Source organism: Podarcis gaigeae, assembly GCF_964106915.1.
Source record: "Podarcis gaigeae genome assembly, chromosome: 5".
Classification (NCBI taxonomy): Eukaryota; Metazoa; Chordata; class Lepidosauria; order Squamata; family Lacertidae; genus Podarcis; species Podarcis gaigeae.
Genome location: NC_139681.1, coordinates 94,914,956 through 95,037,947, shown reverse-complemented (window position 1 = coordinate 95,037,947; position 122,992 = coordinate 94,914,956). Strand labels below are relative to the sequence as shown.

The 122,992-nt window shown below is 42.4% G+C and overlaps 3 protein-coding genes across 3 annotated transcripts in view; 1 reads left to right on the top strand and 2 right to left on the bottom strand.

Moving 5' to 3' along the window:
* Positions 1–14,654: 14,654 nt before the first annotated feature.
* LOC310844911 (cytochrome P450 2J2-like) lies at positions 14,655–48,579 on the bottom strand. Its single transcript, XM_083739657.1, has 9 exons — positions 48,339–48,579; positions 41,190–41,352; positions 35,330–35,479; positions 31,735–31,895; positions 30,569–30,745; positions 21,293–21,434; positions 19,778–19,965; positions 19,167–19,308; positions 14,655–15,385 (listed from the first exon to the last, which is right to left on the bottom strand). Exons 1-9 carry the CDS (start codon positions 48,504–48,506, stop codon positions 15,198–15,200), a joined length of 1,479 nt encoding a protein of 492 aa, XP_083595783.1. The 5' UTR covers positions 48,507–48,579; the 3' UTR covers positions 14,655–15,197.
* An 11,369-nt stretch (positions 48,580–59,948) lies between these two features.
* LOC310844919 (cytochrome P450 2C8-like) lies at positions 59,949–101,044 on the bottom strand. The gene is made up of 9 exons (XM_083739669.1): positions 100,736–101,044; positions 85,014–85,176; positions 81,719–81,868; positions 81,356–81,516; positions 80,341–80,517; positions 71,716–71,857; positions 69,648–69,835; positions 69,034–69,175; positions 59,949–60,713 (listed from the first exon to the last, which is right to left on the bottom strand). The coding sequence occupies exons 1-9, from the start codon at positions 100,901–100,903 to the stop codon at positions 60,526–60,528; spliced, it is 1,479 nt and encodes a 492-aa protein (XP_083595795.1). The 5' UTR covers positions 100,904–101,044; the 3' UTR covers positions 59,949–60,525.
* Positions 101,045–119,471: 18,427 nt separating this feature from the next.
* The window catches only part of LOC310844516 (cytochrome P450 2J2-like), an 80,011-nt gene continuing 76,490 nt past the window's right edge, over positions 119,472–122,992 (top strand). Inside the window, exon 1 of the mRNA XM_083738616.1 lies at positions 119,472–119,628. Coding sequence (XP_083594742.1) covers positions 119,613–119,628 — 16 coding nt within the window. The 5' untranslated portion in view covers positions 119,472–119,612. The remainder of the gene's footprint in view (positions 119,629–122,992) is intronic.

The following is a 122,992-nucleotide window of genomic DNA, read 5'->3' as shown; positions in this document are numbered from 1 at the left end:
TATTTATTTTTTGTAACATGAAACTGCTGATTTGAGTCCTACTGGATCTAGACACATCAAAGATGCAATTCAGTTAAACACATTTTTATTATCATTCAATTTTACAATTAACATTTACATTCAAATAAAAGTCATAATCATAAACATATAGGATTCTCTGAATCCTTGGATTTCCCTCCACCTGTAATGGTTGGGTCTCTCCCACAGAAGCGAGACAACTCCGGCAGCAATTAACTCATGTTTATTGCTCAAAACACACAATTCACTCTGGAGCTCAGTCATTCAGTGTCTGCTTCCAAATTAGCTGTTGCTGAGTCTGAGTTCCGCCCTATCCTCTTCCTCCATTTAAAGCCCCACTTTTGTTTCCTTTCCTGTTCACGCCTCTCATTAATTCTTGCTCGCCTGTGCATCATGGGATGGGCTATTTCCAGTGGCTCTACCTTAAACTGTCAGTCTGTGTCTTCCCCCTTGAACTCCTCCTTTCCTTCTCCTTGTTCTCGGAGCTTGGGCTTTTACTGCAACTAGGCTGTTCCTCCTTCATTCCACATTGCTACCTAATTATCTCCTCCTATCTCTCCACGCTCTCCCTCTCTGCCAGCAATGAGATGCAGCTGACATCACCCCCTCCTCTAAGCCCCCTTCCTCCTTGACTCAGCCTCGCTGCCTGCTATGGAGGGCTCTCTCAGTTCAAGCGCCCACCCCATATCACTCTCCTTGGCTTCTTCCTTGCTAAGGTCCTCCTCTGCCCCCCCACCCTCTGGCCCTGGGCTTGTGGGGGTACCTACGGTGGAACTGCCTGTGTAAATCTGGGGGGTGTAAATCCTGACTGCATACCCAAGAGTTTTCTTCAGGTCCATAACCTTTGTAGGACACTACGTACAGCAACAGTCTTCTATACCACCTCAAATCTAAAATCTGTTGGATCTCAAACTCCTCTTTATCTTCTACCATAACTGAGGGAGGTGCCCACTTAGGCTCCTGGTACTGGTGTGCTGGAATGTACGGTGACAAATAAACCCTATGGAATAACGGATATAACTTCATCAAAGTTGGCAGCTCAAGTTTAAACAACACCAGATTTATCTGCTCTACCAACCTCCTTGCCTCCAACTTCCTGCACCTTCCCTTCATTAGCAGGTCCTTCATTGATAACCACACCTTATCCCCCACTGTGATCTCCTCCCCATCGTCTGCTTTCGTCCACGTCTTTCTTGTATATGGCCTTGTTCAGTTTTCCCCTCAGTAGTTCTTGCAAGGCCTGCATCTCCCCCACAATCTGTTTTGTGGCAGGCACTGACAAGGTGCTCCACGGTTCTGGATGTCTTCCACAGTAGGCTAGGAACGGTGTTTGTTGGGTAGACGCGTTCACCGTGTTGTTATATGCAAACTCTGCTAGCCCCAATTTGCCCACCCAGTCCTCTTGTTGGTAGTTCGCGTAGCAATGCAGGTATTGTTGCAGTGATGCATTGGTCCTCTCTGACTCCCTGTTGGTTTGGGGGTGTCTCACTGAGGTCAGACACACTTCCACCTCCAACAGCTGCATCAGCCTCCTCCAAAATTGGTCAGTATTGGGCTGCAGAGTATGGAGAAACTAAAGGGGAAAGTGCGAGATTGGTTACATTATGCTCAGATCAGAGAAGTCTTTAAGCTAGATAAAAAATTAGGATTCCAGGTGGAAAAATCAAAATTAGAAACAGAACTGTTAGAACCAAGCTCTAAGATACTTTCAAGAATGTATAACTTGCTGTTAAAATGGAATACACAGGACGAAATGGTCAAATCAGCTATGATAGAATGGGCACAGGACATTGGGTACAACATTATGTTTGCTGACTGGGAAAAGTTATGGACCACTGGTATGAAGTTTACGGCATGTAATGCCTTGAAAGAAAATATTATGAAAATGATATATAGGTGGTACATGACTCCAGTTAAGCTTGCAAAGATATATCATGTGTCTGACAATAAATGTTGGAAGTGTAAAGAAGCTGAAGGAACATTCTTTCACCTCTGGTGGACTTGCCCCAGAGTGAAGGCTTTCTGGGAAATGATATATAATGAGCTGAAAAAGGTATTTAAGTATACCTTCCCTAAGAAACCAGAGGCCTTTCTTTTGGGCATTGTCGGCCAGAGTGTGCAAAAGAAGGATCAAACCTTTTTTATGTATGCTACAACAGCAGCAAGGATACTCATCGCTAAAGGCTGGAAATCTCAAGATTTGCCCACACTGGAAGAGTGGCAGATGCAACTGATGGACTATATGGAACTGGCTGAGATGACTGGCAGAATCCGAGACCTGGGAGAAGAACTGGTGGAGGAGAACTGGAAGAAATTTAAGGATTATCTACAAAAACATTGCAAATTGTATGAATGCTAAGAAAGATGTAAGATTTATAATAACATGGCTCCAATAAATTAGTAATAAGGAATATAAATTTGAAAGAAAGGATAAATTCTGGACTAACAATATTTTATAACTAAGTTCTAATAAGAGAGTGGCTAAATTTTAAAATTTGAGACCTTAATATTGGAAAACTTTGTTATATAAACTAAAATAAGTTAATAATTTGCTCTTAAAATATTTGAGTTTAGAAAGCAGGAACAAGAGGTGTGAGGAAGTCCAAGGAAGTGTATGAAATGTGGATACTGGAAAATGTTATGCTATTATGTGTTTTTTATTGTTAAATAGAAACCTAATAAAAATTATTTTTTTAAAAAAACAAAATTGGTCAGTTTTGATCTATGTGGTGCAAATACTCCTCTGCTGCAAACATGTCCTTGAGCCTCTCAAATGTGTGCTTTGCCTCCTCTGTCCAGGCAAGTGGCTTCTTACTGTTCAAGCAGTCTGTGAGGGGTGCGGTGAGTTGTGAGTAGCTGGATGGAAGTCCGGGAAACAAAGTATGGTCAGTGTGTCATCCACTGAAGCAGAATTTGCAGCATTAAGTGAGCTCTGCAGTGAACTAGTGTATTACAAGCATTAAGTCTATTATTAGCTTTGAGTTTTATTGGATGTTGCCAGCTAATATGTCCAGATTATCATTCAAGCTCTTTTCCATCCCCATTATAACACTATAAATTAATTTATACTAATACTTATACTACTTATACTATTAGTATAATGCTTATACTAATTTAAGATTATAAAGGACAGTAAAGCAAACTGAGAGAGGAGCTTCAGCGTTCTGAGACTTAGCAAGTTGTGGAAAAGAAGCCTTGTAAAGAGGCAGAAAATAAAAACTGAGACATACCAAATACCTGCTTCTACAGGGGGATGCACTGAGAGAGACAAAGAGCTGAAACAGCAAGCAGCAGCAACAGCAGCGGTGACAACAAAGCAGGGGCCATTGAGAAGGAGATCAGCATAAAACAGAGTGGTGAGTGGGGGAAAAAGGAGGGGGAGGAATGTGGAGGATACAGTGGAGAACAGAAGGAGTAGAAAAGATTTGAAGACCAAGGAGCGGTGGGAAGATAAAGATAAAGAAGTGAAAGGGAAGAAAAAGAGATATATGAAGGGAGAGAAAAAAGGAGGGAAAAGATGAGAATAGGAAAGAAAGGAGATGGCAAAAATGGCACTGGGGGGGGAAGCATGAGTCATCACCCTCAGAAGGGAAAATAAGACGAAAGAAGACTAGTGGCAGAAACAGTCACTGCAACAAAGAGAGGCTAGAGGAACAAAACAAGAAGGACCACCTCACAAGTAAATTGGAAAATCGTGCCATCTAGTGGCAGAAAATAAAATTACTCCCACAATTTAAAAAATGCTGCAAAGACACAGGTTTGAAATACAACCATAAAGATAACTAGCTACACATGAAGGGATATCTGAAATAGCAAGCTTAGCTTCTAGAAAATAAGTTCTTAAGACAGATTTTTAGTATTGCGGAGGATTTTTTTTATGACAATTGCCAAAAGAAAACAAAACAAAATATTCAACTAAATTTATATAAAAATTCTGACTAAAAAAATAAACATTTGAGATGAACTGGTAACAACATAGTAAAAAACCACCGAAATCTTTACTGACTTTCAATCCCAACAGATGAAATAAAAGGATGGAAATATAAAATATAAACAGAACATCCTCAAAGTTTAGAAATATAATACTCTTTGGCTGAAGTAAAGACATTTAAATCAGAACCAAAAGGAAGAAGGTAAATATGGGTTCTAAAAAATACCAAACTACACTGACATCTGGGTCAGGACTACAAGTGAGAAGACAATCAACAGCTGAAACAGACCCCAATGCTGACATAAAAGATCTTATAATGGGGATGGAAAAGAGCTTGAATGATAAGCTAGACATATTAGCTGGCAACATCCAACAAAACTCAAAGCTAATAATAGACTTAACAACACAAATAAGTGACCTCTCACTTAAAAATAAAGAACTCAACACATCTGTACAAGAACTCAAAAGTAAAAACACCAAACAAGACGAAATAATGAAGAAATTGCAAAATGAAAATAAGGACATTAAAAAATCACAAGACTCAACGAAGGAAGAAATAAGTGATTTAAAGAGAGCCCATGAAGAGATACTCGACAACATATAATTGTTGGAGATGCATCAGAAGGAGATGGTTCTCTGCCTCTGAGGCGCACCACAAACTCATGATGAGCAAATTCAAAAGAAATTATCACACGAGATTGCAAACTGGTTGGAAGTAGAATTAGAAGAGATGCTAATGGATATTGATAAAATTTTCAGGATTAAATCAGAAAGATCGGACACTTATAAAGGACCAGGAGATTGTTTTTTTTTTCCAATTCAAGACTTCTAAAGGACACAATATTACAATAAAAGGGCCAAGTGAAGTTAATAATAGATGGCAGGCCCATCAAAATATTTAAGGAATCCCAAAAAGAATTTTGAGAAAAAGGCAGAATTATAAGACAGTAACATATGCACTCAGGAAGAATTTGATCAGATTCCGATGGGAATTTCCTGAGGGTATCACTTTTACATACAAGGACAGAAGAAGAACTTTTAGATCAGTGGACGAGTTGGGAAAATTCTGGAAGAAGTACAAAAAAGAACTAACTGGCAATTCAATGTTCAAGCGAGAAAAAACCACAAGAAGTATAGAGAGACAAGCAGGTATTAAGAGATTGGGGAAGAGATTGGAAAAAACAATATCAAAATTCACAAACTTCTGAGTTTTCCTTTCTTTTTATTTTCTTTTTATTTACTCAATGAAACCATTGTAGATAACAAATAAAGATTAATGAATTTTAAAATTATATTTTGTAATGTTAACGGTTTAAATGATAAGAGAAAGAGAAAGAAAATAGAATATGTATTGAGGAAAGGACAATGGGATATCATATGCTTGCAGGAGACCCATGTGACTAGAAATCATAGAAGGGTTTTAGTAAACAAGAGATTGGGTCAAGAATTTATATCCTCAGATGTAAAAATGAAAAGGAGAATTGTGATCTATGTAAACCCTAAACTAGATGCAAGGAAAATCTTTAAGGATGATGAGGGTAGATTATTAGGGGTAAAAATATCAAATGGTAAAGAACATTTAATTATAGTAGGGATTTACGCACCGAATGGTAACAAAACAGATTTTTTTCAGAAAAGTAGAAGCTAATTTACTGGAATTTATAGAAGAGGAAATTATTTTGATGGGAGACCTAAAAGTGTTACATCAATAAAACTAGATAGGACAGAGAGAGAAAGAAAATCACAAAAAGGTAGACTCCCAGACACCTTCTTTCAGAGGGTAGAAAGCCTAAATTTGATTGACGCATGAAGATATAAAAACCCAGAAGAAAGACAGTATACACATTTCTCGGATGTAAAAAAATCAGCTGGCAGAATTGAATATGGCTAACAAATAAATTAATAACTAAAATTAAAAAAGCAGAAATACAGGCCAAAATTATTACAGATCATAACCCAGTCACATTAGAATTAAAGGAACATAAGAAAATTAATAAAAGATGGAAACTTAATGAAAGAATATTAAATGATGAAAAGACTGTGAAAAAAGCGCAAGAATTAATGAAAGAATTTTTTGAATTAAATAAAGAACAGGATACAGACATCAGAACAATATGGGATGCAAGTAAAGCTTTCATAAGAGGCTTTTACATACAACAAAGTGCAATAAGGAAATGAAATAGAGAGCAAAATCTAGAACAAATAAGGAAAGAAATAGGAATAAATGAAAAATTATTAACAAAACAACCAAAAAATGAACTAGTAAGCCAAAAATTAAAAATACTACAAACAGGCATTAGCAATATTAAATAGTGAAATCAAGGATAATATAAAATGGATGAAACAAAGGTTGTTTGAATTTGAAAATAAACCCAGAAAGATGCTAGCCTGGCAGTTGAAAAAGAGACAAAAGGAAAAACTAATTGATAAAATAGTGGAAGAAGGAAGAACTTTAGATAATCCCGAGGAAGTTAAAAAGTTAAAGTAAAAAGTATAAAATATTATAACAAGCTACATAAAGTAGGAACTGAGACAGAGGATGAAATAAAAGAGTATTTATGTGGAAAGGACATACCCAAAATTAAGAAAGAAAAGCTCCAAGACCTAAACTCCCCAATAACCATGACAGAGCTACATCAAGTGATAAGATGAAATTGGGAAAATCCCTGGGCCCGGACGGTCTTACCGCAATACATTACAAAAAATTAGAGGAATCACTATTATTACCTATGATGATACTCTTAAATAGAATACTAGAAGACGGGAAGATTCCCAATACCTGGAAGAAGGCTCATATAGTAGTGATCCCAAAACAAGTACGAAATAAAGAGTTCATAACCAATTATAGACCAATATCACAAGATTTATGCCCAAATATTGGCAACAAGATTAAAGACAGTTTTGCAGGATTGTATAAACAAAGAGCAGGCAGGATTCTTGCCAGGAAGGAAAAACTGAATAAGAAGGTAGCTTTTGTATTTGTGGACACGGAAAAGGTGTTTGATAAAGTTTCACGGAAATTTCTAAAAATAATTTGAAATTTGAAAATATTCTATTTTAAAAAAAGGAAAGAGCAGAAATGCTGACATTACCATGAGGAAGCGTGTTCAAACTGTTTGTGCTTTGGATTAGCACTTTAAAAATATGATCTGCATTTTTCTTCAGGGCTAGCATATTAGTTTGAGTCTCACTAAATAAAAAGGTGTCTATAGCTTCTCTGGAATCCCACAATGATTGGATTCTGTGAATTATCCCTAGCTGAAACTGAAAATGAATGAACTGCAGCTAAAATCTTATATTCATTTTTCACATGGTCTAGTCCTCACCTGAAGACTGCAGAAAACAAAGCCATGCTTCCCCTATCTGACCCCCTAATATTCTTAAGATTGTCTCTTCTCCATTCTTCAGAGAGTGGCTGGAGGTGGGGAGGCTCTGCAGTTTTAATCTGAAATTTTAGGCTTAGAAGTGCACCCAGGGGCCACACCATGGACACCATCATGATTGTCACTGCTAAGTGGGTAGAGAGTAGACAAATTTAGTTTTCCATGATGGCAACAAAACTACGTAATTCCCTTTTTGAAATGGTTATTTGTTCACCTTTGGTGGGCTCTCGAGACCGGTTCTGAATGTCATTGTTCCATCTTTATCCCATCTTTCCTCCAAAGAGTCTTCTGCGGTGGACAAAGTCTTCTTACTCATGTTTTTTGTCAGGTTTACAATGTCTCTCTCACACCAAGACACAGCAAGGTTGCAGCTTTATTACTCTTAGATTTATTGAGTATTTACACAGTAGCTCAGTCTGAGCCCTTCCGGCTCAGTTCTCTAGCGATGAGATAGTTGGACCCACTGGATGAAGCTGTTGACGCCAGCAGGATATCCTCCACTGGTTGCTCCACCTCCTGCTGTGCTACCATTGCACCTGTACTCTACTATTTTGCCTGCTCTGAGGAGACTCTGGGGCAGCCTGCCCCTCCTCCTCCTCCTCTTGAGCCAATGTTTGCCCTGTGCTGTCTTGGGAATTTATAGTCTGCATTCCAGGACGGGGGAGGCTTGCATCACTCTCAGTGTGGGCAGGAATCAATCAGACACACTTCCACCTCCAACAGCTGCATCAGCCTCCTCCAGAATTTCGAGGTAAATTGTCTCCCTCTGTCTGAAATCACTTGCAATGGCAACCCATGCAGCTTGAACACATGGTTGACAAACAACTGCGCCATTTCCTGTGCTGATGGCAACTTTGAACACAGCACAAAGTGCGCCATTTTCGTGAACAAGCCCACCACCAGCCAGACTACTGGTGTTTTTTTCTGAGAGGTTGGCAAGTCCGTGATAAAGTCCATCGCGACCGCCTCCCAAGAGTCTTCACTGTCACTCTGGGAAGGGCCATTACTAACATTTTTTATCTCAGTGATAATCATGAGAAATTGATGAGGCTGTGAGGTAGTAAGTGGCCCTTATCTCAGATGAATTTAAACCTGATCTCATTTCTCCAACCCTCTATCCTCTATCAAAATGCATTCCAGAATACTGATTTGTGGTATTAAGACCCTTGGGAGACCTTTTTGGCTTAGTAAGAATGAAAATGACCACTCAATGCATGAACAAAGCTACTTATAAATTTTAGGAGAAAATCCATGGCTTCCATCAGTTTCTGGAACCTTTCACCTTCAAGAGCAAATCGATGCCCAAAAGCCACAGCACATATCACGTTGGAGACTGAATTAGTGATGGGCATGGAAGGGTCAAGTGGGTGCCCTGCAAAATAAAATTATACTAATGTTAGTTCAGCTGCTCCTGTTCATACTGACAGTGGGATTTCATGGTGGCCAAGAGAAACTGCCGGGATCTCCATTAGGAACCAAGAAAAACATATCACATTCCTTTCTAAAATGGACAGAGGTAGTACACATATATATCTTCATACGCCAGCTCAGCACCATCTCCTAGCATCACATACCCTTTGAACGTGCAAAAACCTCCACGAGCTGATGGGCCTCCTCTGCTATTTGGTGCTCCATGCCTTTCTTTTCCCGCCACAGCTTCTGCAGAGAAACTACAACAAAGCGTCTCTGTTGCCTCCAGGTGTGACCATTTGATAATGCAGTACCTATGGAAAATCAAGGAGAAATTATTACGTACAGAAATCAATGTAAAAAGTTGCCATCTCAGAACAAACAATGTTTACTGAAGTTCATGCCTTTGCCTGTAAGAGCTGCTTAGTCTCTCTAAAGCAGAGAATTACAAGATAATTGAGAAAGGATTCTGGGTATAATTTAGAGGGAATTTAGAGGAAAAACCTATCAAGCTTCTGGTGACGCTATTGGGAAAAGAATGGAAGTGGTAGAAATGGAAGTGCTTTTCTTTTTCTCTTGATAAATTTCCTTACATGAAATGGGATCGTAAGATATAAATACGGGTGTAAAATAATGAATTTACAACAAGCCAATAACTATGGATTTTTTTAAATAAATGACTACAGTGGAGAGTTTCCTGTTTAAATAAAAATGAAGGATTTATGGTTTTCAAACATGGAGGAATGGTTGAATTTTTTTATTTTTATTTTTTTGGGGGGGAGAGATATAAAGTCATCATCCTGGATTGGAAGAGGACTATTCTTGACTCATAGCAATGTCTGGGGCTGAAGATGGGAGAAAATATCACTTAGCAGAACAAGGAACAGCTGGATATTATCTCAGAATACAATTGGATATAATACTGGAATGAACATTTATAATATTTTGAATACACACATGAAGTTGAAATCTGGCTAGTGAAAGACCCTGTGTGAGAGGCAGAGAAGGAAAGATCTCCCAGGGTGGGAGACTGAGGGAAGAAAGGGAAGCACCCAGGTGAGAGCTGGGAGGGTCCACTCCCTTCTGTGTGAGACAAGAGTTAAGACCTACCTTTGAGAGAGGTCTTGGCATCCTACCTTTGAGAGAGGTCTTGGCATTTCTCTCTCTCTTTTCCTTTCCTTGTTTTTGTTTTTGTTAATTATTTGTTTGTTTAGATTAGTCAGTATGCTGAAAGGTTTCAGCAAACAAACCCAATTCTGCCAATTTTTCCCACACCGTTTTTAAGGATATAATGTGTAATGCCAACCAGTTACTAGTTCTACTGGTTCCACCAGGCAGGATTTTTATTGAGGGTGAATTCTGCACCATATTCTTGACAAGAATATTCTGCTTTGTTGTTCTTCTGCAATGCTTCCCAAACACTCCCGCATTATTGCTGTCTGGGGAAACTATACATATTGCAAAAGTGCGACAAAAATAAGTCTGTGCATGTGTAGTTTTCAGTAGAAAGTTAAAGGATGTGATAGAATGGAAATGAAAATGTATGACCACCTCAAAATCTTTGCAGGCATAAATAGTATTGCAAATGGAGTTGGATGTAACCACCTTGAAATTCTTATGAGCACAAATCAGGATGAATGTGTAATCATAAAGTTTTCTGGAGGAGTCCTTTGCATGAGTCTGTGCCCAAAAGATGCTGGAAGAGCTTGCCGAGAGAAGTAGACTTTTGTGCTTCTTAGAGATGTCATAATCAACCAAATCTCCACATGTGCTGAAGCCAGGTTTTCATACGCCCAAACTAATGTGTCATATGATGGCATGAGGACTAGCCACACTTAATTTAAAAAGATATCCAGCGGGAAAATCCAGCTGAGAAAGGAGTCAATGCTTTATCTCTCATTAACATTCTGCACTTGTTCCTCAGGCTTCCTGCCATGCCTTCTTGCTCTTTGAAGTTACACAGAATGATTGGTGCTGATATTATTATTTTAATTCCTGGCAACTGAGCTGTAACGTATGTCTATGATTAAATCATAATTTCAAAAAGGTTTCTACACGCTTCTGCTGATGAGGAATAGACATCCTGATCCACTTGGGGGATTCTGAACCTATTTTGATTCATTCACACGAGTGACAGAAGCAGCAAGTCCTGTGAAAAAATTTGGGATCTTTGGGGCTTATTTATGTAAGATCATGCTCACAGTACACTCATTGGAATTAATGAAACTAAATTAGTCATGTCAGGCAATTTCATCATGTCTACTCTTAAGTGGGATTATGCTCTCTATAATCCTCCCACATGTACTTAAAGACTTGTACATGGCGCAATATCAGTTAGCTGTTACTATGCTGTACACAAACACGTACGTGCCTCTTTTCTACTCCCCTCAGTTTCCCTGCTCTGGCCTCCCATTAGTTTTGTCTTTTCATACCAAAGATATGCATGCCAACCAAATCTGTTATCATGACCCTCTAGGTCTAAAATGTTTACATTTTTAAAAGTGACCCACTCCCTATGTCAGCAAAGACAGGACGCCTCACAATATAACCTCAAGTCTGGCAGGGAGAATCCACCTCTTTCTTGGCATCTCTTAATAATTTGTATTTGAACTTTGGCTTCTTTCCCCGCCAGATGAATTTAGAAATATTTTTTTTGCCATTGCCTGAAGTGTCCTGCTCCACTGACTATGGGTACTGATTGAAATAAATAAAATAATAATAATAATAATAATAATAATAATAATAATAATAATAATAATAATAAATTTTATTTATATCCCGCCCTCCCCAGCCGAAGCCGGGCTCAGGGCAGCTAACAACAATCAACAATCAAACAATCAGATATTCACACATTCTAAAAATATTTCATTATAAAAATCAATTAAAATCAAATTAATGGCAACTAATTAAGCAAGAGGGACGCAGGTGGCGCTGTGGGTAAAAGCCTCAGTGCCTAGGACTTGCCGATCAAAAGGTCGGCGGTTCGAATCCCTGCGGCGGGGTGCGCTCCCGTCGTTCGGTCCCAGCGCCTGCCAACCTAGCAGTTCGAAAGCACCCCCGGGTGCAAGTAGATAAATAGGGACCGCTTACTAGCGGGAAGGTAAACGGCGTTTCCGTGTGCGGCTCTGGCTCGCCAGAGCAGCGATGTCACGCTGGCCACGTGACCCGGAAGTGTCTCCGGACAGCGCTGGCCCCCGGCCTCTTGAGTGAGATGGGCGCACCAACCCCAGAGTCTGGCAAGACTGGCCCGTACGGGCAGGGGTACCTTTACCTTTACTAATTAAGCAAGATTCTAAGCAGGTTGCCAGAGGAGGGAGTCAGGCTGCACCCTGACCAAAGGCCTGGTGGAACAACTCTGTCTTGCAGGCCCTGCGGAGGATGTCAGGTCCCGCAGGGCCCTAGTCTCTTGTGACAGAGCGTTCCACCAGATTGGAGCCGCAGCTGAGAAGGCCCTGGCTCTAGTTGAGGCCAGCCTAACCTCTCTGAGGCCTGGGACCTTGAGGATGTTATTATTTGCAGACCGTAGGTTTCTCTGTGGGGCATACCAGGAGAGGCGGTCCCGTAGGTACGAGGGTCCTAGGCCGTATAGGGCTTTAAAGAACATTCTTGGCAATACATTCATTTTTATTACTGATATCTTTCCCCACTTAAATGCATTGTAAACTTCATACAGGGAAGTTCCTTCGGCGAAAAATGGGACTCCACTGTGCCATCTGGTGTCATAGTGTTATAATGCATAGAAAGAGCTTTATCTCTACAAATGTAGCCGAGTCCAGGAGAAAACTATTACTTCCCTTGATCTGGACACTATATATCTGCTGATGCAGCCTAGAACAGCACTAGCTTTTTTGTAATTGCATCACACTGCTGACTCATATTAAGCTTGTTGTCCACAGAAGACCTCAAGTGAAGGAGACAGTGTTGTTGCAGAGAGTTTCAGAAAAGGAAACTGTTTTACACCTTTATATTTTTTTTACAGCCCCAAAATTGTGAAACAGGAGACATGACAATGTCTTGCCAGCTTTCCGTACATGATAACGTGTTCAGGAGGAAGTTGCTTTGCAAAGGTGCTTTGCAAACTGCAAGCAGCAGGTTTCATTCAGCCCAGGGCAAATTCATTTGCTCCATAGCTCCACCGTTCCCTGGTCAAGAATCGGAGGTCTCTTTCTGCTCTGCATATTTTTTTTATTGTAGGGTGACAAGCAGAAGAAAGAAATTTGTCTGGATAAAAATCCAGTGTAAAAACAGTTGTGTGAGGTTTTTTGAAAGCATCAAAGGGGTGGAGGGAGAGGGGTAGGTTTCTGAGCCCAGAAACTTATTTAGAAAAGCTCATAAGATGCCGTAAGCAAGCAGTCAGAACTCCCCATCCCCGGGAGACATTTGAACTGTAACTGTGTGTGTGCAAACAGAAGGGGAAATGACAGGCCGCCAGAGTTCTGGAGTACTGACCCAGAAACTGAATAGCTAGAGGAGGCCAACAACCTACCTCTTGGAAGACTGACTCCTGTGACTAAAGCATTAAAATAGCAGCAGTTACTGCTCTCCTTGCGAAAAGCACTGAGACACCACATAGTGTGCTTTGGCATGCAGTTTTTAGACTTCCCTGTCTTCAAGAGCAGGGAACGTTTGGCTTACTAACAAAAGGCTTATCAAGTGAAGGTGTTGTAAGTGAAAATTCACAGGTGTAAAGTGGAAACAAGCCACATATTCAGAATTTTGAATTGGAAAATATCACCAATGAAAGTCCTTTGGGGGGGGGGGGAGTAAACATTTAATGAACTGTAAAAAAAAAGAGTAAAATTTAATGAACTAAACTTTGAGACTAAATTGTGCCAGGAAGTTCAACAGACATGGATCAAGGGGTAAATCTGCAAAAAAAATCCTTTACTGTGCTGAGTTGCTGGTTTCTGGGATTGACTTCAAAATCTTCTTGCCATTCTCTATTACCACCTGCTGGCCATGACTGAGCCCATAACATTTTTTAGCTATTTGTGATTTTTAAAAATGTCTTACACATATAGGTAAAGGTAAAGGTACCCCTGCCCGTACAGGCCAGTCTTGCCAGACTCTGGGGTTGTGCGCCCATCTCACTTAAGAGGCCAGGGGCCAGCGCTGTCCGGAGACACTTCCGGGTCACGTGGCCAGCGTGACAAAGCTGCATCTGGCGAGCCAGAGCCGCACATGGAAACGCCGTTTACCTTCCCGCTGGTAAGCGGTCCCTATTTATCTACTTGCACCCGGAGATGCTTTCGAACTGCTAGGTTGGCAGGCGCTGGGACCGAGCAGTGGGAGCGCACCCCGCCGCAGGGATTCGAACCGCCGACCTTTCGATCGGCAAGTCCTAGGCGCTGAGGCTTTAACCCACAGCGCCACCTGCGTCCCTATCTTACACATATAGTTGAAGATAAATTTTTACCTGTCAGGCTGGCAACAGTTAAACAACAAGCAATATTTACATATAAATTCATGAGTGCAATATGTTTCTCTCCCTTGAGCCCAAGAGAGGGTTCTGACATGACAGGTTATACTCTAAATTCACTCTTCCCTCTGACCCATCCAACTGAATATCTTCGAAATGATAGACTGATTCAGTGGCGTAGCGTGGGGGTGCAGGGGGGGGGGCGGCCGCACCAGGCGCAACATCTGGGGCTTACGGGGCGCAAATTACTTGCCTTGCCCCGGGTGCTGACAACCCACTCTACACCACTGGATTGATTCTTATCAGGGCATGAGAAAAGATGCAAAGAGTCTTTGCATGATTAAATTCCAGGGTCGATTTCTTTCATTTCTGCTTAAAGGGTTGCAGGCCAAGATAGAAATATCTGCCCATACTTATCCTGGAGAAGAGGAGACTGAGAGGAGATATGAGAGCCACCTTCAAATATCTCCAGGGCTGAGATATTTTATTAACAAGCACACATGTACAGTATCCATAAAAGAAACTTAACATTCTTCAACTGGAGAAGCTGATAGCCTTGCTCTTAGGAGTCTACTCATCTTAAAGATACAATAACATAGCATGGGGGGGTGTTAGAAGGGGGCTGCAGAAGAGGGAGATAGGAGGAGGTGTGGGAATGTGTGTGTAAGGGAGATTTGAGAAAAGTAAGGGGAGGGAAGGAGAAAAGGGAGGAAGAGTAAGAATGGGGATGCAAAGGAAGTTGTCAAAAAGGAGGGAGTAAGGAGGCATTGGGAGAGGGATGAAGATGAAAGCAGGGGCATGAAAGGGCCTAAAGAAAAGGAGGAGATGGGGTGAAGGGGAAAACGGATGCAAAGCAGAGCTGCAGAAGATAAGAGAGAATTGGCTTCAGAAATGGAGCTGCGAAGGTGAAAAGAGACCTTAGTGGAATGAGATGGGAAGGGAAGGGAAAATGCTAGGGGGTTCAAGTGTCAGGAGTGGCCAAGGGGTCATTGAGTGGAGGAAGCAGGGGTGCAGCCCCTAATATTTTCCTATTTTCTTATGTGTTGCAGCGGGGAACAGCACAGAGTTTATAAGGATGGGGATGTGCTGTAGTCCCTATTATAGCCTCTTGATTGAGCTCTTTGACTCCTTCTGGCAGCTGAAAACTGAATGCCCTCAGCAGGCTGGTCAGGAAGATGAATATTTCGATCTTTGCCATCTGCATTCCCAAACAAATGCGAGCCCCTGAGGAGGAGACAAGAAGAAGGCAGCAAGTGAGCAATTATTTACATTCCCATGTTCATTGCTTTGTAGCTATAAACATTCTGCATAACACTTTGGCAAAATAGACATAGTTAGGATAGGGAAAACATCAAGGCTGCTGTCAATTTTCTAGCCTGGTCAGTGCTAACCTTCCTTTCTTTCTGTTATACTTATATTTTATTCTGTAAAATCTCATATCAAGGAAGATACATTCAGGAAGAGGATGGATTGAAGATGAAGGGTCCTGTGGGAGGGGCAGGGCAGAGAGCATCTCCCAGGGCTAGAAGCCAGTGTAAGAGGGTCTAGCTCCCAGTGAGAACTGGGAGGGCTCACTTTTCTGTGTGCAGAATAAGGGTGAAGATTCAATTTTGATAGAGGACCTTGTAATTTCCTTTATTTCTTTTTGGTCATTTCTTCCTTTCCTATTTTTTTTTCTATTTTCCCTTTTAGATTAGCATGGTTTTTATTTTGTCTCACGAATAAAACTTTCAATAAAACTTGATTTTTAAAAATGAAAGGAAAAGTTTGGTCAACTGCCCAAATCAGCAATGCAGAAAGGGGTTAAGACCATGGAGCAAACTCTCCTGCCAGGTTTACTTCACCTTGGTAGGAACTAGCATTGCTGCCTGAAGAGAAGTTGGGTGGCTTGCAGTGGTGATGTGTGACAGGGAACAGCACTATCCTGGTTCTGGCAGTGCTGCCTCTCTCAGGGACAGGGAAGGGGTGGCAAATGCAGGGAGGTCCAGCTGGTAAGTGATGGAGGCCCCATAGTTTTATGTGCACGTGTGGGTCCCAAGCAGGGCCGTAGCTAGAGGGTAGTGATATGGGCCCCACCTGCGGCGCAGAATCAGCTAAAAACATGTCACTTTCTCGCAGCCCTGCACCACAGCTCGTACGGAGGGGAAAGGACCACAGTGCGGCTCCCTCAGGCAGCACATTCGCTTTCCCACCTCAGCTGGAACGGACCATTCAGAATCTCGGGCATAGGGGATCCTGCTGCTGCTGCAAATGCTGCCACCAGTAGCAGGACGTTGCTTGCCTCCCTGGCTGCTTAAGAGCGCTTCTCTCCCCTCCAACTTTCTCACCCACCCCTCTGCCTTTCCACTTCCTGGTTTTTGCACGACTTCTGAAGAATGCATGCTCCAATCGCATGGCTGAATCGTTACCTTTGGGTAGCAGCCAGGCAGGGCAGGGCGTTCACTCCAAGGGTGGACCGAGCGCTTGGATGGGGGACGAAAAGAAAAGGGAGGGACAAACAGGCGGGAGTGGAGAGGAGAGAGTGGAGATTTGCCTTGAGCACCAATTGTTAAGTTATTATGCTTCTGTGTGTGACTTCTGCGGACACGCACAAACGCGCCTGTCAGGGGCTCAGGAGCAGAGGCACAGGGGAGAGAGGAAATGGAGAGCGAAGGGGAAGAATCTGTGACAGCGCCCTTGCTCAAACTGGCTAACTTACAAATCAGCCCCATAATCTCCTCTCTGAAATGCAACATTCCAAGCAGGGAGGCTCATCGGCAATCCAGTAGCCTTTCTGAGAAAGGGAAAGGTTTGGTTTCCGACTGCAATCTATTTATATGGAATTGCACAGTGCAAACGGCAATGCCAGCTGTTTATGCTTTTCCTCATGTGATGTGAATTGAAATATTGTTTTGCAAGGTGGAATAGCACAGAGAAAGAGGGAGGGGGGAGTCCAAGGCTTACAATTTGAGCTGAAAATAGGGTGGTAGTCAACTAAGTTTTACTCAGAGTAGACCCATTAAAATGAAGGACTATGACTAAGTGAGGTCCATTAATGTCAACAGTTGACCTTCTCTGAGCTGACTACTGTCCAGAGTTTCTTTCAGACGAATAGACTGTGATCCTGGGTCCTAGTATGGCTCCACGGAAGGTACATAACACCATTTCAACTCCCTGGTGAGCAGCAGCTTATACACCAGTTTCTGCTGTGTTAAGAGATGTTTATCCCCATATCAAAATACAGTCATGCCTCATTTTGCAGCCGGGATCCGTTCCAGAGCCCCAGCCACTAGCCGAAAGGATGCAGGGCAAAGTGCAGTGTCTGTGCACACGTGTGCAGCTGTTTGCACTTCTGTGCATGCATGAAGCACGATTTACCGCTTCTGCACATGTGCAAGCGGCAAACCCGGAAGTAACCCATTCTGGTACTTCCGGGTTTGCCGCGGACATTTGCCGCAATGGACGCTATTCAAGGCGGATGTTCGCGGAGGTATTACCGTAGCACTGAGAATATTTCTCACCAAGCCAGGAAGTGTAGCATCTTGTGAACATAGTTTCAATAAGTTAAAACCCATACAAAACTACTTAAGATCATGTATGAGTGAAACCAGACTAACAAATCTAGCAATCCTGTCCATCGAGTATGAACTAGCATCAAAAACAGACTTTGATGAAATTATTACTGAGTCTTCTTCAATTAAAGCTAGAAAAATAAAGTTCTAATCACATCAGACTTCATTGAGGAGATTCCTATTTAAAGCCATTCCTACTTAACAACTCTTGTGAATAAGAACTTGTAACATGAATTGTGAATAATGTTAATAGTTTTTTTATTTATATCAACCAAATAACACAGATATTGTGAAAGCAATGCCATTTTACATCATATAGTATTATAATATAAAGTTATCATTGTGAAATAAATCAGTGTGATATTTTTCTACATTTCGTTTAGGCCTATCTGTATGTTTTACAATTTAATTACATTAAAAAAACTGTCAACTGCCATCTAAATGCCATTTGCTTTACTGAAAACTTTTATTAAGACATAATAAATTAAATATTGTATTTTCTGGGAAAGAATTCAATACAAGGTGAAGTGTGCGAGGAATTGAATGGCACGGGTTGGTGTGGGGTGGGGGAGAGGTGGAAAGAAGAGCTAATTTGTCCGTGGCTAGGGTGCGCACTGATCACTGCAGATGGTGACAGCAGCCATGAAATTAAAAGACGCCTGCTTTTTGGGAGAAAAGCAATGACAAACCTAGACAGCATCTTAAAAAATAGGGACATCACCTTGCAAACAAAGGTATGTATAGTAAAAGCTATGGTTTTCCCAGTAGTGATGTATGGAAGTGAAAGCTGGACCCCAAAAAAGGCTGATCGCCGAAGAATTGATGCTTTTGAAATATGGTGCTGGAGGAGACTCTTGAGAGTCCCATGGACTGCAAGAAGAGCAAACCTATCCATCCTTAAGGAAATCAGCCCTGAGTGCTCACTGGAAGGACAGAGCCTGAAGCTGAGGCTCCAATACTTTGGCCACCTCATGAGAAGAGAAGACTCCCTGGAAAAGACCCTGATGTTGGGAAATGTGGAGGGCACAAGGAGAAGGGGATGACAGAGGACGAGATGGTTGGATAGTGTTCTCAAAGCTACCAGCATGAGTTTGACCAAACTGCGGGAGCAGTGGAAGACAGAAGTGCCAGGCGTGCTCTGGTCAATGGGGTCACGAAGAGTCGGACACGACTAAACGACTAAACAACAACAACAAGGGAGCGCAATCTGGACAGTTCTGTCAGGGGTGCAAGATCACCTATCTATGGCTCTGGTCCCAAGCCACCAACCTAGAGATCCCCTTAGCTTGCCAGTGCCATGCCCCATTGTGCTGACCAGCAGTGCCACTCCAGCTAGAAAGATGCTCCTTCTGCTCCGGCCCACTCCCTCCTGTGCTGCTGCTGGTGTCATTTCCTGGAAGCAGACCAGTAAGCACATCTACAGATCACAACATAGCTTGGTCTTCTGCATTTACCTGCACCAAATGGCAGATATTCTTCTCTGTTCACAAATTGTCCATCCTTGTCCAAAAAATGATTTGGGTTGAACTCTGCAGGTGTCTGCCATCGTGTTGGATCAAGAAGAACAGAGCGCAGATCGGGAATCATCATAGTCCCCTGCAAATAAGAAACAAGTGACTTGAAATGCATTCACATCAATACTTTTTTTTTTTATTGTCCCACACTATCCCAAGACTAATCATTGCAGAGACTGATCTGAATTATGATGATGATGATGATGATGATGATGATGATGATTTTGGTGGGTGGCTTTGTATTCATCACTGTAAAAACTTTCTGTACAGGCAGGAACACAAGAGGACTTTCCCCCACCTCTTTTAAAATGAAAGCTCACAAGCAGGCTGAGACCTCTGGCCACTACATGCTTCTCCCCTGCCACAATTGCCCCATGGAATGGCACTTGCTGATGGTGAAACATGTCTGCAGATGGAGCTCCTGCTCTTGCCCTTCAGATTTTTGACTAGACAGGAAGTTCCTGTACGGCTGGCTGCATCTCTCAATATGAAACCTTCTGCTGCTCTTTGCTCTTGGGCTACAGGAGTGCAGCTATATCACACTGTTATACCTTGGGAATGAGAAAACCACACAGCTTGAAATCCTTTGTACATTGCCTAGGGAACCCCAAAAAACTGGCAAATTTAAAGCGCTGCATCTCATGAATCACAGCATTGGTGTAGGGCAGTTTCTTCTTATCTTGATAGCAGATTGAGTGAGCAGAACCTATGACATCTTCTATTTCCTTGTGCATTTTATCTGAAGAGAATGATGGAAACAGGTTTATTGTTAATACTGCATTTTATTTCAGTTGGACATTTATTTCCCTTGAACATATTCCATAAATCTCTGTGAATGAGTCCCAGGTTCTTGCATTCAAAGCCCACCTCACCCTCCAAAGAGTTTAAGTCAGTCTGTATGGTCCTTCCCGCTTAGATCCCAGGTAAGAAAAGGTTGAAAGTGAAGCTCATCTCAGTAGTTTCTGGTTGCCAGAACTGTCTGGATTTGCTGAAGGGCTGGGATCAAAGACTGCCATATATTCATTTTCCACCAACAGCTCTCAATATTTCATGTTTACTTTCACTGGCATGCTTTCGAACTGCTACGTTGGCAGAAGCTGGGACATAGGAACAGGAGCTGACCTGTCTTATGGATTTGAACTGCCAACCTTCTAATCAGCAATCCCTAGAGGCTCAGTGCTTTAGAAGAAGAAGAAGAAGAGTTTGGATTTGATATCCCGCCTTTCACTCCCTTTAAGGAGTCTCAAAGCGGCTAACATTCTCCTTTCCCTTCCTCCCCCACAACAAACACTCTGTGAGGTGAGTGGGGCTGAGAGACTTCAAAGAAGTGTGACTGGCCCAAGGTCACCCAGGAGCTGCATGTGGAGGAGTGGAGACTCGAACCCGGTTCTCCAGATTACGAGACTACCGCTCTTAACCACTACACCACACTGGCTCTTTAGACCACAGTGCCACCTGCATCCCTCATGTAATGGAGCATGGAGAGGCAGGAATGAGGCTCAGTTACTTATTTCACAGCAGGAGCATTCTTGTACATTTGCTGCATAAAGAAACTGCTAGCAGATTTGCAAAACAAAACAGGTGGTGGTATGGTATCAAACTGGAGGGGGGAATGCGTTGATTCCTGCATTGCTGGGGGTTGTAATAGAAGACCCCTGGGATCCCTTCTAACCCTACTATTGTAGGCTTCCTAATGACAAATGACAGAGCATTGCCATTAAACTCATCTCCAACTATAAACTTCCTAGAGACATTTTATTCTGTTACTTGACTATTCTGCTCATTCAGTGAATTTAGGGCAAGGCCCATGATTTTCCCCCAGTCCCAGCTTTCTGGGCATTTTACTTTTTTCCTTCTGTTAATTATAGGTTCTAGAAACTATGTAGGAAAATGTTGGTGGGAAAAATATCTTTCCAGACATGAAAGTCAAAAACATTTAGCTTATTTCAATATTGTTTACCTTCCATAATTTACATCATAAATTCTTAACTCTTTCCAATATGAAACCTTTAAAGAACTATGCTCCAGCCTAGTGGTCAAGAGAAGCCCTGGCTCTCCTCTCTCACCTTGGATATCTGGATGACTTGCCAGGAGGAGAAGTGCCCATTTCAGAGAACTCCTGGTTGTGTCCGACCCTCCTACAAAGAGGTCAAAAATGCACTGGGCCAAGTTTTCTTCATCATAGGTGGACTCTGGGTCATTCCTGCTCTGGTGTTGAAAATGGGGAAAGTGACATGTCATTTACATGCATTACATTCTCTCCTTCAGCACTTTATCTTCTTTCCGCCACTTATTACCATACCACCCACACATGCTTCATGAGAGGTGGGGTGTCCTCTTATAGTGCCTAAGGTGAAATGGGAAGCTGCTGCCACCCCCCCCCTTACTGTTCCTGCCCTCACTCGCTGGATCATCACCTTTCCGTGGTAAGTGGGCTTGCACATTCCTATGACCCTTGTGAGTGAAGCCATTGGGAATCTCATACTCCCAGCAGGGTCACCCAAGGCGGTAAGGTCAAAGGGGAGGAGCTAGACAAAGAATGATCCAAAAATTCATCAACGGCAGAACAGGTGGGTGATAACAAGCGGTATGTTACAACGGTTGTAAAGATGGATGAAAGCTGCAGCAGATAAGAATTTACCGGTTGCCATGACAACTCATGCCATCAGAACAGAGCCTTACTGCGAAGACTGTTCATTGGTCAGTGTGCACTGATCTACAGACATAAAACAAATTCACGTACAGGCATCTTCCAAAAAGCCCATCCCAAACCCAAACACCCAAAGTTCCATGGTGATCAGCATATGGTAACAGGGGCAGGATTGTGAAATCTGGAAGCCCTCAGTCATGAAACAGCATATGGGTGGTGGATACAGATTCAGTCATTCTGACTCAAGGAACGAGGCAGTTGAGCAGCTTGGCAGCTGTATCCATGACTGAGCAGTCCTTTTAGGATCTACTATGCTCACTCCAAAATGGGGGAGGGGCTAGAAAAGGTGCCCTAAACATAGTCTGCCTCTCTTTTTCCCTGGCTGAATTACCACGCCCAGTGGGGTTACCACCCAGCGGTGGTAAAAGACAATTGAACTTTGGAACATGGAATATATGGACAGATATAACACAGATAATGAGCATCCTGAACGCAGAACTGCCATCACTGCAAGAGAAATGTGACGTTTTAACATCAATATTGCAGTGCTTCAAGAGACTCAAAGAGCAGGCAAGGGACAACTGAAGGAAGAAAAAGGAGGCTACACATTCTTCTGGAAAGGTCTATCTGAACAAGAATGGCAAATACATGAGGTAGCCTTCGCTATCAAAAACAATCTTGTAAAGCTCCTGTCAGAAGTCCCTACCAGACATCTGGTAAACTCACCAAAAACCAACAGGCTACTATTACCAACACACTCGTTTGACAGAAAAATAAATTTAAAACTTCATGGAGGCATCCTTGGTCAAACCACTGGCACCTCTTAGACTATGTTATTGTCTGCGCTAAAGATTACCATGATGTGCTCCTTACCAGAGCTATGACGAGTGCCAACAACTGCTGGATAGATCACTGACTAATATGTTCCACGATGGCTATCAAGATTATACCTCAACACAGGCTTCAAGGAAGGAAACCAAGGTGCAAAATGAACACTCAAGCCCTTCAAGATCCCATTAACCGGGATTGCTTCCAAACAACTCTCTTTTTAAAAAATATTTTTTATTAGGAATTTCAACATAACATTTTATCAAAAATACATCATCCTCATTCCCACTCTCATTTTCCCTCCCCCCTCCCCAAAAAGAAAAAACCCACCCTGACTTCCCTCAGCTCCTCTCTCTGGTTTTTCAGCACATGTTATTCTCTGCATGTTATAAAATTGTAGATATCCTTAATTTATCTATCTATATATTACCAATAAAAGGGTTGTGAATGCTTCTTCAAAACCTGCCAAGGAGTCCAGTTCATTTTCTTATTTCTTTAAGTACTTTGTAAAGGGTTCCCATTCTTCTTTAAAATCACAGCTGTCCTTATCACGTAGTTTGTATGTCAATTTCACCAGTTCCGCATAATCCATCAGTTTCTCTTGCCACAGTTCTTTGGTTAGGATTTCTTCATTCTTCCATCCTTGTGCTATTAAGACTCTTGCCGCTGTTGTCCCATACATGAAGATGTTTTTCAATTTCCTTGGCAGGTCTTTTCCTACAATTCCTAACAAAAATGCTTCAGGCTTTTTTATAAATGTTAATTGGAACATTTTCTTCAACTCATTGTATATCATTTCCCAGGATTTTTAAAATTTTGCTACAATCCCACCACATATGGTAAAAAGTCCCTTCTTTTTCCTTACATTTCCAACACATATTTGAACCAGTTTTATAGATTCTTCCTATCTGCACTCGTGTTATATATCATCTATACATCATTTTCATGTAATTTTCTTTCAGCAAAGAGCAATCTGTATATTTTGAATCAGTTTTCCACAATCTTTCCCAAACTTCAAGCATTATTTTGTGTTCTATGTCTTGTGTCCATTTAATCATAACTGATTTCACCTCTTCATTTTTTGTTTCCCATTCTAGCAGAATTCCTTTTGGAATCTAGATGTTGTATAGCTAAATCCTTTCTTATTGTCTTCTTTGTATATTTAATGTAGTTGCCAATAGTGTAGCCAACTCTGAAAGTGGTCTTCTATTTCCTCATAATCTCTTAGTTTCCATTTTCCTTCTTGATGCTTTAGCAAATCAACATACGTAAAGCACTTTCCTTTCTTTCCAAGTGGTTTGAGCAGTAAAGCTTCATGTTGTGAAAGCCACCAAGGGGTCTTCTGTTCTAACAAATCTTTATATCTCTCCCATACTCTCATTCATGATTTCCTAATTATATAGTGTCAGGGAACTGCCATCGGAGAGTCAGGTGGTGGAAGGGCTCAAGGAGGCTAAGAGACCCTCAGATGCTGAGGAACGAACCAGCAGGGGGAGAGGGAGAGTTCCTGCAGAAACTCAGGCGGAGGGATGGCTCCAAGATGCTTCCAGTGAGAACAGCGGGGAGGGCTCAGGACCTCCGCTGGGGACGCCCACTCCGTGCAGGAAACTGTCACGCAGAGAATCCAGACGTAGAGTTTCCGTTAAGGAACTCTTATGTTGGCGTAAATTCCGGAAGCGTCCACTGACGGATTCTGTCAGCGATTGAGGGAGTCATGCTTTGAGGGCTCCCGTAAAGGCAGAGCTTTGAGACCTATGCAAAGCTCTGAGGGATTCAGCTTTTACGCACAAGCAGCTCATTATCCCATCACATATAGTTTTAGAAACTTTTATGAACCTTCCCTTTCCCATACCATAAGTATGTGTGCCAGGCAAATCTATTGTCATGTCCTTCCTATTCTAATGCTTCTTGCTTTTCCAACTTCATCCAGTCCCTAATCCATACCAGGCATGCAGCTTCATAATACAATTTAAGGTCTGGGAGGGCAAAACCGCCTCTATCTTTTATTTCTGTAAGTATCTTATATTTTATCCTTGGCCTTTTGCCCCCCCCCCAATAAACTTAGAAATTTCCTTCTGCCATTTTTTAAAACATTCATCTTTCACAATTACTGGGACTGATTGGAAGGGGAATAGCATTTTTGGCAGCACATTCATTTTAACCGCCACTCTTTTCCCAATAATAATAATAATAATAATTTATTTATACCCCGCCCATCTGGCTGGGCCTCCCCAGCCACTCTGGGCGGCTTCCATAAAAACCAAAAATACAGTAAAATACCACACATTAAAAACTTCCCTGGACAGGGTTGCCTTAAGATGTCTTCTGAATGTCAGGTAGTTGTTTATCACTTTGACATCTGCTGGAAGGGCGTTCCACAGGGCGGGCACCACTACCGAGAAGGCCCACTGCCTGGTTCCCTGTAGCTTTGCTTCTCGCAATGAGGGAACCACCAGAAGGCCCTCGGCACTGGACCTCAGCATCCGGGCAGAATGATGGGGGTGGAGACGCTCCTTCAGGTATACTAACAGTGAGAGATTCATTCTGCTCCATATTTCTAAATTTCTTTTTAACTCAAGCCAATTTTTTTCATAATTTTCTTTGCATAAGTCTATATTTCTTGATGTTAGCCATATCCCTAAATATTTAACCTTTTTATGGACATCTATTTCAGTGTTTTGCTCCAATTCCTTTTTTTTTTCTTCCTTCAAGTTTTTAAAACCCCGGGACAGTGGAGGACTTCTCTGCTGTCTGGGGTGATCTTAAAATGCTGCGTTTCTCCGCTCTCCCGGAAGGCAGGCAGGGGGGGAGCCAAGACTTTTGCCCCCCGCCGGCCTTCAGAAGAGGTCCAGGACCTCTTCTGAAGGCCGGTGGGGGGCGAAAGTCTTTACTCCCCCCCCCCGCCGCCTGCCTTCAAAAGCCGTCCGGGAAAGCGGAGAAAGCGCTGCGTTTCTCCGCTTTCCCGGAAGGCAGGCAGGGGGGAGCAAAGACTTTTGCCCCCCGCCCACCTTCAGAAGAGGTCCAGGACCTCTTCTGAAGGCGGGCGGGGGGCAAAAGTCTTTGCTCCCCCCTGCCTGCCTTCAAAAGCCATCCGGGATAGCGGGAAGCGCTTCCCTGCTATCCCGGACTGCTTTTAAAATGCTGGCGGTGGGGAGCAAAGCCTTTCGGCCCCCGCCGGCCTTCCTGGACCTCTTCTGAAGGCCGGAGGGGGGGGGAAGTCTTTGCTCCCCACCGCTAGCATTTAAAAGAGGTCCCCGGAGATTTCCCTATGGGCTTTCTTCTTGCGAAGCAAGCCCATAGGGAAATTCGTTTTGCGAAGCGCCTCCAAAACTGAAAACCCTTTCGTCTAGCGGGTTTTTCGTCTTGCGAGGCGTTCGTCTTGCGGGGCACCACTGTATTCCTGTTTAACTTAAATCCCGCCACTTCCCCAAATTTCTGAATCTGCTTCCAAACAACTCTTAAGGACCATCTGCTTTCAGAATTCCCTGATAACATCGAGGAACATTGGACCAAGCTAAAAACATCCATTATTGCAGCCTGTGAACAAAGTATCGGATAGCAAACCAAGAAACACGAGGACTGGTTTGATGAGAAAGACAGTGAGATTGAACGCATGATTGACAAGAAAAGGAAGGCATTTCAGATCTGACAAAGAGACAGAAACTGTGCCACTAAGAAAAAAAACCTATGCCAATGCTAAGGCTGAGGTTCAAAGAAGAACCAGAGAACTAAAAAACACCTGGTGGATTAAAAAAAGCTCAGGAGATCCAGCGCTTAGCTGACACTCATGATGCACAGAATTTCTTTAAAGCCACAAAGACCATGTATGGGCCAATAAATCATGGCATATGCCCTCTATGCTCAGCAGACAGTACCACAATTCTAAAATATAAAGAAGCTACTGCACTGCACTGGAAAGAACATTACCAACATCTCCTTAACCGCACCTCCACACTGGGATCATCTCCCTTCTGGAAACCAATGTCTCCACTGTGGAAGGATGTGTGAATCCAGAATTGGCCTCCACAGTGACTTGCGGACTCATTGTTAAAACTGTGTTTATGGAAGACAATCTTGGCTACGAGTGATCACCAAAGATGAAGAAGAAATCCTGTTGCTGCTGCCTGCCTTACCTGGGTTGTACAGCAGTGTCCACAAAGTGGCAACAACAGGGGGCTTGGTGAGATCTTGGAAAATTTAGGTGAAATCTTGCCAGAAGCTGCCCCCTTTGCTTCTCCACTAGCAGCTGGCTAGGCAGCACACCCCCAGAGATGCCTCCTATTGGCATTCCACTGCCCAAGGCAGCTGTCACAGCCTGCCTCATGGGTGGACTGGCCCTGTGCTTCATAGCTGGTTATGAAAAGAAACCCATACACACTTTCCTGTATTTACAGCGGTAGCTGCTAGTGCCTTTACCTGTTCACAAGTATTCTGTGCATCCTAATAACACCAAAAACAGTTAGTAACAAGTAATAAGCAATGTTACCCTAAGTATGTTTGTTAATAAAAACTGTTTCCTTGCATAAGGGTCATGCCTTAGTTTTTCACCACATAATTTTCACAACTCCCTTTTTTGAAAAGAATAATTGGCATAAAAATGTGACAATAATGTGGTAAAATATGGCACTTCCCACATATTTAACCATTCTTTTGTCACCACAATAAGCATTGTTCAAAGAGGGCAGATGGGGGAAGCGGAGAGAGAGCTCCGGGATTCTTCTCTGTACATCAGTGAGTAGAACCCTCCACTAGCCATGCCCTCCCTGCGCAGAAGACTCCCGCGCAGTGAGAGGAGGAGGCGACTGGGAGTCAGACAGCTTCTATGCTGGAAGAGGTTTAAGAAATGCCCACAGACGGATTCTGCTAGCGACTGAGACAGCTACGCGGAGATGGGCTGTGCAGTCAGAACGGTTTTAAAAGGCAATTAAGCCTAGAGAGGCGGCAGTTTACGCACGAGTAACTCAGACCCATTACACATGCCCCAAAGTGTACCATAAATCATAATCAGTGCCTGATGTAAATAATAATTAATAATGAGGCATTCGTCATTATAAAAATACCTTTTTTGACACTTTTTATTATTTCTTTGTTTGACCCCTCAGAATTACTCCTCCTCATAGAAATAAACATTAAATTAACAAGTTACCTTTTTTTGAGTGTGTGTTCTTCACTCCCCTTCAAAACAGTGACCAGTGTATATGGCCCCTTTCAATGCAGCCTGCTTACAAAGGCGGGAAAGACCAGCAATAAGCTGTTGCATAACGTTCCCCAAGGAAAGCGTTAGCTATTCATAGAATCATAGAATCATAGAGTTGGAAGAGACCACAAGGGCCATCGAGTCCAACCCCCTGCCAAGCAGGAAACACCATCAGAGCACTCCTGAGATATGGTTGTCAAGCCTCTGCTTAAAGACCTCCAAAGAAGGAGACTCCACCACACTCCTTGGCAGCAATTCACCAAACTTTCACCAAACTTTCCCCTGCTTAAGTTTAAAAAGGGGCTTCAAGCAACTAAAAAGGGGCTTCAGGCAACTAACTCCACGTGGAATTCCACGCGACCGCGACTTGCTATGCCCAATAATCAATGCCACAAAATGCCACAGAAAATTAACCAGGGCCCCAGTAAACCATAAATCATAATCAGTGCCTGATGCAAATAATAATTAATAATGAGGGCCCAATGTCATCCTCGTCATTATAAAAATAATCCCTCTCTTCGCGCCGCCCAGCCTCCCAAGAAAAAACCCCCACCTCAAACAGTCACAAAGCACAAATTCCACGCGACCGCAACTTGCTATGCCCAATAATCAATGCCCCAAAATGCCATAGAAAATTAATCAGGGCCCCAGTGTACCATAAATCATAATCAGTGGCTGATGTAAATAATAATTAATAATGAGGCATTCGTCATTATAAAAATACCTTTTTATTATTCATTTGTTTGACCCCTCAGAATTACTCCTCCTCATAGAAATAAAATTAACAAGTTACCTTTTTTTTGAGTGTGTGTTCTTCACTCCCCTTCAAAACAGTGACCAGTGTATACGGCCCCTTTCAATGCAGCCTGCTTTCCCCAAGGAAAGAACAATTCACCAAACTTCCCCCTGCTTAAGTTTAAAAAGGGGCTTCAGGCAACTAACTCCTCCGCCTCCTCCCCTCGCCTCCTCCCCTCGCCTCGCCTCCTCCCCTCGCCTCCACTCCTCGCCTCCTCCCCTCGCCTCCTCCCCTCGCCTCCGCCCCTCGCCTCCTCCCCTTGCCTCCACTCCTCGCCTCCTCCCCTCGCCTCCTCCCCTCCCCTCGCCTCCACTCCTCGCCTCCACTCCTCGCCTCCACTCCTCGCCTCCTCCCCTCGCCTCCTCCCCTCGCCTCCACTCCTCGCCTCCTCCCCTCGCCTCCTCCCCTCGCCTTCTCCCCTCGCCTCCACTCCTCGCCTCCTCCCCTCGCCTCCTCCCCTCGCCTCCTCCCCTCGCCTCCACTCCTCGCCTCCTCCCCTCGCCTCCTCCCCTCACCTCCACTCCTCGCCTCCTCCCCTCGCCTCCTCCCCTCGCCTCCACTCCTCGCCTCCTCCCCTCGCCTCCACTCCTCGCCTCCTCCCCTCGCCTCCTCCCCTTGCCTCCTCCCCTCACCTCCGCCCCTCGCTTCCTCCCCTCGCCTCCTCCCCTCGCCTCCGCTCCTCGCCTCCTCCCCTCGCCTCCGCTCCTCGCCTCCTCCCATCGCCTCCTCCCCGGAGCCGCAGCAAAGGCTTTAAAGAGCCACATGCGGCTCTGGAGCCGCAGGTTGCCGACCCCCGCTCTAGAGCATATATTCTTTTCCTGTGAATTTGGCAGTTATGCCAGAATACAATTATATGAGGCCCTAAAATTCAATAAACTGATTTTTACTCAACCAACAGTTCAGGACATGCTGGCGGACAGCGATGATCAAATTACTTTAATAGCGGCCAAATTTTTAAGAGCTGTCCATGAAGAAAGAATGGGCCATGATAAAGAGACTTAGTGGTTGTTAATGGTAGGTGATGTTGTTGCGTTGTATTATTATTTTATATTATATTGTATTATGTTATTCATGTACATCGTTTAATTTCTGGGAGTTAAGAATAGGACTAGGATAAATTGTGTTTGCTGTACCCGTATTTTGTACAGTTTGTATATGATGTTTATTTGTTAATGTGTGGTGTGCTATGCCTAATAAAGGATTTTGAATTGAATTGAATAGTAAAATTCACGTTAAATTGCTGTTTTAGAGGTTGTTTATAAAAGTCTGGAATGGATTCATTCGTTTTCCATTACGTTCTATGGGAAAGCATGCCTCAGTTTTGGAACACTTTGTTTTTGGAACAGACTTCTGGAACGGATTAAGTTTGAGAACCAAGGTACCACTGTACTGGTTTCCAGGCAAGGGATTAGTATTCACATATAACAAGGAATATAATGATTCCTTGAATGAGCTGCCTACAGTTTTGAAGCAGATACTCATTTGCATTCACATTTGTACATGAAAATATCTATCCTTTCCTAGCATTTTTAGTAGATGCCTATGGAAGGATGTCAACTCACTTTAGCAATTAAAATGACTATGAGGGAATGGGGGTGGCAGAGAGAGATATTGGTGTCCTGGCAAGAGATTAGTATTCACTTATATTTATTATTTTTATTTTCTATTAAAGATTTCAACATAACAATTAATCAAAAACATATCATCCTCATTCCCCCCCTATTTTCACCTCCCCGTAAAGAAAACAAGCCCCCCCACCCCCAGACTTCCGTCAGCTCCTCTCTCTGTTTTTTCAGGATTAGTATTCATTCATAACATGGAATATAATGATTCCTTGGATGAGCAGCATTTGGTTTCAAGCAGATACTTACTTTCTCCATCTGAAATAGATAGAAATCAATGAGATCCTGTGGCTCATGCACAGACTGATTCTCCTTATGCTTCTCTATCTCCTCCTTTGCAAATGAACGCACCATCTCCACGCAAGAGAAAGCCTTCTTGTGGGGCCCTGGGAGATGTTTCATGAGCCATGGGAGCATTTCGTAAAGCTAAAGGAAAGATAGCAGAAATGCTGCCATTACCATGAGGAAGCTTGGTCACACCGTTTGTGCTTTGGATTAGCACTTTAAAAAACATGATCTGCATTCTTCTTCAGGGCTAGCATATTAGTTTGAGTCTCACTAAGAAGGAAGGTGTCTATAGCTTCTCTGGAATCCCACAATGATTGGATTCTGTGATTTATCCCTAGCTGAAAATGTGAAAGAAAACTATGGCTCAAAATATTTTTCCAGCTCCCAGGTAAAATTCCAAAAATGGACACAATCACAGGACCTCTCCTGGAACAAGTTAGTGCCCTTTTGTGGCAGGTGGGGGTGGGTGGAAATAGGGTGGGGGGGAATTCAAGTACGTTTCATGAGTACTTTTTTTTTTACAGATTAGGAATGGATGTAGAAATGTGGAGAACTGAACTTAAATTTGAGGAAAGGGTTTAGTTGATCATACAGAAGGGGGCTCCTTTCCTCAGCAATGGCGATAGTGCTTGAGTTGCTGGTCTCTCTTTCATTAAAAAACATTTCCAGCCAAGTGGTGGCTGCAGGGGCCTCACCATGGACGCCATCATGATTGCCACTGCTAGGTGGGTATAGAGTAGACAGATTTAGTTTTTCATGATGGCAACAAAACAATGTCATTCCCTTCTTGAGAAGATTATTTTGTTCACCTCTCTTCCCCTTGGTGGGCTCTAGATGACCTGTTCTGAAGGTCATTGTTCCATTTTTGTCCCATCTTCCCTCTAAAGTGTCTCCTGTGGTGGACAAAGTCTTCTTTTGTTGTTGTTTTATGGGGGGTTTTGGTGTGTTTTTATCTCAATGATAATCATGAGCAATTGATCAGGCTGTGAGATAGTAAGTGGCCCTTATCTCAGATTAATTTAAACCTTATCTCACTTCTCCAAACCTCTATCAGAATATTGATTTGTGGTATTAAAGCCCTTGGGAGGTTTTAAAGCTCTTTGGCAGGAATGGAAATAACTACTCACAGCATAACCAAAGCTACATAAAAATTGTAGGATAAATTCTATGGCTTCTATCAGCTTCTGGAGCCTTTCATCTTCAAGAGCAAACCGGTGCCCAAAAGCCACAGCACTTATCATGTTGGAGACTGAAGTAGCGATGGGCATGGAGGGGTCAAGTGGCTGTCCTGCAAAATAAAGTTATTCTAATGTTAGCTCCCCCTTCATGGATCACTGCCTTGCCGTGGCGAAGGGGCTTGAAGAACTCAGAGAAGCTATGAAATATGCCGAGCAGGGCACCCAAGATGAACAGGTCATAGTGGAGAGTTTTGACAAAACGTGATCCACCTGGAGGAGGAACCGGCAAGCCACTCCAGTATCCCTGCCAAGAAAACTCCATGGACAAAGACAACAGGCATATAAAAGTTATGACGCTGGAAGATGAGCCCCTCAGGTTGGAAGGCGCCCAACATGCTACTGGGGAAGAGCGGAGGGCAAGTACAAGTAGATCCAGAGCTGATGAAGCGGCTGGGCCAATGCCGAAAGGATGCTCAGTTGCGGATATGCCTGGAAGTGAAAGGAAAGTCCAATGCTGTAAAGAAAAATATTGCATAGGAACCTGGAATGTAAGAACCATGAACCTGGGTAAGTTGGAGGTGGTCAAAAATGAGATGGCAAGAATAAATATTGACATCCTGGGCATCAGTGAACTAAAATGGACGGGAATGGGTGAATTCAGTTCGGATGACCATCATTACTACTGTGGGCAAGAAACCCGTAAAAGAAATGGAGTGGCCCTCATAGTCAACAAAAGAGTGGCGAAGGCTGTACTGGGATGCAATCTCAAAAATGATAGAATGATCTCGATACGAATCCAAGGCAGACCTTTTAACATCACAGTAATCCAAGTTTATGCACCAACCACTGGTGCTGAAGAAACTGAAATTGACCAATTCTATGAAGACTTACAACACCTTATAGAAGTGACACCAAAGAAGGATGTTCTTCTCATCATAGGGGATTGGAATGCTACAGTAGGGAGTCAAGAGATAAAAGGAACAACTGGCAAGTTTGGCCTTGCAGATCAAAACGAAGCAGGGCAAAGGCTAATAGAGTTCTGTCAAGAGAAGAAGCTGGTCATCACAAAAATGCTTTTCCAACAACACAAGAGACGACTCTACACATGGACATCACCAGATGGGCAGCATCGAAATCAGATTGATTATATTCTCTGCAGCCAAAGACGGAGAAGCTCTATACAGTCAGCAAAAACAAGACCTGGAGCTGACTGTGGCTCAGATCATCAGCTTCTTATAGCAAAATTCAAGCTTAAAGTGAAGAAAGTAGGAAAAACCACTGGGCCGGTAAGATACAATCTAAGTCAAATCCCTTATGAATACACAGTGGAAGTGAGGAACAGGTTTAAGGATTTAGATTTGATGGACAGAGTTCCTGAAGAACTATGGATGGAGGCTCGTAACATACATGAGGCAGCAACGAAAACCATCCCAATGAAAAGGAAATGCAAGAAAGCAAAGTGGCTGTCCAATGAGGCCTTACAAATAGCGGGGGAGAGAAGGCAAGCAAAATGCGAGGGAGATAGGGAAAGATACAGGAAATTGAATGCAGATTTCCAAAAAATAGCAAGGAGAGACAAGAAGACCTTCTTAAACGAGCAATGCAAAGAAATAGAGGAAAGCAATAGAATGGGAAGAACAAGAGATCTGTTCAAGAAAATTGGAGATATGAAAGGAACATTTCGTACAAAGATTTCTGTAATAAAGGACAAAAGTGGAAAGGACCTAACAGAAGCAGAAGACATCAAGAAGAGGTGGCAAGAATACACAGAGGAATTATACCAGAAAGAAATGGATGTCTCGTATACCCCAGGTAGTGTGGTTGCTGACCTTGAGCCAGACATCCTGGAAAGTGAAGTCAAATGGGCCTTAGAAAGCACTGCAAATAACAAGGCCAGTGGAAGTGATGGTATTCCAGCTGAACTATTTAAAATTTTAAAAGATGATGCTGTTAAGGTGCTACACTCAATATGCCAGCAAGTTTGGAAAACTCAGCAGTGGCCAGAAGATTGGAGAAGATCAGTCTACATCCCAATTCCAAAGAAGGGCAGTGCCAAAGAATGCTCCAACTACCGCACAATTGCACTCATTTCACACGCTAGCAAGGTTATGCTTAAAATTCTACAAGGAAGGCTCAAGCAGTATGTGGACCGAGAACTCCCAGAAGTGCAAGCTGGATTTAGAAGAGGCAGAGGAACCAGAGACCAAATTGCAAACATGCGCTGGATTATGGAGAAAGCTAGAGAGTTCCAGAAAGACATCTACTTCTGCTTCATTGACTAGGCAAAAGCCTTTGACTGTGTCGACCACAGCAAACTATGGAAAGTTCTTAAAGAAATGGGAGTGCCAGATCACCTCATCTGTATCCTGAGAAATCTCTATGTGGGACAAGAAGCTACAGTTAGAACTGGATATGGAACAACTGATTGGTTCAAAATTGGGAAAGGAGTTCGGCAAGGCTGTATATTGTCTCCCTGCTTATTTAATTATATGCAGAATTCATCATGCGAAAGGCTGGGCTGGATGAATCCCTAGCCGGAATTAAGATCGCTGGAAGAAATATCAACAACCTCAGATATGCAGATGACACAACCTTGATGGCAGAAAGTGAGGAGGAATTAAAGAACCTTTTAATGAGGGTGAAAGAGGAAAGCGCAAAATATGGTCTGAAGCTCAACATCAAAAAAACGAAGATCATGGCCACTGGTCCCATCACCTCCTGGTAAATAGAAGGGGAAGAAATGGAGGTAGTGAGAGATTTTACTTTCTTGGGCTCAATGATCACTGCAGATGGTGACAGCAGCCACGAAATTAAAAGACGCCTGCTTCTTGGGAGAAGGGCAATGACAGGCCTAGACAGCATCTTGAGAAGTAGAGACATCACCCTGCCAACAAAGGTTCGTATAGTTAAAGCTATGGCTTTCCCAGTAGTGATGTATGGAAGTGAGAGCTGGACCATAAAGAAGGCTGATCGCCAAAGAATTGATGCTTTTGAATTATGGTGCTGGAGGAGACTCTTGAGAGTCCCATGGACTGCAAGAAGATCAAACCTCTCCATACTGAAGGAAATCAACCCTGAGTGCTCACTGGAAGGACAGATTGTGAAGCTGAGGCTCCAGTACTTTGGCCACCTCATGAGAAGGGAAGACTCCCTGGAGAAGACCCTGATATTGGGAAAGATGGAGGGCACAAGGAGAAGGGGGCGACAGAGGATGAGATGGTTGGATAGTGTTTTCGAGGTTACCAGCATGAGTTTGACCAAACTGCGGGAGGCAGTGGAGGACAGAGGTGCCTGGCGTTCTCTGGTCCATGGGGTCACGAAGAGTCGGACACGACTAAACGACTAAACAACAACAACAACAAAATGTTAGCTCAGCTGGTCCAGTTCATACTGAGAGTGGGGTTTCATGGTGGCCAAGAGAAACTGCTGGGATCTCCATTAGGAACCAAGAAAAGCATATCACATTCCTTTCTAAAATGGACAGAGGTCGGACACAAATATATTTCCATATGCCAGCTCAGCACCATCACTTAGCATCACATACCCTTTGAACGTGCAAAAACCTCCACGAGCTGATGGGCCTCCTCTGCTACTTGCTGCTCCATGTCTTTCTTTCCCCGCCACAGCTTCCGCAGAGTAACTGCAACAAAGCGTCTCTGTTGCCTCCAGGTGTGACCATTTGATAATGCAATACCTATGGAAAATCAGTGAGAAAAAACAACAATCATACCTCGGGTTAAAGTCGCTTCGGGTTAAATCTTTTCAGGTTGCCTCCCATGGCGACCCGGAAGTAACAGAACAGGTTACTTCAGGGTTTTGCTGCTCACACATGTGCAGACGCTCAGAATGATGTCACACGCATGTGCACTTTACAGTATCAGCAAAAAGTGAGATTTCTCGACAGCTCTACCGTTTTGATTTTTGAAGAGAAAACTGGTATCTAATACAGTGTGATGTCGACAAGTTTAGATTTTTCCATGGAAGCCGTCACGATCAAATTTCACTTCTCATTTGGGGGACAAATGGATGGCAGGTGTTGTAGAAGGATAAAGGACTTAACTTGCTTCTGGCCACCCTAACCTGGTGGGTCAGTTTCTCAGCAGGAGCAACAGACCACACCAGAGCATATCATGAGTTTACTGAAAGCCCTGCTGTACAGTGTCAACATTTAGCTTTTTGTAAGCAAGCATTTATCAGCAAAATAGATGCTTTGGTTCACCAATTATTCCTAGCAAAGCTAAGAAGGGAGTTGGGTTTATCTATGTAAACAGTGGTGATTTCTGCAACAAATAGTGAACTTGCAGGTATCACCTGAGTTTTCTTGGAAAAAACTTTCATCCTTCATGATAACAATCCTTTCAGATCTAAAATAATCAAGTATTATCGGTTTATAGATGATTTATTCTTCGTTATACAGGATCAAGACACAGCAATACAATTCCTCCAATGGATCAATGACCAAGATCCAAATATACGACTGTCTGGTACCATTCATGATACATCAGTTAATTTTCTGGATGTCACAGTCTTTAAAGATCACTCTCAACAACTTAAGATCCGCCCATACCATAAACCGACCGATCGAAATTCATTATTACACGCTTCATCCTTTCACGCTCCACATTTATTGAATAACTTACCATATGGACAGTATTTAAGACTAAAAAGAAATGCATTGTTCCAACATGACTATAAAATAGTGGCATATCAACTCACACAGTCTTTATTACAACGAGGATACACATCACGGACTCTTGCTGCAGCTCAAGATAGAACGGAAGTGAAAAACAGGAAAGACCTTCTTGCTATAAAAACCTCGGATAAACCCAGAGAAGATCGTATTTGCACATCACTGCAATTTACACCACATACTTCTAGCATTAAGAAACTCATATATAAACATTGGCATTTGTTATCCAACATCCCAGGATGTCAAAAACCACCTATAATTGGTCTAAAAAGAACAAAATCACTGAGGAATTATTTGGTGAAATCGGACCAACTTACATACCCGGAAGCATCAACTAAAGGCCACTACAAATGTGGTAGTTGCAATGTATGCAAATATGCACTACAAGTAAAGGAGTTTACCAACATACAGACCGGCTTCAAGTTTCAGATTGAACATTTTAGTAACTGTAACACGAAGAATAGCGTGTATGCATGGATGTGCCCATGCCACAAGATATATATAGGCAAAAGCACCAGACCAATTAAACTACGCATAAATGAACATCGATCACGGATCCACAACAGAGTGTTAGAAGCCCCAATGGTGGAACATTATATACAGCAAAAACATACGGAGGATGATTTTGTCTTCTTCATTATCTGGAAACCAAAAGTAGATTTATATACCAGGAGAAATATTGATAGACTATTGTTACAACAGGAAGCACGGTATATTTATTTGTTTGAAACGATGTCCCCCAAGGGCTTGAATGAACATCAAGTCTACAATTCTTTTCTTTAAAAAACCACTATAGATGACCTTGGACTTTAAATCCCTTCTCTGTTTACACCTTTAAGAAGGGAGAGCCTATCCTCCTCCCCCACAGACACACATATAAGACAATAATCTCACTCCCTAATAGAAAACGCACAGAGAAACGCAAGAAAACGTGGATTCAATTATCTAAGGTAAGAAAACACTCATCTGATGTCCGTTTTTCACAAACAATTTGACTGGAAATAATAACTCTTGTAAATTCTCATTTCTAGACGCATGTTGAAAAAGAAACATAAAAGAATTGAAATATATAGACTTCCAACAGATTTATAATCCTCAAAAAACCGAGGTATGGAACCAAATATCATGATATGTGTTAATACATATGTATATACTTTATTATATAATGTATATACTTTATTATATAATGTTTGCTTTCTGTATGGGCTTGAGGGCAGGTATATAAAGTACATTATTATATAATGTATATACTTTATTATATTTATGACCTATGGTATTGAAAAACCTTGATCTATTTTGACATATTATTTGATATTACCAGCTGAAGAAGGCGTTTACTCCGAAACAGGGCCCTGTCCTGGTCACCACTACTGAGTCATACATCTGATTCACACTCCGGATACTTCTTTTTGGCCCTATTTGATTCTTTATTCTTTATTCTGATTTTATATAATATGGACTCTTTTTGACTGCCATTGAGACTTGTATAAAACAATTGTTGTGTACTGGTATTTTATGTACTTTTATACTATATCACTGCATATTTGAAACTACATTATTTCTGCACTTAAACGTTGTTTCTAAATTTACTATTACCTTAAAACTGTCGTACTTACACGTTGTGTTTAAATTTACTATTAGTTTAATAATGTAATTCTTAGCAGAATATATACGTTTTCTTTTCAACTCTCGAGTAGGAATTATTCCTTATATTGAAACTTGTGGCCAGAGCTCTTGGTATATCCTTTTCAGTGGATTTTCAACAAGAAATCCAATTTCTTAAATGTCTACTGCCGACACTCCACCGACAGAGATGATTATGTGGTGATTAATGATAGCCAGGATATAAATCTACCAATTGAACTTTCACTTGGAAAGCAAGCTATCTGCTGGCACAAAAAGATGCAATTATTAACAGGCAGAAAACAAAATAAAAAGCATGTTTTTATTATTTGCAACTAAGAAATATTCTAAACTGCTAAGGGTGTTCCGATGGTTAAGAATTCTCATTTTATATTACTTCTAACTTCTTCGCCCCTTTGGTGTAAATGCCAACTACAAAGTGAAATTTACCTCTCTGATTGTGGGAACGAATATGCTCCTCTATTAAGGAGACAGATGCAGGTTTTCAAGGCAGACTGTTAAGGTGGAGAGTGAGTTGTTAATAAGACATCAGTATGGTATAAAACTGGGTGTAAAATAATAAATATACAACAAGTAATTAACTATGGATTATTTTTTAATATTGTATATGACTACAGTGCAGAGATCCCTGTTTAAATAGAAATGAAGGATTTGTTTTTTTAAAAAAAACATGGAGAAATGGTTGGAATTTTGGGGGAGATAATGTCACCATACTGGAATGAAGGAAGACTATTGGGTACACACTTGAAGGTGATATCTGGCTGGTGAAAGACCCTGTATGAGAGGCAGAGAAGGAAAGATCTCCCAGGGTGGGAGACTGGGGGAAGAAAGGGAAGCACACAGGTGAGAGCTGGGAGGGTCCACTCCCTTCTCTGTGAGACAAGAGTTAAGATCTACCTTTGAGAGAGGGCTTGGCGTTTCTTTCTCTCTTTTACTTTTGTTTGTTTGTTTGTTTGTTTAGTGTTGCTGAAAAGTTTCAATAAAAAGTATGGAAAACCAAACAAACCCAATTCAGCCAATTTTTCGACACTGTTTTTAAGAATATAATGTGTGGTGTCAACCAGTTACTACATCTACTGGTCCAGCTAGACAGGTTTGGGTTTTTTAACTGAGGGTGAATTCTGCACCATATTTTTGACAAGACGTAATGCATCAATGGTGGATATATTCTGCTTTGTTAATTCTTCTGCAACCCTGCCTGAACACTACTGCATTATTTCTGTCTGGGGAAACGATCTATATTACAACAAAAGTGGGACAAAAATAAGTTTGTGCATTTGTAGTATTTAGCAGAAAGTTAAAGGATGTGATAGGGACATGGGTGGTGCTGTGGGTAAAACCTCAGAGCCTAGGACTTGCCGATCGCATGGTTGGCGGTTCGAATCCCCACGGCGGGGTGAGCTCCTGTCATTTGGTCCCATGTCCTGCCCACCTAGCAGTTCCAAAGCACCCTTAACTGCAAGTAGATAAATAGGTACCGCTTTATAGCGGGAAGGTAAACGGTGTTTCTGTGTGCTGCGCTGGTTCATGTTCACCAGAGCAACTTCGTCACGCTGGCCACGTGACCCGGAAGTGTCTCCGGACACCACTGGCCCCCGGCCTCTTAAGCGAGATGGGCGCGCAACCCCAGAGTCGGACACGACTGGCCCGTACGGGCAGGGGTACCTTTACCTTTAAAGGATGTGATAGAATGGAAATGAAATTGTATGATCACCTCAATATCTTTGCAGGCATAAATAGTATTGACAATGGAATTGGATATAGCCACCTTGAAAGTATTATGAGCACAAATCATTATGAATGCGCAATTAAAAAATGTTTTCTGCAGGAGCCCTTAGCACCAGTAATAAACTGTGGAGTTAGTGATAGGAATTATTCGGCAGGCCAGCCCCACAGTAATTCACATTGTGTCTTTCAAAGTGAATATCCCTGTTCTTTGGAACTGCATTCAGAATATGACTCTGCACTTTCCAAAAAAGAAAGGAAGACTTTTTTTTCCAACAAGCTTTCCCAGTCGTGTACAAAGGTCACTTCAATAGGTGTATACCTTTTATTGTTTTAACCCATATTTAGTTGTTGTTGATTTCTGTACTGTTTTTTTTAAAAATATAATAAATAATAATAATTTTTTTTTATTTACATCCCACCCTTCGAAGTTCAGAAAACTGGGCTCAGGGTGGCTAACAACAAATTTAAAACACTTAATTGATGCAGCCAAAAACAGCATAAAATACAGTATAAAACGTGAATAACAATAAATTCAGAATGCAAAAATTAATTTAGGGGGGAAATTATGCCAATAAACATTAGATGATCACCAGGGCTAGCTGGATAAATTAGTCCTATTTGGGACAGATAGGAGAACAGGGGAGAATTAGCTGTGGTATCCCAGAGCAGGTAATCTTCATATAAAGGGGAGGAGAGGGGAGTAAGGCGAATAAAAGATCAGGCTAAGTTCAAATTGAAAGCCAGGCAGAATAGCTCTGACTTACAGGCCCTGTGAAAGGAAGTTAAATCCTGCAGGGCCCTGGTCTCATGGGACAGAGCATTCCACCAGGTCAGAGCCATCACTGAGAAGGCCCTGGCCCTGGTGGAGGATAATCTGACTTACTTAGGGCCCGGAACCTCTAAACTATGATTATTCATAGTTTAAACTGTTTTTATATCTCTGTATGTTGCCTTGAGGCATACATGCAAAATGCAATTCATAATTTATAATGATGATAGTAACTATATGATTGCAAAGTTCACATGTTATATTTGCCACATGAGTCCATGCCCAAAACATGTTGGAAGAGCTTGTTGAGAGAAGCAGTGTATTGTGTTTCTTAGAGATGTCATAATCAATCAAATCTTCACACGTGCTGAAGCCAGGTTTTCATGCACCCAAATGAACGTGTCATTTGATAGCATGAGGACTAGCCACTCTGAATGACCTCAGCCCCTAGTTAATGCATTTCCCGTTGTGTGCAGCAGTAATAGAGAACCTTTGTTCTGTTTTTCTGGACAGCCCTTTTAATGTTTCATCTTCAGAAAATACCAGTAGAAATTCTTATTCTTCACTACTTACCCTTTCCTTTTATCAGAGTCCTAAGGAAAGGAGTCTCTGGTCGCTCATCTAATTCTTCAGAGTGGTCAATGAGCGCTTCTTTCACTGCTTGGAATCCAGACAGTACTACAATGGGTTGAGGTCCCATCCATAGGGTGAAAATATTTCCATGTTGCTTTCCCAGCTACCATTTGGTTCAAAAGAGAAGAGAGGAATGAAGTGTTCAAAAAACACAGTTGGATATTTCAACTTAATACTAGAACGTCATCCTCCCTCACCTCTGTAGTTTCTCACTATGTGCAGTTCATTTGCTAACATCTTTTCCCTTCCTCCTCCTCCTCCTCCCCTTCTTTCCTTCCTTCCTTCCTTCCTCCCTCCCTCCCTCCCTCCCTCCCTCCCTCCCTCCCTCCCTCCCATAATTCCAACCCATTTGTTTTACTCCCTCCGAGCCATGTTGCCTCTGCCTAGGATCAGAACAGCAGAGACACTTCATAGTAACCAGCCCTCCTGCGACAGACAAGAAGATGCACAAATCTTTGCCAGAAAATGATCTTGCCACAATCTTTGTGTGTGCAGGGATGTGGAAGCTGTAGCCCACCAGATGCTTTTGAACTAGAACTCCCACCATCCCTGACCACGGTGGTTGGGCAGATGGGCATTGGAGTCCAAAACATCTTGAGGGTCTGACAAAGAGTAAATGCTTGCGGAGGAAGTAATGGAAAGGTGCCTGTTCTGTTTGTCTCTTGTCTTCCCTAGTGACACGTGAGCTGCTGCTGAGAAAGGCTGATGTGCTCCTGCTTCATTGCCAATCGAACTTGTTGCCCTTCCATCTGTTAGAAGGGGAGAAGTACACAGCATTCTAGGCAAGGGATGTCCAACAGGTAGATCGGGATCTACTAGTAGATTGTGGTGTGTCTGCGGTAGATCTTGGGGGTCCCCGAACCCTCCTGAAAGCTCAAGAACTTTGGCTCTCTAAAAAAGCTCAACAAATTTGGTAGATCACCGCCAGTTTCTTTATAGTGGGAGTAGATCTCAGTCTCTTGAAAGTTGGACATACCTGTTCTAGGCCATGTCGCAAAATGCAATAGAACAAAAGGAAGACAAGATCAAGAACATACTGTAATAAGCTGTTTTATTAATTCAGCTTCTTGTGTTACACAATGTGTTTTGGAGATGAGTGCCCTTCAACCAGCAGCTATAAACAACACACATAAGACATTAAAACTAGTATAAAGAGGCAAGATTCAGATTAATACTGAAAAGCACAAAACCATACAAAGTAGGATAATGGCAGCATGGGTAGCTATGTGAAATCAGGGGAAAACACAAGGCAACAGAAAACGTATTTTCTATGGGTCAACTTGTAAGTGGTAGCAAGACTTCCTTTCCAAGTGCCATTAGTTTCACAGCTGCAGTTGGTGCTTTCTAAATGACTCTCTGAAGCTGATTTCACAGCACTGGCCTTGTAATCTTGGAGAGAGTATTACCTGGAGATTAGCACTCACTGTAGGCTTGCCATACATAGGGAAAATTCCTGACATGTCCTGACTGGAATCGGCAAAATGTCAGGAACACTGAGATGTGTGGCAACCCAATGGAAAAAGCTCAACAATTTCCTAAAAAATAATTTACCGCAGAGATCCTTTAAGAAGATTTTGGTATTTTAGTTTATAATTTGTTTTTTATAAATGCTTCTGGTTTGAGTGAAAAAGATTGAATAGGGCATGGAGGTTAGTACCTGTTGAGAGGCTGCTGTGAATTAATCCTGTGGTCTGTCTTTTTTCTGTAATAATATTTTATTCTTTTTTCATATAGAAAGTTATATTTCTTAACCTTGGTAACCTCAAGGTAAGATTACTTGCAATGTGTTGTACATAGGGCTGCCTCTGAAGACAGTTCGGAAACTTCAGCTAGTGCAGAATTCAGCGGCCAGGTTGCTCATTGGAACAAGATTATATTACATCGCTCCTGGTCCGGCTGCACCAGCTACCAATTAGTTCCTGGACCCAATTCAAAGTGCTGGTTTTGACCCAGAAAGCCTTAAATGGCTCAGAACCACAATACCTCAAGGACCGCCTCTTTCGATATGATCTTACCCAGACCCTGAAATCATCTTCTGAGGCCCTTCCTTATGTTCCTCCTCCATAAGAGGTCCAGAAGGTGGCAACACAAGAATGGACCTGCTCTGCAGTGACTCCCCATCTGTGGAATTCTCTCGCCAGGGAAGTTCACCTGGCAAAACCTTCCTTTTTAAGGACTTGGCCTGCCTTCAGGGCCTGAACCTTCAGGGGGAACAGCACCCTCAGATCCTGAAAACTCGGAAAATAAAGCACTCCCACAGCAAGAATAACCAGATTTTTTCAGGATGTCTCTGCAACTTTTGAGTTGGAATATAAATGGCTGTAACATCCCAGAAAAAAGGAAAAAAATTTTTCACATATTAAGAAAGGAACAATTGGACATTATTTGCCTACAAGAAACACATGTGACTAGGCTCCACAGAAAAGTGCTAATAAACAAGAGACTTGGTCAGGAATTTATATCTTCGGACAATGTCAAAAAAAGAGGTGTGGTGATTTATGCAAAAGAGAGCCTGTCACCTAAATTTCTGTTTAAAGATGAACATGGCAGAATCCTAGCAATAGAAATACAGTTCCAAGGCGAAAAAATTTTGATATTAGGAATTTATGCCCCAAACGAAGGAAAATCGGAATTTTACAAGAAATTGCATGAGACTATGCTGGACTATCTGGACTATGACAACATCATCATGATGGGAGATATGAATGGAGTTGCTTCAACAAACATGGATAAGTCACAGAATCAAAATGTTACTAAAAACGGAAGATTACCAAAGACTTTCTTTGAAATGACAGACAATATGGACTGGATTGACATTTGGAGAGTGAGAAACCCCTTGGGAAGGGAAGGAACATTTTTCTCTGAGGCCCAGATGACATGGACAAGAATCGACCAAATATGGATAACTAGAGGCCTGGCTCCAAAGATTAGAAAGGTGGAAATATGCCCAAGGACATGCTCTGACCACAATGCCCTGAGAATGGATATGATATTGACTTCAACAGGTTCCTTCAGATGGAAGATGAATGATGGCCTGTTTAGAGACCAAGAGATTATCAAGAAGGCCCAAAAAGCACTAAAGGACTATTTTGAGATTAATATGAATACTACAATTGAAAAAAGAACTATCTGGGACGCGAGCAAGGCTGTAATGAGGGGGTTGCTGATACAACAGAATACGATAAAGAAAAGAAAGCAAAACGAAAAGAAAGATAAAATTTTGGAAAGAATTAAGGAATTAGAGAAGAAGTTAAGATCTAATCCAAAATCCCAGCCGATTCTAAGAGAAATCAAACTTCATCAAGCACAATATTCAACATTGATAAACCAGGAAATAGAATGGAAAATTAAGTTAATGAGACAAAAAACTTTTGAATCGGCAGATAAATGTGGAAAACTGCTAGCCTGGCAGTTGAAGAGGCGACAAAAGTTAAATACAGTGACAAATTTAGAGATAGAAGGAAGGAATATCCAGAACCCCGGAGAGATTAGAAAGTGCTTCCAGAGATACTTTAAAAAATTATATACCCAAGGGCCACAAGACGAAACCGAGATTAAACGATTCTTGGCATCAAATGGACTAGCAAAACTCTCAGAAGAAAATAGAACAATTTTAAACGGCAAGATAACACGACAGGAGATTGAGCAGGCCATCCAGAATATGAAACAGGGCAAATCGCCAGGACCTGACGGGCTGACCTCCAAGTATTATAAGACATTGAAAGACTATTTGATACAACCACTAATGGAGGTCAGCAATGAAATCATGGAGGGAAAGAAGGCGCCGGAATCGTGGAAGGAGGCTTTTATCACATTGATACCAAAATCGGAAACTGAAAAGAACCAACTCAAGAACTACCGCCCCATCTCCCTTTTGAATGTGGATTACAAAATATTTGCAGATGTTTTGGCAAGTAGATTCAAGAGGGTTTTAAACAAAGTAATTCATAAGGACCAGGCAGGCTTTCTCCCAGGTAGACATATGTATGCCAACACTAGGAATATTATAGACATATTGGAACTCTTACAAACAAACATAAATACAAGAGCAGTTTTAATCTTCATAGATGCGGAGAAGGCCTTTGACAACATTTCCTGGAAGTTTATGAAGGGGAATTTAAAAGAAATGGGAGTGGGGCGGGGGTTTGAAAATGGGATTGATGCAATATATTCAGAACAGAAAGCAAAATTGATAGTTAACAATGTGGTTACAGAAGAGTTTAAAATTGAGAAAGGGACACGACAAGGCTGCCCGATCTCCCCGTTACTGTTTATTTCAGTCCTGGAAGTGCTCCTGAACATGATTAGAGGGGACCAGCGGGTGGAAGGGATTCAGGTCGGAATGAAACAATACAAGCTTAAAGCCTTTGCAGATGATCTAGTTTTAACACTACAGGAGCCAGAATCTAGTACGAAAAGAGTTTTACAACTGATTCATGACTTTGGTCGAGTGGCTGGATTTAAACTAAACAAGCAAAAAACTAAGGTGTTGGGGAAAAACCTGACGGACACTGAGTCGGAACGGTTTCAGAGAGAGACAGAGTTGACTGTGGTTAAGAAAGTGAAATACCTAGGGGTAAACATTACAGCTAAAAATTTGAGTCTGTTTAAAGACAATTATGAAAAATGCTGGTCTGAAATTAAGAGGGACTTGGATAGCTGGTCAAAACTAAAACTTTCCTTGTTAGGACGAATAGCTGCCATCAAGATGAATGTATTGCCAAAAATGTTGTTTTTATTTCAGACACTGCAGATTGTTGACAAAACGGAGTGCTTCCGGAAGTGGCAAAAAGATATCTCCAAATTTGTCTGGCAGGGCAAAAAGCCCAGAATTAAGTATAAGATATTAACAGACGCAAAAGAAAGAGGGGGCTTTGCCCTGCCAGACTTAAAACTGTACTATGAAGCCGCAGCTTTCTGCTGGCTAAAAGATTGGCTACTTCTTGAGGACACGGACGTGTTAGATTTGGAAGGTTTTAACAACGCATTTGGGTGGCATGCATACCTATGGTACGACAAGGCTAAGATTTATAAGGTTTTCAAGAACCATATTGTCAGAAAAGCAATATTTAATGTTTGGACTAAATACAAAGACTTACTAGAGAACAAAACACCGAGGTGGCTGTCCCCTCTGGAGGCTAAGGCCTTAAAAAGACCCAATATGGAGGCCAGATGGCCGAAATATTGGGAAATAATAGAAAAAGATGGAAATAATTGGAAACTGCAGAGTTTGGAAAAAATGAAAGGTAAAGTGCGAGACTGGCTACATTATGCTCAGATTCAAGAAATTTTCAAGAATGATAAAAAGTTAGGATTCCAGGTGGAGAAATCGAAATTGGAAACAGAACTGTTAGAACCTAAGACGAAGGTATTGTCAAAAATGTATAACTTGCTGCTGAAATGGAATACACAAGACGAAACGGTGAAATCGGCTATGATAAAGTGGGCACAGGATGTTGGGCATAATATTATGTTTGAGGACTGGGAAAGGTTGTGGACCACCGGGCTGAACTTCACTGCATGTAATGCACTGAAGGAAAATGTAATGAAAATGATATATAGGTGGTACATGACCCCAGTGAAACTGGCCAAAATATACCATTCGTCTGAGAATAAATGTTGGAAATGTAAGGAAAATGAAGGAACATTCTTTCACCTCTGGTGGACTTGCCCTAAAGTGAAGGCCTTTTGGGAAATGATATATAATGAGTTAAAAAAGGTGTTTAAGTATACCTTTATCAAGAAACCAGAGGCCTTCCTTCTGGGTATGGTCGGCCAGTATGTGTTAAAGAAAGATAGAACATTTTTCATGTATGCTACAACGGCGGCAAGGATACTCATCGCTAAGAATTGGAAAACCCAAGATCTACCCACGCTGGAAGAATGGCAGATGCAGCTGATGGACTATATGCAACTAGCCGAGATGACAGGCAGAATCCGCGACCAGGGAGAAGAAAGGAGTGAAGAAGACTGGAAGAAATTTAAGATTTACTTACAAAAGCATTGTAATTTGGTTGAATGCTAACAAGGTTGCCAGATCAAAGATAATTGTCTATCACTAAATCATATTTTATAAGTTATATTTTGAGTTTAAACAAAATTATTGAGTTTGTGAACATTTAATAATTTGTTTTGAAAAATTTTATTTTTAAATGTGCAAGTGGAAGCGGGAGGCGTGAGGGAGTCTATGACAGAATGAAAAGATGTTAACAAAGGTATCATTTGTTAAATATGTATTACTATGGAAAACTTAATAAAAAATATTTATAAAAAAAAAAAACAAAACCTTCCTTTTTAATTAGGCCTTTGGTTGATTTCATTGACATCCTATGCCATTTTAAAATGTGGTTCTTTTTTGTGGCGTGGGGGTGTTTTTGGGTGGTTAATAATAATAATATTAACAAAGAATTGGAACATATAAATTTTCCATATAGAAAGTTACATTTGTTACTCAACAATTTTACAGTGGTACCTCGGGTTACATATGCTTCAGGTTACATACGCTTCAGGTTACAGGCTCTGCTAACCTAGAAATAATACCTCAGATTAATAACTTTTCTTCAGGATGAGAACAGAAATCGTGCTCTGGCGGCACAGCAGCAGCAGGAGGCCCCATTAGCTAAAGTGGTGCTTCAGGTTAAAAACTGTTTCAGGTTAAGAATGGACCTCTGGAACGAATTAGGTACTTAACCCGAGGTACCACTATATTCCAATTCAACAAAACAAGTGATTTCCCACTCACCCAATATCAATGTTTGTAACTCGAATTACATACGATTGCATTTTAAAGTTCCATCTTATCTAATTTCATCCTCTCCAACATGTTTCTTAATATATTCTGCTGTTTTTGATCTGTAGTTTTAATGTGCATTTTCAACTTTTATATGGTTTTGTGCTTTTCAATATTATTAATAATACTATTTACATTATTACTATTTTTTGTATTGCTTACAGCTTCTGACAACGGAGGTTTATGGCATTTACCATTTTAACCCATGGCATCGTTGAAGCTGAAATATCACAATTGTTGGGGGAAATAGATAAAACAATTGCTGGCATCAGACTGAGTTATTACTAAGCAATAAGTACCTGAATGAGAGTATTTTCATCAATCTTGAATCCAAACCTCCATATGGCTCCAATGAGAGGAAGCTGGAGAGGTCCTGGAGGATAATGCCTGCGTGACCAGAGCTGTTTCAGGTAGTGCAGAATCAGAAGAGCCACCAGCAGAGCAATCAAAAGTGCCCATACCTCCATCCTTCTCTTGCTGTCTCTTTCTCCTTATTTTTTTCTAGGTTGCCTGGTCAGGGTCAACTCTCTTTCTCTAAGGAGTTTTCCTTTCGTCAAAGCCATCAGCAGTGTTCTCTGTTTTTATATGCTCAGTAATTAAAAACAAATAAGCAATAAGGGGAGCAACAATGGGTGTGACACCATTTGTAGACTTGGAATGTGATACAATCAAACACTAATAAAATCAAACGCTATAATCATTTTGATATGTGTCACACAGATGAGATAAAGTGTACTTTATATTAGGCACATTGAACTCCCAAGAGACTGTGATCTACTCCCAGTACCCCGAGAGTCATCTGGTAATTAATATAGGTATCTTTCCCTCTTATGGAATTGCTACTTCCTTGTAACCTGAGCCTCTGGAAGGTACCAATCTGATGTAGGCGTCAAAGCTAATTGTCAGCACGTGGCATAACATGCTAGCTATGTCCTGCCCCCATGAGCAGTCAAGCCACTGCATTTTTTGCCAGACGCTGCTTCAAGGGCAGCCCCAAATGCAGCACATTGTGTAATCCAGCCTAGAGATAACCAGCACATGGATGACAGTAGTTAAACTATCCTGATCCAGAAACTACTTTCACTGTCTTACTAGCCAAAGCTGCCTTGCTGGCTGAAGCTGATAGAAGGCATTAAGGTCACTGGGCCTCTAGCAGCCAAGATTTATCCAGGAGCACCCCTAGTCTATGAACCTGTTCTCTGAGGGGGAGTTCAACCCCATCCATAGCAGTAAACTGAACAATTGTCTAGACTCCACCTACCATGCCCCCATCTTACCAGGATACAGACTCACTTTATTGGCCCTCATCCAGCCCACCACCTCATCCAGCCAATGCAGGCACCAGTCTCCAAAAGTCATCTGGTATTTAATATGGGTATCTTTCCCTCTTATGGAATTGCCACTTCTTTTAACCTGTGCCTTGGCAAGGTACCAATCTGATGTAGGCGTCAAGACCTTCAGCAGAAAGAACGCAGTGTTCAAGCTCTTAATCCAGCACTGAGAGCCAGGATAGTAAATGCATTACAACAGGCAACAAACTTCTACCTGCAGTTGAATCTTGCTAGTTGCAATCCATCAGGGGTGCCAACTTGAATAAAATATCAGGAAGGGGGCAAGTGAGCCCCACCTCGCATGATCAGTTACACGATGTGGCTCACACCCACCATTAGAATGGCACTTGCCCTGAACTTTGGCGGAGCCAGGCCCCTTCACATATTTTAGCGGGGCACTGAAGGGACCTCAGCCCCTAGTTGTTCACTCCTAGGTAACCCATTTCCTGTTGAGTGCAACAATAATAGAGAACCTTTCTTCTGGACAGCCCTTTAAATGTTTTCTCTTGGGAAAATACGAGTAGAAATTCTTATTCTTCACTACTTACCCTTTCCTTTTGCCATAGCCCTAAGGAAAGGAGTCTGTGGTCACTCGTCTAATTCTTTAGAGAGGTCAATGAGCACTTCTTTCACTACTTGGAATCCAGACAGTACTACAATGGGTAGATATCCAATCCATAGGGTGAAAATATTTCCATATTGCTTTCCCAGATACCATTTGGGTCAAAAGAGAGGAGAGGAATGATGTGTTCAAAAAACACAGTTGGATATTTCAACTTAATACGAGAGCTTCAGTCTCACTCACCTCTGCAGCTTCTCACTATGTGCAGTTCTCTTCCTATCATCTCTCTCTCCCCTCCTCCCCTCTCCCTCCCTCCATTTCAACCCTCACAGAACTCTAGCCCAATGGTTACCATTAATTAGATTTTGAATTGATCTTAGAATGATTTGATTTTTGAATGCTGTGTTGCTTTTATTGTTGTTAGCCACTCTGACCCTGGCTTCAGCTGGGTAGGGCGGGATATAAATATAATTCTAATATTTGTTGTTGTTTAGTTGTTTAGTCATGTCCGACTCTTCGTGACCCCATGGACCAGAGCATGCCAGGCACTCCTGTCTTCCACTGCCTCCCGCAATTTGGTCAGACTCATGTTTGTAGCTTCGAGAACACTGTCCAACCATCTCGTCCTCTGTCGTCCCCTTCTCCTTGTGCCCTCCATCTTTCCCAACATCAGGGTCTTTTCCAAGGAATCTTCTCTTCTCGTGAGGTGGCCAAAGTACTGTAGCCTCAGCTTCACGATCTGTCCTTCCAGTGAGCACTCAGGGCTGATTTCCTTCAGAATGGATAGGTTTGATCTTCTTGCAGTCCATGGGACTCTCAAGAGTCTCCTTCAGCACCATATTTCAAAAGCATCAATTCTTCGGCGATCAGCCTTTTTTGGGGTCCAGCTTTCACTTCCATACATCACTACTGGGAAAACCATAGCTTTTACTATACATACCTTTGTTGGCAAGGTGATGTCTCTATTTTTTAAGATGCTGTCTAGGTTTGCCATCGCCTTTCTCCCAAGGAGCAGGCGTCTTTTAATTTCGTGACTGCTGTCACCATCTGCAGTGATCATGGAGCCCAAGAAAGTAAAGTCTCTCACTGCCTCCATTTCTTCCCCTTCTATTTGCCAGGAGGTGATGGGACCAGTGGACATGATCTTCGTTTTTTTGATGTTGAGCTTCAGACCATATTTTGCCCTCTCCTCTTTCACCCTCATTAAAAGGTTCTTTAATTCCTCCTCACTTTCTGCCCTCAAGGTTGTGTCATCTGCCTATCTGAGGTTGTTGATATTTCTTCTGACAATCTTAATTCCGGCTTGGGATTCATCCCGCCCAGACTTTCTCATGATGAATTCTGCATATAAGTTAAATAAGCAGGGAGACAATATACGGTAATTGGTAATTACATTTATTGTGATGATGGGTTTCAAGAGTAACTGTCACTGGCTTGAAATCAACAGGGGGGCAGAATTTGTAAACTAATGGGAGGCCAGAGCAGAGAAACTGAGGGGAGTAGAAAAGAGGCACGTAGGTGTTTGTGTACAGCATAGTAACAGCTAACTAATATTGCACCATGTGCAAGTCTTTAGGTACATGTGGGAGGATTATAGAGAGCATAATCCCATTTAAGAGTAGACATGATGAAATTGCCTGACATGACTAATTTAGTTTCATTAATTCCAATGAGTGTACTGTGAGCATGATCTTATATAAATAAGCCCCAAAGATCCCAAATTTTGTTACAGGACTTGCTGCTTCTGTCACTCGTGTGAATGAATCACAATAGGTTCAGAATCCCCCAAGTGGATCAGGATGTCTATTCCTCATCAGCAGAAGCGTGTAGAAACCTTTTTGAAATTATGATTTAATCATAGACATACATTACATACCATATTTTGTGCTCTCCTCTTTCACCCTCATTAAAAGGTTCTTTAATTCCGCCTCACTTTCTGCCATCAAGGTTGTGTCATCTGCATATCTGAGGTTGTTGATATTTCTTCCAGCGATCTTAATTCCGGCTAGGGATTCATCCAGCCCAGCCTTTCGCATGATGAATTCTGTATATAATTAAATAAGCAGGGAGACAATATACAGCCTTGCCAAACTCCTTTCCCAATTTTGAACCAATCAGTTGTTCCATATCCAGTTCTAACTGTAGTTTCTTGTCCCACATAGAGATTTCTCAGGAGACAGATGAGGCGATCAGGCACTCCCATTTCTTTAAGAACTTTCCATAGTTTGCTGTGGTCGACACAGTCAAAGGCTTTTGCCTAGTCAATGAAGCAGAAGTAGATGTCTTTCTGGAACTCTCTAGCTTTCTCCATAATCCAGCGCATTTTTGCAATTTGGTCTCTGGTTCATCTGCCCCTTCAAAATCCAGCTTGCACTTCTGGGAGTTCTCAATCTACATACTGCTTAAGCCTGCCTTGTAGAATTTTAAGCATAACCTTGCTAGCGTGTGAAATGAGTGCAATTGTGCGGTAGTTGGAGCATTCTTTGGCACTGCCCTTCTTTGGAATTGGGATGTAGACTGATCTTCTCCAATCTTCTGGCCACTGCTGAGTTTTCCAAACTTGCTGGCATATTGAGTGTAGCACCTTAACAGCATCATCTTTTAAAATTTTAAATAGTTCAGCTGGAATACCATCACTTCCACTGGCCTTGTTATTTGCAGTGCTTTCTAAGGCCCATTTGACTTCACTTTCCAGGATGTCTGGCTCAAGGTCAGCAACCACATTACCTGGGGTGTACATGACTTCCATTTCTTTCTGGTATAGTTCCTCTGTGTATTCTTGCCACCTCTTCTTGGTGTCTTCTGCTTCTGTAAGGTCCTTTCCACTTTTGTCCTTTATTACAGAAATCTTTGTACGAAATGTTCCTTTAATATCTCCAATTTTCTTGAACAGATCTCTGGTTTTCCCCATTCTATTGTTTTCCTCTATTTTTTGCATTGCTCGTTTAAGAAGACCTTCTTGTCTCTCCTTGCTATTTTTTGGAAATCTGCATTCAATTTCCTGTATCTTTCCCTATCTCCCTCGCATTTTGCTTGCCTTCTCTCCCCCGCTATTTGTAAGGCCTCATTGGACAGCCACTTTGCTTTCTTGCACTTCCTTTTCATTGGGATGGTTTTAGCTGCTGCCTCATGTATAATGTTACGAGCCTCCATCCATAGTTCTTCAGGCACTCTGTCCACCAAATCTAAATCCTTAAACCTGTTCCTCACTTCCACTGTGTATTCATAAGGGATTTGATTCAGATTGTATCTTACCGGCCCAGTGGTTTTTCCTACTTTCTTCACTTTAAGCTTGAATTTTGCTATAAGAAGCTGATGATCTGAGCCACAGTCAGCTCCAGGTCTTGTTTTTGCTGACTGTATAGAGCTTCTCTATCTTTGGCTGCAGAGAATATAATCAATCTGATTTCGATGCTGCCCATCTGGTGATGTCCATGTGTAGAGTCGTCTCTTGTGTTGTTGGAAAAGCGTGTTTGTGATGACCAGCTTGTTCTCTTGACAGAACTCTATTAGCCTTTGCCCTGCTTCGTTTTGATCTCCAAGGCCAAACTTGCCAGTTGTTCCTTTTATCTCTTGACTCCCTACTTTAGCATTCCAATCCCCTATAATGAGAAGAACATCCTTCTTTGGTGTCATTTCTATAAGGTGTTGTAAGTCTTCATAGAATTGGTCAATTTCAGTTTCTTCAGCACCAGTGGTTGGTGCATAAACTTGGATTACTGTGATGTTAAAAGGTCTGCCTTGGATTCGTATCGAGATCATTCTATCATTTTTGAGATTGCATCCCAGTACAGCTTTCGCCACTCTTTTGTTGACTATGAGGGCCACTCCATTTCTTTTACGGGATTCTTGCCCACAGTAGTAGATATGATGGTCATCCGAACTGAATTCGCCCATTCCCGTCCATTTTAGTTCACTGATGCCCAGGATGTCAATATTTATTCTTGCCATCTCATTTTTGACCACATCCAACTTACCGAGGTTCATGGTTCTTACATTCCAGGTTCCTATGCCATATTTCTCTTTACAACATTGGACTTTCCTTTCGCTTCCAGGCATATCCGCAACTGAGTGTCCTTTCGGCTTTGGCCCAGCTGCTTCATCAGCTCTGAATCTACTTGCACTTCTCCTCCACTATTCCTCAGTAGCATGTTGGGCGCCTTCCGACCTGAGGGGCTCATCTTCCAGCGTCATAACTTTTATATGCCTGTTGTCTTTGTCCATGGAGTTTTCTTGGCAGGGATACTGGAGTGGCTTGCCGGTTCCTCCTCCAGGTGGATCACGTTTGGTCAAAACTCTCCACTATGACCTGTCCATCTTGGGTGGCCCTGCATGGCTTAGCTCATAGCTTCTCTGAGTTATTCAAGCCCCTTCACCATGGCAATGCAGTGATCCATGAAGGGGATTTATTTTACTCTCTGCCATCTATGTTGCCTCAGCCTAGGATCAGAGCAGCAGAGGCACTTCATAGTGACTAGCCCTCCTGTAACAGAAAAGGATCTTGCCACAATTATTTTGCGTGCAGGGATGTGGAAACTGTAGCACACCAGATGCTTTTGAACTGCAACTCCCATCATTGACTGTTGGTCATGGTCATTGGGGCAGATGGGCATCATAATCGAAAACATCTGGTGGGTACCATGTTGCCATAGGCTGGGCTAGACCACTGGGTCAGGTTTCAGGCAAAATGTCAGGTAACACAATGTATAGCAACACAATGGAAAAAGCTCCACAATTTTTGTGATTTCCTAAAATATGGAAACCCTAGTTTACTGTAGAGAACCGCAAAGAATGTGGTATTTAAATTGTTTTTTTTTATAAGTGCTTCTAGTTGGAGTAAACAAGTTGAAAATGTCCCTAAGCTTCAGAAATTGAATAGCAAATGCAGGTTAGTACCTGTTGAGAGGCTGCCATGAATGAATGCTGAGGACCTATGTGGTCAGTATTTTTTTTTGTAATAATATTTTATTCTTTTTTTCCATATAGAAAGTTACATCTGTTACTCCACAATTATATTCCAATTCAACAAAACAAGTGACTTCCCACTTATAACTTGAATTACATATGATTGCATTTTAAAGTTCCATCTTATCTAATTTCATCCTCCCTAACATGTTTCTTAATATATTCTGCTGTTTTCTTACACTTCAAACCCCACTGTAGTCTTTGCATATGGGAAATAACTTTTTATATAGACCGGAAAGGTTTTCCAATCTTCTTTAAAAGATTCTAAATTTGTATCTTTTATCAATTTTTGCCATCTCTGCATATTCCAAGATTTTCATAAAGCATTCTTCCTTTGAGGGTGTTCTCTCCTCCTTCCTCAGTTTAACAGTATACAATAAATATTTTTGATCAGTTGTTTTTAATGCACATTTTCAACTTTTATATGGTTTTGTGCTTTTCAGTATTAATAACAATATCCTTTATATTATTAAAATTACTTCCACAATTTAAAAAATGCTGCAAAGACACAGGTTTGAAATACAACCATAAAGATAACTAGCTACACACAAAATGATATCTGAGATAGCAAGCTTAGCTTCTTGAAAATAAGTTCTTAAGACCGACAACAAAAGGGCCAAGTGAAGTTAATAATAGATAGCAGGCCCATCAAAATATTTAAGGAATCCCAAAAAGAATTTTGAGGAAAGGGCAGAATTATAAGACAGTAACAGATGCACTCAAGAAGAATTTGATTAGATTTCCTGAGGGTATCACTTTTACATACAAGGACAGAAGAAGGTTTAGATCAGTGGACGAGTTGGGAAAATTCTGGAGGAAATACAAAAAAGAACTAACTGGCAATTCAACGTTGGAGCGAGAAGAAACAACGCAGACACCACAAGAAGTATAGAGAGACAAGCAGGTATTAAGATAGAGGGGAAGAGACTGGAAAAAAAATATCAAAATTCACAAACTTCTGAGTTTTCCTTTCTTTTTCTTTTCTTTTTATTTACTCAGTGTTGTTGCAGAGAGTTTCAGAAAAGCAAACAGTTTTACACCTTTATATTTTTTTCCAGCCCCAAAATTGTGAAACAGGAGACATGACAATGTCTTGCCAGCTTTCTGTACATGATAACGTGTTCAGGAGGAAGTTGCTTTGCAAATGTGCTTTGCAAACTGCAAGCAGCAAGTTTCATTCAGCCCAGGGACCCTGAGGGCCATCTAGTCCAACTCCCTCCAATGCTGGAATCTCAGCTAAAGACATCCACAACACATTGCCATCCAACTTCTGCTTAAATACCTCCAAGGAGGAGAGTCCACAATCTCCCAAGGGAGACCATTCCACTGTCAAAAAGCTCTTACTGTCAGTAAGTTTTTCTGTGGAGATCATCTGTTAGGGCGACCAGAGCTGCCTCGGTCCCATGATGAGCTCGGAAGCCGGATTGGAATGGATCCAGAGCTAATGTTTCATCCAGAAACCCATCAAGCTTTTCAGCAACCGCTCTCTCAATCACCTTACCCAGGAACGGAAGATTCAAAACCGGGCGGTAATTGGATAGATCTAAAGGATCTAATGATATTTTCTTTAAGAGCTGGCGCACCCCTGCCTCCTTCAGTTCCCCTCGGAATGTCCCAGTGCCAAGGGACAAACTGATGATATCCCCCTAGGGGGGCCCGCACCTCGTCTGAACATGCTCTAATCTGCCAGGACTGGCATGGGTCAAGAGGACAGGTGGTGGGCTTTCCAGCTCGGAGGAGTCTGTCCACATCAGTTGGGGATATCCGGTCAAAGTGGTCCATTACTGGACCCGAGGACAGTCAAGGAGGCTCCAGTTCCGTTATTGTATCCAAATTGGCAGAGGGGTCACGGCGGAGCAACAGGACCTTCTCCGCAAAAAAAGCTTGCAAATGCCTCACAACTGTTTGTCAAATTGTTATTTAAATTTGGCTGTCCTTCGAGGGATGTTAAAGACCTAATTATACTAAATAATTGTGCCAGGCAAGAGCTAGCAGATACAATGGAGGCCGAGAAGTAAGACTTCTTAGCGGCCTTCACTGCCATCTTGTAGGTTTTCATAAAAACCCTATAAGATGTTCTTGAGGCTCCGTCGCGGGCACCCTGCCATACTTGCTCTAGCCGCCTGAGGTCCCGCTTCATTTTCCGGAGCTCCTCGGTAAACCAAGGGGCCCGGTTTCGACGGGGTCGCAGAGGGCGCTTAGGTGCGATCTCATCAATGGCTGCCAGGAGCTGGATATTCCAGCCCTCAACAAGCTCAGTCAATGAGTCGCCAGGGGGAGCAAGGTCCCACAAGGCTTGGCGGAATCTATCAGGGTCCATCAGCCTCTGCGGGCGAGCCCAGATCAGCTCACCACCTAAGCAGGGTGGAGGTGGAAAGTCAATCCTGGCTTTCAGAACGTAGTGATCAGACCATGGCACCTTCATCGAAGGAGACATGATCACATCTATACCTACGCCGAAGATAAAATCTGGCGTGTGGCCTGCTTGATGTGTGGGGCCCGAAACAAACTGGGTGAGCCCTAGTGTCGCCATGGAAGACACCAGGTCCAGAGCCTATGAGGAGGGAGTGGCATCAGCATGGATGCTGAAGTCCCCCAATACCAATAGGTTGGGGAACTCCATGGCCCAGCCGGCCACTGCCTTCAGGAGGCCTGACAGGTTGGCTGCTGGTGCGCTAGGTGGCCGGTACACCAGCCAGACAGCCAAGCTCTCCTCGGAGCCCCACACTAAGCCAACACATTCAATGCCGGGGATCAATGGCGATGGTAGAGCCCTGAAAGAACAATCTTCCCGGATTAATAATGCCACCCCTCCCCCCCGGCCCACAGTCCACGACTGGTGGACAGAGAAACCCGGGGGCACCATCTCTCGTAAGGTAACTGTTTCCCCTTCGTGCACCCAGGTCTCCGATACACAAGCCAGGTTGACCCCCTGCGAGGTAAAGAAATCTCGCAGGGTGGTGGTCTTGTTGCCTATAGACCTGGCATTGCACAGCACCAGTGATGGAAGTGAGTAATCCTTGCTCACCCTACCCTCGTCCCTCGGGATGGGGCGCAGATTGGAAGGGGTACGAGCATATCCGTATCTCGATCCCCTTCACCTATAACATCTGCCCCCACCGCCATACCTCCCTCGCCCCTCCACGGTAGCAATCCCAAGCCTCATATTAGCCTCCAATAGATGGCAATTGATGTTATTCTTTCCCAGCCTAGTTATTCTGTTTATAGTATCAACAACTCGATAACTCTAATTAGTTGAGTAGAACAAACCAGCTAAACATCAGCTACCTCTCTGATTGTATGAAACTATTATATTCCTTGTCAGCCTACTATTCTAATATTAAACAAACCAATTAATTAAATTAAAAAATAAACCCCAAAACATTCCACAGCTAAACAGAACTACCATATAATGTACATTAAGGGAAGAAAAAACACCTAAATAGCAGGAGAACAAAAATCAAACATCTAACAGTAAGCAAGCAAAACTTAAATATTATCATGGAACAATGAACTATAAAAAACTAAAACAAATGGCAAAGGAAGGGGGAGGGGGAAAGGAAAGAAAAGAAAAGAAAAGAAAAGAAAAAAGAAAAAAAAGGTTCTTGTAGCAGACGAAGTTCTTGTAGCATCACGCGCCAGCTCGAGTCTACTTGAATGATCTCTGAATGATCTCTGAATCTGCCAACCTGAACAACCAGGCGACCTCAGGGGATGCGCAAAGGAAGGTGGGGCAGGCTCAGTAAATGGCCTGTTTGATGTCGATGCCATGCCCGATGGTCCAAGGGGGCCCTCCTCTTGCTGTTGCGCTAGCACTTGTAGTGGCAGAGAAAGTGTTCCTCTTGGCATCAGCTGGTGTTCTCAGGGCCACAGGATGATACCTCTCCTCTGCTACAACCAGCTGCCAGCCCTGTGGCTTAAGAGTCTCTGGCGTCTTGAGGGTGGAACCCCCCTCTCGGGCTTCCCTAGGTGCCTTTCAATTGAGTCATCTGCAGAGTAATATATCTTGACCCAGGCTCCATGCCGAGCACTCAACCAGTCTGTCTCAGTCCAGGAGCACCGCTGGCATGCAGGACAGCCGGACCCACAACTGGGAAGACAGAGCAGGCACACAGCACAGTTGGGCACACAAGCCAAGAGGGCAGAGGCAAGCACAAGCGGAACACTCCTGCAACACAGCTTCACCTCCCTTAGCTCATTTAAAACGCCGATTCAAAGCCTGAGTCAGAGTCAATTCGGAAAAAGTTCAGAAGATTAATTAAATTGTTTAGAGTTATGAGTCCTTGACATAGGCTGGGCAGTGGCTGTTAAGCTGTTCAACTTCGTTAGATCTAATTTACAGTGCCAAGTTCACAAGTTGTCAGATATAAAACCCCAGGTTGCCAAACTTTTGATAAGAAGAGGGTTAAAAGATTAAAAAGTTTAAAAAGTTAAAAGGAGTAGGAGCCCCCAACATCTAATTGATGTCTCTTCATCTCTTCATCTGTGGCTTCCTTCCACTCCTCCAACATCACAACACCGCCATTTGGCTGTTTCAGTCCTCTAGTCACCTTTTGTGAAGGACTTCTTCATTACACCATCTGTTGCCTCCAGCTCCACCATTTCATCCTTCTGTTCTGGCAATCCTTCATCCATATTGTTTTCCAAAGTCTCCTTGTCCTCTTTAATTCCACTTTCCATTTCATTCTTCTGTTTTCTTAGCTTTTGGGTGGTTGCTTCCGTACCCATCTCTGCTGTTTCTCCTTGTTAAAATGTTATATATACAAACACACATACACATACAAACACACCAATTGCTCAGTGTTCCTCCATCCCTCCATTATTCCTAAAGCCACAGTTACCTCAGTTTTCCACCATCTCCATTTTACTCAAACTTCTGCCATTGAAGGAAAGGCTAGTGGAAGTCAGGGGAATGTCTATTTCAAACTTCTCCCCCTTCCATTCCTTAACTGTGATAAAGGATGTGAAGCCTTCAAATATTGCATAGTGCCTCCACACAACCTATTTCACTCCTGATACCTTGCGTGGTCCGCGTTCCGGGTTCAATGTAGTGATTTAGAAGAGATATTTTATTAACAAGCACACATGTACAGCAGCCATCAAAGAAACTTAACATTCTTCAACTGGAGAAGCTGATAGCCTTGCTCTTAGGAGTCTACTCATCTTAAAGATACAATAACATAGCATGGGGGGGTAGAAGGGGGCTGCAGAAAAGGGAGAGAGGAGGAGGTGTGGGAATGTGTGTGTAAGGGAGATTTGAGAAAAGTAAGGGGGAGAGGGAGGAGAAAAGGGAGCAAGAGTAAGAATGGGGATGCAAAGGAAGTTGTCAAAAAGGAGGGAGTAAGGAGGCATTAGGAAAGGGATGAAGATGAAAGCAGGGGCATGAAAAGGCCTAAAGAAAAGGAGGAGATGGGGTGAAGGGGAAAACAGATGCAAAGCAGAGCTGCAGAAGATAAGAGAGAAGTGGCTTCAGAAATGGAGCTGCGAAGGTGAAAAGAGACCTCAGTAGTTGCATGGGATGAGATGGGAAGGGAAGGGGAAATGCTAGGGGGTTCATGTGTCAGGAGTTGCCAAGGGGTCGCTAAGTGGAGGAAGCAGGGGTGCAGCCCCTAATATTTTCCTATTTTCTTATGTGTTGCAGCGGGGAACAGCACAGAGTTTATACAGATGGGGGTGTGCTATAATCCCTATTATAGCCTCTTGATTGAGCTCTTTGACTCCTTCTGGCAGCTGAAAACGGAATGCCCTCAGCAGGCTGGTCAGGAAGATGAATATTTCAATCTTTGCCATCTGCATTCCCAAACAAATGCGAGCCCCTGAGGAGGAGACAAGAAGAAGGCAGTAAGTGAGCAATAATTTACTTTCCCATCTTCATTGCTTTGTAGCTATAAGCATTCTGCATAACACTTTGGCAAAATAGACATAGTTAGGATAGGGAAAACATCAAGGCTGCTGTCAGTTTTCTAGCCTGGTCAGTGCTAACCTTTCTTTCTTCTTGTTATACTTATGTTTTGTTCTGTAATTTGAAGTTCCCAATCTCGTATCAAGGAAGATACATTCAGGAAGAGGATGGATTGAAGATGAAGGGTCCTGTGGGAGGGGCAGGGCAGAGAGCATCTCCCAGGGCTAGAAGCCAGTGTAAGAGGGTCTAGCTCCCAGGGAGAACTGGGAGGGCTCACTTTTCTGTGTGCAGAATAAGGGTGAAGATTTAATTTTGATAGAGGACTCTGTAATTTCCTTTATTTCTTTTCTATTTTTCTTTCCTAATCTTTTTTCTATTTTCCCTTTTTGATTAGTATGATTTTTATTGTGTCTTATGTATAAAGCTTTTTAATAAAACTTGATTTTAAAAAATGAAAGGAAAGGTTTGGTCAACTGCCCAAATCAGCAATGCAGAAAGGGGTTAAGACCATGGAGCAAACTCTCCTGCCAGGTTTACTTCACCTTGGTAGGAACTAGCATTGCTGCCTGAAGAGAAGTTGGGTGGCTTGCAGTGGTGATGTGTGACAGGGAACAGCAGTATCCTGGTGCTGGCAGTGCCTCTCTCAGGGACAGGAGTCTTGGTTGACCACAAACTTGACATGAGCCAACAGTGTGACGCGGCAGGTTTTGGAAATGGTATAGGTGCAATTTATTCAGAACAAAAGGCTAAATTCATTGTGAACAATGTGGTGACAGAGGAATTTAAGATAGAGAAAGGGACACGACAAGGTTGCCCAATTTCCCCATTGCTTTTTATTTCGGTCCTGGAGGTTCTGCTAAATATGATCAGAAGGGACCAATTGGTTAATGGTATTCAGGTCGGAGCCAAACAGTACAAATTGAAAGCATTTGCAGATGATTTAGTACTGACATTACAGGAGCCAGAATCTAGTACTAAAAGAGTATTGGAATTGATTCAAGAATTTGGTCAAGTTGCAGGATTTAAGTTAAACAAGTTAAAAACTAAGGTTCTCGAGAAAAATCTAACATCAATTGAGAAAGAGAGGTTTCAGAAGGAGACAGGTTTAACATTGGCTAAGAAAGTAAAATACCTGGGGGTTAACATGACCGCTAAGAATTTAAATTTATTTAAAGACAACTGTGAAAAATGTTGGTCAGAAGTCAAGTCAAGTACTTTATTACGGTCATAGACCAGCATAGACAAAACATATCCATAAATACGGGCCCTGCTCTTGCCACTTACCATCTGGCCTGGGGCGGGGCCTGAAGCCTCATAAGGACTGCGTGCTGCTTGCTGCCTGCTGCCCAGGAGGACTCCCCTGAGTGAGTGCCTGAGGGCCCTGCTCTTGCCACTTACCATCTGGCCTGGGGCGGGGCCTGAAGCCTCATAAGGACTGCGTGGTGCTTGCTGCCTGCTGCCCAGGAGGACTCCCCTGAGTGAGTGCTGAGGGCCCTGCTCCTTTCTGCCACTTACCATCTGGCCTGGGGTGGGTCCTGAAGCCTCATAAGGACTGCGTGGTGCTTGCTGCCTGCTGCCCAGGAGGACTCCCCTGAGTGAGTGCTTGAGGGCCCTGCTCTTGCCACTTACCATCTGGCCTGGGGCGGGGCCTGAAGCCTCATAAGGACTGCGTGGTGCTTGCTGCCTGCTGCCCAGGAGGAGTCCCCTGAGTGAGTGCCTGAGGGCCCTGCTCTTGCCACTTACCATCTGGCCTGGGGCGGGGCCTGAAGCCTCATAAGGACTGCGTGGTGCTTGCTGCCTGCTGCCCAGGAGGAGTCCCCTGAGTGAGTGCCTGAGGGCCCTACTCTTGCCACTTACCATCTGGCCTGGGGCGGGGCCTGAAGCCTCATAAGGACTGCGTGGTGCTTGCTGCCTGCTGCCCAGGAGGACTCCCCTGAGTGAGTGCTTGAGGGCCCTGCTCTTGCCACTTACCATCTGGCCTGGGGCGGGGCCTGAAGCCTCATAAGGACTGCGTGGTGCTTGCTGCCTGCTGCCCAGGAGGACTCCCCTGAGTGAGTGCTTGAGGGCCCTGCTCCTTCCTGCCACTTACCATCTGGCCTGGGGCGGGGCCTGAAGCCTCACAAGGACTGCTTGGTGCTTGCTGCCTGCTGCCCAGGAGGACTCCCCTGAGTGAGTGCTTGAGGGCCCTGCTCCTTCCTGCCACTTACCATCTGGCCTGGGGCGGGGCCTGAAGCCTCATAAGGACTGCATGCTGCTTGCTGCCTGCTGCCCAGGAGGACTCCCCTGAGTGAGTGCCTGAGGGCCCTGCTCTTGCCACTTACCACCTGGCCCAGGGCGGGGCCTGACAGGCCTCACTAGGACAGTGTTACTGCAGGAGGGGCACAGAGTGTTTTAAAAAATGTTTTTAAAAAAATTCTTTTGGATTTTTTGTATGTGGGGGGTGGGGGTGGGATTGATGTTTGGTTGGGTTTGGGGAATTATTTTTTTTATTTTGATGTTTTTGTAATTTTTACATTTTTTGTTTGTATTGTTTTATTGGTTTTGTTTGCTTGTATAAGTTGTTATTTTGTTCTTAGGGGGAGGGGTCAGGGCTGCCGGGGAGTGCACTGGGACAACCGATCTCAGTGATCACGGGTAGGAGGAGGAGTTATGCTAAGACCAGACCATGTCATTACAGAGGAGGCAGGTTTAGTCGTTGTCTGAGGACTATTCCTGCCTCCGGGTCTGGTCCTGACCGGATGGATACTAGAATCAGCAAGGGATACCCACATGACCTAAAGGTGCTGCTGTGCAATGCCAGGTCAATGATTCATAAGACCACTGCCATCCATGACTTGATCATGGATGGAGGACTCGACCTGGCATGTGTAACAGAGACTTGGTTGGATGAAGCAGATGGGCCTGTCCTTGCCGCTGCTTGTCCACCAGGTTTCTCTTACGCACAGCAACCCAGGTCATGTGGGCGGGGAGGGGGGGTTGCAGTGATTTTTAGAAAGTCATTAGTTTGCACCAGGCGTCCTATTGGGAAGACCCAGTTTTCTGAGTGCATGTTCTGGAAGTTGGGCAATAGGGGCAGTACAGGATTCCTTTTGGTGTACCGACCTCCCCGCTGCACCAAGGATTCCCTGCCCGAGCTGCTTCAGGTCGTGGCGGATGTTCTCCTGGAGACACCTAGCTTGGTCGTCCTAGGGGATTTTAACATCCATGCCGACACGACCTTACAAGGGGCAGCTCGGGACTTCGTGGAAAGCATGGCCTCCATGGGGCTGTCCCTGAATAAGTCTGGCCCAACCCATAGCCGCGGACATGCCTTGGACCTGGTGTTTACCTCTATGGATGTTGGTGATCTGACACTAAGTAAAAGTGAAACAAAAGAAGTGCCATGGTCAGATCACTTCCTGGTGCAACTGGACTTCTCTGCGACCCATCCCCTCTGCAGGGAGGTGGGACCAATTCGGATGGTCCGCCCCCGCCACTTAATGGATCCAAATGGTTTCCAGAGAGTGGTAGGGGATGCTTTATCCCATGTTGATGGCCTTTCAGCTGATTCCCTGGTGGCCCGCTGGAATGCGGAGTTAACCAGGGCTATTGACTGTTTGGCTCCGAAGCGCCCTCTCCGATTGCATGGAGCCCGGAGAGCCCCGTGGTTTTCCACGGATCTGAGGGCAATGAAACAATCGTTGAGACAGCTAGAGCGCCGGTGGCGGATAACTCATTCCGAATCTGATCGGACACAGGTTAGAGCTCAACGTCAAGCCTACCAAGTGGCGATAGCGACGGCGAAGAAGAATTTCTTCACCGCCTCTATTGCATCTGCAGAAAACAGCAGCAGGAAACTTTTTCAGGTGGTTCACAATTTAGCGGAACCACCTGTAACATTGGGGCCCAGTACAGGCCACATATTCTCCTGCAATGATTTTGCAAAGTTTTTTGCAGATAAACTAGCTCAGATTCGGGAAGAAGTAGACTCCACCGTGGGAGCAGGGCCAGGGCGGGAGAGTGCTAGAGTTCTGTCTAGTCAAGTTGAGTGGGATCAATTCCAATCTGTTACCTCCGAGGATGTGGACAGGCTGCTTGGACGAGTGAAACCAACCACCTGTCTCCTGGATCCTTGCCCATCCTGGCTTATAAAAGCTAGCCGGGAAGGACTGGGCGATGGGCTTCGTGGGGTGGTGAATGCTTCCCTCCGTGAGGGAGCCTTCCCAGACCCACTGAAAGAGGCGGTTATTAAACCGCTTCTTAAAAAACCATCTTTAGATGCGGCCACGATGGCCAACTATCGCCCAGTCTCAAATCTTCCATTCTTGGGCAAGGTGATAGAGCGAGCGGTTGCCGAACAACTCCAGGCACGCCTGGAAGAAGCGGACCATTTGGATCCCTTCCAGTCGGGATTCAGGCCTCATCATGGGACTGAAACTGCCTTGGTCGCACTGGTTGATGATCTCCGGCGGGCTAGGGACAAAGGTGAGAGCTGTTTCCTAGTTCTGCTGGATCTCTCAGCGGCGTTTGATACCATCGACCATAACATCCTTCTGGACCATCTTGAGGGGCTGGGAGCTGGGGGCACTGTCCTACAGTGGTTCCGCTCCTTCCTCCTGGGCCGTGTTCAGAAAGTGGTGGTGGGGGATGAGTGTTCAGACCCCTGGGCTCTCACTTGTGGGGTGCCTCAGGGTTCTGTCCTCTCCCCCATGCTTTTCAACATCTACATGCAGCCGCTGGGAGAGATCATCAGGAGGTTTGGGCTGGGTGTTCATCAGTATGCAGATGATACCCAGCTCTACCTCTCTTTTAAATCAGAACCAGTGAGGGCAGTGAAGGTCCTGTGTGAGTGTCTGGAGGCGGTTGGAGGATGGATGGCGGCTAACAGATTGAGGTTGAAACCTGACAAGACAGAAGTACTGTTTCTGGGGGACAGGAGGCGGGCAGGTGTGGAGGATTCCCTGGTCCTGAATGGGGTAACTGTGCCCCTGAAGGACCAGGTGTGCAGCCTGAGAGTCATTTTGGACTCACAGCTGTCCATGGAGGCACAGGTCAAATCTGTGTCCAGGGCAGCTGTTTACCAGCTCCATCTGGTACGTAGGCTGAGACCCTATCTGCCTGCGGACTGTCTCGCCAGTGCATGCTCTGGTTATGTCCCGCTTGGACTACTGCAATGCACTCTACGTGGGGCTACCTTTGAAGGTGACTCGGAAACTACAACTAATCCAGAATGCGGCAGCTAGATTGGTGACTGGGAGCGGCCGCCGAGACCATATAACACCGGTCTTGAAAGACCTACATTGGCTCCCAGTATGTTTCCGAGCACAATTCAAAGTGTTGGTGCTGACCTTTAAAGCCCTAAACGGCCTCGGTCCAGTATACCTGAAGGAGCGTCTCCACCCCCATCATTCTGCCCGGACGCTGAGGTCCAGCGCCGAGGGCCTTCTGGCGGTTCCCTCATTGCGAGAAGCAAAGCTACAGGGAACCAGGCAGAGGGCCTTCTCAGTAGTGGCGCCCACCCTGTGGAACGCCCTTCCAGCAGATGTCAAAGCAATAAACAACTACCTGACATTCAGAAGACATCTTAAGGCAGCCCTGTTCAGGGAAGTTTTTAACGTGTGATTTTACTGTATTTTTGGTTTTTATGGAAGCCGCCCAGAGTGGCTGGGGAGGCCCAGCCAGATGCGCGGGGTATAAATAATAAATTATTGTTATTGTTGTTGTTATTATTATTATTATTATTATTATTATTATTATTATTATTAAATAGCATAACAGTATGAATCCAGGCGAATAATTATTAAATAAATAGGAGCTAGAACCAAACATAGATTTAAACATATACATAGAATACTTAATTAAGGATAGATAATGGGTGAATAAAAATTTATAAGAAAGATTAAAAGATCAGTTAACACAGCTATATGGGGTGGGCTTCAGAAGTGCGGATCTAATAATATGGGCCTTCAGTTTAGGATTGAATTGTAGCATAGATCATTCTTCGTCAAATATCTATCATGGCAGCGCAATATCTGGTGACTGAATATGTGACTTCTGGGCTGTTGGTCAGAAGTGAAAAAGGACCTAGAAATATGGTCAAACTTGAAGCTTTCCTTGCTAGGCCGCATTGCTGCTATAAAGATGAATGTATTGCCAAGAATGTTGTTTTTATTCCAATCATTGCAAATTTTGGACAAAATGGATTGTTTCAAGAAGTGGTAGAGAGATATTTCTAGATTTGTCTGGCAGGGCAAGAAGCCCAGAATAAAATTTAAAATATTAACAGATGCAAAGGAAAGAGATGGATTCGCCCTGCCAGACTTTAAACTTTATTATGAATCAGCTGCTTCTTGAGAACACAGACATTTTGGATTTAGAAGGTTTCAATAATGTTTTTGGGTGGCATGCATATTTGTGGTACGATAAGGTCAAAGCACATAAGGCATTTAAAAACCATATTGTCAGGAAAGCATTGTTCAATGTTTGGATAAGATATAAAGATTTGCTTGAAAATAAAACCCCAAGGTGGTTATCACCGATGGAAGCGAAAGCTCAGAAAAAACTCAATATGGAGGCCAAATGGCCGAAATATTGGGGGATTTTGGAACAAGAAGGAGATAAATTGAAATTGCAGAGTTTTGAGAAACTAAAAGATAAAGTGTGTGATTGGCTTCATTATTATCAAATAAGGGAGGCTTACAATCTGGACAATTGGTGGAAATGACTGGCAGAATCCGAGACCAGGGAGAAGAGTCGGTGGAAGAAGATTGGAAGAAATTTAAAGACTATTTACAGAAATATTGTAAAATTAATGAATGTTAGAATGATGCCGGAATGAAATTAAGTGGTTTTTAGCAGTAATGTTATTAAGGAGCATGTGAAAATGGATTGTAAACAGGCGAGAAAGTAAAGCTATAATATATTAAGATGAAGGATTAAGATAAAAACCAAGAGGGAAAGGATTTGCTGAATTAACCAACCGTACTAGAATACAAAAAAGGGAGGTGTGAGGAAGTCAAGGAAATAAGTAAATGAAAGATAAGCATGGAAAGATGGATTTATTTTTAATTGTGTTTATTTTTTCTGTATTTTGTATTTCTTGTTTCTTTTTTCTAACTTTTTTTATTTCTGTAACCTTTTTTGAAACTTCAATAAATATCATTTTTTTTAAAAAAGAGTCTTATGAGGAACGGCTAAGGGAGCTGGGCATGTTTAGCCTGGAGAAGAGGAGGTTAAGGGGTGATATAATAGCCATGTTCAAATATATAAAAGGATATCACATAGAGGAGGGAGAAAGGTTGTTTTCTGCTGCTCCAGAGAAGCGGACACGGAGCAATGGATCCAAACTACAAGAAAGAAGATTCCACCTAAACATTAGGAAGAACTTCCTGACAGTAAGAGCTGTTCGACCGTGGAATTTGCTGCCAAGGAGTGTGGTGGAGTCTCCTTCTTTGGAGGTCTTTAAGCAGAGGCTTGACAACCATATGTCAGGAGTGCTCTGATGGTGTTTCCTGCTTGGCAGGGGGTTGGACTCGATGGCCCTTGTGGTCTCTTCCAACTCTATGATTCTATTCTATTCTATTCTATTCTATTCTATTCTATTCTATTCTAGGGCAGGGGTGGCAAATGTTGGGAGTTGCAGATGGAGACCACATAAGTGTATGTGCATGTGTGGGTCCCAAGCCACCAACCTAGAGATCCCCTTAACTTGCCAGTGCCTTGCACCATTCTGCTGACCAGCAGTGCCACTCCAGCCAGAAAGGTGCTCCTTCTGCTCTGGCCCACTCCCACCTGTGCTGCTGCTGATGTCATTTCCTGGAAGCAGACCAGTAAGCACATCTACAGATCACAACGTAGCTTGGTTTTCTGCATTTAGGAAAAGGTAAAGTTAACCCTGCCCTACAGGCCAGTCGTGTCCGACTCTAGGGTTGTGCGCCCACATCTCACTTAAGAGGCCGGGGGCTAGCACTGTCCGGAGACACTTCCGGGTCACGTGGCCAGTGTGACGAAGCTGCTCTGGCGAGCCGGCACCAGCGCAGCACACGGAAATGCCGTTTACCTTCCCGCTAGAAAGTGGTACCTATTTATCTACTTGCACTTAGGGGTGCTTTCAAACTGCTAGGTGGGCAGGAGCTGGGACCGGAAGACGGGAGCTCACCCCGCCGTGAGGATTCGAACCACCGACCATGCGATCGGCAAGCCCTAGGCACTGAGGTTTTACCCACAGCGCCACCCACGTCCTCTTCTGCATTTACCTGCACCAAATGGCAGATATTCTTCTCTGTTCACGAATTGTCCATCCTTGTCCAAAAAATGATTTGGGTTGAACTCTGCAGGTGTCTCCCATCGTGTTGCATCAAGAAGAACAGAGCGCAGATCGGGAATAATCACAGTCCTCTGCAAATAAGAAACAAGTGACTTGGAATGCATTCACATCAATACTTTTTTTTAAAAATTGTCCCACACTATCCCAAGACTAATCTTTGCAGAGACTGATCAGAATTATTATTATTATTATTATTATTATTATTATTATTATTATTATTATTATCATCATCATCATTATTATTATGATTATGGTGGGTGGCTTTGTATTCATCGAGGACTTTCCCCCACCTCTTTTAAAATGATAGCTCACAAGCAGGCTGAGACGTCTGGCCACTACATGCTTCTTCCCTGCCACAATTGCCCCATGGAATGGCACTTGCTGATGGTGAAACATGTCTGCAGATGGAGCTCCTGCTCTTCCCCTTCAGATTTTTGACTAGGCAGGAAGTTCCTGTATGCCTGGCAGCATCTCTCACTATACAACCTTTTGCTGCTCTTTGTTCTTGGGCTACAGGAGTGCAGCTATATCACACTGTTATACCTTGGGAATGAGAAAACCACGCAGCTTGAAATCCTTTGTACATTGCCTAGGGAACCCCCAAAAACCAGCAAATTTAAAGCGCTGTATTTCATGAATCACAGCATTAGTGTAGGGCAGTTTCTTCTTGTCTTGATAGCAGATTGAGTGAGCAGAACCTATGACATCTTCTATTTCCTTGTGCATTTTATCTGAAGAGAATGATGGAAACAGAAGGTTTATTGTGAATACTGCATTTTATTTCAGATGGACATTTAATTCGCTTGAACATATTCCATAAATCTCTGTGAATGAGTCCCAGTTTCTTGCATTTTTAGATCACCTGGTCCTCCAAAGAGCTCGTCTGTGTACATGATTCTTCCCCACTCTAGATCCCAGATGTGGAAAGGCTGAAAGTGAAGCTCATCGCAGTTGTTTCTCGTTACCAGAGCTGGCTGGATTTGCTGAAGGGCTGGGATCAAAGGCTGTCATATATTCATTCTCCACCCCCAGCCCTCAGTATTTCCTACTTAGTTTCACTAATACTCATTTCCTCATCTGATCTTTGGCTAGCATCACTCATATAAAGGTAAAGGACCCCTAGACGGTTAAGTCCAATCAAATGAGACTATGAGGTGCTTCACTCATCTCGCTTTCAGGCCTAGGGAGCTGGTGTTTATCCACAGACAGCATTCCGGGTCATGTGGCCAGCATGACTAAACCACTTCTGGCACAACTGGACACCATGATGAGTGCCAGAGCACACAGAAATGCTGATTACCTTCCCACCGCAGCACCACCTGTTTACTAACACTGGGATTCTTTCGAACTGCTACGTTGGCAGAAGTTGGGACAGAGCAATAGGAGCTCACCTGTCTTATGGATTCAAACTGCCAACCTTCTAATCAGCAATCCTTAGAGGCTCAGTGCTTTAGACCACAGTGCCACCCACATCCCTCATGTAATGGTGCATGGAGAGGCAGGAATGAGGCTCAGTCACTTATCTCACAGCAGGGGCATTGCGTGGACAGGCAGAGTCCCCTGATTCCGCGCGGTGTCCCCCGTCATGTGGAATAATGACTCATAACAACGTGCTATGGGATTAAATTGGCCACAACTTTATTAAATGTGGGTAGACCTTGGCTCAGGCATTGGGCGTTCTCCCTCCCCAGTCCCCAGCCGGAGACCTAGGGAGCATCAGGGTTATCCAGTGTGTGGGGGGGGGGGATGGGCCTGCTCTGGAGAACATATGTTCAAGCAGAGATAGCCGCCCCCGTTACGCCGCCGCCGCAGGGGAGAGCAATGACGACCTTTCGGTGTACGGTCAAAGCCTCCCTTCAGAAACCCCTTTAATGGGGAACCCTGGTATCGCCGACGCAAAGAGGAAGATGGACTAAAAGATTCCGCCCAAGGCCTGATACCGCCAAAGTTGTGACGTTTTGCTATGGGAAAGGCGAAACCTGCCAATGCAGGGAAATTCCTTTCCGGCCCTTTAACAGCGACCTTAACATAGCAACGCCCGTATACCTGTGAAGAAAAGTTAACCTGTGAAGAAAAGTTAACTTGCAAATAAGACATTAGCTGAGGGTGGGTAGGGTGGGAGAAGCTCTAGAGCCAAGTGAGGATTCCCAGGTAAGATCCTCCCTCTATTGTGTGGGCAGGTAATCCTTCCCCTACCTGGCCTGGTCTCCTTGGCAACACTTCCCCCAGGTGGGATTGGACAAGGGACCCTGACTGAGGTAGGTGGAGACCTCCAGGTATCCCACCTGAGGGAAGGCAAACCAAGCCTATGCTGTTGGAGCCGCTCCAGATCTAGGGGCTGTGCGCGTCCACGCAAAGGGCGCCCCCCGTTTTAAGCGGGGAGTGGTCATTTTTGTACATTTGCTGCATAAAGAAACTGCTAGCAGATTTGCAAAACAAAACAGGTTGTGGAATGGAATCAAACTGGAGGGGGGAATGCGTTGATTCCTGCATTGCAGGGGGTTGTATTAGAAGACCCTTAGGGTCCCTTCCAACTCTTTCCAATATGAAACCTTTAAAGAACTATGCTCCAGCCTAGTGGTCAAGAGAAGCCCTGGCTCTCCTCTCTCACCTTGGATATCTGGATGACTTGCCAGGAAGAGAAGTGCCCATTTCAGAGAACATGTAGCTGTGTCCGACCCTGCTACAAAGAGGTCAAAAATGCACTGGGCCAAGTTTTCTTCATCATAGGTGGACTCTAGGTCATTCCTGCTCTGGTGTTGAAAATGGGGAAAGTGACATGTCATTTACATGCATTACCTTCTGTCCTTCAGCACTTTATCTTCTTTCCCCCACTTATTATCATACCAGGGTGGCCACACATGCTTCATGAGAGGTGGGGTGTCCTCTTATAGTGCCTAAGGTGAAATGGGAAGCTGCTGCCACCCCCTCCCTTTTTTAAAAAAATAAATATTTATTAAGGTTTTAAAAATTATATTAAAAACAAAACATAACAACAATACAAACAAACACAAACAAAAAAAAGTATAATTTCATTCCCTTATTTTCTTATACCTTACTTTCCCGACTTCCCCATACCTCCCCTCTCTGTATTCCAATTTCTATTTTATTAATTCAGCAAATCCTTTCCCTTAATTTCATTTAGTTTTTAACCCTTCTTTTCTTACTACTTATCCAATCCAGCTGGAAACCACACAGTTTCTAAACCAACGTCATTCTAACATTCATTAATTTTGCAATATTTCTTGAGATAGTCCTTAAATTTCTTCCAATCTTCTTCCGCTGTCTCTCTCCCCTGGTCTCGGATTCTACCAGTCCCATATAGTCTATCACCTTCATCTGCCATTCTTCCAAGGTGGGTAGATCTTGTGTCTTCCAATACTTTGCGATGAGTATTCTTGCTGCTGTTGTAGCGTACATAAAGAATGTTCTATCCTTCTTTGGCACCGTTTGGCCGACAATACCCAAGAGAAAGGCCTCTGGTTTCTTCAGAAAGATATATTTAAATACCTTTTTCAATTCATTATATATCATTTCCCAGAAATCTTTGGGCATTATATATCATTTCCCAGAAATCTTTGGGCATGTCCACCAAAGGTGAAAGAATGTACCTTCAGTCTCTTTACATTTCCAACATTTATTATCAGGCAAGTGGTAAATTTTTGCAAGCTTGACTGGGGTCATGTACCACCTGTAAATCATTTTCATAATATTTTCTCTTAGGGCATTACATGCCGTAAATTTCCGCACCGGTGGTCCACAACTTTTCCCAGTCAGCAAACATAATATTATGACCAATGTCTTATGCCCACTTAATCATAGCCGATTTCACTGTTTCATCCTACGTATTCCATTTCAACAGCAAGTTATACATTTTTGACAAATTTTTAGTATTAGGTTCTAACAATTCTGTTTCCAATTTTGATTTTTCCACCTGGAAGCCAATTTTCCTGTCCATCTTGTAAACCTCCATTATTTGATAATAATGAAGCCAGTCTCGCACTTTATCTTTTAATTTCTCAAAACTCTGCAATTTCAATTTGTCCCCTTCTTGTTCCAAAATTTCCCAATATTTCGGCCATTTGGACTCCATATTAAGCTTTTTCACAGCTTTCGCCTCCATTGGCGACAACCACCTTGGGGTTTTACTTTCCAACAAATCTTTATATCTAATCCAGACCTTATACAATGATTTCCTGACAATATGATTTTTAAAAGCTTTGTGTGCTTTAATCTTGTCATACCACAAATATGTATGCCACCCGAAAGTATTATTAAAACCTTCTAAATCCAGAATATCTGTGTTTTCAAGAAGTAGCCAGTCCTTCAACCAGCAAAAAGCTGCCGATTCATAGTATAGTTTAAGGTCTGGCAGGGCAAATCCCCCCCTTTCCTTTGCATCAGTTAAAATCTTAAATTTAATTCTGGGTTTCTGGCCCTGCCACTTCTTAAAACAGTCCATCTTGTCCAGAATTTGCAATGTTTGAAACAAAAACAACATTCTAGGCAATACATTCATCTTTATAACCGCAATTCGACCAGACAAGGAAAGCTTCAAATTTGACCAGATTTCTAAGTCTTTTTTCACTTCTGTCCAAATTTTCTCATTATTATCTTTAAATAAATTCACATTTTTAGCTGTCATATTGATCCCCAAGTATTTCACATTCTTAACCACGGTTAATCCTGTCTCATTCTGAAACCTCTCTTTTTCAAAAGCTGTTAAGTTTTTCTCCAATACCTTAGTTTTTAACTTATTCAATTTAAAACCTGCTACGACCAAACTCTTGAATTATTTCTAAGACCCTTTTTGTACTAGATTCAGGCTCTTGTAATGTAAGTACCAAGTCATCAGCAAATGCTCTCAATTTGTACTGTTTTGCTCCGACCAGTACCCCTTTAACCAGCTGATCCCTTCTAATCATGTTCAACAAAACCTCCAGGACTGATATAAAAAGTAATGGAGAGATTGGGCACCCCTGACGTGTCCCTTTCTCTATCATGAATTCTTCCGTAACCACATTGTTTACAATTAACTTTGCTTTTTGTTCAGAGTTTATTGCACCTATACCATTTTCAAACTCTTGGCCTACCCCCATCCCCCGGAGATTCTTCCTCATAAAGCTCCAAGAAAAGCTCCAAGGCTTCCTCCGCATCGACAAATATCAAAACTGCTTTAGTGTTTATATTCACTTCCAGCTTTTCCAAAATGTCAATTATATTCCTTACGTTATCTGACAAATGTCTTCTTGGGAGAAAGCCCGCTTGGTCTCTGTGAATCTCCTCCATCAAAACTTTTTTCAATCTCTTAGCCAAAATGTCAGCAAAGATTTTGTAATCCACATTTAGTAAAGAAATAGGGCGGTAGTTCTTAAGTTGAGTCTTTTCAGTCTCTGTCTTCGGTATAAGTGTAATAAAAGCTTCTTTCCACGTTTCTGGTGCCCTTTTCCCTCCCAAAATTTCATTGCAGACTTCCTTCAAAGGTTGTAATAACCACTCCTTCAAGGCTTTGTAGTATCTGGAAGTCAGCCCATCTGGTCCCGAAGATTTACCCAGTTGCATATTTTGAATGGCACCTTCTATTTCCTGTTCAGTTATTTTCTGGTTCAGTACTAATTTACTTTCATTAGAGATTTTTTGTAGTCCATTTATTTCAAGAAATCGGTCTATGTCCGTTTCTTTCTGCGGCCCTTGTGAATATAATTGTTTGAAGTATCTCTGGAAGCATCTTCTAATTTCAGTTGGATTGTAGATATTCTTTCCTTCCACTTCTAAGTTTGTCACCGTATTCAATTTTTGCCTTTTCCTCATTTGCCAAGCCAAAAGTTTCCCATATTTATCTGCAGATTCAAAAGTCTTTTGTCTCATTTGTTTAATTTTACATTCTATTTCTTGATTCATCAATTCCATATATTGTATTTGATACAATTTAATTTCTTTCAGGATCTCATGAGACTTTGGTTTTGATCTTAATTTCCTTTCCCCTTCTTTTATCTTTTCCAAAATCTTGTTTTTCTTCTCATTTTGGCTTCTCTTCTTTATTGCATTTTGTTGTATCAAGAATCCTCGCATAACGGCTTTACTTGCATCCCAGACTACTCTTTTTTTCAACATTGGTCTTCATATTTATTTCAAAGTAATCTCTCAAAGTCTTTTGGGCCTTTTTGTATACTTCCTCATCTCTAAATAAGGTGTCATTCATCCTCCATCTGAAGGAACCAGCTGTCATTAGCTTCATCTCCATCTTTACGGCGTTGTGGTCGGAGCAAGTTTTGGGGCAAATTTCAACTTTCTTTATCTTTGGAGCCATTCCTCTAGTAACCCATATTTGGTCAATTCTAGTCCATGTCATTTTGGCTTCAGAAAAAAAGGTTCCCTTTCTCTCAAGAGGGTTTTTTGTTCTCCATATGTCAACCAAGTCCATATTGTCAGTCATTTCAAAAAAGGTTTTTAGTAATTACCTGTCTCTGTGCTTTGTCCATATTTGTAGATACTACTCCATTCATGTCTCCCATCAAAATTACATTATAATCCAGATAGTCCAACAAAATCTCATGCAACTTCTTAAAGAATTCAGATTTCCCCTCATTCGGTGCATAAATTCCTACAATCAAAAGTTTCTCTCCTTGGGCTTGGATTTCAGTTGCAAGGAATCTTCCTTGGTCATCTTTAAAAATTAATTTCGGCAACAATCTTTCCTTTGCATAAATCACCACTCCTCTTTTTTTAACTCTGTCAGACGAAATAAATTCTTGTCCCAGTCTTTTATTAATAAGTATTTTCCTATGTGATCTCGTCACATGTGTCTCTTGTAAGCAGATCAAATCCAATTGTTCTTTCTTTAATATATGAAAAATGCTTTTTCTCTTCCGGGGCATGTTCAGACCATTGCAATTCCAGCTAAGAAGTTGCAGAGCCATGATGATGTTATTTACTCTTTCCTCCTACAGCTCCAAGTAGTTGTTCTTCTTGAGTCGGTGGTTGCAGTCCAAATGATAAATTTGCAATATCCAGCATTCCTTTTCTTGGTGAAGTTGGTTCTAGTCCAGATTCCGCCTCTTTCTGAAGGTCCTCCTCGTGGTCTCTCAGAAATTTGTCTTTGTCACCCACTGTCCTTATTCTTATTCCTTTGTATTTAAAAGATAGGCCTTGAGGGAATTCCCACCTGAAAGGTATATTGTTTCTTTTTAGCAAGATGACCAGATCTCTATAGTGCGTTCTTGCATCCAAAATGTACTTCGGTATGTCTTTAAAGATCTCCACGTAGGAATCTTCAATTCGCAGTGTTTTTTGGTAGTGCAAATTCAAAATTTTGTCTCTTTCTTCTTTGGATCTTAAAGTTATCAAACAATCTCTTGCCTTATTCCTTCTTTGTCTTGCACCAAGTCTAAATGCACTTACTATCTTAAATTCTTCCTTCTCTGGGCCCAGTTGCCAAAATTCTGAAAATTCTTTTGTAAGAAAGTCCACCAAATTATCGCTTTCGCTTTCCGGTACTGCTCAAATTCTCAAATTCTTCTCTTTCCTGTGCAAATCAATCATGGACAGTGTCAGATCATGATCCTCCAGTTTTTTGAAGACCAGTGGGATTTTTTCCTGTGTAGTAATCACAATTTCCTTGGCCTCCTCTGCAATCTTTCGAATTGTAGCCGATTCCTCTAATAATTTTTCAATGGTTTCTGTGTTAGAATTCACCTTCTTTCCAAGTTCATTTATACTTGTAGTATTTAAATCAATTTTTGCTGAAACCTCTGCTACTTTCTTGTTGGTTTCTGCAATTTGTTTATTGGTTTCAGCCACTTGTTTACTTGTCTCTGCCCCTTGCTTCGTTAAATGTTCCAGGGATTCATTTATTTTTCCAAGTGCCTTAGCCAGTGCGTCTTCCAATGAAATAATTCTTTGTTTTGCTTGTGAGGCAGCAGCTGCACCTGTGAGTCCGGATCTTGAGGCCCTCCTTTGTTGTGAAGTATCTATTTTGTATTGTCTGCCAGATCTTAGACTTTTTTCCTGTATCTCTACTTTCCCTTTACCATCCATAACACTCTCATGCCGGGCCAAGGTCAGTCACACGCTTTGTATGGTTGTTTAGAATAGAAATTTTTTGATGGCTCAGCAGCTAGTATTTCAATTGTTCTTAATTACAATCAAGTCTCCTCTAGGGGGAGAAGTCTCTGGCTTCACTTTACAGTTTTTAAAACAAAGTATTCTTTGCAAGTCCCCCAGGTCACCTAAAAGTCCACAGTATCAATTTTCTTCAAAGTTATTTAAGTGCTACACAGTTCATATATAATCCAGGGACACTGTATCCTTTCAAAAAGTTAGTTCAAAAGTTTGCTCCAAAGTTACTTCTTTACCTTAACGTGCAGACAGCCTGCAGCCGGCTTCCCTGTCAAAGCAAACCGTTCCCAGGGTATCAAAGCAGTGGTAAAAGATCAAATTCCCTTCTTTCAAACAGGCAAATATGGTACACAATTTCCTCCCCTCCGTTCCTGCTTACGGGAGGAGGGCTATTTTCTGGCGATGGATTTGTTTTTGTCCAAAAGTAAACTCTCTTACAGTTCCAGCTTAAACGTCTCTTTACTTTAATCACTCTGCAGAGCGGAAAAGGTAGACTTCCTCTTTAAACCTTTCCCATCTCGGACCAAATTTTCTACAAATTTAGCTTCAGATTAGTCCTTTAATCATTAATCCTACTCACGGGTAGTTGCTTTTCTTAAGTCCAATTCCTCGGAAGAAATCAGCGCTCTCCGCTAATGGCGATGCAGCTTCACTCCACAGGCTCGGTAAACAACTCTCAGCACCGCGCCACTCACCCGCTGATGCTCGGAAGCCTTTAAAAAGGCTCTTTGCAGTTTTGGGGGGGCACAAAAGGTGCCCACCGAGTCTCCTTGTTCACAGGTTTCACCACCTGTGATTTGTTGGGGTCCCCGTTTTGCCGTAACGGCAGGAACCGAACCTGTAGAGCAGACTCCCTCCGGAGCTCCGGGGGAAATCCGCTATTAAGCGCTGGTGCTTATCGGAAGTCCCTGCCACCCCCTCCCTTACTGTTGCTGCCCTCACTCGCTGGATCATCACCTTTTCGTGGTGAGTGGGCTTGCACATTCCTATGACCCTTGTGAGTGAAGCCATTGGGAATCTCGTACTCCCAGCAGGGTCACCCAAGGCGGTAAGGTCAAAGGGGAGGAGCTAGACAAAGAATGACCCAAGAAGTCATCAACGGCAGAACAGGTGGGTGATAACAAGCGGTATGTTACAACGGCTGTAAAGGTGGATGAAAGCTGCAGCAGATAAGAATTTACCAGTCGCCATGACAACTCATGTCATCAGAACAGAGCCTTATCGCGAAGACTGTTCATTGGTCAGTGTGCACTGATCTACAGACATAAAACAAATTCACGTACAGGCATCTTCCAAAAAAAAACCCATCCCAAACCCAAACACCCAAAGTTCCATGGTGATCAGCATATGGTAACAGGGGCAGGATTGTGAAATCTAGAAGCCCTTAGTCATGAAACAGCACATGGGCGGTGGATACAGATTCAGTCATTCTGACTCAAGGAAAAAGGCAGTTGAGCAGCTTGGCAGCTGTATCCATGACTGAGCAGCCCTTTTTAGGATCTACTCTGCTCACTCCAAAATGGGGGAGGGGCTAGAAAAGGTGCCCTAAAAATAGTCTGCCTCTCTTTTCCCCTGACTGGATTACCACACCCAGTGGGGTCACCACCCAGCGGTGGTCAAAGACAATTGAACTTTGGAACATGGAATATATGGACAGATATAACACAGATAATGAGCATCCTGAACACAGAACTGCCATCATTGCAAGAGAGATGTGACGTTTTAACATCAATATTGCAGTGCTTCAAGAGACTCAAAGAGCAGACAAGGGACAACTGAAGGAAGAAAAAGGAGGCTACACATTCTTCTGGAAAGGTCTATCTGAACAAGAATGTCAAATATATGAGGTAGGCTTCGCTATCAAAAACAATCTTGTAAAGCTCCTGTCAGAAGTCCCTACCAGACTTCTGGTAAACTCACCAAAAACCAACAGGCTACTATTACCAAAACACTAGTTTGACAGAAAAATAAATTTAAAACTTCATGGAGGCATCCTCAGTTTAGTTTAAGAATATTTTGTTTTGGATTTTCTGTTTTCTCAGTCCACATTTGAATGTCAGATAAACATCAGTCCAAAAAATGCTTCAAAGGAAGACCCCATAATACACTTAAGTTTCCACTCCTTTACACTCACATTTCCTAGACATTTCTATATTTGCTTATGGATGGATGTCAACCCACTTGAGCAACTAAATTGACTATGAGAAATAATTGGAGGGAACTCAATGCGATTTTCAACTGAGATTCAGAAAAAAAGATACAGTGGTACCTCGATTTTCAAACAGCTTAGTTCCCGAACAACTTGGAACTTGAATGCTGCAAACCTGGAAGTCAATTTTTCGGTTTACAAACTTTGCTTCGGAAGCTGAATGTGCTCCTGAGCTTCCATTTTCACTGTTGCACTGCTAATTTGTGTCCCCCCCCATTGTAACCAAAGCCTTCCATTTCCGATTGAAGTGTCATGAGGTGATATTTGGAGCTTATATTTGGTGCTTTTGTTTTTGCTATTTTTTTGCGTTTTTGTTTGTGTGGCTTTTTAATTTTTGTGACTGTAGCTTGTTCTTCAATTTATGATTGATTGATTGATTGTGTGACTATGGAAATGGATAAAAACCCACCATCCAAACAATGACTATCATCAGCGCAGGTAAGAAAGAATTTTAATTTTAATTTTTATCCATCCACAATACTGTTTTATTTATTTTATAGTACAGTACAGTGATTACAGCTTTCATTTTATGGATCAATGGCCTCATTAGATAGAAAAATTCACGTTAAATTGCTGTTCTATGGGTTGTTTATAAAAGTCTGGAATGGATTCATTTTCCATTACTTTCTGTGGGAAAGTATGACTATGAGGGGGGCAGAGAGAGATATTGGTGTCCTGGCAAGAGATTAGTATTCACTTATATTTATATTTTTTATTAAAGATTTCAACATAACAATTAATCAAAAACATATCACCCTCATCCCCCCTATTTTCCTGTCCCAGAAAAGAAAACCAGCCCCCCCACCCCCACCCCCCCAGACTTCCCTCAGCTCCTCTCTCATTTCACTCATAACATGGAATATAATGATTCCTTGGATGAGCAGCATTCGGTTTCAAGCAGATACTTACTTTCTCCATCTGAAGTAGATAGAAATCAATGAGATCCTGTGGCTCATACAGAGACTGATTCTCCTTATGCTTCTCTATCTCCTCCTTTGCAAACGAACGCACCATCTCTGTGCAGGACAGGGCCTTCTTGTGGGGCCCTGGGAGATGTTTCATGAGCCATGGGAGCATTTCACAAAGCTAAAGGAAAGATAGCAGAAATGCTGCCATTACCATGAGGAAGCTTGGTCACACCGTTTGTGCTTTGGATTAGCACTTTAAAAAACATGATCTGCATTATTCTTCAGGGCTAGCATATTAGTTTGAGTCTCACTAAGAAGAAGGAAGGTGTCTATAGCTTCTCTGGAATCCCACAATGATTGGATTCTGTGAATTATCCTTAGCTGAAAATGTGAAAGAAAAGTATGGCTCAAAATATTTTTCCAGCTTCCCAGGCATAATTTCAGAACTGGGCACTATCTCAGGGCCTCTCCTGGAACAAGTTAGTGCCCATTTGTGATAGTTGGAGGTGGGTGGAGAATAGGGATGGGGGGAAATTCAAGTACGGTAAGTTTCATGAGTAAGTGGTGGCTGCAGGGGCCTCACCATGGACGCCATCATGATTGCCACTGCTAGGTGGGTATAGAGTAGACACATTTAGTTTTCTATGATGGCAAAAAAACCTATGTAATTCCCTTCTTGAGAAGATTATTTTGTTCACCTCTCTTCCCCTTGGTGGGCTCTAGATGACCTGTTCTGAAGGTCATTGTTCCATTTTTGTCCCATCTTCCCTCTAAAGTGTCTCCTGTGGTGGACAAAGTCTTCTTTTGTTGTTGTTTTATGGGGGGTTTTGGTGTGTTTTTATCTCAATGATAATCATGAGCAATTGATCAGGCTGTGAGATAGTAAGTGGCCCTTATCTCAGATCAATTTAAACCTGATCTCACTTCTCCAACCCTCTATCAGAATATTGATTTGTGGTATTAAAGCCCTTGGGTGGTATTAAAGCCCTTTGGCAGGAATGGAAATGACTACTCACAGCATAACCAAAGCTACATACAAATTGTAGGATAAATTCTATGGCTTTTATCAGCTTCTGGAACCGTTCATCTTCAAGAGCAAACCGGTGCCCAAAAGCCACAGCACATATCACGTTGGAGACTGAAGTAGCGATGGGCATGGAGGGGTCAAGTGGCTGTCCTGCAAAATAAAGTTATACTAATGTTAGCTGAGCTGGTCCAGTTCATACTGAGAGTGGGGTTTCATGGTGGCCAAGAGAAACTGCTGGGATCTCCATTAGGAACCAAGAAAAGCATATCACATTCCTTTCTAAAATGGACAGAGGTAGGACACAAATATATCTAGATATGCCAGCTCAGCACCATCACTTAGCATCAAATACCCTTTGAACGTGCAAAAGCCTCCACGAGCTGATGGGCCTCCTCTGCTACTTGGTGCTCCATGCCTTTCTTTTCCCGCCACAGCTTCCGCAGAGTGACTACAACAAAGCGTCTCTGTTGCCTCCAGGTGTGACCATTTGATAATGCAATACCTATGGAAAATCAGTGAGAAATGACAACAATCATACCTCGGGTTAAATTCGCGTCGGGTTAAATCTTAAATCTTTTCAGGTTGCCTCCCATGGGGACCCAGAAGTAACGAAACAGGTTACTTCAGGGTTTTGCTGCTCGCACATGCGCAGACGCTCAGAATGACATCAGAGGCATGCTCACTTTACAGTATCAGCAAAAAGTGAGATTTCTCGACAGCTCTACCATTTTGATTTTTGAAGAGAAAACTGGTATCTGATACAGTGTGATGTCAACAAGTTTAGATCTTTCCATGGAAGGCCATCACAATCAAATTTCACTTCTATCTGGGTGCCACAGGGTTCTGTCTTGGGCCCGGTCTTATTCAACATCTTTATCAACAACTTGGATGATGGACTCAAAGGCATCCTGATCAAATTTGCAGATGACACCAAACTGGGAGGGGTGGCTAACACCCCAGATGACAGGATCACAATTCAAAACGACCTTGACAGAATAGAGAACTGGGCCAAAACAAAGAAGATGAATTTTAACAGGGAGAAATGTAAAGTATTGCACTTGGGCAAAAAAATTGAGAGGCACAAATACAAGATGGGTGACACCTGGCTTGAGAGCAGTACATGTGAAAAGGATCTAGGAGTCTTGGTTGACCACAAACTTGACATGAGCCAACAGTGTGACGCGGCAGCTAAAAAAGCCAATGCAATTCTGGGCTGCATCAATAGGAGTATAGCATCTAGATCAAGGGAAGTAATAGTGCCACTGTATTCTGCTCTGGTCAGACCTCACCTGGAGTACTGTGTCCAGTTCTGGGCACCACAGTTCAAGAAGGACACTGACAAACTGGAACATGTCCAGAGGAGGGCAACCAAAATGGTCAAAGGCCTGGAAACGATGCCTTATGAGGAACGGCTAAGGGAGCTGGGCATGTTTAGCCTGGAGAAGAGGAGGTTAAGGGGTGATATGATAGCCATGTTCAAATATATAAAAGCATGTCACATAGAGGAGGGAGAAAGGTTGTTTTCTGCTGCTCCAGAGAAGCGGACATGGAGCAATGGATCCAAACTACAAGAAAGAAGATTCCACCTAAACATTATGAAGAACTTCCTGACAGTAAGAGCTGTTCGACCGTGGAATTTGCTGCCAAGGAGTGTGGTGGAGTCTCCTTCTTTGGAGGTCTTTAAGCAGAGGCTTGACAACCATATGTCAGGAGTGCTCTGATGGTGTTTCCTGCTTGGCAGGGGGTTGGACTCAATGGCCCTTGTGGTCTCTTCCAACTCTATGATTCTATGATTCTATGATCTATCAAGCTTCTGGTGATGCTATTGGGAAAAGAATGGAAGTGGTGGAAATGGAAGGAGCTTTTTTCTTTCTCTCTTGCTAAATTAGGATGGAAAATCACTGCCTACAGGAAATGGGATCACAAGATATAAAACTGGGTGTAAAATAATGAATATACAACAAGTAAATAACTTATTTATTAAATATTGTACAGTGGTACCTCAGGTTACATACACTTCAGGTTACATACGCTTCAGTTTATAGACTCTGCTAACCCAAAAATAGTGCTTCAGGTTAAGAACTTTTCTTCAGCATGAGAACAGAAATCGGGCTCCGGCGGCGCGGCAGCAGCAGGAGGCCCCATTAGCTAAAGTGGTCTTCAGGTTAAGAACAGTTTCAGGTTAAGTACGGACCTCCGGAACGAATTAAATACTTAACCTGAGGTACCACTGTATATGACTACAGAGATTCCTGTTTAAATAGAAATGAAGAATTTGTTTTTTGTTAAAAAAAAATAGAGGAATGGTTGGAATTTTTTGGGAGATAAAGTCACCATACTGGAATGGAGGAGGACTATTGGGTACACACTTGAAGGTGATAGCCGGCTGGTGAAAGACCCTGTGTGAGAGGCAGAGAAGGAAAGATCTCCCAGGGTGGGAGACTGGGGGAAGAAAGGGAAGCACCCAGGTGAGAGCTGGGAGGGTCCATTCCCTTCTGTGTGAGACAAGAGTTAAGATCTACCTTTGAGACAGGGCTTAGCGTTTCTTTCTCTCTTTTCCTTTTTTTCCTTCTTTGTTTAGTTAGTGTTTCTGAAAAGTTTCAATAAAAAGTATGGAAAACCAAACAAACCCAATTCAGCCAATTTTTCGACACTGTTTTTAAGGATATGATGTGTGGTGTCAACCAGTTACTACTTCTACTGGTCCAGCTAGACAGGTTTGGGTTTTTTAACTGAGGGTGAATTCTGCACCATATTTTTGACAAGACGTAATGCATCAATGGTGGATATGTTCTGCTTTGTTAATTCCTCTGCAACGCTGCCAGATACTACTGAATTATTTCTGTCTGGGGAAACGATCTATTTTGCAACAAAAGTGGGACAAAAATAAGTTTGTGCATTTGTAGTTTTCAGCAGAAAGTTAAAGGATGTGACAGAATGGAAATGAAACTGTATGATCACCTCAAAATCTTTGCAGGCATAAATAGTATTGACAATGGAGTTGGATATAACCATCTTGAAAGTATTATGAGCACAAATCATTATGAATGTGCAATTAAAAAACGCTTTCTGGAGGAGCCCCTAGCACCAGTAATAAACTGTGGAGTTAGTGATAGGAATTATTGGGCAGGCCAGCCCCACAGTAACTCACATGGTGGCCCTTGTGGAGGATAATCTGACTTACTTAGGCCCCGGGACCTCTAAACTATTATTATTAATAGTTTAAACTGTTTTTATATCTCTGTAAGTTGCCTTGAGACAAAAATGCAAGAAGCAATTCATAATTTATAATGATGATAGTAACTATGTGATTGCAAAGTTCACATGTTATATTTGCCACATGAGTCCATGCCCAAAACATGTTGGAAGAGCTTGTTGAGAGAAGCAGTGTATTGTGTTTCTTAGAGATGTCATAATCAACCAAATCTTCACATGTGCTGAAGCCAGGTTTTCATGGACCCAAACGAATGTGTCATTTGATAGCATGAGAACTAGCCAATCTGAATGACATCAGCCCCTAGGTGTTGGCTCCTAGGTAATGCATTTCCCGCTGTGTTACAGTAATAGAGAACCTTTGTTCTGGACAGCCCTTTAAAAGTTTCATCTTGGGAAAATATCAGTAGAAATTCTTATTCTTCACTACTTACCCCTTCCTTTTATCAGAGTCCTAAGGAAAGGAGTCTCTGGTCGCTCGTCTAATTCTTCAGAGTGGTCAATGAGCGCTTCTTTCACTGCTTGGAATCCAGACAGTACTACAATGGGTAGATGTCCAAACCATAGTGTGTAAATATTTCCATGTTGCTTTCCCAGCTACCATTTGGTTCAAAATAGAAGAGAGGAATGATGTGTTCAAAAAACATAGTTGCATATTTCAACTTAATACAAGAACGTTATCCGCCCTCACCTCTGCAATTTCTCACTATGTGCAGTTCATTTGCTAACATCTTTCCCCCTCCTCCTCCTCCTCCTCCTCCCCTTCCTCCCTCCCTCCCTCCCTCCCTCCCTCCCTCCCTCCCTCCCATAATTCCAACCCATTTGTTTTACTCCCTCCGAGCCATGTTGCCTCTGCCTAGGATCAGAGCAGCAGAGACACTTCATAGTAACCAGCCCTCCTGCGACAGACAAGAAGATGCACAAGTCATTGCCAGAAAATGATCTTGCCACAATCTTTGTGTGTGCAGGGATGTGGAACCTGTAGCCCACCAGATGCTTTTGAACTAGAACTCCCACCATCCCTGACTATTGGCCACGGTGGTTGGGGCAGATGGGCATTGTAGTCCAAAACATCTGGAGGGTACCAGGTTGGCATAGGCTGGGTTAGAGCCCTGGGTCAGCTTTCAGACCCACAGTGGGTTACAGCAGGAGCATCACCACCATGCAAATATATGGAAAGGAATACAGATGATACATGTCTGGGCTAGAGAATATTACCAATTCCAATGTTTTAAAAGTTAATATGTTCATATCCGATGGTTGAGTGATTTTGTATTTTTTGAAGAGTTTTCGCTGAACAAAGGCTCATAATTGCATTTAAGAAACAAACAAATAAACTAAACTATGGTCTGACAAAAAGTTAATGCTTGTGGAGGAGGCAATGGAAAGGTGCCTGTTCTGTTTGTCTCTTGTCTTCTCTGGTTACATGTGAGCTGCTGTTGAGAAAGGCTGATGTGCTCCTGCTTCATTGCCAATTGAACTTGTTCCCCTTCTCTCTGTTGGAAGGGGAGAGGTACACAGCATTCTAGGCCAGGGATGTCCAACAGGTAGATCGTGATCTACCAGAAGATCGCAGTGTGTCTGTGGTAGATCTTGGGGGCCCCCCGAACCCTTCTGAAAGCTCAAGAACTTTGGCTCCCTATAAAAGCTCAACAAATTTGGTAGATCACTGCCAGTTTCTTTATAATGGGAGTAGATCTCAGTCTCTTGAAAGTTGGACATACCTGTTCTAGGCCATGTCGCAAAATGCAATAGAACAAAAGGAAGAAAAGATCAAGAACATACTGTAATAAGCTGTTTTATTAATTCAGCTTCTTGTGTTACACAATGTATTTTGGAGATAAGTGCCCTTCAACAAGCAGCTATGAACGACACACATTAAAACTAGTATAAAGGGGCAAGATTCTGATTAATACTGAAAAGCACAAAACCATACAAAGTAGGATAATGGCAGCATGGGTAGCTATGTGAAATCAGGGGAAAACACAAGGCAACATAAAACGTTGTTGTATTTTCTATGGGTCAACTTGTAAGTGGTAGCAAGACTTCCTTTCCAAGTGAAATTAGTTTCACGGCTTTCTAAATGACACTCTGAAGCTGATTTCAGAGCCCTGCCCTTGCAATAATGGAGAGAGTATTACCTGGAGATTAGCACTCACTGTAGGCTTGCCATACATAGGGAAAATTCCTGACATGTCCTGACAGGAATCGGCAAAATGTCAGGAACACTGAGATGTATGGCAACCCAATGGAAAAAGCTCAACAATTTCCTAAAAAATGGCAACCCTAGTTTACCGTAGAGATCCTTTAAGAAGATTTTGGTATTTTAGTTTATAATTTGTTTTTTTATTTTTTATTTTTTTAAAAAATATTTTTATTACTTTTGAGAAATACAGAAAAAAGAATAAAGAATAGTTATGAGAAAATAGAATAGAAGAATAACAAATTTCCATGTTCTTTTTCCATCCAATCTAAAGGACTTCCCCACATCCTCCAAACCCTACGTTCCCTGTCTTATAAAGCATCAGCAATTTGTTAACTTATTTCAAAACTTATTGTATCTTCCATTTTATCATGTTCCCTAATTTCAATTTTACTGTAACCCAATTCTTATATACTTTGTATTAAACACAATAAAGTTGTTTCATTATTTTACCTCTAAATTCTTGTGTCTTAATTTTCATTTCATTAACTTACGTTTGCTGAAGCTAGAGTTTCCTGAAAGGTGCATTTTTTTAACATTCATACAGCTTATAGTGTTTTTTCAAATAGTCCTTAAACTTTTCCCAGTCCTCCTCAATTGTTTCTTCTCCCACGTCTCGGATTCTGCCAGTCATTTCAGCCAATTCCATGTAGTCCATCAACTGTGATTGCCATTCCTCCAGCGTGGGTAAATCTTGTGTCTTCCAGTGTTTTGCAATCAGGATCCTTGCTGCTGTGGTAGCATACATGAAAAAGGTTCTGTCCTTCTTAAACACTCTCTGGTCTACCATACCCAGGAGGAAGGCCTCTGGTTTCTTAGGTAAGGTAAATCTCAGTACCTTTTTTAGTTCATTATGGATCATTTCCCAGAAGGCCTTCACTTTCGGGCAGGTCCACCAGAGATGAAAGAATGTCCCTTCCGCCTCTCCACATTTCCAACATTTATTATCAGACAGATGGTATATCTTAGCTAGCTTGACTGGGGTCATGTACCACCGGTATACCATTTTCATAATATTTTCCTTCAAGGCAATGCATGCCGTAAATTTCAAACCGGTGTTCCATAACCTTTCCCAGTCTACAAACATAATGTTGTGCCCCACGTCCTGAGCCCATTTTATCATAGCGGATTTGACTGTCTCGTCCTGTGTATTCCACTTAAGCAGCAAATTATACATTCTCGAAAGTAGTTTACTTTTTGGCTCTAACAATTCAGTCTCTAGTTTCGATTTTTCCACCTGGAATCCAACCTTTTTATCTATTTTAAATACCTCTTGAATTTGCGCATAGTGCAGCCAGTCTCGTACCTTAGTTTTCAATTTCTCCAAGCTTAGCAACCTCCAATTGTCTCCAATTTTTTCAATTATTTCCCAATATTTAGGCCAATGGGCCTCCATGTTAAGTCTCTTACGTGCCTTGGCCTCCACCGGTGAGAGCCACCTCGGAGTCTTACTCTCCAATAAGTCTTTATATTTTGTCCAGACCCTCAAAATTGCTCTTCTGACAATATGGTTTTTAAACAATTTGTGCACTTTGACCTTGTCATACCACAAATATGCATGCCACCCAAACGCATTGTCAAACCCTTCCATATCTAGGACGTCAGTGTTCTCCAATAAAATCCAATCTTTCAACCAGCAGAAGGCTGCAGATTCATAATATAACCTCAAGTCTGGCAGGGCAAATCCCCCTCTTTCTTTCGCATCAGTTAATATTTTAAACTTTATTCGGGGCTTTTTGCCCTGCCAAACAAACTTAGAAATATCCTTCTGCCACTTTCCAAAACATTCCACCTTGTCCACGATCTGTAGGGCCTGAAACAAAAATAACATTTTCGGCAGTACATTCATCTTTACAGCAGCTATTCGGCCTAACAAGGAAAGTTTCAATCTTGACCATGTTTCCAAATCTCTTTTGATTTCTGACCAACATTTCTCATAGTTATCTTTAAACAAATTCAAGTTTTTGGAGGTCAGGTACACCCCTAGGTATTTTACTTTTTTAACCACATTCAACTCCGTTTCTTTAGAGAACTCATCTGTTTCTGTAACTGTCAAATTTTTTGCTAAAACCCTGGTTTTTTGCTTATTTAACTTAAACCCCGCCACCCGACCAAAGTCAGAAATTAATTCTAACACTCTTTTAGTACTGGAGACTGGTTCCTGAAGTGTTAATACCAGGTCATCTGCAAATGCTTTCAATTTATATTGTTTCACTCCGACCTCAATTCCCTGAACCAACCGGTCCTTTCTAATCATGTTTAGCAACACCTCCAGAACTGAGATGAACAAAAGGGGGGATAGGGGGCACCCCTGACGTGTCCCTTTTTCAATTTTAAACTCCTCTGTCACCACATTGTTTACTATCAATTTAGCTTTTTGTTCTGTGTAAATTGCTTCTATACCATTTTCGAACCCCCGCCCCACTCCCATCCCTTCCAAATTTTTCTTCATAAACATCCAAGAAATATTATCAAAGGCCTTCTCAGCATCAATAAAAATTAAAGCCGCTCTAGTATTAAGATTTGTTTGTAGAAGTTCCAAAATGTCAATAATGTTTCTTGTGTTATCAAACAAATGCCTACCAGGGAGAAAGCCAGCCTGGTCCTTATGAATCACTTCATTTAATACTTTTTTAAGTCTACTTGCCAAAATATCTGCAAAAATTTTATAATCCACATTTAGGAGTGAGATGGGGTGGTAATTCTTAAGTTGAGTCTTTTCAGTTTCTAATTTAGGTATCAATGTGATGAAAGCTTCTTTCCACGTTTCCGGTGCCTTCCTTCCCTCCATAATCTGGTTACAAACCTCCATCAAAGGTTGTATCAAATAGTCCTTTAAAACTTTATAATATTTGGAGGTTAGGCCATCAGGGCCTGGGGACTTGCCAAATTGAAGATTTTGAATGGCACTTTCAATTTCTTGCTGTGTAATGTTACAGTTCAGGTTTGTTCTCATTTCCAGGGGTATTTTTTGTAATCCATTAGTTTTAAGAAATTGATCCACCTCGGAAGCTTTTTGCGGCCCTTGTGAATAGAGTTCTTTGAAGTACCTCTGGAAGCACTTTCTAATTTCCTCGGGTTTCTGAACCATTCTCCCTTCAATCTCTAGATTTGTAACTGTATTAAGCTTTTGTCTCTTTTTCAACTGCCAGGCTAGCAGTTTCCCACACTTATTCGCCGATTCGAAGGATCTTTGTTTCATTTGTTTAATTTTCCATTCCACCTCTTGATTTATCAATTTTGAATATTGCGCCTGGAAAAATTTCACTTCTCTTAGCACATCCTTCGACTTAGGCCTAGATCTTAATTTTTTCTCTCCTTCTCTTATTTTCTCCAATATCTTCTCCTTCTTTTCATTCCAGAGCCTTTTCTTAATCGTGTTTTGTTGTATTAGAAACCCTCTCATAACTGCCTTGCTTGCGTCCCAGATTGTTCTTTTTTCCACGGTGGTATTCAAATTTATCTCAAAATAGTCCTTTAAAGTTTTTTGGGCCTTCTTCACAATCTCCTGATCTCTTAATAAAGTGTCATTCATTTTCCATCTAAAGGAGCCGGTTGTATTAAGTCTCAATTCCACTTTCAAAGCATTATGGTCGGAGCAGGTTTTTGGGCAGATTTCCACTTTTCTAGTCTTAGGTGCCAGTCCTCTAGTTGTCCATATTTGGTCGATTCGTGTCCATGTCAGATGAGCTTCAGAAAAGAAAGTCCCTTCTTTCCCTAGAGGGTTCTTAACCCTCCATATGTCGACTAAGTCCATATTGTCTGTCATTTCAAAGAAAGTTTTAGGTAGTCTGCCATCTTTCGATATGTTGGCACTTTGTGACTTATCCATATTTACAGACACAACCCCATTCATATCACCCAGCATAATGATGTTACTATAGTCCAAATAATCCAGCATAGTCTCATGCAGCTTCCTGAAAAATTCCAACTTTCCCTCATTTGGAGCATATATTCCTAATATCAAAAATTTTTCTCCTTGTGCCTGTATTTCAATCGCCAAAATTCGGCCATGTTCATCTTTAAATAAGAATTTCGGTGACAGGCTCTCCTTTGCATATATCACCACTCCTCTTTTCTTAACTTTGTCCGAAGAAATAAATTCTTGGCCTAGTCTTTTATTAATTAACACTTTTCTATGGAGCCTTGTCACATGTGTTTCTTGTAGGCAGATAACGTCCAATTGTTCCTTTTTCAAAATGTGAAAAACTTTCCTTCTTTTTTCCGGGGAATTTCCGCCATTTATGTTCCAACTAAGAAGCTGCAGAGACATCCTGAATCAATTGACGGGTTCTACAATGGGGTATCTAAACTTCCCTCCGGTCCCGGAGGAGGTAATGCTGGTCCAGATCCAGGTGGTATAACTCTTGGAGGTGGTCCCAGTGGTGGTGGAGGCCAAGAAGCTGCAGCTCCTTTTAGCAGGTCCTCCTCGTGGTTGTGTAGGAACTTCTGCTGGTCTTCAGGTGATTTAATTTTTATTTTCCTTCCTTTGTAAGTAAATGAAAGTCCTTGTGGAAACTGTTGGTTTCTGCTTCCTTCACTGAGCAGCGAAGTGCTTGTCACAAGACAATGTTTACATTCCGCAGTCAAGTGCTGTTGGGTTTTCTCACGGGAAAGGAGACTGGATGTGACGTACACTGGTTTCCTGTTTTTCACTGTTCTTTGCAGTTCAGTGTGATTCTCTCCGTGCTTTAGAGGAGAGAGGATGCCTTTCTCTGCTCCGGCAGAGGGAAAATGTTTTTCTGTAAATTACCAGTTTTGAAGTGTAAATAAAGTAACATAGAGCATGTTGGCACGTACTTTTCATCATTCCGCTGTGCACTGGACACTGCTTATCTCCATCATTTGGTTCCGGGCCCAGAAAAACGCAGTGTTTTGAGAATGGACTCCAGAAGTCGGGCTCCTGGCAAAGGAACAAAGGAGCAAAGAATTGGAGTGCCGGCAAAGGATCGGAATGCAGAGGGCCGGATCGGACGATATCTCTGCGCGTCAAGATGATTTGATGAGGTATGTGCTACTGCTCCGGGCAGCCTGCCAGCTTCTAATTAATGGCTTTATGGCTGGACTTTGAACTTTTATAGCCGGTTTTGCCGTGGCACAGGCAAAAGGCTAGAAGGATAAATTTTTCCTATGCTGGGGGAAATCGAAAGTAAAGCAGCTGCAGCAGTGTCGCAGCATGAATTTAAGACAGCAGAGAGAACTTTCACTTTTGAACTTGCCTTTGGAATGCGGTTTGAAGCAGCTGCAGATAAGCAAAGCAGTTAAGCAGAAAGGCACAGGTTCACAAAGCAGAGGCTGTTTTTGAATTTGCTTTTGGATTGAAGCAGCTGTAAACAGACGCAGCTTGTATAAAGCAGCTTGATTTAAAGCAGCAGAGATGACGCAGAAGGCTAATGCCAGAGTCATGATGGCTAGCTGCAGAAGGCTGGATGAGGCAAGTGGGGAATCTGATGCCAATCAGCCACATGCTCAGCTCAGAGTAGCCTGTGATACTGCCATGATTCAGAATGAAGCGGATCGCCGGGGTGCTAGCTGCATCAACAAGGGGGAGACTTCACAGACGTCATCCCATAGTGCAGTGGAACCACCAGATGGCGCCAAAGCTTTGAAGGCAGTGAAATGCTACACGTGTGGACGTCTAGGCCATATGAAGTGGGAATGCAGATATCCCAGGGCCAAGACAGAGCAGCGCAGCGAAAGCTCATCGCGTGGAAAAGGCCGAGGCAAAGGCAAAGGTCCGGTGTCCAGGACAACGCAGCACAAGGCAATGGTCTCACGCTTCACTCCAAAGGTTGCAGAGGTCCAGAAGACGTCTAGATCTTTCTTCGTTGTTGATTCAGCGGCGACCCACCACATGTGCAACGATAAGCGACTGTTCGTGTCTTTTACACCGCAGGAAGGTGCGATTCACCAGGCGGATGACCACACAATCCCCAGTAAAGGCTACGGAACTGTTGTTCTTCACAGTTTGGACTTATCGATACAGGATGTGCTTTATGTGCCAGATGCCAAGCATAATCTGCTCAGCGTTGGACAGCTGAATGAGCGGAAAATTGACGTTTCCTTTAAGAACAAAAGGTGCATCATCACAAAGAAAAATGATTATGTATTGCATGCTGAATATGTTGATCGTTTGTATGTTTTGTATCTTGATGATGTTGTGCAGGATGACACTTGTTGCATTGCAGGTTCTAACAAAAGTTTGCATGCAGAATGTATTCACGATTTTCATCGAAAATTTGGTCATTTGCATTTTGAGGCAGTATCTAAAATGCCTGCCTTGGTTGAAGGTATGACTATTAAACCCTGCAGGTACCACATGAAGTGCAAGGCATGCGCAGCAAACAAGGTGAAAATGGCTGCGAAAGGTAAGGTGTCTAGTAGGCAAGCTACAGAACCATACCAGGTTGTTCATGCTGATTTGGTTGGACCACTAGCGCCCTCTTTGGGTGGAAACAGGTACTTCATGGTTCTCATTGATGCATTTTCCAGGTATATTTATGTGTACAATCTCAAGCAGAAATCAGAGGCTTTTCCAAGGTTCAAGGAATTCTGTGCTTGGTTGGAAAATGTGCATGGTAAGAAGGTAAAGACTCTTTTCAGTGATCGCGGGGGAGAATTCACTTCTCAGCAGTTTGAAGCTTTTCTGACTGAGAAAGGAATTCAACACGATTTGTCTAGTCCTCGCTCGCCATGGCAGAATGGACTTGCGGAACGAGCAAATCAGACATTGCTTCAAGGGTTAAAAACCTTGCTGCATGATGCCAATCTTCCAGAGAGTTATTGGGCCGAAGCTCTCTCATGTTTCACTTACAGTTATAATCGCAGGTTATCTTCAGCGATTGGTTGTACCCCCTATGAGAAGATGTTTGGCAAGAAGCCATACATCAAACACATGAAAATTTTTGGTTCTGACATGTGGGTTCACTCACCACAAAGCTCCAAGTTAGACAAGCGTGGATTGCATGGTATCTTTCTAGGTTATCAGAAAGGGTCTTACAGAATAATGATGACTGACTCTAAGGAAATTAAGCTCACAAGAAGTGTTGAGTACAATGCCAAGTGGGGGGAGAATGTGGGAATTTTCCAATGTTATCCTGATGACAGTGATGAAACTGAGGATAGTCAAAAGCAACCGCAACAACCCACACCCACTGATGAAGGTTCTGATTATGAGTCTGAAACTGAATCGGGTGATTCAGAGGATTTCAAGAGTGCGAAAGCCTCTATGCGACCCTCTGAAAGCTCTGATCAAGAATTGGAGGAACCATTGTTCACAATAGGTCACTTTTCTCCTAAGAAGGAAGAGGAGAGTATTGAAGACTTAAGGCTAATTCGTAGGTCACAGAGAGCGACAAAAGGCAGACCTCCAAAGAGATTTGCTGATGAGTTTGCTAAGATAGCAGTAACAGCTGTTAAAAGCTCCAAGAAGGTATTTGAACCTTCAAGTTTCCAAGAAATCCAGGATTTGGATTCAAAGGAAGCTGAGCCATGGTTAAATGCCATGAAGGCTGAGCTTGATTCCTTGGAAAGGAACAAAACATGGGACCTTGTTCCAGTAGTTCCAGGAATGAAACTGCTTGGAAGCAAATGGGTCTTCAAAGCGAAGACTGATCAAAATGGCAAGATAGTCAGACACAAAGCCAGATTGGTAGCCAGAGGTTTTGCACAGGTACCAGGTGAAGACTATCACGAGACCTACTCACCCACCGTGAGGTATGAGAGCATTAGGCTTATGCTCAAGCTAGCTGCAGAAGAGAATCTACACATTAGTCACCATGATGTGAATACAGCTTTTCTGTACGGATCTCTAGATGAATCACTTTATATGCTTCCACCTGATGGCGTACAGGTAAAACAGGGATTTGTTTGTGCTCTGAAGAAGTCCCTTTATGGTCTCAAACAAAGTGCACGGTGTTGGCACACAAAACTCACTGAAGTATTGTTTTCTCTAGGTTTTAAGCAAGGGAAAGCTGATCCATGTGTATTTGTCAAAGAGGAGGGGCAAAAGAAACTGTATTGTTTGTTTTATGTTGATGATCTTTTATTCTTTTGGAAGGATGTCACAATGTACAATAATGCCCTAGCTCAATTGAAAGAGCACTTTGACATGAAAGATCTTGGTGAGGTAAACAACTACCTATCTCTGGAAATAGAGAGAGATCAAGATGGTAACATTCTAATACACCAGTCACGTAAAATTGCTGATGTGTTAAGCAAACTAAACCTGATGGATGCTAACCCTGTAGACACACCGATGACAACAGGTTATCAGGTAGATGACACTGGAGAAGCATTTTCTGATACTACACTGTACAGAAGTGTGCTAGGCAAGCTAAACTTCATTGCCAGATGTTCAAGACCTGACATTGCTGTTAGCTGTAATTTGCTAAGCAGACAAGTCAACAATCCTACTGTTAAGGATTGGAAAGCTCTGAAACGCATAGCGCGGTATTTGAAAGGCACTATGCATTACAGACTGAGATTTAACAATCAGAAGTCTGGTGGTCTTGAGATATTTGCAGATGCAAGTTTTGGAAGTGACACTACAGACAGGAAAAGTACGTCTGGAGTTTGCTATAAGTACAATCAGGGTCTATTTGATTGGTCATGCAAGAAGCAAACAACAGTTAGCTTAAGTACTTGTGAAGCTGAACTGAATGCACTGTCTTATTCACTTAAGGATTGTGAATGGTTGTTACAATTGTGCAAAGACATGAAAATTCCTGTCAAATGTCCAGTCCAGGTTTACCAGGACAACAAAGCATGTTTGGCTTTGCTGAATTCTGAAGGTTGTAAGCAAAGCACAAAGCACTTGCAATTGAAGTTGCAACATGCTAGGGAACGTATTCAAAAGGGACTCGTAACGGTGTCCTATATGCCAGGTAATGAAATTCCTGCTGATGTATTGTCCAAGATTGTATCAAGGGATCAACACTGTACCTATGTGCAGACGTTGGGTTTGTACTGATATTGTACGAACACGCTGCCCAGTGATGTTCACAGAAAGGGGGAGGATGTTGGTTTCTGCTTCCTTCACTGAGCAGCGAAGTGCTTGTCACAAGACAATGTTTACATTCCGCAGTCAAGTGCTGTTGGGTTTTCTCACGGGAAAGGAGACTGGATGTGACGTACACTGGTTTCCTGTTTTTCACTGTTCTTTGCAGTTCAGTGTGATTCTCTCCGTGCTTTAGAGGAGAGAGGATGCCTTTCTCTGCTCCGGCAGAGGGAAAATGTTTTTCTGTAAATTACCAGTTTTGAAGTGTAAATAAAGTAACATAGAGCATGTTGGCACGTACTTTTCATCATTCCGCTGTGCACTGGACACTGCTTATCCCACCTATAAGGAATTCCGTTGTGTCTCAACAATTTAGTCAGGTCTATATAGGTAGTCCTAAGTTCCAAGAGATATTTGGGTATATCTCTGTAAATTTCGGCCCTTTTGCCTTCTATCTCCAAAGATTTCTTGAAATGTAGGCCTAATATCTTATCCCTTTCTTCTCTTGATCTCAGAACAACTAAGCAGTCTCTGGACTTGTCTTTCTTTACTGATTTTCCCAGTCTAAAGGCTGTCACAATTTTAAAATCCTTTTCTTCTTCAATTCCCCAGAATTTGGAGAACAAAAGTGTCAAAAATCCCTCTAAATTGTCTTGCTCCAGTTCCGGGATAGCCCTTATCCTGAGATTGCTTTCTTTACTTTTCAGTTCAACCAATGACAGGTAGGCTTGTTGTTCCCCTACCTGTCTTTTCAGAGGTCTTACTTCTCCTTTAATTTCATCAACCTTTATATTCGCCTGTTCTGCTTTTTGGTTGGCTTCCACAGCTAATTTGTAATTTTCTGCCGTAGCTCCTTGCAGTTTCTCAATTGCCTGAGTGTGCTGCGAAACCTGTTCAGTTAATTTGCCAATAGAGGATGTAGCTTGGTCAATTTTTGATGTTTGATTATCCACTTTTTGATTTAAAACTGCCAATTGTTCCAAAATTTGCTTCAAAACTGTTTCAGATCCTCCAGTTGCCATATCTTCTGCAGCAGGCTGTGCAAGTTCCACCTCCTGTGCTGTCAGCACAGTTGGGACGGATGATCTGCGGTGATGAGTTAAAGTTGTTTGCAAGAGTTGCCCAGATTTTTTCTCTTTTTCTTTATCTTTGGCTTTAGCTGCTCTTGTTCTCCCTGTGCCGCTCATTCCACACCTGCCTCTGTTCAAGGTCAAATGATCTTTTGTCCCATGGGAAAGACAAGTCCAAAGTATAAACAAATTAAACCACAAAAAGTTTCAATAAAGCTCAATTCCCAGGCCACTATACTTCCACAGTCCTATAGGGGGAGTATTTCAAAGTTTCAAAAACGAAAGGAACTATTTTCCGCCATTGAAGTTCCTCTATTCCCCATGTTAAATTTTTGTAGTTCCCAAACACAAAAGGAAGGTTTCCAAAGCTTCCAATCTCTTAAAATCCAGCCACAAGGTGTCAAGATAGGTCCAAGCAACAATGTTAAACATTAATGTCTCAGTCTATGCAACAGTTTCAATTTCTGCAACAATGTTGTCAATTTGACAGCAGTTTGACAGTTCTCTTCTATACACTGGCAGCCCGATGACGGGGTTATCCCTTTCAACTCCGTTTAGCTCAAAAATAGGGGGACAGTTCCAAAGAATAAAAGTCCATAAGTTTCACAATTCTTTCCCTTTTATCCTCAAAATGCAAAGTCTATCAATGCACTCTTTCTTCCACTTTTACAGTCCCTTTTAAATACTTCAGCTCGTTTCAGAGCCCTTGCTTTGATCTAATTAGCAGAGTCGGGAGGCGGACTTCCTGTTACTCGCCTCCCGTTTTCAGCCGAATTTCTTCAATTTAAATTAAGAATTTAAACCCCTTACTCACGGGTATGTTGCTCCAATTCCGATATTTTCAAGAAGAAAGGTCAGCGCTCATCAGCAGCAGCAGCGCGGCTTTGCTTCCATGAAAAGAGCGATGAACTCACAGCGCCGCTCCCCCTTTCACGTTCCGGAGCCTCTTACGAGGCTCCTTCTCCGCTTCTGGGGGGGCTCCAGGCGCCCGCCGAGTCCCACGGCCGCAGGCTCGCTCTGCCTGCGGTTTTTCTTGATGGGTCTCCGCTTTGCCGCAGCGGACGACCCTTTTTCGCGGAGCCCCTCTTCACAGCGCGAAGAGGACCGCCATTGCTGTTTCGCGCCACCTCCGGAAGTCCATCTATAATTATATTTGTTTTTTATAAATTTGTTTTTTATAAGTGCTTCTGGTTTGAGTGAAAAAGATTGAATAGGGCATGGAGGTTAGTACCTGTTGAGAGGCTGCTGTGAATGAATCCTGTGGTCTGTCTTTTTTCTGTAATAATATTTTATTCTTTTTTCATATAGAAAGTTATATTTCTTAACCTTGGTAACCTCAAGGTAAGATTACTTGCAATGTGTTGTACATAGGGCTGCCTCTGAAGACAATTTGGAAACTTCAGCTAGTGCAGAATTCAGCGGCCAGGTTGCTCACTGGAACATCGCTCCTGGTTCGGCTGCACCAGCTACCAATTAGTTTCTGGACCCAATTCAAAGTGCTGGTTTTGACCCAGAAAGCCTTAAATGACTCAGGACCACAATACCTCAAGGACCGCCTCTTTCGATATGATCTTACCCAGACCCTGAAATCATCTTCTGAGGCCCTTCCTTGTGTTCCTCCTCCATAAGAGGTCCAGAGGGTGGCAACACAAGAATGGACCTGTTCTGCAGTGACTCCCCATCTGTGGAATGCTCTCGCCAGGGAAGTTCACCTGACAAAACCTTCCTTTTTAACTAGGCCTTTGGTTGGTTTCATTGACATCCTATGCCCTTTTAAACTCTGATTTTTTCTGTGGGGGCGTATTATTGGGTGGCTAATAATAATAATAATAATAATAATAATAATAATAATAATAATGTTCCAATTAGAAAACAATTGGAATATAGAAATTTTCCATATAGAAAGTTACATTTGTTACTCAACAATTATACAGTGGTACCTCAGGTTACACACACTTCAGGTTACATACGCTTCAGGTTACAGACTCTGCTAACCTAGAAATAGTACCTCGTGTTAAGAACTTTGCTTCAGGATGAGAACAGAAATCATGCTCTGGCGGCGCGGCAGCAGCAGGAGGCCCCATTAGCTAAAGTGGTGCTTCAGGTTAAGAACAGTTTCAGGGTAAGAATGGACAGGTTAAGAGGCTAATGATGGGAGTAAATTAGCCTCCCGAGTTTTCCCAGGGGATGGGAAAATGCAGCCTCATCCGCAGTTGACAATGAATCACCCCCGAGTTCAAAAGAAGGAGGGGGTGGGGGCACTGGACGGAAAGCCCTTGTAATGGTTATAGGGGTTGCTCGTGCGTAAGTTGCCGCTACTCCTGGCTAGGTTGCCTGGTTAAACCTTTTCTGTCTCGACAGCCCTTCACTTCGTGGCTGTTTCAGTCGCTAGCAGAATCCCTCACTGGGCGTTTCTTGAACCTCTTCCAGCAAAGAAGTTCTTTGACGCCAAGTCTCCGCCTACTCTCCCTGCACGGAAGTCTTCTGCGCAGGGTGGGTGTGGGCAGCGGAGGACCCGTGCTCTCCCCGCTGGTCTCCGGCAAGGAGTCCTGGAGCCCCCTCGCCGATTCCCCCATCTGCCCCCCTTTATCCCTGGTGTTACGCTGATTTCCTTCCCCAGCCGATGAGCTCCCTCTCTCCCTGCTGGGCCCTTCTCCAGCATCGCTTGGGAGCCTTGCCTCCGCCTCTGGCTCCGATGGCAGTTCCCTGACAGCCCTCGAGTGAGTTTTTGGATCTCCTGGATGCTACTTCTGATTGTGATCCTAGTTGCATTGCTCAAGTTAAATAATAAGAGAAGAGTAAATGCACATGTTTCGAGCGAATGAAAGGGTGTACTGATTGCTAATTAAATCGACCACTGAGAAGCTGAGTGACAGGATGAACTGAACAGAAGATTACATCAAAGAATCACAACTATGTCGGTATGTTGAAAAGGAGATAAATTGTGGAGATAACTCAGAGGTTATTAAGAAGAAAAATGATAACAGCAAGAAGATTGGAAGACAGGATTTGTAAAGGATAACAACAAAGAGATGGAAAGATGAGACTTGTGAACATCAAAGCAGCAGAAATATGAGATGATTGGACCCTTTCTAAGCTCGAAGCATTGGTACCCCCCAAAAAATTTTTTGAAATTCGGCTAAATCTTTGGAGTTTATTATGTATTGGTATAATTTAGAATTAATGTGATATGATTGGTTTGTTAACTGGAAATTTAATAAAAATTATATATAAAAAAAAGAACGGACCTCCGGAACAAATTAAGTACTTAACCCAAGGTAACACTATATTCCAATTCAACAAAACAAGTGATTTCCCACTCACCTAATATCAATGTTTATAACTCGAATTACATACTATTGCATTTTAAAGTTCCATCTTATCTAATTTGATCCTCTCTAACATGTTTCTTAATATATTCTGCTGTTTCTTACACTTTAAACCCCGCTGTGGTCTTTGCATATGGGAAATAACATTTTTATACAGACCGGAAAGGTTTTCTAATCTTCTTTAAAAGATTCTAAATTTGTATCTTTTATCAATTTTTGCCATCTCTGCATATTCCAAGATTTTCATAAAGCATTCTTCCTTTAAGGGTGTTCTCTCCTCCTTCCTCAGTTTAACAGTATACACTAAATATTTTTGATCTGTAGTTTTTATTGCGTATTTTCAACTTTTATATGGTTTTGTGCTTTTCAATATTAATAATAATACTATTTACATTATTACTATTTTTTGTATTGCTTACAGCTTCTGACAACGGAGGCTTATGGCATTTACCATTTTAACCCATGCCATCGTTGAAGCTGAAATATCACAATTGTTGGGGGAAATAGATAAAGCAATTGCTGGCATCAGACTGAGTTATTACTAAGCAATAAGTACCTGAATGAGAGTATTTTCATCAATCTTGAATCCAAACCTCCATATGGCTCCAATGAGAGGAAGCTGGAGAGGTCCTGGAGGATAATGCCTGCGTGACCAGAGCTGTTTCAGGTAGTGCAGAATCAGAAGAACCACCAGCAGAGCAATCAAAAGTGCCCATACCTCCATCCTTCTCTTGCTGTCTCTTTCTCCTTAATTTTTTCTAGGTTGCCTGGTCAGGTTCAACTTTCTTTCTCTAAGGAGTTTTTGCTTTCATCACAGACATCAGCAGTACTCTCTGTTTTTATATGCTGAGTTATTAAAAACAAATAAGCAACAATGGGTGCAACACCATTTGTAGGTAGCCTTGGAATGTGATACAATCAAACACTAATAAAATCAAAAGCTATAATCATTTTAATATGTGTCACGCGGATCTAATGAAGTGTGCTTTATATCAGGCACATTGAACTCCCAAGAGACTGTGATCTACTTCCAGTACCCCGAGGTTCATCTGGTATTTAATATGGGTATCTTTCCCTCTTATGGAATTGCTACTCCTTGTAACCTGTGCCTTGGGAAGGTACCAATCTGATGTAGGCGTCAATCAATCACATAATGTGGCTCACGTCCACCATTAGAATGGCAATTGCCATGAACTTTGGCGGAGCTAGGCCCCTTCACATATTTTATAGGGGCACTGAAGGGACCTCAGCCCATACTTCTTCACTCCTAGGTAACCTATTTCCTGTTGAGTGCAACAATAATAGAGAACCTTTTTTTCTGGACAGCCCTTTAAATGTTTTCTCATATTCATGAGGAAAGGAGTCTGTGGTCATCATGATAAGCATTGTTCAAAGAGGGAAGGATGAAACTATATTTTGACCCTTCTAGTATGTGAAGATGGGCAAGATGGGGATTTGAAGTCAAACTCTAGTTTAAGAGCAGTTTGTTTAGGATTTTCTGTTTTCTCAGTCCACATTTGAATATCAGATGAACATCAATCGAAAATAATTTATGTACAGAAGGAATGCTCCATAGGCAAGACCCCTTAACACACTCAGGTTTCCACTTCTTTCCACTCACATTTTTAACAATGCTAATGGATGGATGTCAACTCCCTTTAGCAACTAAATTGACTATGAGAAATATTTGGTGGGAATTCAATGCCATTTTCAACTGAGATTCAGGAAAAAAGATGCTGGTTTCCAGGCAAGAGATTAGTATTCACTCATAACATGGAATATAATGATTCCTTGGATGAGCAGTATTCAGCTTCAAAGCTGATACTTACTTTCTCCATCTGAAGCAGATAGAAATCAATGAGATCCTGTGGATCATGCAGAGACTGATTCTCCTTATGCTTCTCTATCTCCTCCTTTGCAAATGAAAGCACCATCTCTGAGCAGGACAAGGCCTTCTTGTGGGGCCCTGGGAGATGTTTCATGAGCCATGGGAGAATTTCACAAAGCTAAAGGAAAGATAGCAGAAATGCTGCCATTACCATGAGGAAGCTTGGTCACACCGTTTGTGCTTTGGATTAGCACTTTAAAAAAACATGATCTGCATTATTCTTCAAGGCTAGCATATTAGTTTCTCACTAAGAAATGGGAAATAAACAAGATCAGCTTGAGCTCTTGGTACAGCAAACTAAACATGACATAATAGGCATCACTGAAACATGGTGGGATAAGTCCCACGATTGGAATGTAATAATGGAGGGATACAATCTTTTTCAGAGAAACAGGCCAGACAAGAAAGGAGGAGGAGTGGCGTTATATGTCAGGGGTGTGTATACCTGTGAAGAGATCCAAGATTTAGAACCTCAAAGCCAAAGTGAGAGCATTTGGGTCAAAATTAAGGGAGAGAAGAATAACAGGGACCTCATTGTGGGAGTTTATTATAGATGCCCAAGCCAAAGGGAGGACATAGATGATGCCTTCCTGGAACAGATGGCCAAGCATGCAAAAGGAAGGGAGATAGTAGTAATGGGGGACTTCAATTATCTGGATATTTGTTGGATGTCAAACTCAGCCAAGAGCATAAGGTCAAACAGATTCCTCACTGGCCTTGCAGACACCTTCATTGTCCAGAAAGTGGGAGAAGCAACAAGAGGAACAGCCATTTTAGATCTGGTCCTAACCAATGTTGATGACCTGGTTAGCGGGGTAGAAGTGGAAGGATCATTAGGCGCGAGTGATCATGCTCTTCTGAAGTTTACTATACAGCAGAAAGGAGCAGACAAGCATACTAGGACTCAATTTCTTGATTTTAAGAAAGCCGACTTCATAAAACCTAGGGACGTGCTGGGTGAGATCCCATGGACAGTAATACTAAAAGGAAAGGGAGTTCATGATGGCTAGGAGTTTGTTAAGAGGGAGATAGTAAAAGCACAACTTCAGGCAATACCAATGAGACAGAAATATGGAAGGTGCCTAAAGAAGCCAGGGTTTCTATCTAAAGAACTTTTAACTGAGTTAAGATTTAAAAAGGATGTGTACAAAAAATGGAAAAGGGGGGAAACCACCAAAGAGGAATTCAAACAAATAGCCAGCACGTGTAGACACAATGTCAGAAAAGCTAAAACACAGAATGAACTCAGACTTGCTAGAGAGGTTAAAAGCAACAAAAAAAGGCTTTTATGGGTATGTTCGTAACAAAAGGAATAACAAAGAAACAGTGGGGTCACTCAGAGGAGAAGATGGGGAAATGCAAACAGGGGACACAGAAAGGGCTGAACTCCTCAATGCCTTCTTTGCCTCAGTCTTCTCCGATAAAGAAAACAATGCCCGACCTGAAGAATTTGGAGCAAATGATTCAGCAGAGGAAACACAGCCCAGAATAACTAAGGAGATAGTACAACAATACTTGGCTAGTCTAGATGTATTCAGGTCTCCAGGGCCAGATGAACTGCATCCAGGAGTATTAAAAGAACTGGCAGATGTGAGCTCAGAACCACTGGCAGTCATCTTTGAGAATTCCTGGAGAACAGGTGAAGTCCCGGCAGGCTGGAGGAGGGCAAATGTTGTCCCTATTTTCAAAAAGGGGAAAAGAGATGACCCAAATAATTACTGCCCAGTCAGTCTGACATCAATACCAGGGAAGATTCTGGAGCAGATCATTAAGCAAACAGTCTGTGAGTACCTAGAAAGGAATGCTGTGATCACCAATAGTCAGCATGGATTTCTGAAAAATAAGTCATGTCAGACTAACCTGATCTCGTTTTTTGACAGAATTTCAAGCCTGGTAGATGAAGGGAACGCAGTGGATGTAGCCTACCTTGATTTCAGCAAGGCATTTGACAAGGTGCCCCATGATATTCTTGTAAAGAAGCTGGTAAAATGCAGTCTTGACTATGCTACCACTCAGTGGATTTGTAACTGGCTGACTGACCGAATCCAAAGGGTGCTCATCAATAGTTCCTCTTCATCCTGGAGAAGAGTGACTAGTGGGGTGCCACAGGGTTCTGTCTTCGGCCCGGTCTTATTCAACATCTTTATCAACGACTTGCATGATGGACTCAAGGGCATCTTGATCCAATTTGCAGATGACACCAAACTGGGAGGGGTGGCTAACACCCCAGAAGACAGGATCACACTTCAAAACGACCTTGACAGATTAGAGAACTGGGCCAAAACAAACAAGATGAATTTTAACAGGGAGAAATGTAAAGTATTGCACTTGGGCAAAAAAATTGAGAGGTACAAATACAAGATGGGTGACACCTGGCTTGAGAGCAGTACATGTGAAAAGGATCTAGGAGTCTTGGTTGACCACAAACTTGACATGAGCCAACAGTGTGACGCGGCAGCTAAAAAAGCCAATGCAATTCTGGGCTGCATCAATAGGAGTATAGCATCTAGATCAAGGGAAGTAATAGTGCCACTGTATTCTGCTCTGGTCAGATCTCACCTGGAGTACTGTGTCCAGTTCTGGGCACCACAGTTCAAGAAGGACACTGACAAACTGGAACGTGTCCAGAGGAGGGCAACCAAAATGGTCAAAGGCCTGGAAACGATGCCTTATGAGGAACGGCTAAGGGAGCTGGGCATGTTTAGCCTGGAGAAGAGGAGGTTAAGGGGTGATATGAGAGCCATGTTCAAATATATAAAAGGATGTCACATAGTGGAGGGAGAAAGGTTGTTTTCTGCTGCTCCAGAGAAGCGGACACGGAGCAGTGGATCCAAACTACAAGAAAGAAGATTCCACCTAAACATTAGGAAGAACTTCCTGACAGTAAGAGCTGTTCGACCGTGGAATTTGCTGCCAAGGAGTGTGGTGGAGTCTCCTTTGGAGGTCTTTAAGCAGAGGCTTGACAACCATATGTCAGGAGTGCTCTGATGGTGTTTCCTGCTTGGCAGGGGGTTGGACTCGATGGCCCTTGTGGTCTTTCCAGTCTATTTATGACATAAATCTGACATCAGGAATCACAAGACAGAGAAACCAGTAGGAGAACACTTCAATCTCCCAGGACATTCTATACAAGATCTCAAAGTAGCTGTTTTACTACAAAGGAATTTCAGAAATAGACTGGAAAGAGAAGCTGCTGAATTGCAACTTATCACCAAACTTAAAACCATGGAGAGACCTGGTCTGAACAAAGACATTGGATTCTTATCTCATAATACATGACAAAGCCATTTTTCACCTTCTCACCCCTTGCTTTTTCCTATAAGACCTACTGCCGTCGTTTAGAGTCGTCAACAGGCTCATCACAGCTATCTGCCTATCACCCATTCCCACCACCCTTCTGAGTAATACCCCTCCCCACCTTCTCACTATATAGAAGGGTCTGGTAACTTCTGTTTCAGTGTATCTGAAGAAGTGTGCATGCACACGAAAGCTCATACCAAGAACTAACTTAGTTGGTCTTTAAGGTGCTACGGGAAGGATTTTTTTTTTGTTTTTCCTTTGTTTGGTAGAAGTTTTCCCAGTAGTGAGATATTCCCCTTAAGAGCAACCTCAGTCCTCCTTTTCAGAGGGCCACTGGTGTGGGCCTGGAATCTTGTTGATTTCCTTTTCTCTTAATTTGTCTGCAGCTTCTGGGCATTTCCTAGTAAGCAGTTATTTTCAATTCTGTTTGATTACTTGGTGTTGCTTTGCGCCTAGATTTGCCTATCATTTAAAAGGGGCAACATTTAATTGTAGGCAATTATCTTCCAATTCTGTCTGACTGTAGTTGGGGTTTCTTTGTGTATGGGTCTGTTCCTTGGAGCCAGGTGCTAACAACTAGCTGAGCGCTGCTGCTTGAACTCTTGCTGGGTTGTGATTTAATAAATATAAATAAATACAAGTGGTGCATTTAAGTAACGTATAGCTTATTCTGTATGGGACCCTGTGCGTATTCCTGCTTTGCAGAGGATTGAATGAGAATTTATTTATTTATTTATTTATTTATTTATTTATTTATTTATTTATTTAAAAGGCTCACTGTTCTGCTGAAATGCTGGTAGAAAGACCATTTCCTTAAGTGTATTTTTCCTACATTTTCATTTGATAGCAGTTCCTGTGTCTGTTGTTCTCTGATTGTTCTATTGTACCATCCCTCTAAATCACTAGGAGTTTTACCTGAGGAAGCAGCTCTATATAATTGATTGTGTGCATCTGCCTGAATTGTATATTGACTAACAGATACATAAATTAATAAGGAAATACGTTCTGAGCATACTATTGCATGGAATTTGCACAGTGTAGTTAATTCAGCTGAAGTTAAGAATTTATATAGCCAAGCGTCAATAATCAACTCAAGGAAACATTGTCTTTGGCAGCATTTTCCTTCTGCTGGGCCTCCAGCATTACCTTTTGTTTTGCAAAGTGTTAGTAAAGGACATTTCCCTGAGAGCGATTTTCTTTGATTCCATTTGATTGCAGTGGGGGGGGGCTGCGTTGCTCTGCTGTTCCTATTGTTTCATCACTACATGCTTGTGAGTTGCTCCTCAGGAGGCAGGTTTAAATATTTAGCTGTGTCTATCCACCTGACCCATTAGTTTGGTGGCAAATAAATAAATTTATAGACATATACAAACGGAACATTCAAGTGATGAATAATTATTTCATATCATCGTCAGTTACAGTAGACAATTGATTGAACAAATAATACTGGTTTCGATTTTAATAAATAACACTAATAATAAATAATAATAATAACAATAAATAAATAAATAAATAATAGAATAATAATAATAATATCAATGGATAAATAAAAAAATAAAATAAAGAATATTAATAATAATAATATATAATAAAAAAATAAAGAGAATAAGTGGAATGGCATCACATACCAAGATTAAATTGATTAAGTAATTAAATAAATCTAAAGATAAATATATAAATAGACAAATAAAATTAATAATAATAAAAATAAAATTAATAATAAATAATTTACATATATTTCTGAACCCTCAGTTGCTTAGATCGTGGTGACAATAATGCCAAGGTTGCAGGTTTGATTCCTGTTTGGAACAACTGCATATTCCTGCATTGAAAGGGGTTGGACTGAATGACCCTCGGGGTCCCAAACAATTCTAGAGAGCCTGGATAGCTCAACTGGTTAGAGCATAGTGCTGATAATGCCAGGGTTGCTGGTTTGATCCCTGTATGGGACCCCTGCATATTGAATGAGATATTGCTTTATCCATTATATATATATGATGCTTCCTACTTCATATTATAAGTAGGAAGCATCATATATATATAATGGATAAACAATTGAACATTTAACCAAATACTTGGAAAAATTATTATTTATTATAAATCAATCAATCAATCGTTAATTAGTACATTCGTTTCAGAATCTATAACATGTGCCTGTACGACCGTTTGTAAACAGTAGCACGTGTTTGTGGCAGTAGCTTTAGCACTTTATCCATGGCACCTAAGAGGAAGTGCTCTGCGGCGGAATCAGCTCACACCTCAGGCTGCATGGGTGCCACATGGACAGGATAATAACCCCAAACCTATTTCACACTACCTAAATGCCTTTAGATTGTTAATTGATGATTATGAGCAGCATTTTTTCGAGCAATCCCTAACCCCATGCCCTCTGCTGCTACCCCTGATATGATACTAAATTGCCAGGTGTTTCTGGAGATCCCACCTCTCACCCTGGTTGATGACCTACCAGGCACCTCTGTCGCCCTCTTCAACGATTTTCAGTTCTCAGGCGCAGGCCGAAGCTCTCGGGCAGTAACTGCGGCAGTGCAAACTAGGCCTCTGGCCCTCAGAACTGCATTGGGTCGCCTGTGCGGAGCCCGCCAGCCTGTGTCAATAACCCTGTTGCGTCCAGTTCTTCCGGTTCTTTGCAGAATAAGCAGCCCAGCAGCTGGAGGGGGAGCTTCAGACAGTTGAGGGGGGACAAACCATCAGGCAAAAGACGCACCAAGAAGAACCACGTGTGTAAGAAGAGCAAGTCGAAAACGGGCGACATGATGAAGAGTCAGAACAGCCTGTGCGCTTTCTGGGGTGGCCGCCACCATTGGCTATGATAAAAGTCCGAAGGAAGGCTTCCAGGATCCCTCTAGCATGCTGGGATCAAATTGAAAATGGCACCTGGTCTGTGGCGGTCGTCCCGTATGTTGAGAAGCCATTAGATTCTTATTGCACGGGTAAGCCGGACCTGAGAAGGGAGCCAAAGCGCAAGGTATGTTGGGAATTCAATAAGGGGTCATGCCAAAGGCAGTCTTGTAAGTATCTGCACGAGTGCGAGAGGTGTACAGGGGTTCTCCCAGCCGTAGCGTGTTACAAAGGGAAGCAGCCCTTTCGTGGAGGCGGGGTTCCAGTTCCAGAGAAGCCCCCGCAGCAGGGAACAGACGATAGGGACCCTCCAGGTCTAGCATTTTCCCTGATCCAGCTCCCTCCTCTCTGCATTCTTCGATCAAATTCTTCGATCGGGCAGGCTGTCAGTTGGTCTCAGACACCCACACCACAGGGTCTGACTTTCCAAGTCGGTTAAGGCAGACCTGAAGGTGTGGATGACATTTTTGGAACACTACAATGGGGTATCCCTATGGCAGGATGTTCTAAATTTGTCCTCAGATTTCCAGGTCCAATCAGATGCGGCAGGGTCCCTGGGCTTTGGCTTGTACTTCAGGGGACGATGGTGCGCGCAATGATGGCCAACGGGGTGGCAGGGCCAGGCCATCACATGGGATCTCACCTTTCTCGAGTTTTTTCCAATAGTAGTGGCCGTTCACATCTGGATGGAGGAGTTTTCGAAATCGCCATGTGTGCTTCAGGACCGACAACCTGGCAGTGGTGAACATACTGGCCAGGCAGTCATCTCGGTCTGCGAGGGTCTCCTCCCTTCTGCGGGTGTTTGTTCTCTGGTGCCTTGAGTACAACATAATTTTTTCAGTCAAATTCATACCAGGGACCAATAATGATATAGCCGATGCCTTGTCTCGCTTTCAGATATCTCACTTCCGGTCGCTAGCACCTGGAGCACAACTGTTGCCCGAACCTTTTCCAGAGCACCTGTGGAATGTTGGAGACGCAAAGTGATACAGGGAGTATTAGCATCTGTCGCACCCTCCACTCTCAGGTCTTACAAGAAGGCCTGGTGCGATTTCCTGGGTTTCAGGTCTGGGATATCTGGGCTTTTGCATAACGTGCCACCCACCACTGATGATGTTCTGCTGTACCTTACCCATCTTGACGATTTGGGTCGTGCTCCCAAAACCTTAAAGATACACATACCCACCATCAGCTTCTTTGCTAAAGCCACATTTTCCTCCGATCCGTGTAGTGACTTCCTGATCCGCAGAGCTATTGAAGGTTGGGGCAGGCTACAACCCCCCAGGACCGAGGGCCGTAAGCCAATTTCTTATGGGTTGCTATCTCAGATACGCATAAAGCTCAGGTCAATTTGCTGGACCAGGTTTGAAGCCCGCCTCTTTTTTGCGGCGTACGCTATCGCCTTTTTGGCGCTCTGAGAGTTGGTGAAGCTGCGGTTGAAGTTAGCGCAGGAGGTTCAACGCGCGGCCTCCTTAGGGAGGACGTGCAGTGGTCCGAATCTAGCTTGACGGTGCGGATACATCAGTCCAAAACTGATGAGGCCGGTATGGGTGTTCTAGTTAAGCTTACAGCATCGGCGCAGCAGGGCCCATGCCCGGTAAAGGACACTAGATGGTACCTTTACCTCAGACTGCCCGGTCCTGGCCCGCTCCTGGTTCACGAGGATGGGTCACCTTTGTTGAGACACCAATTCACAAGGGCACTCTGCAAAGCTATTGATGCCTGTGGTTTATCTTCCCAGGATTATGCGGCACACTCATTCAGGATTGGCGCCGCCACAACAGCTGCACGCTTGGGCCTGCCAGCGGATAAGATTAAGGAAATGGGCCAGTGGAAATCCGACGCTTATAAAGGTTACACTCGTTAGAATGCGCTCTGCTCCTTTACCTCTACTTATCTGTATTTTTTTACTTTCATTTATTCTCAGACGTTCTCAGTAGTGTCTGGATTTGTGGCCATGGTATAGTCCATTCGGCCCACGTACGGTCAGTTAGCTGTGGCCTCACCCCTAACCTTGGATTGCCACCTGGAGTGCGAGTTTCCTGGTTTTTGAGACGAGGCATTGCTTATGCCATTGCTGAGAGGGAGAGTTGCCGCATTTGGCCCTCCTGACATCCTTATCCTTCAATTAGGGGGAAATGACCTTGTTAGCAGAAGAAGTGTGGACTTGTCGTGGCACATAAAAAGAGATTTGGATGTGATTGCTGCCTTGTGTCCCGGAACAACAGTGTTCTAGTCCTCCTTCCTGAAGAGAATTGTGTGGCACGGTGTGCAGAACTGTATGGCCATTGAAAAATCCAGGAAACTCTTAAATCGTGCAATAGCCCATTGGGTGCACTTTTTGTATGGCCGAGTCATCTCTCATGACTGTATCCGGATTGGCGACCAAGCCTTGTACCGGAATGATGGGGTTCATCTTTCAGACCAAGGGAATGACATTTGGTTAACTAGCATCAGCAGCAGCATCAGGGATTGGTTACAGCTGTGAGGGTATTGGTGGTGAGCCTTTCGGCTCGGGTGGCGGTTAGGCATTGGAATAATGTGTTGTGGTGTGTCGAAGGGCTAGGTGTGGCTATCGCCCATGCCTTCAATTTTTGGGTATTCCGTTAAAGGAATCTGGCGGTCGTGTATTCTGTCCGATGCCTGCTTGGCTGGAGGCCATGGCACGACCCTCGGTGACATCAGGGGTGAGCCTATAGTTGGATTAGCATCAACAGGCTCCACCTACTGGTGAATAAACCCACTTGTTTTAGAGATCCAATGCCTAAGCCAATACCTTTTCACTGCTGTAATCAATAAAGTTGTGGCCTTTCCTTGCCCATTAACCTTATATCACGTGTCCTTGTGTATTCATTTCACATTGCGGGGGTCGGGTCCTCGAACCACAATCATGAGCAATGGATCACGCTGTGAGATAGTAAGTGGCCCTTATCTCAGATCAATTTAAACCTGATCTCACTTCTCCAACCCTCTATCAGAATACTGATTTGTGGTATTAAGGCCCTTGGGAGACCTGTTTGGCAGGAATGGAAATGACTACTCACAGCATAACCAAAGCTACATGCAAATTGTATGGAAAAATCTATGGCTTCTATCAGTTTCTGGAGCCTTTCATCTTCAAGAGCAAACCGGTGCCCAAAAGCCACAGCACTTATCCTGTTGGAGACTGAATTAGCGATGGGCATGGAGGTGTCAAGTGGTTGTCCTGCAAAATAAAGTTATACTATTAGCTCAGCTGCTCCTGTTCATACTGAGAGTGGGAGTTCATGGTGGCCAAGAGAAATTGCTGGGATCTCCATTAGGAACCAAGAAAAACATATCACATTCCTTTCTAAAATGGACAGAGGTAGTACACAAATATATCTTCATACGCCAGCTCAGCACCATCACTTAGCATCACATACCCTTTGAAGGTGCAAACGTGCAAAAACCTCCACAAGCTGATGGGCCTCCTCTGCTATTTGGTGCTCCATGCCTTTCTTCCCCAGCCCCAGCTTCCGCATAGTAACTACACCAAACTCTCTTTGTTGCCTCCAAATGTGACCATTTGAAAATAAAATACCTACGAAAAATCAGTGAGAAATAATTACTTACAGAAATCAATGTGAAAATTGGCCATCTCAGAACAAACCATGTTTACTGAAGTTCATGCCTTTGCATGTAAGAGCTGCTTAGTCTCTCTAAAGCAGAGAATTACATGATGATGCAGAAAGGATTCTGGGTATAATTTGGAGGGAATTTAGAGGAAAAACCTATCAAGCTTCTGTTGACCCTATTGGGAAAAGAATGGAAGTGGTAGAAATGGAAGTGCTTTTCTTTTTCTCTTGATAAATTTCCCTACAGGAAATGGGATCAAAATATATCAACACAGGTGTAAAATAATGAATATACAACAAGTAAATAACTATGGATTTTTTTTAAATAAATGACTACAGTGGAGAGTTTCCTTTTTAAATAAAAATTAAGGATTTATTGTTTTCAAACATGGAGGAAAGGTTGGAAATTTTTTTTTGGGGGGGGGGGAGAGATAAAGTCATCATCCTGGATTGGATGAGGACTATTCTTGACTCATAGGAATCTCTGGGGCTGAAGATGGGAGAAAATATCACCTAGCAGAACAAGGAACAGCTGGATATTATCTCGGAATACAATTGGATATCATACTGGAACGAACATTTAGAATATTTTGAATACACCCATGATGTTGATATCTGGCCAGTGAAAGACCCTGTGTGAAAGGCAGGGTGGGAGACTGGGGGAAGAAAGGGAAGCACCCAGGTGAGAGCTGGGAGCCACTCCCTTCTGTGTGAGACAAGAGTTAAGACGTACCTTTGAGAGAGGGCTTGGCATTTCTCTCTCTCTCTCTCTCTCTCTCTCTCTCTCTCTCTCTCTCTCATTTCCTTTCTTTGTTTTTATTTTGGTTATTTATTTATTTGTTTGTTTTAGTCAGTATGCTGAAAAGTTTCAGCAAACAAACCCAATTCAGCCACTTTTTCCCACACCGTTTTTAAGGATAGAATGTGTAATGTCAACCAGTTACTAGTTCTACTGGTTCCACCAGGCGGGATTTTTATTGAGGGTAAATTCTGTGCCATATTCTTGACAAGAATATTCTGCTTTGTTAGTTCTTCCGTAATGCTTCCTGAACACTCCCGCATTATTGCTGTCTGGGGAAACTATATCTATTGCAAAAGTGCGACAAAAAGAAGTCAGTGCATATGTAGTTTTCAGTAGAAAGTTAAAGGATGTGATAGAATGGAAATGAAACTGTATGGCCACCTCAAAAATCTATGCAGGCATAAATAGTATTGAAAATGGAGTTGGATGTAACCACCTTGAAATTACTATGAGCACAAATCAGGATGAATGCATAATCAAAAAGTTTTCTGGAGGAATCCTTTGCTACACGAGTCCGTGCCCAAAAGATGTTGGAGGAGCTTGCTGAGAGAAGCAGTGTTTTGTGCTTCTTAGAGATGCCATAATCACCCAAATCTCCACAAGTGCTGAAGCCAGGTTTTCATACACCCCAACTAATGTGTCATATGATGGCATGAGGACTAGCCGCACTTAATTTAAAAAGATATCCAGCGGGAAAATCCAGCTAGGAAAGGAGTCAGCGCTTTATCTCACATTAACATTCTGCACTTGCTCCTCAGGCTTCCTGCCATGCCTTCTTGCTCTTTGAAGTTACACAGAATGATTGGTGCTGATATTATTCTTTTAATTCCTGGCAACTGAGCTGTAATGTATGTCTATGATTAATAATAATAATAATAATTTATTATTTGTACCCTGCCCATCTGGCTGGGTTTCCCCAGCCACTCTGGGCAGCTTCCACAAAGACCAAAAATACACTAAGATGTCACACATTAAAAACTTCCCTAAACAGGACTGCCTTAAGATGTCTTCTGAATGTCAGGTAATTGTTTATCTCTTTGACATCTGATAGGAGGGTGTTCCACAGGGCGGGTGCCACTACCCAGAAGGCCCTCTGCCTGCTTCCCTGTAGCTTTGCTTCTCACAATGAGGGAACTGCCAGAATGCCCTCGGCGCTGGACATCAGTGTCCGGGCACAACAATTAAATAATAATTTCAAAAAGGTTTCTACATGCTTCTGCTGATGAGGAATAAACTGTACACAAGCACACTTGGCTTTTCCTAAGAGTCTGGGTAAAAGTTGGATCCAGTACATATAGATCATAAAGAGGAAGCAGGAAAGACTATCACTCTTTCAAATTCCTCCTCCAGCTCTATGCACTATTCAAGGGAGAAAAGAGGTAATCCCTCTATTTGCACAAGAGAGGATTTCGGTGTGATCCAACAGGGCTTTTCTCATATTCATTTTTTATTTTATGCATATTTGGTACAAAATTCTTTCCCAAACATTTGTGTCATAAAATCGGTCTTAAGATAGCTTGGATTCTAATTGCAATTCATCAAACACCCTGTTATGTACTGAGTTGAATAGGATCCAAACTGCAGCAGTCTGATTGGTCCTAGAACAATGCAGCAGTATGATTGGTTGGCAGGAACCACCCAATCATGCTCCAGATAGAAGTGAATCCACAACCTACTGATTGGCTTACAGTAGAATTCCGGAATTAGCCAATCATGTGCAGCCCAATGTGTAAATAATGTATATAAAGCAGATACTTTGAGGGGACTTTCATTCATTCCTCCTCACCACTATGAGCTGAATAAAGAGCATGAAATCTCTTTGCGACTCTGAGTATATTTCACACCCTCTCATTTGCGTGACCCATATAAGAATGATTATAGTGTTCAATTGTATTACATGACTTGCAATCACATTCCAAGGCTATTTGCACATGGTATCACACTCCTTGTTGCTTAATTGTTTTTAATAACTGAGCATATATAAGCAAAGAGTACTGCTGATATCTCTGAGGAAAGCAAAAAGACCTTAGAGAAAGAGTTGAACCTGACCAGGCAACCTAGAAAGAATTAAGGAGAAAAAGATAGCAAGAGAAGGATGGAGATATAGGCACTTTTGATTGCTCTGCTGGTGGTTCTTCTGATTCTGAACTTCAAGAAACTGCTGTGGTCAAACAGGCATGACCCTCCAGGCCCTCCTAAGGTTCCTCTCATTGGAACCTTGTGGATCCTTGGATTGAAGATTCATGAAGATATTCTCATTAAGGTACTTACTGTTGGCTATTTGCAGTATGGTAGCGCTGCAGAGAGCTTGCTGGGGAGACCATGCATTAAAAAGGGACTCAAAAATAACTTCAACAAGGTTTTAATAAGAAAAACAAAAACTCCATTTACACTAAATACATCAACAAACCAGACCCAACCACCAACCCAACCCCCAGGGTAATGGGAGAGCTAGGTGCTGCTCCTTATATACTACACCCAATTGCCAACACAGCTTAATCAGTACAACTCAGCAGCACCTGCTATGTTTCACAGCTGTAAAGCTGGGTCTCGTTACCTTGCTCTGGCCCTTGCTCTGGCCCCTTAAAGACATACACATCGGATGGAACAATGATGAACCTTTACATTTAAAGAAACCATTCAATCTTAGTTATAATTCAGTCTGATTTCAGCAATTGCTTTATCTATTTCCCTCAACAATTGTGATATTTCAGCTTAAACAACAGCATCAAATGGTAAATGGTAAATGCCATTAGCCTCTTTTGTAAGAAACAGTAAGATATACAAATAATAGGGATAATACAAAGAATATTATTATTAATACTGAATAAAATATAAAAGTTGAAAATATGCATTAAAAATTACTGATCAAAAATATTTATTGTATACTGTTAAACTGAGGAAGGAGGAGAGAACACCCTCAAAGGAAGAATGGTTTATGAAAATCTTGGAATATGCAGAGATGGCAAAAATTGATAAAAGATACTGATTTGGAATCTTTTAAAGAAGATTGGAAAACATTTGCAGCCTATATAAAAAGTTATTTCCCATATGTAAAGACCACAGCGTGGTTTGAAGTGTAAGAAAACAGCAGAATATATTAAGAAACATGTTGGAGAGGAGGAAATTAGATAAGATGGAACTTTAAAATGCAATTGTATGTAATTCAAGTTATAAACATTGATGTTGGTTGAGTGGGAAGTCACTTGTTTTGTTGAATTGGAATATAATTGTTGTATAACAAATATAACGTTCTAAATGGAAAAAAGAATAAAATATTATTATATTAAAAAAAAAAAGACTGACCACATAGGTCCTCAGCATTCATTCATGGCAGCCTCTCAACATGGAATTAACCTGCAGGTGCTATTCAATTTCATAAGCCTGGTGTCAGCGATGTTGCTTCACTGACAGGGAATGAGAATGCAGGCATAGAGAGCAAACATATAAGAGTGGTAAAGCCATCATAAGAGGCTTCTTTATACAACAAAACGCATTCCAAAGGAAAATAAAGGAGAAGAAGAAAATGGAGATCTGGGAGGAAATTAGAAAAAAGGAAAGGATCCTTTTCCAAAAACCAGATGATGAACCAATTAAGCAAAGTATAAAAATCTTACAGACGCAATTCTCCATGATAATAAATGAAGAGATAGAATGGAAGATAAAATGGTTGAGACATAGAAACTTTGAGTTTGCAAATAAACCTGGTAAACTTTTGGCCTGGCAATTAAAGAAGAAAAAAGAAGATAGAATTATCAATAAAATTAAAATTGAAGACAAATGGATTCAAGAACCTAAGGAAATTAGTAAAAACTTTGCTAGTTTTTTCGGAAAACTATATAATGAAGGTCCAGAGACTCTGGAAAAAATAATTGATTATCTGGGCAAAAATAAACTACCAATAATACCTAAGGAAAAAACTGACATTTTGAACTCACCAATAACAGCTATGGAAGTGCAACAAGCTATACAGAGATCAAAATTAGGAAAGACACCGGGCCCAGATGGTCTTCCAGCTAATTACTATAAAAAGTTAGAACAAGCATTATTTCTTCCCATGAAAGACCTAATGAATAATATTCTGGCAAATGGAAAACTTCCGAAAACCTGGAAGGACAGCTTTATTACTCTTATCCATAAACAAGGAACAGAAGCCTCAAACATGGCCAATTACAGACCCATTGCACTGCTAAATAACGATTACAAGATATTTGCAGACATTCTTGCAAATAGATTAAAAATGGTGCTGAAAGAGATAATTCATAAAGATCAAACCGGATTTCTTCCCGGACGATTTATGCAATCCAATATTAGATGTGTGATTAATGTATTAGAATATTTGGATTTTAAAATTGATAAACCAGCAGCTATTATGTTGGTAGACGCTGAAAAAGCTTTTGATAACGTGTCCTGGAAGTTTATGAAAAAATTAATGGAAGAAATCGGACTGGGAGAAAATATTTGTAAAGGAATAAATGCCATCTACTCAGAACAATATGCAAAATTGATCATCAACAGAAGAATTACTGAGGAGTGCAAAATAAACAAGGGAACCAGACAGGGCTGCCCACTGTCTCCACTGATATTTATCTTGGTGATGGAAGTATTGAACAATCAGATAAGAAGGGATCAGCTTGTTAAAGGCATCACTCTGGGAAACAAAACATATAAAATTAAAGCTTTCGCGGACGATCTACTCGTTATGACTGAAAACCCTAAAGAAAGTCTGAAAAGAGTGCTGGAACTGATTAAAGAATTTGGAGAAGTGTCAGGCTTTAAGCTGAATATTACAAAAACAAAAATGCTTGTTAAAAATGTAACCGCAGAAGAAAAGGATGACTTAGAAAAAATATTGGGCTTGAAAATCTCTTCCAAAGCGAAATACTTGGGTATTTGGATCACCCCCAAGAACATAAACTTATTTCAGGATAATTACACCAAAACTTGGCTAGAGATTAGAAAAAAACTTGGTAACCTGGAGTAAACTAAAATTAACATTTCTCGGTAGGATTTCCATTATAAAGATGAATGTGCTTCCAAAATTAATCTTTTTATTTCAAATGATTCCGATACTCGGTGAAGCAGGTTGTCTCAAGATATGGCAAAGAGAAATTTCCAAATTTTTGTGGGAAGGGAAGAAACCCAGGATTAAACACCTGATCTTAATAGACATAAAAGAGAGAGGAGGCTTTTCCCTACCCGACCTAAAACTTTATTATGAGGCAGCCTGTTTCACCTGGTTAAAAGATTGGTGCACGTTGCAGGATCCGGACCTCCTGGACCTGGAAGGTTTTGACAACCGTTGGGGATGGCACGCCTACCTAATATATGGAAAAGCGAAAATTCATAAAAATTTTACCAACCATATAATAAGAAAGTCACTCTTTGCTGTATGGGAAAAATATAAAAACCTGATGGAGCCTAAAGTCCCGTGGTGGACTTCTCCAGTAGAAGCCATAGCTGTAAAACGGAAAAATACTCAGGAAAGCTGGCCAACATATAAAATACTTCTAAAAAATGAAGATAACCAAATAAAAGTAAAAAAAAAAAGAGGAAATAAGAGAACACATTTCAGACTGGTTCCAATACCATCAGTTATTTGAAAAATTTAAATCTGACAAACAAAAGGGGTTCTCAGTAGAAACTTCCCGATTCGAATCTGATCTTGTAAATTCTAAAAGAAAAACTCTTTCCAAAACTTACCGACTCCTCCTTGACTGGACAGTCAAGGAGGAGGAGGTAACAGTGGCAATGGTGAGGTGGTCTCAGGACTTTGGCCATTCAATAACCATGGCTCAATGGGAAAATTTATGGAAGATCAATTGGAAATTCACAAATTGTTACACGATTAGAGAGAACTTTCAAAAAATGCAACATTGATGGTATCTAACACCATGGAAACTCTCAAAAATGTATAAAAATGTGTCAAGCAATTGTTGGAGATGCGGAGACTCAGGAACATTCTACCATATGTGGTGGACATGTAGGAAAATACAGGTATTCTGGGAGAGTATACACGCAGAACTGCAAAAAATGCTAAAGATCTCATTCAGTAAAAAACCAGAGGCCTACCTCCTGGGAATAACAGATTTGGATATTCCACAAAAGAGGAAGGGTATCTTTTTATATGCGACGGTGGCAGCAAGAGTTTTGATTGCAGCAAAATGGAAGAGTAATGAAATCCCCTCTATACAAGATTGGATCCAAAAGCTGACAGAATATGCCAAATTAGATGGTTTATCAGAAAAAAATAAAGAATAAATCCAAACAGGAATTTGTTTCTAAATGGGAGGTTTTCAAAGAATATCTGAAAAATAAATATAGTAGTTTAAATTCTGTTGCAGCATTCGAGGAACTTCAGTAATAGTTGCTAGGTAGAGAGAAGAAATTAGATTTATTGAGAATAAGTTTAATTATAAAAAAATGTGTATTGGCAATAAGTAATTTGAACTTGAAATATGGAATAGACGGGAAGTTGGGTCTTTAGTGTTAAGACCAATAGATGTTTTATTGTTTGTCAAGAAAATTATGCGTCTATGGTTATTTTTGTAATTTGTGTGTAATTTGATACTTGTGTTTTTGTGTGTGTGTGTGTGTGTGTGTGTGTGTGTGTTTTCTTGTTTTTTCTTGTTGTATAAATAAATATTTTTTTAAAATTAAAAAAAAAGAGTGGTATGCAGAGGGAAGGGAGAAGCAGCAGGGAGCAGCCATAACTTGAGCTCTGGACATACGGAAGAATCTACAGAGGTGAGGGAGACTGAAGCTCTTGTATTAAGTTGAAATATCCAACTGCAGTTTTTGAACACATCATTCCTCTCCTCTCTTTTGACCCTAATGGTAGCTGGCAAAGCAACATGGAAATATTTTCACCCTATGGATAATACATCTATCCACTGTAGTACTGTCTGGATTCCAAGCAGTGAAAGAAGCGCTCACTGACCACTCTGAAGAATTAGACGAGCGACCACAGACTCCTTTCCTTAGGACTATGATAAAAGGAAAGGGTAAGTAGTGAAGAATAAGAGTTTCTCCTGGTATTTTCCCAAGAGAAAACGTTTAAAGGGCTGTCCAGAGCAAAGGTTCTCTATTATTGTTGCACTCAACAGGAGTGAACAACTAGGGGTGAGGTCCTTTCATTTATTTACTTTTTAGAATATTTATTAAGGTTTTTAATAATAGTACAATAAAGGTAAAAAGAAAAGAAAAGAATAAAAAATAGCCACAAAAATACAAAAATAAAAATAATTAAAAATAAAAAAATAAAACATGCAGATTTTCCATTTTCCTTTAACATGTTTCCTGGACCTCCTCATACCTCCCTTTTTTGTATTCCGATTCAAATTGTTAGTTCAGCAAATCCTTGCCATTAAGTTTTAACCTGTTTCTAAGCCTGTTTCTCATATTCCCTTAAAACATTACAGCTGGAAACCACTTTATTTCTATCCAACATCATTCTAACATTCATTAATTTTACAATATTTCTGTAAGTAGTCTTGTCCACAATTTGCAGTGTTTGATCAGCCCCGCCCAGTAGGAGCAGTAGGGTGCCGCTGGGTTCAACCAGTAGAGAGCAGTAGTGTGCTGCTGGTTTGCCAGTAGAAGAGCAGTAAAAGTGCCACCGGCTTTGGGAAGTTTATGGGTAAAGGGGATTGGGGAGGTGCATGGGGTTTGTATGTGTATGGGGATTCGTATGTATGTGCATTTATTTGTGTGTGGGGACACTCCAGTGAATGTTTTGAGTGGATGAGACGTTGGGGCTCAGAGCCACTGACGAAGCGAAGTGTGGTCTTTGTAAGGTGCTGTTCCTAGCGATGCGAGTCCGTCTAGGCCACTGACAGGACGCGGAGAAAGGTGACTGAGTGAGAAACAACGTTAGGTGGATGGAGTGTCCCAGGGGTTAAGGAAGAAAGAAAGAAAGAAAAGTAAACCAACCCCCTTGCAGTGTTTTATTTTGGGGACAATTGGAAATGTCAAGCTACAGTTGAAAATACTTGTAAGCTCCTTTCTGTATTGTGGCAGTGACCAGCATAGGTGCGTCCAGTTGGTTTGTATTGTATTGCCAACACGTGGGGTCCGGGGAAAAGAGATATGTGCTCTACCAACGCGCAAGAGGTGGCAGGAATAGAACCCTGCATGAATGGGGTTCCCAATTCTGCCACATCTACTGTGCTGCATCTTAGGGGGTTGGGAAACAGACCTTAAAACACCTTGAATCTTGCAGAGTACAAGTATAAAAAAGGGATTATTTGGTCTTTAACATTAAAATGCAGCCTCGTTTCAGCAGAAACTCAAAAACTTTTGGGGGGATGAAAATGTCAAGTCTGGTTGGGGAAAAAAATCCAGACTGGTCCTATGTGGGCCAGAAAAAAGCCAGGGAAGTCCCCAAGTAGGAGTTCCATCACAGAAGGAAAAAGGGGAAAAGAAAGAGGGGGGGGGTCAAGTTAATTCCAAGCTAAAAGCCAGGTGGAACAACTCTGTTTTACAGGCCCTGCAGAAAGAAATCAGATCCTGCAGGGCCCTGGTCTCATGAGACAGAGTGTTCCACCAGGCCAGAGCCAGTGTCGAAAAGGCCCTGGCTCTGGTTGAGGATAATCTGACTTCCTTAGGGCCCAGGACCACTAGGGTGTTGCTATTTATGGACCTTAAGGTTCTTCGTGGGGCATACGAGGTGGTCGAGAGGTGGTCCCGTAGGTACGAGGGTCCTAGGCCATGAAGAGCTTTAAAGGTCAAACCCAGCACGTTAAATCTAACCCTGTGCTCCATCAGGAGCCAGTGCAGGTGGAAAAACACTGGGTGAATATGCTCCCATGGCAGGGACCCCGTGAGGAGCCTCTCTGCAGCATTCTGCACCCGCTGGAGTTTCTGGGCCAGCTTCAAGGCCAGCCCCACGTAGAGCGAACTACAGTAGTCAAGCCTGGAGGTGACCGTTGCATGCATCACTGTGGCCAGGTCGGGGCGGGAAAAGTAAGGGACTGCTTGATGTGGTGAAGGTGGAAAAATGTCGCATTGGCGGTTGCTGTAACTTGCATCTCCATGGAAAGGGAGGCGTCAAGGATTACACCCAAACTCTTAACGGAAGGCAATGGCACTAATTGGGCCCCCACAAGAGAAGGGAGTTGGTCCCTCATCCCCATGCCATCTTGACCCACCCAGAGGACCTCTGTCTTCGAAGGATTTAGTTTCAAACGGCTCCCATGAAACCATCCTGCCACCGCTTCCAAGCATCTGGTCAGTGTGTCCGGGGCTGAGTCAGTGTGGCCATCCATCAGCAGATAGTGCTGAGTGTCATAAGCATATTGGTGACAACCCAGCCCAAAGCTCTGGATAATCTGGGCAAGGGGGCGCATAAAGATGTTAAAAAGCTTTGGGGAGAGGATTGCGCCCTGTGGCACTCCACACACCAAGGAGTGGCGTGAGAATTATCAAGAAGGCCCAAAAAACAATAAAGGACTATTTTGAGATAAATTTGAACACTGCTGTGGAAAAAAGAACAATCTGGGACGCAAGCAAAGCTGTGATGAGAGGGTTCTTGATACAACAGAACGCCATAAAGAAAAGACTACAAAATGAGAAAAAGGACAAGATTTTGGGGAAAATTAAAGAGTTAGAGAAGAAACTAAGAGTAAACCCGAAGTCACAGCCGATTTTGAGAGAAATTAAACTTCATCAGGCACAATATTCCAAACTGATAAATCAGGAAATAGAATGGAAGATTAAATCAATGAAACAAAAAACATTTGAATCGGCTAATAAATGTGGGAAACTGCTGGCTTGGCAGTTGAAGAAGAGACAAAAGCTGAACATAGTAACAAATTTGGAAATAGAAGGAAGGAATATTCAGAACCCGGTGGAAATTAGAAAATGTTTCCAGAAATATTTCAAGAAATTATACACTCAAGGGCCACAAAAGGAGGAAGAGATTGCAAAATTTTTGGAGAAAAATGGACTTAAAAAACTATCACAAGAAAATAGATCACTCCTGAATAGTAAAATAACACGACTAGAGATAGAACAGGCCATTCAGAATATGAAGTTGGGCAAGTCTCCAGGGCCAGATGGCTTGACCTCCAAGTACTATAAGACATTAAGTGACTATTTGATTCAACCACTGCTGGAGGTCAGCAATGAAATTATGGAGGGAAAGAAGGCGCCTGAATCGTGGAAGGAAGCTTTCATCACATTGATACCAAAATCAGAAACTGAAAAGACACAACTTAAGAACTACCGCCCCATTTCCCTTTTAAATGTGGATTACAAAATATTTGCTGACGTTTTGGCAGGAAGATTCAAAAGAGTTTTAAATGAGATAATTCATAAAGACCAGGCAGGCTTTCTCCCAGGAAGACATTTATTTGCTAATACAAGGAA

What these genes read in the sequence shown, in the direction of transcription:
- LOC310844919 (XM_083739669.1), bottom strand. Translation starts at nt 100,903, where the DNA reads ATGGAGGTATGGGCACTTTTGATTGCTCTGCTGGTGGTTCTTCTGATT. An exon ending in AAGTCATCCAGATATCCAAG is followed by an intron (nt 69,836 to 71,715) that starts GTGAGAGAGGAG and finishes CATTCTCTTCAG; the next exon opens with ATAAAATGCACAAGGAAATA. An exon ending in ATATCTGCCATTTGGTGCAG is followed by an intron (nt 60,714 to 69,033) that starts GTAAATGCAGAA and finishes TCTCCTCCTCAG; the next exon opens with GGGCTCGCATTTGTTTGGGA.
- LOC310844911 (XM_083739657.1), bottom strand. Translation starts at nt 48,506, where the DNA reads ATGGAGGTATGGGCACTTTTGATTGCTCTGCTGGTGGCTCTTCTGATT. An exon ending in GACTCTGATAAAAGGAAAGG is followed by an intron (nt 35,480 to 41,189) that starts GTAAGTAGTGAA and finishes GATTTTCCATAG; the next exon opens with GTATTGCATTATCAAATGGT. An exon ending in GGTTTTTGCACGTTCAAAGG is followed by an intron (nt 31,896 to 35,329) that starts GTATGTGATGCT and finishes TTTATTTTGCAG; the next exon opens with GACAGCCACTTGACCCCTCC.